Source organism: Ostrinia furnacalis, unplaced genomic scaffold (genome assembly GCF_004193835.3).
Source record: "Ostrinia furnacalis isolate ACB-3 unplaced genomic scaffold, ASM419383v2 OfSCF3022, whole genome shotgun sequence".
Classification (NCBI taxonomy): domain Eukaryota; kingdom Metazoa; phylum Arthropoda; class Insecta; order Lepidoptera; family Crambidae; genus Ostrinia; species Ostrinia furnacalis.
Window position 1 is genome coordinate 21472 of NW_021133261.1, and position 143600 is coordinate 165071.

At 37.0% G+C, this 143600-nt stretch overlaps 10 protein-coding genes and 1 long non-coding RNA gene across 19 annotated transcripts; 4 read left to right on the forward strand and 7 right to left on the reverse strand.

Annotated features, from left to right (window-relative positions):
* Window positions 1-212: 212 nt before the first annotated feature.
* Window positions 213-16716, reverse strand: LOC114357047 (PHD finger protein 14). Of its 6 annotated transcripts, none has more exons than XM_028310477.1 (20): window positions 16595-16715; window positions 16348-16512; window positions 15927-16060; window positions 15655-15766; window positions 15294-15422; window positions 15130-15212; window positions 14823-14977; window positions 11463-11615; window positions 11183-11298; window positions 10868-10986; window positions 10597-10782; window positions 10150-10340; window positions 9275-9396; window positions 8711-8861; window positions 7081-7849; window positions 6901-7008; window positions 6734-6820; window positions 2461-2585; window positions 1973-2081; window positions 213-518 (listed from the first exon to the last, which is right to left on the reverse strand). In XM_028310477.1, exons 1-20 carry the CDS (start codon window positions 16602-16604, stop codon window positions 498-500), a joined length of 3045 nt encoding a protein of 1014 aa, XP_028166278.1. In that variant the 5' UTR covers window positions 16605-16715; the 3' UTR covers window positions 213-497. The 6 variants fall into 6 exon arrangements, with proteins under 6 accessions (XP_028166278.1, XP_028166276.1, XP_028166275.1 ...); XM_028310475.1 differs by having other exon boundaries at window positions 6734-6817; window positions 8711-8870; XM_028310474.1 differs by having other exon boundaries at window positions 8711-8870.
* Window positions 16717-16901: 185 nt separating this feature from the next.
* TBCD (tubulin folding cofactor D) lies at window positions 16902-32261 on the forward strand. The gene is made up of 18 exons (XM_028310449.1): window positions 16902-17476; window positions 17555-17714; window positions 17861-17984; window positions 18355-18605; window positions 18961-19112; window positions 19886-20093; window positions 22460-22698; window positions 24430-24699; window positions 25118-25256; window positions 25626-25808; window positions 26726-26962; window positions 27433-27708; window positions 28294-28453; window positions 29063-29315; window positions 29572-29740; window positions 29826-29965; window positions 30144-30299; window positions 31929-32261. Exons 1-18 carry the CDS (start codon window positions 17117-17119, stop codon window positions 32052-32054), a joined length of 3603 nt encoding a protein of 1200 aa, XP_028166250.1. The 5' UTR covers window positions 16902-17116; the 3' UTR covers window positions 32055-32261.
* A 2-nt stretch (window positions 32262-32263) lies between these two features.
* Window positions 32264-36419, reverse strand: LOC114357031 (putative defense protein 3). The gene is made up of 3 exons (XM_028310448.1): window positions 36024-36419; window positions 34764-34974; window positions 32264-32625 (listed from the first exon to the last, which is right to left on the reverse strand). The coding sequence occupies exons 1-3, from the start codon at window positions 36334-36336 to the stop codon at window positions 32535-32537; spliced, it is 615 nt and encodes a 204-aa protein (XP_028166249.1). The 5' UTR covers window positions 36337-36419; the 3' UTR covers window positions 32264-32534.
* Window positions 36420-36906: 487 nt separating this feature from the next.
* Window positions 36907-46692, reverse strand: NGR-B3 (neuropeptide receptor B3). The gene is made up of 10 exons (XM_028310447.1): window positions 46327-46692; window positions 45855-45995; window positions 45003-45206; window positions 43392-43569; window positions 41369-41485; window positions 40322-40581; window positions 39558-39762; window positions 38898-39105; window positions 38407-38587; window positions 36907-38159 (listed from the first exon to the last, which is right to left on the reverse strand). Exons 1-10 carry the CDS (start codon window positions 46396-46398, stop codon window positions 37218-37220), a joined length of 2508 nt encoding a protein of 835 aa, XP_028166248.1. The 5' UTR covers window positions 46399-46692; the 3' UTR covers window positions 36907-37217.
* Window positions 46693-59662: 12970 nt separating this feature from the next.
* Window positions 59663-74482, forward strand: Sam-S (S-adenosylmethionine Synthetase). 3 transcript variants are annotated; one of them, XM_028310539.1, is made up of 12 exons: window positions 59664-59833; window positions 60951-61284; window positions 61642-61719; window positions 61799-61921; window positions 62520-62632; window positions 63122-63265; window positions 64772-64858; window positions 65098-65229; window positions 69692-69874; window positions 72325-72458; window positions 72752-73495; window positions 74013-74482. In XM_028310539.1, the coding sequence occupies exons 2-11, from the start codon at window positions 61170-61172 to the stop codon at window positions 72855-72857; spliced, it is 1215 nt and encodes a 404-aa protein (XP_028166340.1). In that variant the 5' UTR covers window positions 59664-59833; window positions 60951-61169; the 3' UTR covers window positions 72858-73495; window positions 74013-74482. The 3 variants fall into 3 exon arrangements, with proteins under 3 accessions (XP_028166341.1, XP_028166340.1, XP_028166342.1); XM_028310540.1 differs by lacking the exons at window positions 62520-62632; window positions 74013-74482 and adding an exon at window positions 62071-62183 and having other exon boundaries at window positions 59663-59833; window positions 72752-73229; XM_028310541.1 differs by lacking the exons at window positions 59664-59833; window positions 60951-61284; window positions 74013-74482 and adding an exon at window positions 61420-61440 and having other exon boundaries at window positions 72752-73229.
* On the reverse strand, window positions 73293-80864 carry LOC114357083 (putative serine protease K12H4.7). Of its 2 annotated transcripts, none has more exons than XM_028310537.1 (11): window positions 80732-80864; window positions 79588-79788; window positions 79044-79228; window positions 78519-78751; window positions 77827-77965; window positions 77346-77494; window positions 76322-76438; window positions 75612-75750; window positions 75195-75368; window positions 74021-74726; window positions 73293-73496 (listed from the first exon to the last, which is right to left on the reverse strand). In XM_028310537.1, exons 1-10 carry the CDS (start codon window positions 80732-80734, stop codon window positions 74621-74623), a joined length of 1446 nt encoding a protein of 481 aa, XP_028166338.1. In that variant the 5' UTR covers window positions 80735-80864; the 3' UTR covers window positions 73293-73496; window positions 74021-74620. The 2 variants fall into 2 exon arrangements, with proteins under 2 accessions (XP_028166338.1, XP_028166339.1); XM_028310538.1 differs by having other exon boundaries at window positions 73299-73496; window positions 74016-74726.
* Window positions 80865-83109: 2245 nt separating this feature from the next.
* LOC114357035 (venom allergen 5) lies at window positions 83110-85742 on the reverse strand. The gene is made up of 6 exons (XM_028310451.1): window positions 85593-85742; window positions 85388-85506; window positions 84773-84854; window positions 84112-84290; window positions 83590-83687; window positions 83110-83282 (listed from the first exon to the last, which is right to left on the reverse strand). The coding sequence occupies exons 1-6, from the start codon at window positions 85645-85647 to the stop codon at window positions 83180-83182; spliced, it is 636 nt and encodes a 211-aa protein (XP_028166252.1). The 5' UTR covers window positions 85648-85742; the 3' UTR covers window positions 83110-83179.
* A 5090-nt stretch (window positions 85743-90832) lies between these two features.
* On the forward strand, window positions 90833-103281 carry LOC114357038 (uncharacterized). Its single transcript, XR_003656272.1, has 3 exons — window positions 90833-90843; window positions 91232-91234; window positions 103145-103281. It is a non-coding gene; the product is annotated as an uncharacterized LOC114357038 (long non-coding RNA).
* LOC114357037 (venom allergen 5-like) lies at window positions 91971-94692 on the reverse strand. Its single transcript, XM_028310453.1, has 6 exons — window positions 94585-94692; window positions 94160-94278; window positions 93850-93934; window positions 93513-93679; window positions 92588-92685; window positions 91971-92168 (listed from the first exon to the last, which is right to left on the reverse strand). The coding sequence occupies exons 1-6, from the start codon at window positions 94637-94639 to the stop codon at window positions 92045-92047; spliced, it is 648 nt and encodes a 215-aa protein (XP_028166254.1). The 5' UTR covers window positions 94640-94692; the 3' UTR covers window positions 91971-92044.
* LOC114357034 (protein FAM76A) lies at window positions 100421-106765 on the reverse strand. The gene is made up of 8 exons (XM_028310450.1): window positions 106534-106765; window positions 106292-106356; window positions 103589-103692; window positions 103398-103507; window positions 103186-103295; window positions 102838-102959; window positions 101616-101737; window positions 100421-101414 (listed from the first exon to the last, which is right to left on the reverse strand). Exons 1-8 carry the CDS (start codon window positions 106627-106629, stop codon window positions 101178-101180), a joined length of 966 nt encoding a protein of 321 aa, XP_028166251.1. The 5' UTR covers window positions 106630-106765; the 3' UTR covers window positions 100421-101177.
* A 1856-nt stretch (window positions 106766-108621) lies between these two features.
* LOC114357051 (uncharacterized) lies at window positions 108622-116583 on the forward strand. The gene is made up of 9 exons (XM_028310491.1): window positions 108622-108912; window positions 108993-109142; window positions 109433-109568; window positions 109800-109978; window positions 110322-110512; window positions 111678-111846; window positions 112080-112137; window positions 112223-112638; window positions 112769-116583. Exons 1-9 carry the CDS (start codon window positions 108864-108866, stop codon window positions 115669-115671), a joined length of 4251 nt encoding a protein of 1416 aa, XP_028166292.1. The 5' UTR covers window positions 108622-108863; the 3' UTR covers window positions 115672-116583.
* The last annotated feature ends 27017 nt before the right edge of the window (window positions 116584-143600 follow it).

Genomic DNA, 143600 nt, shown 5'->3' on the forward strand with positions numbered 1-143600 from the left:
AGTTTAAAATAAATTAAATTTAAAACCACATCTGTATATTATTAAATATTTATTTTTGGGTACTTAAAAATAAATTTACTTCAATACGATACATATCAATATGTACTCATAATTAATAAGTTTATAAGAAAAGAGATTTATTTGAACTCAAATACGAAGCAACTGGATCTGGCGAAAACATAAGACTTTAATTAAAGAAGTTTTTATTACCGATCAAACAATTTTTATGGCTATTAGGTGTATTATTGAAGTGATCATGTTGCAATACCCTAGCAGGGTCCATGTTATGGGTCTATGTCTATATGTAAGAACTTTTATATACCAACATTGGAGCAATAAAGAATTTGAATAAGAGATATTAAAATTGTACTTATGTTAACACCAGGTCTCATTACAAAACTCAAGAAATACTGTTATTTCACTTCACACTACACTTACTTAGTTTCTAAGTAAATTGATTTCCTTGAGATTAATAATAATTAACCTTTAATACAATTTTAGTTGTTCTCCTCCACATCCTGTAACAAAAATATATTTGTAATTTTTTTTAAAATAGAATGTATTCATCGTCCATGTACACACGGCCACACTGTTAACTATCCATTTCCGTTTTTGCTCTCACTCTCATCAAATGGTGATTCTTTGTGATAGAACGAGACGACATGACTGGCAATGGGTAGTTAACACTGTTGCCGATAGAACATCTAATAATAATATTATCTAGTTTTAAAATATTGTATCATCGTAAATAAAATGTCAGAATTTTTTTTTTTCGTTTCCGGCTGTCAAACAGTTCACAACGTAAATTGAGGTTCCTGATTACAATCGTAAATACACAGTGCTAAAGTGCGCGATTAGTGCCGTATACCACTGAAAACTATAGTTAACTGGTGTAACTTTAACCACAAGTGTTATCTTCGCTGAATATCAGGCGCAAACGAGAATATTCCGCGTGTGAAATATTTGAGAAATCATCCAACAACACAGTGACATAAAAATCACTTGAAAACTACCCACTAAACCCCAAACAAAATAAAGAGCGGTGAACGATTTCCGGCCNACATAGTTCTATTCAGTGAATCAGCTACAGACTTAGAGAAAATGTTGCAAAGTGTGAACTATGAAAGTATAAAAATCGGCTTACACATGAACGCTTCTAAAACTAAAATCATGTCAAACAGTCCTAGGAAAACAATAAAAATAGAGGAAAAACCTATAGAATATGTAGATGACTATGTATACCTAGGCAAATTGGTGTCATTCGATACAAACAGCAACGAAAACGAACTAGACAGACGAATAGGTGTAACATGGAAGAAATACTGGGCACAAAAAGAAATCTTAAAAGGGAATTATAACTTAAATATAAAAAAGACAATAATGGATTCCTGCATTCTCCCAAGCCTAACTTATGCTAGCCAGACATGGGTCTTTACGGAAAGAGTAAAAAACAAAATCTCCTCTTGTCAACACGCAATGGAGAGAAGTATCTTAAAACTAAGAAGAATACAAAAGACTAGAAACACAGACATCCGTATGAAAACTAAATTATCAGATGCTCTTAAATTTAGCCTAAAGCAGAAGTGGAACTGGGCAGGTCATTTGGCAAGATATAAAGATAAGAGGTGGACCTATCAAACAACAAAATGGCAAGGCCCAAAAGGCAAAAGAAACGTAGGACGGCCGAAGAAAAGATGGGCCGATGACATAACAAACAAGGCAGGGAAAAATTGGATGCACATAGCCAGCGACAGGGAAAGGTGGAAAAAGATGGAGGAGGCTTTTACCCAAGTGGGGCCACAAACAAGAGATATAGATTAATTGAATCAAACTGTAAAAATGTGGAATACAAAGCTATAATAATAATAATAAATAAAATGTCTGCCAGATTAAATTTTGACAAGAAATTGCTAATATTCTTTGATTCGAAAAAAAATGAGCTAATATCAAGTATCAAATATCCAATAGTAACCGTTGGATCGCAATCAGCGCAGTGCCACGAATAGCCGCGTTTCTTGGGGTTCTTGTTGAGAGGCGGCTCCAGGCAAGTAAAGTGATACCTCTTGAAGCACTCGTCACATCTGCAAAAAATAAATATAGGTTAAATTCTGAAAAATATGTTTAATCCTTTACAGCACATGTTGAAAATGTTTCACCTAATAAAAAAATATGGTGACACTAAGATGCCCCATAAGATAGAGCCCCAATACAGGTTTAAACTAAGGTCAGTACCCAAAAATAGTAACTCGCAGAGTCATGCTACTGGTTTCTTTACGACTGTGTAAAACACTAACCCCCTTATTAAATAAAAAGTTACACCTAGGATGAACTCAGGATCAAAATGACATTTCCATGCGAAATGACATCATAAGCCAAGAGTTCAACTAAGGTGTAACTTTAAGGCCCTAAATATATTAATGTTGTGCATTTGACTTGGTGCTAATGTCAAGACATAATTACCTGACAAGGTTGGTATTGTCTCCGGGCTGCGTGCACACGTCGCAGTGCGTCAGCGGCGTCATGGCTTGCGCGGGCGACGACGTCTCGCCTCCTGTAGTTCTTCGGGCCCGACTCGTTCGGCTCCTCTGAGAAAATAGTCCCACTTTACTAACTAATAACTATTTCTCTTTCATGCATCTTATGATTATGTAAGAGAACAGGTCAAAAAATAAACGTGAAGTTTTTATTCCTAGTTTGTACATACACTTTGACCTCAATAAAGAATTAACTTGAACTTTGAGTATTGAACGAGAAGCATGTGCAATTTTTGATGAACCGTTTTCAACCAGACTGAAACCCAGCATACGATGTAAACTATACCTTCAATTTAATGAGTCCATGGCTTTTGGGCTTCACAGCAACAAATGCAGTAGGCAGTGGTTGAAATTGATCGAGCATTTCTTGTTCTTCCTCTTCATCTTCTTCATCCAGACCATGAATTCGAGTATTACCACTATCCCAAGGCGTCCGTGCATGAACACTACCAGTTTCTCTTAATCGACGATACGTATCCGTAAATACTCGCATATGGGGTGCCCGGCGATTAGGATAACGACGAACATATTCCCTTTTCGCACCTGTAGCACATCCATTACTAAACCCATAGCAAAACATGATATCGGCATACTCTTCGTAAGTGTAAGAACCCATATCAGTTCCGAAAGCAATTACTGGATGCGGCGAAACGACGAAAACAATAAGTAAAAACTACACAAAGCACCTCCTCAGTTTATCCCTGCCAACTGCACAGTACGTGTTTTGTTGTTGTAACTTTGCTAAGCCTAACCAGAACCAATTATTATTTGAACTTATTTATTAAATTGATCGTTTCAGAGGTTTCAGAGGTTATGTTTTATTGTTTTGAAACGTTATTGTAGGAACTTTAGCAGCTAGTCATATTAAATAACAGGTATAAGTACATGCAGGTGCTTTATTGTAGTTATATATTTAAAATAAATTCACGACACAAAAAGTTTTCTAAAAGTTAATCGGAAACGAAAATCCAAACAAACAAAATAAATATGTCAATTATGACATGATGACAGCTACGCTATTTATTTTAACGTCTTGTCGGCTGTCAAAGTAGTGATGTGTCTTCTTCCTTTTTAATGTTGGCAATACATGTCGAGGCAGACTTGATTTGTGTCATTTTTAGGTTTCATTCAAGTGAGACGAGTTAAAGTTCAGTCAAACCAGTGTTGGTTTGACCCACAGATATGGATAGATGCAGCATGTGTCAAAAATTGTATGAAGCCGAGCGTGCCACTTTTTAAACGTCATTAGTGTCATTTTAGCGAATTTTAGTGATTGCCGCAACGTAAAAGTAATCGTATCATCGTACTGCATTCGCATAGTCATCGAATGATATCGTGTGACTCGATTCAAAAATTAATTAATTCCGATAAAACTGATATTTTGTTAAAGGGCACAGCCCATACAAAAAAAAACCCAGGCCCGGCGCAAGTCGAATGTATCTAAAAAAATAGACAATATTGAGGAGATAATTAATCCATAGTAAATTGACCAAAAATCGATGGCTAAACATGAGATATTGCTATTTTTTCCATAGGAATACTAATAAATTTTTACAATGGATCTTTGTGCACCTGGCGATATTGTTTTGTTTTTTAAACTTGTATGCCTCAAAACATCGGTGTAAGCCACGGAAAAGCATATTACAAAATTTACAGAAGATTATTGTTAAAGAATAATTATTTTTATCCACAACAAGAAAGCTCTTGTTAGGCTGAAGGTGAAAGCGAGCTTCACTCGGAATCCTCAACCACGGAGGAACTGGCTATCTTACCTCTAACTGTCGGAACACAACAATGCTGTTAACGTTGTTGTAGGCAGTTGTACTCATGTTATAACTATTTTATATTATTTAGCTTGGCCCTGCACAACGATGATGGCATTGTGCATTCTGCTTCAGCTTACACCGATGTTTTGAGGCATACAAGTTTTAAAAACAAAAAAATATCGCCAGGTCCACAAAGATCTATTGTAAAAATCAATAATACTACTCCTATGGAAAAAATAGCAATATCTCACTTTTAGCCATCGATTTTTGGATAAGCTGCTATGGATTATTTATGTCCTTAATATTATCTATTTTTGAGATACATTCGACTTGCGCCGGGCCTGGGTTTTTTTTGCCCATTCTCCTTTATAGCTAGTCTGACTGTGGATTAAAATAATTATGTAGCGGTAGACGTTATTCTACAATTCTACATTATTAATTTGCAAATAATATTTTTGTTGTGCCTAATGTTTATGAAAGTAATGATCGTTATTCCATTATGTTAAATAGTACTACTAGTAATTCATACTTAATTCCATACTTTTAAATATCCTAGTAAGTAAAGTACAGACATTTAAAATAAAGTAAAGACTATTTTACTCTCAAGCTTTTTATTTTTAATAAATGTAAAAAGGCGTAGATAGTTTTGCCAATACGTTTTCTTTCATAAAGCTAAGTCAGGTACCTAGTTTTGAAGATATTTCTAAACGACAAAATCTCGGGCGTGGTATACATAGACTAGTAATAGTGTATACTGCGATCACTGACCTAACTTCTTGATTTGTATATTTCGACGTTATACAGTGCACTCTGTCTTCCGCGATCACTGATCTAACTTGTTTTATAATTCTTCTTCTGCTACTTTATTCTAATTAATTACATATTTGTTACTCGTTGCTGTTAATTACAATTCTCAATCCGTAAATAATTTCTTCTCTCTACCGTGTTCGTACTACTGTCCTCGTAAAATCATCGTATCCGATTGTTGTAATCGGATTACATGAACATCACTCGACCATGTATGTCCATTTGGACATATCGGAATGGCACGCTTTGACTAGCAACTTGCTGTATCTACTCTAATCCATATCTGTGGTTTGACCGAACCTTTACAAAATGGTACCAAGTGGGATGGGACTTGGGGCAATTAAATGATATAATGAAGGATGATAGATGATCCCCTTCCCACCATTTGAGTCTCAGTAAAGTTTGTTTAATAGTTTTGCTACTTGAGAGAATACGAACTGTTCACGCAGAACTAGTTAATAAAATGCATTCTTGAGTTTGAGAATTTATTGTACTTTGGACAATATTACATTGAAATAAAAATTGTGAGTTAACGTGCCGGCCGGCACGTCAAGCCGGTTCGGTGGCTGATAGGCGAGAGGGGGATACAGTGAATGGGAGAGTGAACGCGCGCGCGGACCGAATGAGATTGAACGATAGTGATGTGAAGCTGTCTGTCATAGACACGAACAATCACGGTTGTACTGTTTTGTTTCACTTGCCCACACTCATGCACGTTCACGAACACTTAATGGTTAATAATCCACCATTATTACATATTAATAATCGTCTAAACACGAGTTTATGAAAATAAAACAAAATTGCTAACATGACGGTTCACAAGCCACTTCCCGCAAGCTTTCAATTAACTCCTTCGAAGAATTTAATTTAACCATTAGGCGGTATCTTTGCTGTGTGATGGTTTACATGCCTTTCAAGTTTAAACGCTAGTTTTTACTGAATTTATGTAAACGTAACGTTGATACAGAATGAATGCTTCATTATAAAATGCAGCAGCATCAATTTGCATACCCGACTGACGCAAACATGATTTCCATAGCATTTGCAAATGTCGTCAACATTCGTTACTTTTTGTTTGTGCACATGTCGACGCTTTACGTTATAGCGTTATTTACGGGCAAAACCAACAATGCGGGAAATGTGTTTAAATTGATGTTTCCATTACTATTTAACTGCTGATTAATGTGAAAATAATTAGACTGTCCCACATTTGTCGCCGAATTAATAAACATTTTGTTTTGCGAAGCTTTTCAGTACTTAGCTATTTTGAGAGATTTTTGCGACTTAAATAGTATTAATAGGTTCGTAACAATAACATTGGCTGAGTTACACCAACTTACTATAACAGTAACTTTATCAATAACCGGTGTTTTTATATATATTATGAAGATTGACAGATATTTTTACTTTTGATAAAGTAAGATGGTGCAACTAGATTTTGTTTTATTACCAAAGGGAAGGGGGGTATTTCTTACCTTAGGTTTTGTAAGTTCCACTGGATTTTCCTCGGGATTTATAGCAAGCTTGCGATAAGTGATATGTTAAGTTAGTTTTGCATAAAAATCATCTTTGGTTGGTTTCATCACTTGCAAACAATAAATTAATTTAGAGGCTGTAAAAACTTACAGGAGTTGCAGTGTCTCCCTCTGCGATAGGTTCTAACGGGACTTCCGGCTGTGGTGGTGGAGGCTTGGCCACATCTTGTTCTACCTGCTGACAAAAAATGGTCAAACATTGATGGTTTATTAATTAGTGGAACAGAGAAATATTTTAGTTTCAAATTATTTATTTACCTTTGACATTTTTTTCATCATAGCAGGTGGCGGCCCGTCATTGCTGTCAGTTGGCACGTAGAACATCTGGGTATCTAATGACCCATCAGGCTTAGGAATGGGCTTGATCTAAAATAAAAACAGTATTTAAGTGATAGTTTTAGACAATGTCTAACTGAATAAATATTAAAACGTGTTTACCTTGATGGTTATTCTTGGATGAGGCATCTCAGGGTTCTCAATATCCTGACACTTCTTCTTCCGTTTGTGCTTATGTGATTTCGACGGCGAACGCAGCAGATCTGGCGAATACCTTGACCTGTGCTTCTCTTTCCTTCGTTTCCTATTCGCTTTGTACGTCGCGATGTCCGACGACAAATTAGCGAGTGTGCTCTCGATTGACGATTCAATCGCTTTACTGTCCCTCTCCTTTGCGTCATTTAGAAGAGACGAGAAGGATATATTCTGAACGGTCTCATCGCGCTTCACCGGAAGCAGAGTAGTCGAAGCATTCGAGTTCTCATTATGAGAATCGTTGGGGCTGTCTGCGACAATCGGTGTGATGGACATTAGCGGCGTATTCGTAAGCGTCGGTGAAGTGAAACTGCGTTTCAATTTCTTTGATGGAGACTCGCCTTCCCCGGCCGATGCGGACGCGTGCTCCTTTTGCTTTGACTTCTTAATCTTTTTATCTTTCTTTTTGAATTCACTGCCTTCGTTTTCACTGCTAAAGTCGAAGGGCTTTATCGTGACTTTGATTGGAGACATGTTTTCTGTGGTGGCAACTTTCTCAATCTTATGGGGCCTTTCTATCTTGGGTTTGGGCGGTGACGTGGTGATCGACCCGGGGCTTTGCGGTTCGGTGATGATGGCGCCATCTTTGCTGTACCGTATTCGCGATCGACGCGGAACTTTTTTCTCCAAAACTTCTGGTTCGGAGTCGGATGTCTTGTCGCACTCGGAGCATTGCCTACGTAAAAAATGTGACAAATAAAAAGGTTACTATTTTGTTCGATTATGTGTGAGCGAATGTACAAGGGATCAATAATGGTTTAAATAATATTGAATCGCGAAAACAAGTTTTGCGTTTCAGCAGAGGTGTAGACCCTGTAGGTCCAGCCTATAATAGAGGGGAGACTATGGATCTATGTGTGACTATGGGCATTGTCTATGGCAAGGCTGCTCAACCTTTTGAAGAGTCGGGCCAAACGGTGGATTCAGTCGTTAACGACGGGCCACTTACATTTCTGACAGCTAACCTCAGAGAGGTCATAAAGTTTTAATCGGGCTGTACTGTGCGTGGCGGGATTTTTTAATTTGGTGCGTATTTTTGAACCATACTTGCGCGGGCCACTTAAAATCTTTCGCGGGCCACACCTGGAGTTGAGCAGCCTTGGTCTATGGCATAGACTCTATGGTATCGAGTACGTACCAGCCGTAGAGCTTGCTCCTCTTGGGCGGGCGCAGGCAGTGATGGTGGTAGTGGTGGCAGCAGGTGTCGAGGGGAGACTGTGGATGTATTATGGGTGACTGGGCGTTGTGGTATCGAGTACGTACCAGCCGTAGAGCTTGCTCTTCTTGGGCGGGCGCTGCAGCGGCGGGCGCAGGCAGTGCAGGTGGTAGTGGTGGCGGCAGGTGTCGAGGGGAGACTGTGGACGTGTGGGTGACTGGGCGTTGTGGTATCGAGTACGTACCAGCCGTAGAGCTTGCTCTTCTTGGGCGGGCGCTGCAGCGGCGGGCGCAGGCAGTGCAGGTGGTAGTGGTGGCGGCAGGTGTCGAGGGGAGACTGTGGATGCATGGGTGACTGCGCGTTGTGGTATCGAGTACGTACCAGCCGTAGAGCTTGCTCTTCTTGGGCGGGCGCTGCAGCGGCGGGCGCAGGCAGTGCAGGTGGTAGTGGTGGCGGCAGGTGTCGCAGGCCGCCATGAGGTGCCGCTCGCTGCTGCGGCCGCACACGGCGCACTCGCGGGCCGCTAGGGCGCCTGTCGTCGCTGGGAATCGTTGTACAAATGTGTCGCAAACTCGCTAATACTAATGATTATTAATGATAACCGTAATTTTTTGTAACTGTGCACTAGAACGCGAACGAGATGCTTTCCAAAATGAAAAGAACTTAAATTTACTGCTGTCAAACTATCAATCGTAGAAACGATTAACGTTGGTCCAAGGTGAAATTGACTTTAGATAATATATCACTGAAATTGCCTTGTACGAGACGCGCGTCTGTGAGCTTATTAAAATAGACTTATCGCAGGCGAAGCGCCAATAAAACTTCCATTTACCAAAAGTGGCAAATTCTTGATTTTACAAATTTTGTAATGCAGTATAAAGTGACCCAATAACTAAATCTTATAAAGACATATAAAATATGGTGTAACTAATATATCCCACTCACCTTCAAGCGACGTAGACAAAACTTTTCCATGGCGAGCGTCCGGGTTGTCGCTAAGAGGAAAACCAACGCCCATCTTAAGTGCAGCCGCGGTGGGCACAGACATTGATCTGCTGGCCGACTCACTGTACGTTATATGACCATTAACCATCATGTGGATTCACAGGTTTATAGACCAAACCCATTGACTTTGGCAATCTTGCTTTGAGGCCCTATCTCATTGTGACGCCATAGCAGCGCCACCGGTCAAGCCATGACGCCACCGTGGTGTCATGAGCTACCAAATATACCAAATTGGTTGCGGAAACAAGCTTATACTATGGTACATTTTACAGGTGACGCGACTTGTGACGCCGCTATTGTGTTCTATTATGACAGGACCCTAAGCCAGAATAACTGTGTTTTACTCGATTTTTTTCCCAATACAAAATTGCCTAAGTCTGATGGCGCAAACTTTAAGACAGATTATTCAATTACCAGATCCAATAAAAAATAAGTTTTTCTTTCTATTATGATTTGACTTTGGTGTTCCATCTGTAGGAAAGTTTAAACTTATTCTTTTTATGAGGCAATTGAAAAATCTGTCCTTCTCAAATTATTTAATCTAGTAAATTCAACATTATTATTACCTGAGTAAAGCTCCAATTTTACGACAAAAACCCCGTAAGTATTAAATAAATATAAATACTTTAAAACTTATATGAAATTAATGATTGTTACTACGTGATTTTATATCACGTAAAATAGAAGCCTTAGATTTTGAGATGTGCAAATAACTACTAAAATAAAACAAGAAAAAGAACAAACATACTTAAAAACTGAGTAAAAAGAATATCAAAACAAACAAAAAAAATCAAAAACAAAAAACAACATCATACCGTTTCTGAAGCTGATACGGTGTGACTTTCGGCGTGGAGCGTTGTATGACCGGCGGGATGAGGGGCTTTTCTTCCATGATGGGTGGAGCGACCTTCTTGGGACATAGAGCAATGATCACATCGTATATCTTCTGGAGAGCTTGCTTCGTTGACGTCAACTCGGCGAGAGCGTCCGTGTTCTCTTTTGATGCCTTTGAATAATAATTAACAAAAAAATATTATGAGAAATGATGCAGGGTGTATCAGAAACACGCTTGTAATGTAATTAGAATTTTAAGTTTAGAATATGAATCTATATTTTTGTTGCAAAATAGCTAAAACCTATTGAACCTACAATGTCAGTGTTTACTGTTTATGTTTATTCTTATGAACTTGAATATGAAGAAATTGGACTGTTTATTACATAGCTGTTTGTAGAAAGTTAATTCCACTTTCAGACAGGATTACCTCATCGTACTCCGTCCTGAGATTCTCATCTTCACTCAACAATTTTTCATTTTCTTTTGTCAGCCTCTCAAGTGATTTTCGCAGTGAAGTGACGCGGGAGTTTCTCTCTAGGTAATATCCGACAAATTCCACAGAAAAAGCCGGTGGGACGTGCCAGCGACGAGAAACATCTTTTAGTGCTGCCATCTAAAAAATATCAAAAAGAATTACAAAAAAAAACCTAAATTTCAAATGTGGAGTGAACATTCATTAGGAAAATAATGCATGTTACCTGAGCATCTTGAAATTCAAGGGCATGCGTATCTATGCCCATGCACTCTGCCTTACGCGCGAACTTTCTCATGGCAGATGCGCTGCTATACAGCATCCGAGCCATTTTTTGAGTTGGCACTAGAAGAAAAATAAAAAGCGTTTACATCGTTATTGATACACTTTAATTATATTCCAAGGTGTTCGAATACGAAAAAAATAATTTGAAAAACAGATATCAGCGACAATTTAAAATTCAAATAAACTGACTTACGTAGTCAGAAACACATTGAAAGACATAACATACATTAAAATAATAAATAAATTAATATATTACCCCATGGTGGATTCCTATTCTCCTTCTGTTGCAAGTACTTTCTCCTGTACTTGACAAGCTTCCTTTGTATTCGGAGTTTCTCATCTGTTGTTATATTTGTTTGTAGCTCCAGTTTTCTTGAACCAAATAAATACATTGAAGTAGGTAATTGAATACGGAGAAAACACTTTCATTTCAATGTAAATAAGGCAACTTAATTCTACTGACAATGCCACTCTTGTAGCAGTTTTGGGCTGACACTGTCTAAGTTTGTTGTCGACAAGACAAGAAGGTAACTTACCGCTTTTCGGTCCTCAGCTGTAAAGCGAGCCAATTTCGTTTTCTTTTCTTGACTAGGGCTTTATCAGAGTGCAAGCGACAGTGAGCGTAGAACGGATCTGCTTGCTCGGCCTCTTCGGTATGCGCCTCTGCTAGCAAACCTTCACGTTGACCACTAAAATGAGTTTTTTGATAGTTGTAATACTATGATTGTATATTAGGACACTTTTTTAATTTTTAGGTATTTTTATCACCAAAATGTTCAAATGTTGTAAACTATACAGGGTGACTGGAACTGAACCCGCCATAGCTAATACGCGTATAGACAGTGGCGGATTTACAAATTAGCCGCTAGTAGGCCATTCAATTTTTGCCGCCCCTACTGACTTTTGAAAGTCAGTAGGGGCTTTTTTGTCGATAAAAATAGGTCTAGTTTCATCTATTTTCATATGTACACTTTAACGTGACTCACACTGTATAATGAACACAGACAAAATAATGTGTGGTCAGCAAACATTGTTTTTGGTAAATATTTTTTATTGGACATAACAGTTTAAAAACAATACAAACAATTTCTATTAAAATATAACATGTTAACAATCCAGTTAATGGTGACAGACAATGAGATCAAATAAGTTTTACATTATTTTCATGCGAGATTTTAAATTTGCAAAAGTTCTGACTCTATGCACAAAAGAGATAAAGCATTAAGCTTTTCTTGACTTAAAGTAGATCGTAGATAGTTTTTAACCCGTTTTAAGCAAGAAAAGCTTCTCATCTGAACAATTTGTCTGTGTTCACAGAGCCATGCGAAGTGCTATATCCAGTATAAGTAATTAGCTAAGAACTACTTAAGTAAAGGTAAACAGAAAGTCCAAGGCTTGGTAATACAGGGTAGCCCAGAAGAAAATTAACTTTTGAAAATTCAAGGAAACGAAAACTGTACCTACATTTTTATAGAACTTTAACTATTGCAATTTAAAGAAAATTTAATACAATTTATTTTTAAATTTACCTTTATTAAATTACATCGCCCAGGAGATTTCCTTGACGCTTACAACATTCGATCAACATAAATCAAAATCTTGGAACGCGTTCGTCAGAATTACCTACGGTTTAAGAACTTTATTTCTCATAAGAATTAACAATAATTCACTTCCTGAGAAACATTTAAATTTAAATTATTTAAACATAATGAGTGTACAACTAATTACAAACAAAATCAAGGTAACTATCAACATTAACCAAAAATAAAAATAATGTGATGGTACACAACAAAAAACTTCGAGCCAAAGCATAACGAGTACCTCGAAACCTATTTTCAATTATTTTTTTTGCCGAATGCTCAGCTTCAGTTGCTGCATGGTTGTTGGATTATAAAAGTATTCTCTATTATCTATAAAGTACCTATATTTTGTATTAATGTAACACCACAAAAAATAATTTTCTGGAGTGAGGTCCGTGCTTCCTGGTGGCCAGGAGATTTCACCCCTGCCTGAAATTATTTTTTTGTGGGAACATGTCTCTTACCATCTAAATGCTCTCAGTTGAAGTGTGACACGTAGCCCCATCTTGATGAAACCACGTGCTCCGGTCATAACCTTGCGAATCTTGCAGCTTTGAAATCAAAAAGCTTTTCTGCCTACCAGTATAGCGCTCTCAAAAATTAATCATCCTTTCAATGCAACAAACCAATTAAGCAGTGGTGAAATCTCACTGCCTCTAAGAAGCGCTAATCTCATTCCAGCAGACTTCTTTTTGTGGGGTTACCTTATGAGCAGAGTATACTCTAATAATCCAAAAACTCTGCAGCATTCATCCATCCTGAATTCATTTTGAGGCAACTCTAAGGGCTCTATAAACAGTGCAAAGGCGTAGCGATGGCGCAGCGACGGCGCGGCGGCGGCGCGGTAGCGGCGTCGTGTGCAGGAACGCTTACGGAAGTTTTCGAAAATGTTGATGTATGTTGACAGAATGTTGCAAACGTCAAGGGAATCACATGTACGATAAAACTTATAAAAGATAGTAAATTTTAAAATAAATTGCACTAAATTTCCTTTAAATTGCAATAGCTTAAGTTCTACAAAAATGTACAGTGTTCGTTTCCTTGAATTTTCAAAAGTTAATTTTCTTCTGGGCCACCCTGTAAAACAATTTACATGAAGTTGTGGAGAGATGGTGCTCGTGCTAGGCTCCGAAGATCCTGTGTTACGAGTTTTTTATTTTATTTTTATTGAAACGCTATTGGAATATTTTAAAATTCATGATCACATTAGTACCTAAGTATACAGGGTGACTGGAACTGAACCCGCCATAGCTAATAGGCGTATAGAGGAGGTCATTTGCTAATTATTGAACCTAACTTTCTATGGCTAAAGTTTTATAGTTTAGGAGATATATCAATTTTTATACTTTTTTCANTCAAATACTCGACGCACAGTGGTGCTACAGCTTTGGTGCCATAGTGACAAATGCTAAGGCGGACGTATTCTGTCAGAAGACAGCACTTTTTGTTTTTGGCCGGCACCTTTGATTTGAACAAAAAAAGTATGAATCGTCGATGAATTTTAGATCTCAAATACTCGACGCATAGTGGTGCTACAGCTTTGGTGCCATAGTAACAAATGCTAAGGCGGACGTATTCTGTCAGAACACAGCACTTTTTTTTTATTGGCCGACACTTTTGATTTTGAACAAAAATGTATGAATAATCGATGACTTTTAGATCTCAAATACTCGACGCACAGCGGAGCTACGGCTTTGGTGCCATAGTAACAAATGCTAAGGCAGACCGTATTCTGTCAGAATACAGCACTTTTTTTTGTTGGCCGGCACTTTTGATTTTGGACCAAAAATATATGAAACGTGGATGATGTCCTTTATTTTATTTGAATAAAGACATATTCGATATTAATATCAAATAAAAAACCTGTTGAAATCACGCGAGAAAAAAAAATTGAAGCAGTTTTTAGGTCAAATTTCGGAAAAATCTGAAAAAAGTATAAAAATTGACATATCTCCTAAACTATAAAACTTTAGTCATAGAAAGTAAGGTTCAATAATTAGCAAATGACCTCCTCTATACGCGTATTAGCTATGGCGGGTTCAGTTCCAGTCACCCTGTATTTTATATGCTCCATGGAAAGAAACAAATGCAAAGAACTTTGTCAAAATACATGTCCTGTTTCTGAAACCTGTTGAGAACTTTTCATTTCTATTTTTTTGCTCTTGTGTACAATACTCAGAAAATGGATTCTTTAAACTTCTAATAATAAATAAAATAATTAAATAAATATCCTTGGACATTTTACACTTCGCTTCTAATCCCAAACTAGGCAAAGCTTGTACTATGGGTACTAGACAACTAATAGCGATTCTTTACCATGTGACATGGAAGAACGTCTTGCAAAGGCCGGCGTCGCAACCAACGCAGACGCCGGTACGGGCGAGTGTCGTGTCTTCGCAGAGGGCACACGAGCGCGCGCCCCACCGGGAATACGCCATTTCGAACAGCGTCACTCCTGACAGACGCTCCACCTGTGAATAGTATAGAGTAAATGTGAATAACATTCAGCATATAAATAAATTAATGACAGAAGTCTCACCAGATGCCAGATGATTTTAAAAAACCAAATCATTGTTTATAATTTCTGATCTATGATCTATCTATCAATAATTGTATACTATACCTCTGAGAAGGCAACTCCTGGCACATAGAGTGCACATACTAGATGAACCCAAGCTCCAACTTCTGTCTCCTTGAAAATACCACCTATCAAAAGAATTGAAACACCAATTTAGAATTGTATCATATAGTAAGTTACAAAGTTATTTTAAAGCCTCAAAAACATACCTTTATTCGGACACAACTCGCAGCTGGGATCAGTGACACCGGCTTTACAAGCCTCACAAAACCATGGTTCCGTTGACGCTGAGCTGACCGTGCTAGATTCACTGGTAACATCCGACACACCATAGCAGCCTATGGAAAAGATATTAGACACCATTACTTTAACTGGTACCCAGTAACAAAAATAACTTCCATTATAAGATCATGAAAAACAGATTGATCAAAAGCTATGTGATTAAATTAACAGTCTCTTAAAAGATATTTTAAGACCCCTCTACCTTTAGGGTGCATACAAAAATCCACCCTGGAATTTAATATTCCACAATTGAAACATACAAGAACTGATAATAAAGATTTATCTTGCCTTCATGTACCGTCACTCCACAGCCGTCACATTCAACAATCTCATTGTAGCAGTCACTTCTTGAACCAAGGCATCCAGCACAAATCAGCATATTTGCCAATTCAAATGGAATCTGTGGAGTAAATACAGTATATTAATTAAAATAAATAAAAATACCACTTGCAAGCATGTAAGGCCAAAAAACTATATTTTTTTAAGTTTAGTTATACAAGTATTTTTTAAAGAAATAAAATTAATTTAATTGAAAATATAATTAAATAATGGATAGGTACCTTGAATTCCTGTTGTTTTGCCTTCTCAAGAATGTCCGTGACTGAGATTTCTTCTCCAATTTTATTATTGGAACTTTTAGGTCCATCTTCTCCGTCTGATTCAGACTGCTCTTCTGAAGAACTTCCATCTTTTTCTGGAAGTTGTAAAATAATCAATAAATATAAAACTAAAAGAGGCATTATGTATAGAAAATGTTTACTTAAATCAGGAAGTCATTAAGATAAAATTAATAACAAATTAGTTGCTCATTATTGATTTTTTTTTAGAAAGTCCTTTTACCTAGTAAAAGATTACATACTGTTTTCGTGTCAGTAGCAAGAAGGAACTTTATTTTGAATTTATAGGCTTTGCAAAAGTATGAAGAAGAGTTAAATCAATACCGAATATGGTTCAGTAAATTATAATGCACAATAGACTTACTTTTGTCGTCATCGTCACTGTTTATAGAATAATCGTCACTCTCCTCCGGGTGGTCTTCAATCCTGAAGTCAGAGTCATCAGAACTTTCACCTTCTGCTAGATCAAAATCAAGAAGAGACTGAGGCTCCACCGGCTTTACTTTTCTCTTGGCAGGCCCTCGACCCTCTGAAAGACAGAACAGCGTATTTAAAGGACACAAGCCTCTGAATTTCCGTTATAACTTTTTATTAACTAAACTGTTACTTACGGGTACTCATCCTGAAAGTTTTTATGTAATGTTATTACTACATTTACTTAAAATATACGCACAAACGCAAATGCAAAATCCATCCACGATTTCTTGTTTTTTGACAGGTGAATGACATAACAAAGCAAGCCAACATCTGTTTTATTTGAACGTTTGATTGAAAGTGTTGCCAGTTGCCATCCGTACTATTATATGGAACGAAGTATTTTATGTAATATCACAGTCACAGATAACAATACTAAGTGATATTCTAGGACCATGTATGAGATATTAGAATAGACCCCCAGTACAGAATGTCATTTGTCTTGTCATTCGGTCATTACTGTCAGTTGTCACTGTCAAAAAAAGAATTTTGTTTGTGTGGTTTCCACTCAGATTTATTCTTTGTTTTCTGTTAAAAAGTCTTTCACAAGCTATTTTTGCATGCTTTCTTGAGTACGGTTAATCTTTTACTCATAAATAAAGGTGTTTTGAATTTCCTATAATAATTCCTGGCGTGGATAAGAGGAAATAATCGTCAAAATGGTCGGGCTAGATGCCGACATGAACCGGGATGACGAATGTGATAATATTGGTCTCGGGTGTGCTCTAGAGCACTTTTCCGAAGTAGAAGATGTAATAAACATGATAGATAATCTGAAAAATATCTATAATACGCCAGCAGTAGAAGTGGAATACGATAAATTGTACACTATACTGAAACAGTATTATGAACAGCCCCATCTACTTGATCCCCACTTGGATAAGATTTTGGGCAAGTTTTTGGAACTGATCAAAGATAAAGACTCTCCGTTTGAGCTGAAACATGCGACTTTTAACTATATGTACCAGATTATAAGAGTTAGAGGATATAAAGTGGTGATTAGACATTTGCCTCATGAGGTGAGTAATATTATTCATCTTTAACATTAGTTTTGGTGTAGTTTAGCTTAAAGTGATGGACTACATTTGAGATCTTAGGTTTCAGACTTGCTAACAGTATTGACATACTTGGAGGCGCAAGATCCAAACGACAAAGAGACTTGGCGGAGCAGATTTGTGCTCCTGCTATGGCTCTCTATTGTGGTTATCATCCCATTCCACATGAGCAGACTAGATGGATTTGCTCCTGGACAGCCTGGTATGTGACATTCCTATGTTTATATTTATGTACTTTTGAAAATAAACAATGTTTTTATCTAGAATCTGCTATGTGTAATTTTCACTATATTGAAGTTTTACTGTGTATTACCAATTTATTGTTTTAATTTTATACATCTTTTACAGATGCAGGAACATCCAAAAAACTTACAGTAATGGAAAGGATTTTTAACATATGCAAGACTTATGCCCTAAGCAGAGATTCATGTGCTGAAGCCAGTGCTTATTTAGCTTCTAAGTTTCTTATAAGGTAAAATAACTCATAGGCACTCAGATAAATAAAATCAAATCAAATCAAATCATTTATTGCATTGCATAATAATGTACAATATTAAACTTTACCAGCATACAAACAAGGCACCCACTGAAAGTCAGTGTCTTGGCAGTACACATGCCAGGTTGATACTGAGTGGGTGACCTTTGTGACATTTTTTTTTCTCTGTTGATGAATGTGCCCTATAAGTATAGTTGTTGCAATTCATGTAGGCGAGTGAGCTTTACTTACATGTGTGGTGGCTCGCTACTGTTTGTTTTGCATATACACATACACACAAGTATAGCTCACTCGAGTTGCAAGAACCATAGCAGTAGTATTATTTTACCAATCTATTTTGTTACAGGTCAGATGTAAAGGAGTTGTATATGGGTGCATTTTTTGACTGGGCCTGTGAGTTGCATTCCAATTTGAAAGAGGAGGAGACCATTCATTATGGAGTCCTGGCTGCCGTGGCAGCTGTGCTCAAACATGGCAAGAGGGATGACCTTCTGCCATTCGCAAGTAAACTACTTGAGTGGGTAACAACTCAAAACTACAAGCAACATAATGCTATGCTTGTCAGAAAATATGGAGTCAAAATTGTGCAAAGAATAGGTAAGTCAAGCTTTTTATCTGATAAAAATAATATAAAATTTAATCCAGAAGACTTATCACAAGTAAAAGATTATGGAATCAATGCTGGCTATGCAATAATATATAAGAAATATGTAAAGTTCAAATACTTTCTGCTTATGTATTCTGTGTTTAGTTGAGGGACTGGGCAAGTTTTGAAGATGAAAAAGTGACTTTAAGGCCTAGTTCAGACACATGCGATAATCGCGCTTTTTCTGTGTACTGAAGCCATTACTGTGTGGTTACGGTTTGATGCAAATGTACGAGTATTGCCCAGCAATTGTGCGATTTTCACTGTGTCTGAACCAGGCCTAAGAGTAAGTGCATTTAAAATCAGGTCTAACATTCCTACGGCCCCGTGTGGCGTCTTGGCGCTACACACGAGGTTCCCGCTCGCTGGCCGTGACGTTGGGCGGAGTGGCAGCTGCCGGCGACACTGAGCCGATCACCGCGCCCCCTGATGATGACGACCAGGATATTCCTCAAGAGGTACTTAATTTTAGTTACTAATCTAACCTGTAAAATTTTTCTATAGAAATTAAGCATCCAATGTTCTATACTTGTAAATAAACAAACTTGGAACTGAAAGTTATTTACATTACAATATCAAAACTCAAATCTAAAAAAAATCAGGTTCTATGACTGGACAGTGTCTAACTTCATCCAGTTATAAGAAAAACAACTGTCCACTGCTGGACAAAGGTCTCCCCCAAGGATTTTCATAACGCCCCCTGACTAGGTAAACAGACGACCTGGTGAAGGCCGTGGGAAGTACCTGGATGCGAGCAGCACTGTAAAATCGTTCGTTCGTTCGTTTCAGCCAAATAACGTCCACTGCTGGACAAAGGCCTCCTCCAAGGTTTTCCACAATGCACGGTCCTGCGCTGCCCGCATCCAGGCTCTTTCCGAGACCTTTTGACTGTAAAATACTAGCTACTATCCCAACTTCCCAACTAATATTATAAATGCGAAAGTAACTCTGTCTGTCTGTCTGTCTGTCTGTTACGCTTTCCCGCTTAAACCTCGCAACCGATTTTGATGAAATTTGGCATAGAGATAGTTTGAGTCCCGGGAAAGAACATAGGATAGTTTTTATCCCGGTTTTTGAAACAGGGACGCGCGCGATAAAGTTTTTCTGTGACAGACAAAATTCCACGCGGGCGAAGCCGCGGGCGGAAAGCTAGTTTCATATTATATCGGTGTAAATGCAGTCACGCTGATTCTATGCTCCCAGTGCTTACGACTTTGTTGTTATCCTTCAGGTGGAAGACGTAGTGGAGCTCCTTCTATGTTCCCTTCGCGACGACGACACAGTGGTCCGGTGGTCGGCGGCCAAAGGCGTGGGCCGCATCGGCGCGCGACTACCCGCGTTAGCAGCGGCCGATGTGTGCGAGTGCGTGCTAGGGTTGTTCGCGGAGAATGAGCGAGAGGCTGCTTGGCACGGCGGGTGCATGGCGCTTGCTGAGCTAGGTGAGATAAATTAATTTACAATTCTAGCTCCTTCTCTGCACCCTATTGTTTGTGGGACTATAAATTAATTGAACTTGAACTTTGTTTTTATAAGGATTTATCATTTCGTGGTCGGTTGAATTGATGTTATAAACACTAGAAAAAAATAAAGAAAAGGTTAAGTAATGTTTGGTGTCGCAATATTTCTGCTGAGTGACTTTCGTCGAAGACTTAACGACATTTGATTATGCAATGCAACTCGTCTGCAATGTTTGACTTTAGCTAAACGTTACTGGTCCTTTACCACCATAAAATCACTTGATATCATCATATATTTTAATAAGAAAAGAAACCGCTGAAGACGTATTGAACTAAATGAGAGAGCGTTGTAGCTTTGGAGCTACAACGCTCTCTCAAGACCTCTTATCGCTCTGATCGCTAGAGATGGGGGCGGAGCTTGGGCTCCGCCCCCATCTCTAGCCCCGCCCATATTCTAGCCCCTATTTACACTTCGCCTTTATATCTCATTTCTCACCACAGCTCGGCGCGGGCTGCTAACCCCGCAGCAAGTAGGCGCGGGCATATCCGCAGTAGTGGCCGCACTGGCGCGGGACGAGCCGCGGGCGTCTTGATTTAATTAAAGCCTCGTCCGTGAGCACGTAGAATTTTGTCCAATGACCCCAAGCTGCTGTCGCCACTGTGCGACGGGCGCTCGCAGTGAGTGTGCGAGCGCGACAGCAACATAATTACGCGCGAGCAATAAGGATGGGTAGCTTGGGGTCATTGGACAAAATTCTACGTGCTCACGGACCAGGCTTTAGAAAAGAAACCGCTGAAGACTTATTGAATTGAATGAGAGAGCGATGTAGCTTCAAGCTCCGCCCCCATTTCTAGCCCCGCCCCTATTCACACTCCGCCATAAGGCGGTAAGGTATAAACCTCATCTCTCATCCGCAGCTCGGCGCGGCCTGCTGACCCCGCAGCAAGTAGGCGCGGGAATATCCGCAGTAGTGGCCGCACTGGCGCGGGACGAGCCGCGGGCATCTTGATTTAATTAAAGCCTCGTCCGTGAGCACGTAGAATTTTGTCCAATGACCCCAAGCTACCCATCCTTATTGCTCGCGCGTAATTATGTTGCTGTTGCGCTCGCACACTCACTGCGAGTGCCCGTCGCACAGTGGCGACAGCAATATAATTACGCGCGAGCGATAAGGATGGGTAACTTGGGGTCATTGGACCACTGAAGACTTATTGAATTGAATGAGAGAGCGATGTAGCTTCAAGTTCCGCCCCCATTTCTAGCCCCGCCCCTATTCACACTCCGCCATAAGGCGGTAAGGTATAAACCTCACCTCTCACCCACAGCTCGGCGCGGCCTGCTAACTCCGCAGCAAGTAGGCGCGGGCATATCCGCAGTAGTGGCGGCACTAGCGCGGGACGAGCCGCGAGCGTCTTGTTTTAATTAGAAAAGAAACCACTGAAGACGTATTGAACTGAATGAGCTTCAAGCTCCGCCCCCATTTCTAGCCCCGCCCCTATTCACACCCCGCCTAATACTTCACCTCTTACTACAGCTCGGCGCGGCCTGCTGACCCCGCAGCAAGTAGGCGCGGGAATATCCGCAGTAGTGGCTGCACTGGCGCGGGACGAGCCGCGGGCGTCTTGTTTTAATTAAAGCCTCGTCCGTGAGCACGTAGAATTTTGTCCAATGACCCCAAGCTACCCATCCTTATTGCACTCGCACACTCACTGCGAGTGCCCGTCGCACAGTGGCGACAGCAATATAATTACGCGCGAGCGATAAGGATGGGTAACTTGGGGTCATTGGACCACTGAAGACTTATTGAATTGAATGAGAGAGCGATGTAGCTTCAAGTTCCGCCCCCATTTCTAGCCCCGCCCCTATTCACACTCCGCCATAAGGCGGTAAGGTATAAACCTCACCTCTCACCCACAGCTCGGCGCGGCCTGCTAACTCCGCAGCAAGTAGGCGCGGGCATATCCGCAGTAGTGGCGGCACTAGCGCGGGACGAGCCGCGAGCGTCTTGTTTTAATTAGAAAAGAAACCACTGAAGACGTATTGAACTGAATGAGCTTCAAGCTCCGCCCCCATTTCTAGCCCCGCCCCTATTCACACACCGCCCAATACTTAACCTTTTACTACAGCTCGGCGCGGCCTGCTGACCCCGCAGCAAGTAGGCGCGGGAATATCCGCAGTAGTGGCGGCACTAGCGCGGGACGAGCCGCGAGCGTCTTGTTTTAATTAGAAAAGAAACCGCTGAAGACGTATTGAACTGAATGAGAGAGCGAAGTAGCTCCAAGCTCCGCCCCCATTTCTAGCTCCGCCCCTATTCACACACCGCCCAATACTTAACCTTTTACTACAGCTCGGCGCGGCCTGCTGACCCCGCAGCAAGTAGGCGCGGGAATATCCGCAGTAGTGGCGGCACTAGCGCGGGACGAGCCGCGGGCGTCTTGCGGCAGCGGCGGCGGCGGGCGCGCGGCGCGGGACTCCGCGTGTCACGCCGCGTGGGCCTTCGCACGGGCCTATGACGCGCTCGCGTTGGCACCCCATGCGACTACGTTGGCTAACGCGCTTATTGCTACCGCGTGTTTTGATAGAGAGGTACGTTTTACGGCACTTGCTGATTAACTCCCTGATAGATAACACCGGTCAACAAAAAAAAATTTTTTTTTGCGCATGGATTTTACTTATTATATTCTGATTATATAAGCAAATTTATATAAAAAAGTGCGATTACAAATCGAAAATATTTGCTTTTTAAAGAGTTATAGCGATTTGAATTTTCCATCTTCATAGTAGAATGTCTCTAAAGATGCACATCACATTCTAATTGGGATATTTTATAGATAATTATGGAGGCTTATTCGCAAGAACAAGAGGCACGCTTTCATCAAAATATAGTGGGATTTAAGAGACGACGTTACCAAGACCAGTAAACTGTAAGCATGATAGGGTTAAATTTTTATGAGAAAAATCTTCTATGGAACATGACAGGAAATTAGAACTTTTCATTTTTAATAAATATTTGGACTCTATTTTAAATTTTCTCTTGTGAGAATGAATCTTAAATGGATGTTTGGTGTGTTTTAATAATTAGAAAGAATGAAAGAAAGAAATAAAAAAAAATATTTGGCAACAAATAAAATCATCTCTATGTTCATGTTTCATACATTCATTGATATGAATTTTTCTATTTTTTACACATAAAAGCAAATTCAGAATTTTTTTTGTTGTTATTCTTATTTCTAGGTATTAAGAGCGTTTACGCCGTTTGGCGNGCTACAGGCAACTGCCAATGGCGATGTCCCGCGTTCCCTCATATCACTCATAATATGGATCATGGCAGAAACAGTCAGGTTTTTAGTGGGTGTAGGGGCTACCCTCCTTCTGGTAGGAAGAACCCCACATAACCCACTAGCTGCCCCCGCAGCTGGTGGGTATGAAATGTTATGCATTTTCCGGATAAAAAAAGAATAGTAAACAGGAAAAGTTTGTTTTAAATAGAACCGATTTGAAAAAATCTCTCACCATTAAAATTCAATTTTTTTCTGCTGAACATAGGCTGAGAATATTTTATTCTCAAAATAGTAAAAAACCTTTGATAATTTACTATTTGATAAAGAATTTACGTATTTATTATAAATTATTGATTAGGACTAATGTATACCATTATTTATAATTATGGAGTCGGTGTTGGAAGATTTGAAGATTTTACAGTTTCCTTGAGCTGTCACTTGACAGCCTAGCACACTTTTACGATGGTGGATCAAAGTATTTTGGTTTGACTATAGAGCGTGAGAACACGCACACAGTCATAATTATTTTAGTGTGAATAAAACTAGAATCGAAATTACCTAAACTTGACATGCCACGCTAGACGTAAACGCTCTTAAAGCAATAAAAATAAGCTTTGCATAATCCGTGCGCAAAAATGCTGTAGACAGTTGTAATTAGATCTGCCAGTTGCCAGATATCTTTATTTTGGAACTGTAAAATCTAGTTGTATTTTTATCTGATTGATTCGTTCTCAATCAGGCTATTAACAAGTGGACAATATGATTGCTGACAAAGCCAGAGGTTTCACAATTTTATCTCATATTTTGCAAGTCGGTCAGTTGTTATTATGGTCAATTATTGAAAGTCTACATTCTTATGGCACAGTAATCATGAAAATAGAGAAAAAAAGTGCCTTATGTAGCCCTAATATTTAATTTTGTACCTTGCAAGCATATCGGGGGAAGAATATCCTAAGGCATTAAGTTTCTATTCAATGACATTTCATGTTAGAAAATGTGAGAACAACGCTGCAAGTACACTTTGTTCTCTTATCAGATAAACTGTCGCCGTGCTGCCTCAGCGGCCTACCAAGAGAACGTCGGTCGTCACGGAATGTTCCCCCACGGAATAGACGTTCTAATCACCGCTGACTTCCAATCTGTTGGGCCTAGAAACAACGCGTACTTGGTCATCGCACCGACGGTAGCATCCTATCCTGAGTACACACAGCCGCTAGTGGATCACCTGGTCGACTTGAAAGTCGAACATTGGGACTGTGCGATCAGGGAGATAGCGGCTAAGGCGCTAAATAAACTCACTTTCAAGGTATTTCGTCATTATAATATTTATACGCGAACGTAAATCGAATGTAAATCGTTACACACATCTGAACTTAGCTTTACCAATAAGCTTAAAATGTTCCTTGATTAATCTTTTTATTTCTGCATAAAAACTTTTCTGTCAGGCCATCAGCAAAATTCTTTTTCTAAAAAAAAGTCACATTTGTCACTAGTGACAATCTATCATTTTATTTTTAGCGTTAGCTAGGTTAGGCATTTTTTATGTTTATTTTTATTAATAAAAGTGTATTAGTTTTAATACACCACAACACCTCATTTATGATTTGAACTGCATTGTTTACTTGAAAATGTCTAAAGTAAGTTTGTCTGTTTTTTTTTTAAATATTTTTTGCATACAATTTATGTTCGTCGAGGTTCGTAATAATTTCTTCTATTTGCTTCAGATTCCTGAGTATGTGGCCACGGTAATCTTACCAAAACTCGTCGTGAAGACTGAGTCAATCGATTTGAATGTGCGTCACGGCGCTATACTTGCGATCGGGGAAGTCATTTACGCTCTGTCGCAATTCAATTTGTCCGACGGTATGTAAACTTCTAATGAGGCCCGATATCCATCAAAGTGAAGATAAGAGGAAGTGTGTTTTGAATGAACAATCAGATTTCCGATAATAGTGACTGAGTTTCTTGCGCTGCCTCGTCTCAGCGCTGGCCCATTTATTGTCCCGAAGCAGTGGCAGGGTTAATACTGCTTTTTAAAAGTGTACTTGCAAAGATAAAATGAGTTTTATGAGAACCTGAGCTGATCGTAGAGGAGACACGGAAATAAGGAAATCTGATTGGTTATTCGAAACTAATATCCTCTCCGCTTCGATGGAAACCAGGCCTTACTCAGCTATGTATTTCAGACTTAAGGAATGCGAAAACATTTAATTGAATTTTATTATATTTCAGGCAAGACCGCAGATTCGCTGATATCCCAAGACATATCGGAGTCGGTCCGTTCGCTTGTGACGCGATTGCGTCAGCGGCAGCAATTCCGAGGCCTGGGCGGCGAGCTCATGCGCCAGGCCTGCTGTCAGTGCATCAGCGCGCTCGCGCGAGCCGCCGCGCCCTACCACGCTTCTGCTACCATAGGTACTTACGGGGAACTCAGAAAATAGGCTAGTTGCCTAAAAAAATTTTTTAGTCCGTAATGTTTAATATAAAAAAAATATTGGACACATAATATATTTTTATTTGTCAATCTAACAAATAATTACATAGTTATGGTGCGTTGAAGTTGCGCACGACGTCACAACGTGCGGCATTTTTAAGCAAGCGTTGACGTCCCGAGCCTCTTCTTATGAACTTTGGGGCGCTTTATCTCTTTAAATTTTCATTACTTTGAAAAAGTGAAAAATACGTGTAGAGTATTTTTTGATAAGTTAACTGACGGACTAATTAAAACTCTTGGTTTTTGACCCAGGAAACATCCCTATTGAGGCCCAGTATTTTGAGCTCAAGGATAGGTCATACAAGTAGTGTATTATTGGGCATTCTGTCCCCCAGTCGTCCGCTCATACATTCTGTACGAAATTTGTTTTACTTAAACTAAACTAAAGCCTGGTCCGTGAGCACGTAGAATCCCGTCCAATGACCCCAAGCTACCCATCCCTATCGCTCGCGCGTAATTATGTTGCTGTCGCGACTGTGCGACGGGCGCCCGCAGTGAGTGCGAGCTTGGGGTCATTGGACGGGATTCTACGTGCTCACGGACCAGGCTTTAACATTGTAAAACTAAAGAGCTTGTTTCTCTGGTTGAACGCGCTAATCACAGGAACTAATAGTCCGATTTGAAAATTTGTTTTATTTTTGTATAGCCCATTTGTCGAGGAAGACTTTAGGCGTATAAAATCACGCCACGTACGACCAATAGGAATAGAAAAGCAATGAAAAATGTTGCGAAGACCGATTCAGTTCAAAAAGTTTTTCATACGTTCTGTGTGGAACTGGTTTGGAGAAATGAAAACTGTTTACACTTACACAAAAAATGTAAATTTAATTATTTCCAGACGAATGGTTGAACTTGCTCGAGGAGTGTCTCTCGCACGAGGTGCAAGCTATCCGCGAGAAGGCAATCATTGCGCTGCCTCTAGTGTTCGACCAGTACTTGCGTGACGACAACCTCATGTACGGAGACAAGACTGCGAAGGAGAAGCGAAAGGAGCTGATCGAAAAGTACTGCGAGCAGTTGAGAAGCTCTTCTGTCAATGGTCTTGTGCTGAGGATGGGATTCTCTCGGGCTGTAGGTTGGTAATCGGATTTCCCGCCCTTTATTTTCGCGCTTATAATTTTATAGAACGAATACAACACTACACCTTACGAGAGATATTTCAATGAGGGTTTTCGCGTATGAAAAATCCGCCAGATGGCAATACGTAGACGCGAGGTCCAAATGCTGCATGATTGGTTATTTTTGACATGACATTGACAGATGTCAAAATCTACCAATCACGCAGCAGTCAGACCCCACATCCACGTCCTGCCATCTAGCGGATCTTTCATACGCGAAAACCCTCATTGAGGTCTTCTCATTTTTACTGTAAAAACGAAGAAGTGAGTTTGTTGCTGGCCAGATGCGTGGTCCAGTAGTTAGGTGGTATGCGGCCTTCACTATTTATTTCTTATCAAAATTAAATATTGCCCGTCAAAAGACAAACAAACTAAAATCTGTTCACTTATACTTTAGTTTAGTTCATATACAAAATAATTCTTGCAGGTTCATTGCCAAAATTCGTGCTCACCGAGCATCAAGAACTGATAATACATTCCCTTATCGAGTGTACCAGAGTCACTGAAGGTACACAAAAGTGGGCCGAAGGTCGTCGGGACGCGGTGTCAGGTTTAACCGATGTGTGTCAGACGCAGGGCATAGTGGGCGGCGTGGAGAAATATGCCGGGCAGATTGTTGGGGCGCTTTTGGAGTGTCTGGCAGAGTATACTATTGATATGAGGGGCGATATTGGCGCGTGGGTCAGGGAGGCCAGTATGACTGGTAAGTTTTAGTTTAAATAAAATAATCAATAATTTGAAATTCGTACTTGAAAAACGAAAAATTTTGCTAATAGCCTTTACATTTCTCTTTTTTTATGACGTTGAAGTTATAATTACTTGATGCAGTCTAACTTTATACAGTGTGTCCGGGCATGTAGTGATCAAACTTTAAGGGCGTAATCTATGGACAATTTTATCGGTGAAAATACTTTAAATTTGGGGCTTGACCCATTTCTCGCATATTTACAAGGATTTAAGTTTTTAATTTTAAGTTTTCACCTCTTCCTTCAAAAACAAGTGATAGCGTGGGTAACTAAACATTAATAAGCAAATATTTTATATCATGCGATAGCCAATAAAATTATCTAATAGTAGAAGNAAAGTATTTTCACCGATAAAATTGTCCACAGATTACGCCCTTAAAGTTTGATCACTACATGCCCGGACACACTGTATAACAAATAAGCTTTTTTCTTTTCTTATTTTTTTCTTTCTTTCATATTTAGGCGAAAATTATCGTGCATGAAATTCATTCTATTAAATGTTTGCTTCTTATTTTAACTAATATAAGTTTCCCCTATTCAAGGTTTGTTATCGATCTGCCGCCAATGCGCCGTAGAAGCGCCTCACTTGAACTCGCCAGAGATCATAAAGAACATAATGTGCGGAATAGCGCAGCAAGCGGTTGAGAAAATCGACAGGACTAGGGCTCACGCTGGGAGGATCTTTACTTCTTTAATTTATAAGTAAGTCTTTAACCTTTGTAGGTAAAGGTACCTTACATACAGTACTTAAATTCACACCAACTCAATATGAGCTACCTACTTTTTCGATTTTATGCCTTAATTAATTTATTTATTAGAATCATTTAAGGTCCCCAGTCTTTGTCAGCCGGTAGTTTGGTCGGGCTGTTATGAACATAATAATATTGATAAAGGACATCATCCACGTTTCATATATTTTTGGTCCAAAATCAAAAGTGCCGGCCAACAAAAAAAAGTGCTGTATTCTGACAGAATACGTCCGCCTTAGCATTTGTTACTATGACACCAAAGCTGTAGCACCACTGTGCGTCGTAGTATTTGATATCAAAGTCAGTCGTTTCATATATTTTTAGAACTCAAATACTACGATGCACAGTGGTGCTACAGCTTTGGTGCCATAGTAATAAATGCTAAGGCGGACGTATTCTATCAGAATACAGCACTTTTATTTTTTGGCCGGCACTTTTGATTTTGGACCAAAATGGATGATGTCTTTTTTATTACTGTGATACGATTTGTGAAAAAGTTAACGCCTGTTCGTAACTTTATATCCAAACGGACTTATATTCCACCAACTACATTTATTCGCAGTGACCCAATCATAACAAACATTCCGCAACACGACGCACTCAAGCGCATATTCCCCTCCGAGGAGGTCGAGCTAAAACCTAAAGAGCCCGAAGATGAAACCGAACAAGCTACTAGCGAGAACTCCAACGTAGTACTGTGGTTGTTCCCCGGACACACAATGCCGAGATTCGTACAGCTGTTAACATATGATGAGTATAGGTATAACGTCATCAAAGGCCTGATCGTGAGTGGAGGGGAGTTGACTGAAAGCTTGGTAAGTAATTTCGTAGATTAGAAAACATTTCATTATTATTTATTTTCTTCTCCCATTGTTCTTGTTCAATCTGTAAAATACAACACTAGCACGTGCAGTGAAGATAGTTTTAAAAACGGTGTCAGTTATTATATCTGTAGAAACTTTGCCATTCAAAATTACAATATTTTCAAAATCTTTCGACTATATCCTACCTTGTTACAAATTAAATGAAAGAATGTTTTATTTAAAGTTACAAATCTATTTTGTTTTTCAGGTAAAACACACGACACAATCTCTCTACGCATATCTAAATACTCTACATGACAACAAAGCTATGTTGAAATCAATCTGTGATACAATCATAAAAGTGTTTGCTGACAATTTGCACGTGAAGAGAATCACTGGACCTATATTTAATTTCTTAGATAGGCTGCTAAGTTCAGGTACGACAATCTTCATACTTTTATACTATTTACCTACTTGAAACCTGGAAGTGATGAAAAGTGTAATGTGTGTTTGGTATTTTAGGTTCAATAGGCCCTATATTAGAAGACCCAGAGTCGACTTTCGCAATGGACGTGTTAAAATACTTGCAATTAGAACTTAGGGGTGGAAAGAATATCTACAAACTGTTGGATTCCATCAACGTTCTGTGTCAACTTATTCAGGTATTATTATTACTCCATTTGGCAGCCGCTATAGACGCTAAATGGATCTTAATAGCTATTATTATTGCTATTCAATGATGCGAACATTTTTAAATCGTGGCTATGCTCACTCCCGCCGCTTGCAAAAAATAAAATATCTTTTCCATAAATTGAATTCAAATTGTGTGTAAATCCTTAGGTGGGCGGTTCCGTCAGCAGCAAGTCGCTTGGTCAGCTAGTGATATATCTGTGCTACGCAGACCGCTACGTACGTCGCTGCGCCGCCGCGCGTCTCTACGAGGCGCTGACGCTCTACGGCGACGTGTGTTCCGCGCCCGCTGACAACATCGATCAGGTCAGCTACGTAGTTATATCTGATGTGTAGGTATTCTTAGGTAGGTGGTTTCGTCAGCAGCAAGTCGCTCGGTCAGCTAGTGATCTACCTGTGCTACGCGGACCGCTACGTACGTCGCTGTGCCGCCGCGCGTCTCTACGAGGCGCTGACGCTCTACGGTGACGTGTGTTCCGCACCCGCTGACAACGTCGATCAGGTCAGCTACGTAGTTATATCTGATCTGTAGGTATTCTTAGGTAGGTGGTTTCGTCAGCAGCAAGTCGCTCGGTCAGCTAGTGATCTACCTGTGCTACGCGGACCGCTACGTACGTCGCTGTGCCGCCGCGCGTCTCTACGAGGCGCTGACGCTCTACGGTGACGTGTGTTCCGCACCCGCTGACAACATCGATCAGGTCAGCTACGTAGTTATATCTGATCTGTAGGTATTCTTAGGTAGGTGGTTCCGTCAGCAGCAAATCCCTACGTCAAGTTGTGATGCTCTGCGGTGTCTTTACTTTCCCGCTGACAGCATCGAGCCATCGACCATGTCAGCTGCGTTGTTATAAAATGTTAAGTATGTAGGTATCCTTAGGTAGGCAGTGCCGTCAGTATCAAATCGTTAGGTCAGCTCATCATTTATACCGGTACTACCTGTGGTACTACGCAGACTGCTAAGTGAAGCTACATCGACGCTTTGTGGCTGCTGACAACATTGAGCAGGTCAGTTATGTAGCATTCTCTAGTCATTAGAGTCTAATTTGTATTATGTATGTGGGTGATTGCGTCAGCAGCAAGTCCTTAGGTCAGCTCGAGACATCCGTCCCGTTTCCACCTACAATTAACACATTCACAATGTTTTAACCGTTTTAACGGTCATAGTTTTTAAAATTGTTTTAGAGTTTATACTCGTAATATAGGGAATCCATATTGTCATTGCCTGATATCCGGATAAAGGCATTTGGCATTGCGTAATCAAAATGTAGGCTATCCCAGCGGTTATCTGGAGATACAGTAAAAATCGGAAATTCCGTTTATGGAGAATTATATCAATTTATTTACATAATTTATCTTTTGGCTAATAAAGTCAACTACTAATTACAGGAATGGTTTGAAATATAACAAATAACATAAATAATTTAATTAATCCTTGTTGTGGCAAAACGTGACCACAATCTGTTTCTTTTTTTTGATAATTCAGTAATAATCGTCCACATGACATCAGTTACATAACAGTAGCTAATTAAATTATGTGTGAAGTGTGACCGTTAACGACTAGCATCATTATGAACTCACGACCAACTCTACCAAAAGCAAAACAATCATTCGTCACGCGCCGATTTGATGATCGTCACACTTTTGTTTCCGCGTGGCGTTTTAAGTTTATTATAAAAACGTTATAATAATACATAACTGTGTTATTCAATTTTAAAGAGGTAAATGGACTTACTTAAGTGAACTAGATATTTAGGCTCGTAAAAACGTCCGACCGTAGATTATTCTAGTTTCAACTCCGTTTCATAAATAAATCGTTTCAATAGATAAGTCATCTAGGTATGACATATTTCTTACGTACTTCAATATGACCTTCATTGTATACTGCATATTGAATATTATTTTAGTAAGAAATACTAAAGTAGTTATTTGTTCTAGATAATGTCCATACTCGCGGAAACGGACTGGGAAAAGGACGTAGCTGAACTGAGGCCGATTAGAAACGACCTTTGCGATCTGATGAACATCAAAAGGCCAGTAATGAAACAGAAGACTCCATCGTAATCGAAAATGTATTACCATACGGCTTTAACCTTCCCGCAAAATGTCTAATCGACGTTTTAGTTGCTGCTTAGTGCCTTATTGAAATTATTTTTTTATGTGTAACGCACAGAATGTTAGAGCATTTTAATACTCGTAATAACGACGTAACGTGAAACGAATCTCTAGAATCGTGTGAATGCGTCCAGTCAAGGCTGGAGCCTTGTATGCTACTTTATGCAACTAACAGATATCCACATATTTTAACAGCTCTATAATGTATTTTTTGTATTTATTCAATGAAATGAACTCTGCGAAAAGCATTTATGTTAACTCTACATAATAAAACTTATTTATACTAATCTCTTTCTTTTTATTTGTACATCTAAAACTTAAAATCAAGAACACTTGTATTTCTAATAAATAAAAACTAGTACAATACTTATAATCAGAGTACACATAGTGACAACAGTCTCTTATTAAACCAATATTCACCACAACACATCAGCCAAGTAACTGAAGTTGGGCGGGTTCCTGGGGCGCCTCTGCGATCAGATTCGCCCAGAAAGTGCCGTAGTTCTTCAAAACGGTTCCCCTGCAAAAAAGTTGAAAGCATTTTTTAATATTCCATGGAGTGCATTACCGCAGCAAAATTTTTATAAATGTTGTGCTTTAGAGAGTCGAGAGTATAGCAGATAATTAGTCCATCGTGAGCAGAAATTTGTCCACTAATAGCAAAATTCGTTCAAATTATAGTTTTAAAGTTATTAGGAAAAAACAGATTTTTTTTTGAAAGTCGTTCTATCCCGGAACCAAATACATGGATAGATAGCTTTTGTTGCGTAGTAATTTGTCCACGAATAGCAAGGACATTGTCAGAAACCGCCTAAAAAACCGCCAAAAAACATTAACCCATCATAATTATTTTCTATTTTTTTTAATACATTAAGCACCCTTTCGTTCTAATGGACACTTAAGCATTGAAAAATTAAATAAATAAGTCTTTTAACGTTTATTCTATAATACTATTACAACTTCCGGACGTTTTGGTACGTGGCATGGTCTAAACCTATCAAGTTCCATAATTTTTGCCGATAAAATCTGTACGAGGCATTACCGTCACGGTAATACTATCTATACAGTATTCCAACTCGGCCATATTTTTGAAATAAATGTCAACAGCCCCGCGGTACGTCACGGTATGACAACATGCGATAGGGCTGCTCACCTATAGTACCCATTCAAATTACATCTGTCTACTAAGAATTTCTATCTAGTTTTGTGATTGTAATTTTTTTTTTATTTAGACAAACAAAATACTTTGTGAATGGAATAGGATAATGCGTGTTGTTTTGTGATTAGTAGATTTAATTTTAAAAAATATGGTTTAATGGTTTAAGACATTTATTTCTCTAAAAGAATTACATTCACTTACAAGAGAAATACAAAATTAACCTTAAAACTATAGATTATTTAAAGTTTAATATACTAAAATAATTTTGAATCTACTAATCATAATGAGTACTTAATGACCTGTTACTTTAATTTCGGGCTGGCGAAGTCGTTGGCCAAAGCTGGTTTTATACAATATAATTTTCATTTCAAATCGAACTGACTGAAAATGACCATTTCTGACAGTTAATAACTAGTTTTTGACAAATTTGATCGTTTAAGACGGTCAGTCAAATTCAATCACCTTAGTCATTTTCAACACTAGGCCATCGTCGTCCGTTCGGCACATTCGCGACACCCCTAACTTTTGGATCTCGGCCACGTCCCGTGATTTGAAATTCGAAGGAAAACTCGCGTTTCGTCGGTTTATATGAAGTTACAATACTGTATGATATTATTACCGTGTTACCGTACTTTATTGCTGGGAGTCCATGTATAGTGATGTTCCTGTGGCCATCANACAACATTTATAAAAATTTTGCTGCGGTAATGCACTCTATTCCATGACGTAACTGAAAAAATATGTGGCTAAAAATCAATTTTTTTGTACGATCTGCGTCCGTGCTCAAGTTGGGGATATCTCAGTAAAATAATGCTATACAGGGTGTCTCAAAAATAGTACTTCACACTGACACCGGAGGTAGCTGAGCCTCAGATGCACGGAACACAAGCCCCACATGTCGCTGACTGGTCTACGGCTTTGTCTACGGTTTTCCTCCGAAGAAACGCGCAAAAAGAAAGCAATGCATCTTCAAATTACGTAATTAACTGAAGCACATCCAAGGTCGAGGTAAAGTGCTCATGACGGCTAAATTGCCTTGCACAACTTGCATCAATACTTTGAGTGAAAGGAGTTGCGCTAATGACAGACTTTAAGACGCGACTCACGGGTCAACGCCCTTATTAAGTCTGACTGAATTTAACCCATTAGCAGCCATTAGCCAAAATCAAAATTAAACACTTTCGTCGAGGAAATCATAGCATCTGCCTTTCGAACCACGAAAATAATACCACAGGTAACAATAACTGATTTTCTTTTATCCTGTGGGTTTTGGGCATTCCAAGTTGCAACGCCCTAACCAAACTCTACTAAAAGATCACCTGCACATAATGTAGTGATGTTACGCTATGTGAATCGTACCAAGAACCTCTTGAGTCGAAAGAGTCAGATCGTGAAAGGGTTGAGCTCCTCCCCCGCACATAATAGCTACTGGATAGTAGTCCTTTCATATCTGTGGTCTAATTATAATGTTCACTGACTCATGAATAAAGTGAACTTACGTGAAGTACACTCTGCCTTGCGAGTTAGCTGGTCCCTTCCATACGAGGGTCGCTCGGGTCTTCTCCCGCGGGTCAGCGTGGGTGATGGCTGCACACTCAGGATGAATGGTAGTATTTGGCGCCTGCTCCCATGAACCCAGCCATTCGTCAGTTTCCACGGATCTAGCTTGGATGAAGAAACCTTTGAAAGGCTCCACTCCTTCTATTGTAACTGGAATAGACGAAGGTTCAGATGAGATAATTATGAGACGTAAAAGTACTTAATTAGATATTTCCAAAATCAACAAACTTCTGGGACGCCTGAAGGACATCTCACTACCGTCTCATAAATATTTTTGGGGCTTTGTCTTCCATATCGGCAGATCGCTTTGAATTATAGAGATGGATAGAAAACTTGAATTGCGACTACAAAACATACTTCTAAGTTCGCCACCCCATAACCTTGAGAGATATTTACGTAAAAAGCGTGAGAATTTATACTTTTTGTTGCGTTTTACAACGATAACAATGAAGCTGGGACTGGACAGGAAGGGTTGCTTCGATTCATTCATCCTTTAAGTACAAAAATAACTTTTATTCAATATTGTTTACCAGACAGTTCAATACTTAAACCGGTCTAGTTGGCTTAAGCTGTCTGACCTACAATACCATGAGTGTAGGGCTTGCGCAATACAACTTGTGTGGACCACATACACTCTAAGGGCGGATGTGCTTTGCTATTACGCACTCGTTGCTACAGATTTTATCAATGGCGTCCAGTTAGCATAGTAAGATTCGAACCGATTGATAACTTTGATTCGCCTTGTGGCATTCATTGCGTGTTTTTATCAATGAGTTGATCACGTGAACAAACATAAGGGAATACCCGTACGTCTGTAAGTTTTCTTTTTAAAAAATCCATTCCTTGGCAAAAGAAAAGCAAACATTCAAGTGTGAATCAACATTCAAGAAAATTTTCAAGCCTGTATAATAACATTTTCGAGCATCGTTTGACAATACGGGCTTTGGTTTTTTAGTTAGAGCTTCGTATTTTTTTAGTTAATTAGGTAAAGTACCCTGTTGCGAATTTTTATTCCAATACTTCCAATAAACTTATGGGTATAGCTTTTAAATAAGTTTCAATAATAAACTCCTATTGATAATATCTAGATTAGTAGAAGAAGGAGTCTATAATGCTTCACATTTATTTACGAGAAGATTCCTTAACGGTTGTGGATGCATCAGGGATTATCTCAGCCGTATGTTATCAACCACTTTTACCTGTAATTGGAGTGTTAGGTCCATAAGCCGACGAAGAAGCCACAACCCTATAGGGCAGGGTGGTTAGCGGCTGCGACCGATGCTGCCCGTGGTTCGGCTGGTTAGGACGATCCTTCACGCACGCGTCCACTGGCGCACCATCCGGGAAACTCTGCACTCCCCAACACAGAACTAACACCACAAACAATTTAGATAGCATACTGTTTAGATCAAGTAATTTTTGGTAACCGACTGTTAATACACTCGATAGTAGACTGCGCGCGAGACCGCGGCGCCGCTCGCTTTTGTAAGCCCGCTTCGAAAGGACCAACATTTGAAACGAGTTGACAGATCAATTAATGTTTGCTCGGCGGTTTAGGCATGCCGAAACAGTATGTGTATGTTGCGTAAATGTGTAACTACTAGTCCAGTCAATAAAGCATTATAGATGGAAAACTGTAGAACACAATTTCTGACTTCAGGACTTTATTTAGACTAGTTAGGAGGTGAACATAGCAAAAGTCCCCGCCCTTAGCCCTTGAGCCGGCGGGGAGAGGGGGGTTTAAAGGTGCCACTTTTCGGTTTTTCGCTTAATCCTCGGAAACTATGCGTCCTAGTGACATGACTACTTTGAACCAAAAAAAGCATATTCAATTTGCTANCTAGGACGCATAGTTTCCGAGGATTAAGCGAAAAACCGAAAAGTGGTACCTTTAAACCCCCCTCTCCCCGCCGGCTCAAGGGCTAAGGGCGGGGACTTTTGTTATGTTCACCATCTAACTAGGTTAAATAAAGTCCCGAGGTCAGAAATTGTGTTCCACGGATTTCTCTCTACACCGTCGTTAAGGCATTCATTGACTGGACTATACCTCAATGTAATATGAAGTGCACTTTATAATACCAGAAACGTCTGTGGGTGTATTTACAACTTGTTTCTTTATAGTCGCAGGATGTCAAAATTGCATTGCAATAAATTAAGTCGAATTTAAAACAAAAACTGTATTAACTCAAACAAAAATAAGTAAGATATATTTAAATAAGTAATTTGCTCATTAATATATTTTTAAACACATGAACTGCATTTGTAGAACCCTCGATACTTAATCGGAAGTTTCGTTGCGCGAACTATATTTTTTGTAACTTACTAATTAAATAACAACTCATGTTTATAAATTAATGATAAATAATAAAGTGTTATTAACTAAATAGGTTAATTCATTCATCTACAAAGACGATTTTCTCATCATCCTTCCTGTTCGGAGAAAGAAGCTCAGGATTTAATGCAACATTGTTGTCGTTTGTTTCGATGTACTGCAATATTTCTTCAAGCATCGTGTCACAGTCTTCATAATCGGATTCGTTATCGATACCTTCCAAATCGGGTTCCTTTAGATCTTTATTATCATCAGTATTAACATTTTCAATCGACTTATCTGATTCTGTTATTACTTCTTGTACTGATAATCGTTTTCCGAACTCAGTGATATCCTTCGGTCTATCATCACATGATAGAGACAACCTTTTTTTGGCCTCAACTATCTCTCTCAGTTTTTCATCACAACTTGATGACCATTTTTTCCCAAGCCCGGTTACATCCGCATTTTCCGACAATCTTCTTCTCGATTCGGCTATAAGTTTTGGTTTAGGATGGTTGGGGAATCTTCTTTCCAAGTATCTTGTTTCGTAGTCGTTTAGTGAATTGTTGTACACGCTACTAGATGGTGAAGATATGCACTTGATCCAGTCTTGGCAATCGATCGACACGCTCGAGACGTTAGTGAATCCGTAGTAGTTGTCTCCTTTAGAATCCCTGTTCGCAATGAACCCTGAGTCATTATCTACGCTGGACCTTTCTAAAGAATCGTAGCCTTCGTTGATTACGCCATTTTCTATGGTTTCGTAAACTGGTTCTAGTATATCAGCTAGTCGTTCGCTGGCTTGTATCGATATTATTTCGGCGACGTGCAGTTTGGGGGCTATGGTTGCGTATTGGTCCTTGGGGTCGTCTGCGTTTTGCGGAGGTAGAGCGGTGCTGTAGGTGAATCGCCTATCTGATTTCGGATCGATGCTCATACGTGGATAAGCGGAGTCACGTCGTACGCGTGAAACAACCGCTGATTCAGTCTTCCTATACGTTGTTTTGAGTAACATGCGAACCTGAAACAATTTAGAATTTTAAGATGCAATTTCTTAATTGATATGTTTCAAGGTTCACATTGGCAATACTGAAGCAACTTCCTTTCGGAATTCTCGATGTTCGTCGCAGGAGAAGGTAAGTTACTCAGGGCTACCAAAGTTTGTAAACTCTAAAGATCGGATACTGCAAACACTATCCAAAATATTTGCCTTAATTTTTATGATTCATGAACTTGTGATGTCCACACAGTATATTTGCTTTATTTACCTCCTTATTGACATAGCAGTAAAGCATGGCCACGATGAATCCCTGTAGTCCTTCGACTGTGTAAGCCACATAGTAGTAGATCTGCTCTCCCGTGCAATTGGTAGTGTTTGGTCGGAATGCCGTCAGCAGGAATTGTGTCCCAAATATGGGCATCAGGAATAGTGTTGCTTTTGTCGTACTCCTGAAAAAAAAATTGAACAGTCTAGCTAGAACCACAAAATGTAGGCCATCAGCCATTTATGATTTAAATAAAAATATACTATGGTTAAAAATAAAGGATAAAACAAAAAAAGTAAACATTTTCGTTCACTGGTCTGTGCAAGGAAGCAATAAATATGTCCTCCCACATAACGTTTCAGTAGTCATTATTACATAATAAGCTCAGCATAGATCCTGCTACTTACAATTTCACAAGTTGCCACAATAACCTTGAATTTAAACAAATGAAAGTGCCTCCTTAGATTATTCACCAATCAAAATTCCAAACTTACAGCTGGTTAGCATTCTCAGCGTTTCTGAGCTTCGTAAGCAGGACCCTTAGCACGTCTATGAATAGGCCTGTGTTGATGACCAGTATGAGTATCCTAGGTGCGTCTAGAATCCACTGCACATTGTCCACTGTGTAGATGAGCCAGCAGGAGTGGTTGTTGTAGACGCCCATCACAGCTGCCCATGCTACCACTGGGAGCACGGCTATGACTGTTAAAGAAATACAATTATGATTAATCAAGGAATTATTTGTTTATTTTTTACTTCATTGACAGTTTTCATTGCTCAGGTTTCTCTAAGTTCAAGTTCAATGGAACTTGAAAACTTTTCCTGTGGACAAGTACTAACATCGTCAATCGATTTTGATTCGCTATCGTTTACAATCATTTAAGTCAAGGATCTATCGTATGTACCTACATGATATGTTGCCCAGCTAAAGAAAGAACCATTCTTCACTCCTTTCACTCTTTTAATGAAACTAGTCTTCCAGTGTATGTCTTGTTGGTTGTCCTATTAAATAAATAAAATAAAATAAACTACTTATAGGATTATCGGTTTCCAAATCGATTCCAAAATTAATTCTGTGTTCGATGTAACCGCGTCATAATAGCCTTCTCTTAGCCAAGTTTAATAGCTAACAACAAAATGAAATTCTCACTTACAAGCTCCTATAAGATACAGCCATTTGACCTTCAAGTTCTGCTTAAAGACAGCCACGATCAGGCGATGTAAGTAGATGCCTTCCACCAGCATGCACACGAAGACTGCGTTGGCTGCGATGCGTTCTGCAACCCCGAGAACGCGACAGGCCCACCCGTTGCTTGATAGTACCGTGTCCCCTGAATTTGTTATTTCATCTATGTAAATCTGTAAAGTGGTATATTAAAACATTGAGTAAAGAAAATTGTGAGCAACTTTATTTGGAAGGCACAAAGCTATACCGAGCCCCGATTACGGTAATTTTTAACGTCTCCAATACAGCTGACGTCAACTGTTTTGACCAATCCGTATCGCAGAATCGAAGAAGCGCGTCTGTATTGGAGACGTTAAAATTAGCGTAATCGGGGCACAGGTCATCATATTTATTACGACTAGGAAAGGTATCAGTCTCCAAAAATAGTCATGAAACTGTCTCAAGTACCTACTAAGTTACCTACTAAAATTGTGTTGATACTTCAAATAAAATTATAAATAAATTCTAGAGACAACCTCTCCCTCGACTGTAGAGACAAGACAGTATTTATAATAAAAAAATATTTGTCAATTCTTCCAGGCTAACTCGTTGATGTCTTTTCCTTGGCGTATGATATTTTAGTAATTTACAAATGAAAGGAACACTGTATTAAGTTAAACCTTAATTGGTATCTAACATTAACGCATATATGTATGTACTTTAATCCAATATAAATATATTACTCAGCCTCACCTCACTTCTACTGACGATGACGAGAACGTTCCTCACTATGATGGCGATCAGTAAGTTCCTATGAAGAGCCACTCTCGTGATTCTCAGCCGCTTGTACATGAAGAATATGATGACAGCTGGCAGACATGAGGCGATGGAAAACGCCAGCATAGCGATATGGAAGCGATATCGCCGGAGCAGGCGAGGCGTGATGCTGCACGTGGAATAGTCCGTCTGGGGATCCCAGGTAGCGTTCTCGAAGCATCGTTTGCTGCTGAAATCTGGGAAACATTGCCACTAAAACAAAGGTTTATAAGTGTTTTCAACAGTAACTGTATTTGTCTATGTCAGGGACCTCAGACGGCTTCATAATGTATGTTTGACTAAATACTGCTTACATTGATCGTATAGTTCCAAAATACTGGACTGTCCTGTCGATGACATTGACAGCGGGGCGCCACCGTCAATACCGAATCGCTGGTTCCGATTTTTGCCATGTTGGAAACCATATAGTTGAACGATGGTAGCGCCCCCCTGTCATTGAGTTTGGCGGGACAGTTCAGCGTGGGTCATCTATAACAATCATTCAATAGTCGCGTCGTCTATAGATGAGCCNATTGAGTTTGGCGGGACAGTTCAGCGTGGGTCATCTATAACAATCATTCAATAGTCGCGTCGTCTATAGATGAGCCACGCTGAACTGTCCCGCCAAACTCAATGACAGGGGGGCGCTACCATCGTTCAACTATATGGTTTCCAACATGGCAAAAATCGGAACCAGCGATCCGGTATTGACGGTGGCGCCCCACTGTCAATGTCATGCATAGGACAGTTCAGTATTTTGGAACTATAACACCAAAGCTTACCATAAACTTTGAAGCCTTGGGGCCATAATATTTTTTTCAGTATGTTGCAAGGGCCATAACAATTTTAATGTTTCTGCCCACCTATGCAAACATAGGCTTAATCTTAAGCTGTCGCGGGCCGTAGTTTGGAGACCCCTGTGCTATGGCATTTCATGATATACCTACTCAAAATTCTCAAAGATATCGGAGTCCTTCAACTTACGGTTACAAGATGGTCCAACGTTGGAGTAAGCGAATTCAGAGCAGACCTCGGTGGCGGTGGTGCCTGGGTCGGCTTGATGCCAGCACGTCCACGCGTCAAAGGTGGCCTCACATTTGTCTGAAACAATAACACATGTAATGAAGTGTAGATGCGAGTACAACCGAAATCCTGCAGTCGCAAAAATAGATCGTCTTAAAAAATATCTTTACTACGGATCTCGTAGCTACGACAGACGAGTAGCAATGTTGTACATTACCTACTTATTTGATACTAGTTTTCCGCCCGCCGCGGCTTCGCCCGGGTGGAATTTTGTCTGTCACAGAAAAACAATATCGCGCGCGAATTTGCTCACCGTTTAGACCAAAATCAGCTCAATCGGCCCAGCCGTTCTCGAGTTTTAATCAGACTAACGAACATCAATTCATTTTTATTTATACATATAGATTAAGTATGTACGAATAGGTATTATTTAGGTATTTTAGGTAACGGTCCTATTATGGTCAAATTATGGTTAGAAGTTCTAACTTAGAACTTAGGAAACTGTCTTCGTCTAGGTACAATATAAAATACAGGTTAATTATGCTGGGGTTGTGACCCCATTTAGCCTTAATTTCTCAATTGAAGAGACTCGCAAAAAGTACCTAATGATGAGCGATTTATTGCTAAATGACCTCCACTGTGCGGTTAGTGGTTAGGTTCAGATTTCAAAATAGCAATCTTTCCATTTAGACGAGGATTATGAAAAGAGAAATTCAAAAGTTATAATCATCATCATGCATTTCAGCCATAGGACGTCCACTGATAAACATAGGCACTGCATCCAGCGCCTTCCTGCTACCTTTGTGAGGTCGTCGGTCCACCGTATGTCGTGTGTGTGTACGCCTTACGCTGCGCTTTCCGGTACGTCGCCTCCACTCCAGAACCTTGCTGCCCCATCGGTCGTCAGTTCTGCGTACTATGTGCCCTGTCTATTGCCACTTCAGCTTGCTATTACTTTAGTTCGGTTACAGATCTCTTCATTTCTGATTCGATCTCCAAAAGTATCCATAATGATAACTGTCCAGTTGTATTCCTTCATAGGTAAGCATTATGTAGCTTTGTTTTAACAATGCCTAATCGGATATGATTCATTAACGAATGTGCTGATAACACAACTTGAGAACTAAAAGTATTATCAAATTCAATTCATTCATGCCAGTTTCCTTCAATGTGTTGTGGGAAAACATTTTGATTGTGTTTTGCAAGTAATTAGGTAAATTACACTTTTCAATGTTAATGTAGTACCTATGTAGTACAAATCACACAGGGTCGGATGAAATTTGAAATAAATAAAAATTAAACGTACTTATTGTTGTAAGGTTACTATGTATTTTGCCCTTAATCGGTATTAGTTATGATGTAAGTTTTGCATAATATACTTAGGTACTAGGCAAAACCTATCGGGAAAATAATATTCTAATAAGTAAAATGCGTGATTTTTCTATGTACCCACATGAATTATCACATAAGCCTCTTACTATAGTATTAAATGCATATTGATGACATTTATAAGAAACGATATAGATAGAATTGAGTAGCAGGATCTACATAAATGGTGTAACTAGATCACGGGTCTTGTGACCATAAGTCCATACTTTATCATTTATGCCTGCGTTTGATTAAGTATAATAAATGGTTGCGCTGCGTAAAATGTAGAACGATATCAACACGCATATGCAACTAGTCGGAACAGTAAGCCGATATATAAATGAATAAAATGTAGAAAAAGCGAGTATAAAACTACATTTGTGAAAAATCTGAAATGATCAAATTACTTAAATAAGTAGTAGTTAAATAATTTCTGGGAAAATCGTTTTTTCGTTATGGAAATCCTCTGGGAAATTCTTCCGGCAATGGGCAAACGAATTTCTGAGTAATGTGTAAGTAGGTACATGGTCAGACAGACACGTCTTTTTATAGGGTTCCGTATTTAACATTTTTGTTTCCCAAAAGTCCCAAATTATTATATTTATAATTAACTTACTTGTCGAAGTGCTGTTAACCTCGCTCAGCATGACATGGCTGCAGCAGTCAGAGGCAGCATAGAAGCACCTCTCCCATCTGCCCTGGGCAGACGGCACCATGGCCTTACTCACTGCTGTCACCACCTCCTCCAGACCCGGGTCGAACGGGTAGCACCCGCATGTCCCGTCTTCTTTTGGCTGTAAATGAACGAGTATTTAAATAAATAAATAAATCTTTGGACAATTTCACACAGCGCCAGCTAGCCCCAAAGTAAGCAACTTAATGATTGTGTTATGGGTGCTAGCTTAACGGATATACTACTTATATACTTTTTTTTTAAATACATAAATATTATACACTAGCTGACCCGGCGAACTTTGTTCCGGCTTAATGGCAATAAATAACGGGATAAAAAGTATCCTATGTCCTTCTCCTGGCTCTAAACTACCTCCCTGACAATTTTCAGCTAAATCGGTTCAGCCGTTCTTGAGTTATAAGCGAAGTAACTAACACGACTTTCTTTTATATATATAGATAGTCACACCCAGACCCGTCACAGAAATTAAAATTCATCATTTCAATTTCTGCCCGGCCGGGAATCGAACCCGGGACCTCTCGGCATAGTAGTCCGTTCTGAACCACTACACCAAACGGCCGACAAAAATTTATTACGAGAACCGAGAACGTTGCAAACATAGTTTTTAAATGATTATTTGATTGTTTAAACATTTTAAAGATCATCATCATCATCTCCACTCCAGGAGCATGACCCTCTCTAATTTGTCAAAGGCAAATAGAGGATTTGGCCTACACTCCTCACCCTGGCCAGATGGGTTGGGGCAACGAATTTTAAAGACCATTCTTCTTCTATCTTCTACAATAAACAAAGTTTATTTGAAGGGCTTTTATGGAGAAAAAACAAATTAATGTCTTATCAATTTCTTTGTAATTTTTCTCGATCATTCGTCTTTCGTTGAGTTACACATTTTGATAAATAATCATATCATTGACTATGTATAAATCACAGTAATCTATATTTTTTATAATATATTGAGTTTTAAAGATTACGCGATAAGGAAACAATAGCTATGTCTACTAAATATTGTCAACTATTTCGGGATTATCAACCATTTAATCCATAAGACAAAGGCTTGTAGATATCCAATTGTATTGCATTATATCTGCCAATATTAGATTGTCTTATTGGAATTTCATCATGCATTAAATGATCCACAACCTACCAACCAACGACGATCATCTGAAAACCGCAAAATCATAAACATGAATCATGCATTATGCATGTGTGATCTCATTCGATATTCATCGTCAAAGTTATTGATTTTAGACATTGAAAACTAAGGAATACCTAACTAAAGACCATATTTTTATGATTTTCTAGATATGTTGGTCAAGGCACGATGTCTCTACATTGATAGCGTTTAATCGGGCGATGATTTTGGATAAAAGTTACAAACGAAAATATTATAGAACGTTTAGAACACAAGATAAGTTAGCTGTACAAAAAAAATTATGTATCCTGTAAATCCTGTTGACTAAAAATAGTCGTTATCAATGTAGAGACCGTCATACTATTTATAACTGTAGGAAAAGTTAAAATATCGAGCCTCACAACTTCCAAGCACGGTGCATACAGGTTCCCGTAGAAGCACCCAGCACTTAAGTTGATGTTGCGATAGCCGGCCACATACAAGAAGTTCGGCGTGTAAAACAAACACCCTTGGCCGGCCACCCATCGGTACACCTGTTCGTGGTAGTCGTAGTTACGGTAGTTGCAGGTTTTCCTCGCGTCTGGCGGCACTAGGTTTGGAGGCTCCTGAAATTTCACGGATTGTCTATACCTATTCGTTTTCAAAAAATAGGTTGATTTAAGCCAGTAATGCCCAAATCAAACGGGGAACAATTAAATGAAAGCTTTGAATAAAAGTGTAAGTAACATTAGCATGGACGGAATTAATGTGTCCCGACTCACACCCACCTGAAATGTGACCCAGAATCTCTCACTTTTAAAGACTCTTACTCGTCACTTGTAACTTCAGTTGTTGTACAACTCACTACACAATAGCAATACGTCATATCTTCCTTGTATAGACGTGAAAAGTTTGTTAGTTTTACCGGCGTATCCCGAAATTAGGTGAAGATCGTCGGCTTTCCTAACCGTAACCATGACAAAATCATTTGGGAAATCTATTGCGGACCTAATCTAGTATCGATACCTAATATCAATGTGATCAAGATAGCAATTAAGTATTCAAGTATTTAAAGCTAATACTTTTTCACTTTGGTGGGATTTTGCAACTTTTAATTGAATTTAATAATTTGTGTAATTTTTTGATTTTTAATTTTATTGTAACCGATGTGGTGACTAAACATGTAAGTGCTTTGGGTTTTCTGTAAGCTTATTATGTTGCTCATTAAATAAATAAATAAATAAACATACAATGTAATTAATAAGAATTCTTACTTCGCAGATGTAGACATTCTGTTGTTCGCAGTCAAGTTTATCGTTGGTGCGGATGGCAACTCTGGCGTTCCTCTGATGCCAAACATCGATCTCCAAATTTGCAGGGTTCAGTATATCGTTGAAGTATTCGTAAGCAATCACCTGAAATGCACGTAATTTGTGTCAGAGATAAAGGCTTCTTCACACGTTTACTGTGCTTAATATTAGTGTAATTGATTTTTTCAGTAGAAATGGTTAACAATCTTTAGAAATGGGCCTAGTACAAAATTTACTGATTACTTATTTAGGTAAGTTACACCTTTTATTATCAGCTTTTGCGTAGTGTATCAAGTGCAAAATAGTGATTCACTAAAACAAACACCTTTTTGTCAATGTGATCTGTTGTGAATCATTTTTGACGCGGTTTTATCATAAAAAAACAAACTTTAATATTTCCTCGTTTCATTACTGTTTCTTGATCAATGCATCTTACCTCATTCCCACGTAGAGTCAAAATCCACCAATAAAAAACTAACACGACAAGTATTTTATCAAATCCGCACATGGTTCAGTAAATGTTTTTGAAGCTTACACAACATACTGAAAATCACTTTGCTTCACTAAAATCAGAAGTTGTACCTCACAACGACACTGGCCCGACTGCAGGTCAAACACACTCTAATATTGTTTGCAGACAGCATCAAACATTCCAGCACGGGGCAAAACCATAACAACCTTTGTTGATTGTCTTCCAGGCTATTTTCTTTGCGACCGAGAGCGTACTAAACGCGCTAAACAATCCTATGAATGTTTACAAATTATCTACGTCCACGATCTACTGCTGCTATCAACAGATTAATTAATTTAGTGAACTCTGATTGGGCATTCCACAAACAAATGCGAACTATTAATTATCGGTTTTCAGCAGTGATTACAGGCGTTAATAAATAGGTACGATGTGCCTGGACATGAAAAGGTAGAAGAATATAGCCGCAGTCGATACGAGTATAACACTGTTAAAGAGTAGCCTAAAGACAGTGCCAATCCATGTATGGAAGTTGGACCAAGTGCTGCCCAGAGTGAAACAGTAGGTAGTGCATTTTGTTCCTTAGGCCAATACTAATGTTTAAACCGGAGCGCACTGAAATCTATCCCTGGAGTTAAGAGAAAAAAAGAGTTTTGTTTTGAATTATTTATATACAAAATATTATCGATATAAGTATACGTACTACGCATAAGATTTCGCGATTACACTCGCTATGTTGAACTTAACCGTACTGCATCCGTAGGTACACGTTACTTTAGTGCGATTTAGATTATAAACGATCTAGCGCCGTTTTAATAGTTTGGTTACTTGACAGAAATTAATTGTTTCCAAAATAAAGCAAGAAGTTCATTTTGGAAATAAAATAAGTCTTCTCACCTTTAGCTTGTCCAGCTGCTTGTGCATGGCTCTTGTCTTCTAACCTTCTTTTTGACTAGCTGCTTGTGTATTGTTCTTATCATCTCACCTTCAGCTTGTCCAGCTGCTTGTGCATGAATTTTGTATTCACACCTTCAACTTGTCCAGCTACTTGTGCATTTGTCCAGCTACTAGTGCATGGCTCGAATCTTTTCTTCTCTCCTTCAGCTTGTCCAGCTGCTTGTGAATGACTCTTGAATTCTCACCTTCAACTTGTCCAGTTACTTATTGTGCATTGTTCTTGTCAACTCATCTTCAGTTTGTCCAGCTGCTTATGCATGGTTCATAACAGTTTCACCTTCAGCTTGTCCAGCTTCTTGTGCATGATTATATTGTCAACTCACCTTCAGCTTGTCCAGCTGCTAGTGCATAATTCTTGTCAACTCACCTTCAGCTTGTCCAGCTTCTAGTGCATGGTTCTTGTCAATTCACCTTCAGCTTGTCCAGCTGCTTGTGCATTATTATGGTTTTCCCGCATTCAGCTTGTCCAGCTACTTGTGCATGACTCTTGTCTTCTCATCTTCAGCTTTGTCCAGCTTCTATGCATATAGTTCATGGTTATTGTCAAACTCACCTCAGATTGTCCAGCTGCTCTGCACCTCAGATGGTGCCAGGGTCTGGACCAAGTGCTGCTCTGGGCAGACCCTGGCACCATCCTTTAACTTTAAGTTTCCTACGAAGCATTCATCAATTTTTTAGAATAAGTAATCCCCTAAAAGTAATTTTATCAATGTGTGTCTCATCTTAGATGTCGAATGTCTCTATCATAAACACTTCCATATCTCATTTCTCATATGGAAGGTCATGGTGTGGTAGAGTTGGTAGTTGAAAAAGTTTGATACATAAGATCAAAGTTAATTATATTCATAATATACATAATACATAATCCATCGTGATATGAAAACAATTTACTAGTCGATGACGACCAGCCTCATTTCATTTTCATGACCACTTACTATCTGATTCCATCACCTCCAGTTCCTTTCACTGTAACTTCTGAACAGCCACTTTCATAGGTTCAGCTTGGGTGCCAAAGAATCTAACGAATCTTGGGTTGACAGTACCTACAATATTTGAGAAGTTCAAAGTTAATTATTGACTTCCCCCTATTGATGTGATATGCAAGAAAAGATGAATGATCTTAGTTACATATTACGCTTATTACCTCCTGCCATCTTTTATTTTTGTTCATAACGCCTATCACTTCATTAAAGTAACATTATCTAGTATCCACGACATTCAAAGCATCACTTACTACGACTAGTATTATTACAGGCGCTACGAAGGTAAATATTTTTTTCAGTTTCAATATTAAATATTATTTCATGATGAAGCAATTCTATTATAATCCTAAATGCTATAAAATTAACTTTAAATATTTTGTTCAAGCTCTGTCGAATGTATAGAGGTATCGATGCCGCACACAACATCTGCGGTCAGAATCGATTAAGGACATAATCTTTAACTATACAGAGCGAGTCAATATAGTCAGGGTGAGATATAATACATAGAACCTAAAATTGTATACTATAAAATATAGGAACTAAATATCATACCATTATGTAGATAAAGTTACATAACTCTACCATATTTAAAGGCTCCTTATACACAACACATATAGCATTATAGGCAGTTACTAGATAACGTTGCTCTTGAGATAATGCAGAATCTATCAAAATGTTTTGCATATAATTTGATTGATGTATCAATTACTTAATTACCTTCCGATATACATGACCAGCTTATCGATGGAGGTCCGGTCAATGAAGCAGCTTAAATAAGTTATAACCCAACATGATAAAATTGAAGAAAAAAGCCTTGAAATCAGTTATCAGATGTTATCCAATAAGGTCAAGTAAACATTTGCTAATTAACTATACAGGGTGAGTCAAAATCTAACCAAAAACTGACAAGGCAAGCCAAGGCAATCTTATTAAATATATTGACTTGGCCATCGCATGAAAACACGTGTAAATTAAATTATTTAGTGCGATGGCCAAGTCAATAATTTATGTAAAAAGTTAAAGATTTCCTGGCCTGGACTTGGTATTACATGGATCTCACAACTTTTTACCGTAGAACAACTGAGTTGCGAGACTTGGTTTTTTTGACAAGTATTGTTTTTGATGGGATCTAATATACACTTAGTGCCTGAAATAATGGTGAGAGCAAAAATATTACTTTATTATGTAAAAATTAAAAACTCTGCTAGATGACTAACTGAACAGAACATTGATTGTTTTTTTCTAAAGTTATAATTTTCCTTTAAAGGATTTCTGATATCTATCTGTCGCCCTTTACTTTAAGGGGGTCCTGCACAGAATCCTTAAAATTGACATATTTTTAAATCACGAGTGCTCTGCGAATAATGGCTTAAATACATCAAAGGAACTTGTGTAGGGTAGCCCAATCCTTGATCTAGGTCGCCGCCTTTTCGAAATTTTAAATAAATACGTAAAAAATTAATAAACAACATTTAAAATGGAGACGTATGGAAATTTTATTTCTTCGAGAACTTTGTTAATTTAACGTATGAAGCAATAATTCTTATATGGAAATGTTCAAATAAATATTTTGAAGGTCGCCCCCTTTGTCGTTTTTGGTATTAATGCATTGATGTTGAGATTTTTTGATTTTCCAAAAAAAACTTTGCCGTGAAGAAATCAACAGGCGTTTTGCTTTATCGTAGCTGTCAAGTGTCAAATGTGTGTTTGTCAATCCTTTACAGAGTAGTGTAGAGCACAGAGCATGCAAATAGTAGCTCTTTTGTTATGACTTCGATTGTTACGAAACATGTGTTTGGGACATGTACCTATTTTGATATTTATTTTATTGTATTTTATTTTTATTTTATTCTGAAAATGTAATATGAAATAAACTTTTATTATTATTTGAATTATTGTAAATGATTGGCATTTTTATATTGAGTTAGCCAGTGAAAATAGTAAATGTGTGTGTGTTCAAATAAATAAATAAATAAATAAAATCTTGTTTCAGCATACCAATGTTATAATATAGTAATAACTTAGTAATTGATCGCTATAGTGGTAAGAACGATAAACAAAAAAAAACAAAGATAAAAAACAATAAAGATGCTCCCTCACCGCTCGCATTTGAGTGTAATGTAATGTTACAGATTCGAACATTACATCAGTGAGGGAAAAAACCGACCATTACAGTAAAGGAGGAGAATCGAGCATTACAATACGCACCTTAAGGTTAATTTTCAAGTTACTTTTTTATCATAACAATGAGAACTAACAACTAAGAAAACATTAACAAAAACGAATTCACTTGGAGATTGGTGTGGTTGGGTTTGTTTTAGCAATCCCAAGAACTTTCGCATCATAATTTCTCCATTTGGTTGCATATCAGCATTCTAAAAATTATTACATAATAAAACAGTTTTTATCCTTAACTTTTCTTGGTATTTATTTATTATTAGGCATACACAACAAGTAACAATCACAAATAATATAATATAAAGAAAGTATGCTAAATGAGTAACGCAAAACAATAAGCAGTTACTTTAACGCGTTTTTCCAGTCTTCAGGGTGTGGTTTTGTAAAACAACGCCCATCTCAGGGGTGGTAAAAAAAAATTTCAAGGAAAAATCCATGAAAGCAGGAAAATGGTAGCTATTATTACGCGGACGAGCTATCGGTCAGTCACCCTGCTCTCTCGGGGTGGCGGCCGCATGTGCTCGGTGTGTGCTGGTGTAGCGGGGTACGCGGGGGTGGTGCGGGCGATAGGAAGCGCCGTCTCGAAAGTTTAAGGAGACTTTTGAATGAGGTTCTTTACTAATAAAGTAATAAGTTACAATTTTATTTATATTTTTCTTGTAATAACTTTCATATTTTATGTGTACTACCACTCCAGAGATGGGCGTTGTTTTACAAAACCACACCATGTATACATGGATTGAACGCAGCCGTAGGAAACTGCTCGTGTATATTTTGTCATTTGTTTTTTCTATGGTAATACTCTTCGTAAATCTGCGACTACAAAGTATACACGAATTTTGCATACTGAATACGGTCGTGTCTAATTTGTATTGTGGATGCTCGCGTCTCCGTTTCAAACTATACTACACGACTTACGCTTGACAAGAGTGTTAAAAAGTTAGTTTGATACTTATTTAGTAAAATTCAGTAAAATATGGAATTACATTTAAGAGTATTTTTATTTGTTATTACTTAAATATATTTTATCGAATTAATATAAAACTAGATTTTAAACAGATCTTAAACCTTGCGGATGAGTGGTTTTTAAAAATAAACTGATTAGGTAGGATTAAATAAATAAATTGATAATTTTTTTATTTAGAGTAGTAGGTACGCGGTATTTGCGTAACTGCTCATACAGTTTGGAAGAGTTTAGTAAAAAAAAGTTATTTCCAAACTATAGGTACTCGATTAGTTTCACACCCTTGCATTCTGACCATGTATAGAAAGAAAAGACGCTACGTTAACTGCCTAAGTATTCGAATTGAACGTTTAGGAAAAATACTCTTTTACGAAACTGTTTAACGCCTTTGATTAAATTGTTCATCAGAAATCAATTAGTTATGATTTTTATTGTGTAAGAATTTTTGCAGCAATACCAACAAAAAATCAAATCTTCTTTATTCCTGATTATAATACCTAACCATCCTTTACGTATTATAAATTCACTTTTTGCTTAGCAAAATTAGTGAAAATACGTGTTTTTACTCTGTGTTGAGTCTCTTTTGTCTCTACTCTGTAAAGCAGTTTGTGTGTGATCGTGTTAGTTCGTTGCGCCACCGCTAGCTCGGCTATCAAATCGTAGTTTTTCGTCCGCGCTGCACCCCCTTAATATTATGCATACGGTCTTTAAATTGTTATTTACCTTTATTTTCCTGTTAAACTGTATGATCGATCATACTTACTTAATTGCACAATGTGTAACTCGTTAAGTACTACTACGTAAACCTACTATTGCGTTTCCTTCCTTTAGCATGACAATAACAAATACATAGGTGAGTAGATCGTGTCACACTATAGAAATGCGCAAGTAAGTATTGATGCGGCTGATAGGGGAAAGTAGTACGAGATGATCCCCTTAAGCGGGAATCGCTGTAAAATACATATTTTTCAAGGTAAACAAAAAATAAAGACGATTACTACTAGTACATTTATCTATCCAACTTTCCTTATACTCATAACCAGAAATTAATTGAGGTTTCATTAAAATATTTCACTTTTTGCAAAACCTTACAAAGTGATCATCTTGTACACCCCTGTGGGTAAGATGATCCCCCAGGTAGGGGTAAGATGATCCCTATGATTCTATTCTATGATCTATTCTTTTCTGGTTGTATTCCTTTCGGAGTACCTAATTATACGAACAAATCGTTAAAAAGTTAGAAAAGAAAAACATTTACGAATTAAATAACGAAAATAACCTATTCTTTCTTAGTACCTGCTCAAAAGCGTTTAAATAATTTAAACGCTTTTTGGCTGGAGCTGTGTTGCATATAATATATCACAAATAAATTCACCTACTTCATCACCCTCTACCCCAGCACATGCTTTATGGCCCCATTTTCCACATGCATAACATTTTATCCATCCTTCACCCTTGGTATCGCTTGAAAACTTTTCTGTTCAGTACAGCCACTCAGTATCATCTTCTTCAGACTCAGGTGAGTTATATGAAGTTCTCTTTCTTTTATTTCACTTCCCTTTACCTACTCCATTGACTTTTTTGTTTTAATTCCCAGGGATCATCTCGTACATATAGGAAGGGATCATCTTGACCCAAGTCCCACTTTTTGTTAAATATTTGCTACAATAATCTACAAGTACGCGGCCATGTTTTTATGGCCAAAATATTAAAATTAAACATAATAGAAAGCCTAAAGACAACAGTAAATTACATTTAACATTGTTTGAATAAAAGTAACATAAGCTCAAAGACATGCCTATTTTAGATCAGAGGTACACAATTTTTCTTTTTTCTCGTCAAATTAGATGTATCGCTCACGCCACCATTACGATTTGACTGAGGCGGGGAGGTGTCCAGAGCTATGTTTTACCAGTGAAAGAAACTAAATGACGTTAGTGGTTTCAGCACAATCGCAAAGGATCATCTTACCCCAGGGGATCAACTCGTACTACTTTCCCCTACATAAGTTACGTTCTCGTACATTTAAAAGGGGTTTGCCCGGGGTCATGGCATCCTAATGAATCTATTAAAAATCATAATAAGCAAGGATGCTTGTGAAAGACCAATGCTATGAAGATTTTCATCGTATTATGCGTTCCATGTAGAATTACAATAATAATGGGTAGTGTACCAACTCGAGGTCAAACATTAGGTATTTCACAATGTTGAGAAAATAATGACTTGCAACTTTTATTTTCCTCATTTGATACCTACTCATCTCATTAAAACTATTGAAATGGCCAAACTAGTAAATAAAAACATTTGTTTGTCAACTACTTTATTTTTTTTTTAAACTCTACCTACTTTTATCTTTTACTTGCATGCTAAAAGACATTTTTAGCGGCCACATATGAAAACCGGTAATTAAGTCAGATTTTTTTTATACAAAACATGAGAATAATTGTCAGATAGGGATAAATTAGACTTTCATGTAAAAATCACAGGCAGCCAACACAAGTTTCCAAAGTTTCTACGTTTGTACAGAGCCTAATACAAAAAACATTCGTACCTATCTCAATTCCGATATGACATGGGGCAAAGCTTATCAATCAGATATTCCTTCACAATAAAGAATGACGCTACAAAAATCTGTAGCGATATAAATGGTCGTTTAAAAATATGACGTGACTATTTCTTAGGAACTTACCCGATGGCCTTTAAATAATCAAACATAATTTGTTATCGCGAATCTCTACGTCAGAATAACTATTTGCCTATTCTATAAAATTAATCTAAAATGCTTCTCCGTAACAAGTGGCATAGAGAGTGAAAAATAGTATACCGTTTTCATGAAGATTAGCATTATGAAGTAAGGAATTTTCATTCGTGACGACCTGTATAAGACGGTTTATGAGGTTTTGTGCTGTTAGTTAAATTTCAACTTATAAAAGATTCTCTACCCTCTCATAATTAGATTTTAGACTAAGTACATATTATTGTTTCGTGAAAGGCTCTATCAACTCTACACGTAATAGTAGGTCGCTAGGTAGGTACTATTTTTATGGACTACTTACACAGGTCACACATTCGGGGATCTAACTGACATTTGCATATCAGGTATCCACAATCAACAATATTTTCCTTCAAAATAAGGTAAATAAATGAAGTTCCGAGAAATAGTTACTAACAAAGAATTAGTAAATAACTTAATGCCTTCTTTGCAAAGTGGTTAAATGGTTCTGCGTTCGATTCCAATCAGAGGCATACAAAGTACTTACTAAGTTTTTCATTGTAGATGACTTACCTTTGCTGTCTGTAACTGCAGATGTAGAGCGAAACTTCCTGTACCAAATTCAATTAGAAAACTAACCAAGAGGCGCATTCAAGGAAAATAAATAAAGTTGAGCGTACTATTCACGCTTGTCTTGTTTTTTCACTTGCATTTCCGTTGCTACGAACAAAGTTTCCACTCGTAGCGGAAAGAGGAAAATGCGGGCAATTGAAGAGCCTAATGCTTATGACTCACGATGACATTTTATTTCTACTTACATATTAATTATTTATGCTATATTTCCTCCTCCATTATGTAATCTCCGATTCCCCGATGTCATCCAGTCGATAACGGTCATAGCCACCATCATCAAACAACCACAAAAACAAGTGAAAACACGTGTAAAGAGAAATATTATAATCTATCTGTTGACCCCGGACCTTATTAACACGATGCCATGATATGATTATTGATATAAACACGCATTTTACTGCTTAACTATCTCAAGTTGCAGTTATCAAATTAAAAAATATTGTTACCTACTTGCGTATCAGTTTTTCTTCGCAGTTGCTTTATGAAATAATAATAAGTATTTACATCGGCTATTAACTTAGGTTAAGTACTTTATTAATTTATCGATGAATGTCGACCTACCTAGTAAATAAAGCTAAGTTATCAATTATTATGACTTGTTCCTTTGTACAGACCTAAGTGACAAACAGAAATCTGTTATCCATGACAATGGTAATGGGTGTGAAATGCTAGATGCATAATCGCGAAGGGGAAATTCGGAAGAAAGAATGAAAGGAAAATTCTGGAAAATGCACACAATCGCGAAGGGGTGGGTGGGACTCTCCTCACTTATCCATACGATTACATCACATCACAATTTTATTATGTAAAAACTTATCATATCAACAGAGGTTACAGGTCGTAGATTGTACTTATTTTAAAAATAAGTATTTTGTAATACATCAATTTTATTTTTTTGCCCAAATTATCAACATCAAAGACCTTTATCAGTAGATCATAGGCAGAGCAAGGTCTGATGTATGAAATTTAAAGTAGGTACCTAAACTATTCATGACAAGCTAGTGAACGCCAGACCAACGTCATTTTATAAAAGCTGAAAGTTTGTCAGCGTACTAACATAGGATAGAATGTTGGTGAATCGTGGCTTTGGCAGCTATCCTAAAAAAACTGACTGGCTAGGAGTTGGAACTGTCAAAACTGTCTGGCTGATGAGGAAACTTACTTCTAATTATAGCATTTCTCTATTTTAGTTGAAATGGAACGCGAAAGTTTTAAATCTTAAAAGAAACAAGTCATTGCTATTCCTACTAAATAACGTCACAGACGGTTATTAGTAGATACTGTTGAATGGACGCGCATTATATTTGACCTGAACCTAACCTGTTATAAGATAAACAGCTAGTCCATACCAGTTCATATTATATAGCCACTTTTATTTTCGTTCAGAAAATATATAATAATTATAATTTCGTTACAGACAGTGGTGACTGAGTTTGTTGCGGCGCTTCTTCTCAGCACTTGCCAAATGTTGGTCTCGAAGCGCTGGTAGGGTAAAAAGAATATGAGACATGTAGAGGCTCCTTAAGAGCATATGACGATTTGTAAGAACTATTTATTAGTCTAAACAAATAAAGAAATTTTGACTTTGACTTTGACTTTGACTTTGTTCTACACTGTCATAATGCAGACACATGATCCAATCTAGTACCTAGTTGGAAGAACTTAAATTATTTTTATATTAATTATGTAACTTACCTACTTACTAACCGAAAGCACTCGTCTTGAATGACTCGGAGGAAGGAATTGTAGAGGATTTTGGTCTAAATGGAGAAGGGCAGAAAATGTTAGATCTGCACCAGTGGGATTAAAATTACAAATAATATTATTTATTGCTGTGTAGCTGAGATGATGATGATGATGAGGTAGGTAAGTATGAAGATATTAATTAATGGATCAATAAAATTAAAATGCGCTAAGCCACAGGTTCAGCCAGATCGATATGCCACTCGTAAATGCACTCGATAAATAGGTAAAAAATATTAATTACCTCATGAATAAGCATCAACGGATTAAATACCCTGATTACTTTGATAACAGAGAAAATTTTAATAGGTACCTAGTTATTATAAATGACTAGCTTTCCGCCCGCGGCTTCGCCCGCGTGGAATTTTGTCTGTCACAGAAAAACTTTATCGCGCGCGTCCCTGTTTCAAAAACCGGGATAAAAACTATCCTATGTTCTTTCCCGGGACTCAAACTATCTCTATGCCAAATTTCATCAAAATCGGTTGCGAGGTTTAAGCGGGAAAGCGTAACAGACAGACAGACAGACAGAGTTACTTTCGCATTTATAATATTAGTTGGGATAACACTTTCCGCATCGCACAGAGAAATAATGCATCGATGGGAAATCTGCTAAGGTATCCTTATATTTTTCCTTTACTTACAATGGTATTTGTTTGTTATAAAGACCCAACTCTCGTCAAGTGCAGAGTTTAAAAAAAGTATACCTAATGCTTTATAGATTTGTTTCAGTATAAACGGCAGGTTACTTTTCACTTACACTGAAAATTTTATTGTGAGCTTTACTCCTTTTATTATTTAAGCGAGAAGAATGTGGATTTCGAACTTATCTGTTCAATGTTAAAACCAAGAATAACATAAATTACGTTTGCAAAACATAGCCGATATTGTTTAAGAACCTATGACAACTTTGATAAACTTTAACTTTCAAATATACACGCAATAATATCGCGATTTCATGATTGGCTGTTTTTAAACGTGTTTCTGATGTAACTGTTTCGTAATATTCTAAGCTCACAAACACAACTAGATCTTCTATTCCTTATACTATAATTTTATTAGTAATAAATATCTCCCTCTTAACAACCCTTTGAAGAAACTTGAATAAAGGTTGCATTAAATTTTACATATAAAACATACTTACTTAGTAGCTTATAATAGTTACCAATGACTCTTTCAAGACGTTTCCTGTCTTTACTGAATTGTTATAATGCTTAATTAAAAGTGTTTACATAAAGAAATCTGGTAATACATAAACACACCGTATATTTACAAAACAAAACTTTTTAAAAGCTGACCTGTGTCCCCAACAAAAGTTTTCTAAACATAAAAAATGATAAAGGAGTTCAATGTATCTCTGACGAGTAAGTAGTGATGAGGAGCATTGAGAACCGTATTTTTTATTAAGCAGACCTTGTGATGCTGGAATTATATGGGATATTTTACACGATTACAAACCTACGGGTAGGTGATAGTGATAAACCTAATGATAGTCATTGATGCTACGATCGGAAAAGATGCCTAGAAAGACCAATGATTAGCCTGGCAAAGATTATACAAATGGCCCATTTGAATTAATAGGACAAAACCAAAACAAAAATATTATTCTCAATAACACAAGTATCCATCCAATAATAATCTAATAACATAAACATTTCTGTTGCATGAACATGTCACATAGAGTTGAGAACAACATTGATAAAGAAAGTTATTATTGTTAGTTAGATGCTGGATGCTATGAACCTTTCGTACCATGTTAAATGAGAAGTCTATATTCACCAGTAAATCCGGAGGTAGATTGTGATATGTGCGCAATGTACAAATATAAATTGTAGGTACCTTTTTTATCAAAAGACACTGACCTAAACCTAAAATCTAAAACCCAAAACTAATCAGAGCTTTACAGGTATGTACAAAATTTAAAATTCTCGTGCTCATCGCACTAACATTTGTCCCCATCTGGATTCGAACACGCGATCGGATGATTTCAAACTCGTAAGGCGAATCGTCATGCCGGATCGCTATTTATCAGAGTTGTCAGGCATGTACTGAGATTTAAAAATAAGTAATTAGCCTAAAATGTTACATCAACATTATACTTAGTTCACAATGTGGGAAAATTTCATCATGCATCGTCTACCTAAGCGCGCCTGATTCGCAAAGGCATAAGGCTTATACCTACTTACTTTCGGATTTACACGTGCCAATTCTGAGGCTGTTTACTGAAAACATTTAACGCGTTTTGGTATGCAACGCTAGAAGTAATTTGAACCCTAGCGAGACCAAACAAACCTTAGACAGTCAAGAAATTCAAGTGTAAAAAGATTTTACCTACCTTATAACTTAACGATATGACGATCAGACAAATGAAAACTTTGATCCCATTTATTTATTGCTGTCTGAGACCTAGGGATACCTCATACCTACTTACGTACTGGCGCGTGATATCCCAAGGCCCGGAATATAAAATTAATTAAAATACAATAATTAATTACCATGACGTTCATATTCAAGTAAAAGTCCAGGGACCTCGAGTTTTTTAATCTTTCTTAGTGACCATTATTATCGCATTTAAAAAACAAACCTACTTACATAATTTAGTTACTATTAATATTGACCTACTTCTCTTGCTTGTTACTTATCTAATACCTACCGTCCATGTAGTGATTGAATAACGTGGGTAACATTAAGTAGGTAGGGTAGGTAACGTAGGGTAGTCTGTTAGGCAAAGAAGTTTACTTGTTATAAGTAGATCGAAATGTTATCAAATTTCAATTCTACGTAAGGGCACTACTTTAGTACTATATGGTAAGTGTAAGGTAATTTTAGAAGAGTAGAATAACTCGACGAAAGCTACAGTAGAAAAAACAATCTTTTAGCCTTTATTTGTATAATTATGACACTTAGGTGATATTTGTTTTATTTATTGGTAAAATTATCACTGATTCTATGTTACTACTACCTACGACGACCTACTTTCAATTTGTGCTTTAATAGATACTAATCATATTGGTATGCATTTTATTTTTTAACCGAGCCCCTGGACTATGTTTTAATATCAATCGGCGAATGACACATCACAATCTACCCGCTGCGTAAAGTATCTCAGTATATGTATTACCTAAAAGGCATCTCAATTCTCAGTTTATCCCGAGCAACAGCAACCGCTGAATGTGCAGTGCAACTTTGAAATCCTTTTCATAAGTGCGGAACAGTGGACATAAGTGATAGTGAAAATATAGCTAGATAACTTGAATTAATACTTAATTTGAGTTAAAAACAGAAGCATACGAGTGTGTAAAGGTAGATTTGATTATTTCTTTTATTTTAATAATTAAACATTTTGTTGTTTTTATATTTTTATGCTATTTTAATATAAACAAAACCGGCCAAGTGCGAGTCGGGCTCGCGCACAAAGGGTTCCGTAGCAGCAAATATAATAAACTTATTATGTCAATTTAATCAACCTATCTCAAAAACTATAAGAGATACTTTGATCAAACCAAAAATCGTTGAAAGAGTTAATTAGCATGCATCACCTCTATTTTTTTTAGAATTTTATACCCCGTAGTTATAAAAATAGAGGGGGGGGGACATACTTTTTACGACTTTGAGAGCTGATATCTCAAAAACCGTTCACTTTAAGAAAAATGTTTTTTAGAAAACTTTATATCATTTTAAAAGACCTTTCCATTGATACCCCACACGGGTATGTACATCGAAAAAAAATTTTCATCCCTCAGTTACATGTATGGGGGGCCCCACCCCCAATTCTTTTTTTTACTATTTAGTGTCATAATTTTGTAGCGGTTCATACAACACATATTCCCATCAAATTTCATCACTGTAGTACTTATAGTTTCCGAGTAAATCGGCTGTGACAGACGGACAGACGGACAGACGGACAGACGGACAGACGGACATGACGAAACTATAAGGGTTCCGTTTTTGCCATTTTGGCTACGGAACCCTAAAAATGGAGTTGATCTTTACAGAATTAAAGGAAATACAGTAACAGGCGATATTTATTTAGGAAAAAATAAGCATTGCCTTTATTAAATTGTTGATGACTTTCTTTAGTTAACGCCTTTGCTGCCTGTGTAAACCCAAAAGTAAAAAAAAAACAAAATGTCAAATTTCGCTATTCTTTGTAAAAACGTCACAACATCGCGACGATTGATTTTATTTATTGCTTAGATTAATAAAACTTTAATTACAATTAATCTAAGATTTATTGTAAAATTGCGTGCGCATTATTGAGATTTCCTGTGTACTGTGTAATGCGTCAATGTAATGACATCACTATTTATCACGCAACCTATGTATTTTATTTCCACTTTATCGTCACACTAGCCATTTGAGATTACGTTCAATAACCTAGTTTAAAACTTGGCGGCTCTAAATTACGTATCCTTTTCAGGTACAACAAAATCAAAACATACGATTTTGACCAATAGCTGTGCTCGAATTCGATAGCGGCTGAAGTCAACCTCGCTTCCGATTGGCTAATATCCACAGTTTTGCGACGTCTCTCCAACCTTATAAATATCAGCGCAAACTCACGCCGGACCTCTTTTCCACAGTGTTAATTCAGGGGGACTCTTACCGGGTTATTTTAGTGAGCTAACTCTAATTCAGAATGCCGGAGACATCAAAAATGAATGGATATGCTAAAACAAATGGACACAGTTTTGACATGGAAGATGGATCAGTGTTTCTGTTCACATCTGAATCAGTCGGCGAGGGACATCCAGGTTAGTTTTCCTCTAATCTACTCGGTGCAGGAGGTGTGCGATTCGAAAAATGGCCGCCTCAGACATGTGCGTAGATTTAACTCATCTACCAAAACTTGACTCTTCGTAGCATGAAAACCTGCTACTCAGAAAAAACATGGTGATAATAAGCAAAACGTACGACAACGTTGCAATACAAGTAACCCGCGCAATTATTGATGTTTTGTTACATCATACGACCATTTAGCCATACAATCCAGTTTCAAAATAATCACTACACGTGGTCGGAGTCAAACAGTGATGAAATTCTTAACATTTTGTGAAAATGGAATGTGTTCATACCGGGGGATATTTAATCAATTGCACTATTTCTTTCAGACAAAATGTGCGATCAAATTAGTGATGCTATTCTCGACGCACATCTGAGACAGGATCCCGACGCTAAAGTTGCATGCGGTGAGTGCTAAATCTTCCCTTGGTTGGTGACATGTGTTTAGTGAAAGAGCAAAAAGTGAACACTTTGTTTTGTCAACAGAAACCGTCACAAAGACTGGCATGGTCTTACTATGCGGTGAAATTACCTCAAAAGCCAATGTTGACTACCAGAAGGTTGTGAGGGATACAGTAAAGCACATTGGATATGATGACTCTTCTAAAGGTAAGCCTAAATCCTTGAAATCGTTAACTAGTTACTATTAGTAAACAGTCAGCTGGCCTGCAGCCAAGCACTGAAAACTAGATTTAACTCTGTCTGAATTTTGTAACCTCTCTTGTAGTAATAGAAAAATATTGTTCCACACACATTAGGTTTTGATTGGCGTACACTAAACTTATTAGTGGCAATTGAAGAACAAAGTCCAAACATAGCTGACGGGGTGTATCAGGCCCGTGAAGAACTAGATATTGGGGCCGGAGATCAGGTATAGAAAATCAGAAAGCCTGCTGCACGATATAAACGGTTTCCAAATGGGGAAAAACCAAAATTGGGATTCACATTGCATGTTACTCATGAGAAATTTTCAAAATTAATATCATACTATGGGTTACTCATTTCAAAATTTCTTATTTGGCTCTTTATTGACCTAAAATCATCTGCATCCTGGTTTCAACTCTAAGTGCAAATTACCCTATTTCACTTCATGACTTTAAATAAATTAGGCAGTATTGAAAAGAAAATAATTAGGGATGATACTTATCATGATAATGAATAGATACATAATCATTCATCACGTTAATAATGTGCATGTTGGGACCAGGGTTCGATTACAAGACTTGCTGTGTGATGCTTGCGCTGGCCCAACAGTCACCAAACATTGCTGCAGGCGTGCATGAGAACAGAAATGATGAAGAAGTAGGAGCTGGTGATCAGGTACGTAACCCCTTCCTGCTCATTTAAACCAACTAATAAAATATCATGGGTACAAACCTAAACCATGAAATCAGCTAATGCTTAAGCTTTCCTAAAAGTGCCATGAAAAGTAATAAACTAATAAGTACTTTTTGACATGTTTATGATAATTGATGATTTGAATTTATTAAAGTTATAATCATATCAAAACCACGAGTTTATGTTTAACTTCAAAAGCTGTTTTGTGAAATTTGTTAATTCTAAAATTTCAATAATTTCTTCTGAATGTTTCCATAGTTTGTATGATTTATGACTAACCAGTGGGTCTAGACAAAGTGCAAATTATAATCGCAAACCAGTCGAAAAGTGGTTGAAAAGCCCCTTTTTTGTATGGAGTTTTGACGGATTCGATTTTCGATTCGATCAACAAGTGCGTTTTGTCTAGGGGGGCAGGCCAATTTTAAAAGTAAAATTAAGTAAAGTTCTGTTCAAACCTCTTTTGTTTTTCAGGGTTTGATGTTTGGCTATGCCACTGATGAAACAGAAGAATGCATGCCCCTGACAGTGGTCCTAGCACACAGACTAAACCAGAAAATTGCTGAACTCAGGCGAAATGGTGAATTCTGGTGGGCCCGTCCAGACTCCAAGACTCAGGTAAATCCCAACTAATATTATAAATGCGAAAGTAACTCTGTCTGTCTGTCTGTCTGTCTGTCTGTTACGCTTTCCCGCTTAAACCTCGCAACCGATTTTGATGAAATTTGGCATAGAGATAGGTTGAGTCCCGGGAAAGAACATAGGATAGTTTTTATCCCGGTTTTTGAAACAGGGACGCGCGCAATAAAGTTTTTCTGTGACAGACAAAATTCCACGCGGGCGAAGCCGCGGGCGGAAAGCTAGTATTTGTATAAATTCTGTAATAAAGTTGTGTATGGTTCCATTTAACTATCTAGTTGCCATAGTACAGCTATGCTTTGATAAAGATATTATTATTAATATTATATTAAATTACATCATGAGTCACAAATCTGTCATATTTTTTCTGTGCTGTTTAAATCACTGTTATCAGTTTTGGGTCACAACGATTGACCACGTTAAAATTGTTTGTGTCGTAATTTTATATTGTACATTTCTTTAAAGTTTTAGCAACAAATTATTATCTCATGACCCTTGAACTAGGAAAAAACTTATAGTTTATCTGTCACATTAAAAATTACATATCATGAATATTATGGCATGCCTATTAATATCATTCAGCATTTAAACTCTAAATCAGAACTCGTTGCTCAAGATTAGGGAAACATTAAAATGCAGATTATTTAAAATACATGTGTACATTTCAAAGATAACTTAACCTTGTAATCTAACACTGCCTATCATCTGTTTGTTTACAGTAGATCCATGTAAGATTAATAACATATTCAATTAAAAAGCTGATTAGCCAAGATAAAATGAAATGAGCATGTTCAGTAAAAAATATAGGGTGCAGCACTTTTTGTTTCCCATGTGGTTTTAGGTTTTAATTATAATCATCAAACTGGAAGATCGTGTTACGCAATGTGATCGTCAGCGGGTATCAATTGTTCCGTGCGCAGCAACAGACAAACGGCTGTCTGCGACATTTGAGCCAGCTCATAAGGACTGCTCAACCACACACAGTCTGATTGGACTTGTTAAATTTCGCAATTGTTTCAATGGAACGAATTTGCGTGAAACTTTGCTCTAAGCAGAATATTTACTGACGGTATTTATTATTATTGATAAATCAGTAATATAACTAAATCACAATAATAAAAATGGTCACACTGACATATCTGAATATCAAGTCAATAAAGTACAAATAAAAGAAAGAAAGAGAAAAACTACACTAGCATTATTTACACACCTTTTTAATTACACAATCGTGCTAGTAGGCGCGCTTCGGAATGATTCATCGGAAAATCTATGAAGATTTTTTCTCTGAAATCAAACAATTTTCCTGCTTCTTTGTTATGTATAATCTAATGTATATGCTTACTCATGACATTTGCATTATGTTTATTTATTATAAGTATCTTTAAAACATTTTAATAGATGAAAAGTTAAAGTATCATTAAGTTGGTTGTATATTTAAATTACTAAATTATATGTTTTTAACTTGTGTTTTTCAATTACTTCCAGGTGACATGCGAATATAACTTTGTTGGTGGCGCCACCGTGCCACAAAGGGTACACACAGTTGTGGTTTCTCTTCAGCACTCTGAGAAGGTAATTTTTAATTGATAACTTTTAATCAATTTCAAATTTTTATTGACAATAGCTTAAATTTTTTATTTAATTCAAAGAAAAAAAATTAAGGCTTAATTTACATAATGCAGCCACTTCCATGTTCATAAAATTATAAAATAAATAAATATGCAAAAAATACTGCAAAATCATATTTTTCAACATATTATACAAGATAAATTTCTAAATGTCTCATCTTTTTAATTTGTTTTTATTATCAGATCACACTGGAGACATTGCGCGAAGAAATCAAAGAAAAAGTAATCAAGGAGGTGATTCCCGCACAGTATCTGGATGACAAAACTGTGATCCACATCAATCCATGTGGACTCTTCATTATTGGTGGACCTCAGGTTAGTAAAATAATAATAAATAAAAATCCTTTGTACAGTCTATACATTTTTGTTGCAAAATAGCACTTATATTACAACAATATAAGGTACTATCGGGGACTCGAACGCCTTGACACCTTAAGGGCCTAAATTGTTTGCACACACACGCTCGATTATGCTCCGCCCCCGTTCATTCATATTTCGGGTCTAAGCAGCGTCGGCGCACCACTGTAGATGTTTGCCCTAGCAAACCAAGCTCTATGTAAAGCAATTAGGATTGAGTATTGCTTATTACCCGCATCCGTAGCGCTCGTTTGGCAACGTCGCATTTTAGTCAATTTGAAACCCAATAAAGAATCGCTACAAAATATTATATGAGGCTTCGTGTAAAATTTGAACTAGCGATTGCCCGCTCGGGTCACAAAATTGCTATCGCACATTCCGAGGTAACTATGCAATTTCCCGAGAAAAAAGTAGCCCTTTCTACAATTATTGTTGGTATTGTGAGTGTAAATCTCATGTTTAGCTAGTTAGGGCGAGAAATACAAAATCATACAGTTGCTTTCGAATTTTACTTATTTAATAGGTATTTAATTTATTCGGAACTTATTTAAACAATATGTTATTGAATTAATTAGTAAAGTGTTAAGGAATATTTGTGGCTTAAAAACAATTATTGTAAGATCTGGCTATAACTTTCTTAAATCCTTGAATGTAAATAAAAACTTATAATAGGTTTCTATTTATTTTTAATGCATATTTTGTTTTCCGTTTTAAAGAAACACTTATCTTTAAAACGGAACATCTCACATCCAGGTAATTGGTTATCGTAAATATTATAATATTAAGTTAGTTTTATTTCAAATTCAATTTTTTATTGCACATTAAGTGTCTTTACACAAGGTCTTAAATCAATAACAATTAAACTTCAAACTAAATAATACTTAAACAGTTAACAATGTATAGATAAGTTTGTAAGTAAATATAAGAATTATTTTGAGAGGCATGGTTCAGTAATCGAGCGGAGGTCAATAAAAAGGCAATCAAACAGTCCAATTACTAGCACGGGTCAACACAAATCAATCGGTTATTGATCACGAAACTTCACAAAAAAACAAAGGAGAGAATATGTCGACAGATCGCCAAAGCAAAAAGCAGACAGACCTCGTATAAAAACACAATATTAAAAAAAATACATATCTATTTGTTTGTAACCAAATTCTATTATTAAAATTCTAAGGCTGAGTTGCACCATCTTACTTTAACTTTAACAAACGTCAAAATTCTGTCAAACTCCATACAAAAAGGACCGGTTACCGTTATAGTTACGGTCAAAGTTAGGTGGTGCAACTCAGCCTAAAACTAAGAAAGATTGAAGAAAAAGAAACATTTCGTTTTAAACCTTAACCGTATGACAATAAAGTGCACAATGGTATTTCGTATTGCAACCTAAGCCCTGATTGTCTCTTATTGGTCGTAGTAAAAATATAGTAAAATGCGTAACCAATTAGAGACGCGGTGAGCACGTGACCGGAGCGATGCGCTTACGCTAAAATTTCTACAAAGTGGTCAGGCGGAAGAGTCCCCGATAGTACGTATTTAGCTTGACGTACTGTCGTTTGTACTATTATTAAACAGCGGCGTCTAGACCCAAACTCCCAAACAAATAATGATTTTAATAACATGGTGCTACAGTTATCAATCAGTAGAATAAAGTATATGTTACTACCAGAAGTCTTGTTACCATGTTACATAATAAATATGCTTTCGTTGTATGCTATGACGGTGATTTAAGCATGTAAATTGATTTGACAGAAACATAAATAATACGATTTTTTATTATTTTTACGGTTTTTATTGCATTCAATAATATTATACTGCAGATTTTATACTGCCTTAATCAAGTTAACATGAAATATACAGACTCATGCTAGTTTTGTCAACTGAGGTAAAGCAAAACTGCCAAACTGTTGGACGTATTTGTATTTTGTAAAAATAAACAGTTTATTTTAGCCACCTGAGAATCGAACCCATGATCAGAGACTCCATCACTAGACCGCTCTCATTCAAATGTCAGGCCAACCTCATTTATTCAACACTAGCTTTCCGCCCGCGGCTTCGCCCGCGTGGAATTTTGTCTGTCACAGAAAAACTTTATCGCGCGCGTCCCTGTTTCAAAAACCGGGATAAAAACTATCCTATGTTCTTTCCCGGGACTCAAACTATCTCTATGCCAAATTTCATCAAAATCGGTTGCGAGGTTTAAGCGGGAAAGCGTAACAGACAGACAGACAGACAGAGTTACTTTCGCATTTATAATATTAGTTGGGAAGTTGGGATTAATTTGTGTGGTTATTAAGAGGCTCTTACCTATGACAGTTCACTTGACCTGTCATTGGCTGTTGATCACGCGTTTGTGTGGTTGAAGCTTTATCCACTCGATCATCCCCTATAACAGAGTAAATACAAATGAGTAGGTCATCTTTATAGAAACGCACCGTACGCAGTTTGTATATGAGCACGCCAATACGTATGCGGCGCGCACGCACACACTGACAAAATTTAGCGTGGATTAGCGGGGTGTTGCGCCGAATTTTGTCAGTGTGTGCGTGCGCGCCGCATACGTATTGGCGCGCTCACATACAAACCGCGCTCGGTGCGTTTCTATGAAGATGACCTACTCATTTGTATTTACTCTGCCTATAACCAACTACAGAATAATAATAAGTACTACGTACAGAAGTTTTACTTCGCGAAGGTATTTAAAAAAATGTATGCTCAATGTCATTAACAATGTGGTGTAAATTTAGCTTGTCTCAAGAGTCAAGTATCATTTTGTTGACAAACGTCAGTGATCGGTACTACGCCGAAGTATAGCTTCGGCTGACTTCAGTAAAATGATGTGACGTGAGGTGCCAAACTGCAGAAAATAGCGGAGGAAATACATGATTTAGCATGAATTATCATGAATAATAATAATTATAGTCTATCCAATATAGCTTGATTAGAATGACGGCTGTCAAACGAATGTGACTAGTGATGGGTATGTTTCGTACGGTTCACATAGATGTATCGATAAGTTTTCAAAAAAATGATATGAAAAAATGCACCCAATTTTTCTTCATATATCTTTATTCATAAAAATGACAATTATGATTTAAATTTAAAGACAGTAAAATTTAAAATTCATGTCAAGGGTGTACAACCTAAGTCGTAGTCATTATCATCAGTGTTCTTCAGTGGTTTTTTCCTCTCGCTAGAGGGCGGTCGGCATCTCTTCTAGAGCAACGGTGCTATGAATACCCAAAAAATTACCGGTGATTGATTTCCGATGTTTGATTATTTAAGAATGAAATGTTTTTTGGTTTTTAATAGTGAACATTTAGAAAAACGTATATATATAATTTGACTTAAATATGTTAAAAAATTAGTTAGAAAAAAAATTTGTTGAATATGTTAAAAAAAAAGTTTTAAATTAAAATGACTTAAAAACTAAAATTTTAAAATTACTAATGATCAAAACTATTTACAAAATAAAAAATACTTCACCCCCAGCGCCGCAGTCAGGAATGGTGCCCAAAAGGCTGGCAGCATTGCCACGTTGAATGGCCAGGCTAATTCTCTGGGCGAAATAGCTGCCAGCCTTTTGATCACCGGTCACCTCGGTGAGCCTCTTTGCCAGTTCCTTATAAGAGGAACGAGCGCTTGGACCCCATGGTTTTAATTTAATATGCCATTTGTCGATATGCTCCAACACTAACATTTTTGTAACTCGAGATAACCTTGTAGAGACGTCGTTAATACTCTAGCTTGATTTTTATAATTTCGAATTACTACTTATTGGTGTAATTTAACGCTGCATTTACACGAAATTATCATTTTTATTGGAAGCACTGTCGTCGAAAATATTATTGTTTGTAGGTCAGACGTGAATTATTTCTTGTCCGCCAATATTTAGCTCTCATTGATCGCTACTACAAAGTTATGTCGTTACTTTTGATGACAGCTGTCATTCTAATCAAGCTATATTGGATAGACTATACTTATTTACCTCTCAATGTCTTCAGGCAACTTAAAAAAGTACATTCTGTGTTTTTATTATTATTTAGGAAGTTAAATACTGCACAGTATTTAGTACACCATTTTCTTCATTTTTTTCCATCATACACAAGAATACGCGTGCGTGAGTCAATGCTCGCTCGTATGTGAGGCCTTGTCGAATAGGAATCCTGTAGGGGGCCATCGTGCGTGTTTTGTTTTCGATGTAAACTCGCGGAGATGAACAGGCCAGAGCCCCGATTACGGTAACTTTTAACGTCTACAATCCAGACGCGTTTCTGATTCTGCGATACGATTGGTCAAAACAGCTGACGTACGCTGTTGAACGACCAATCGTATCGCAGAATCGAGAAGCGTGTCTGGATTGTTGACGTTAAAAATTACCGTAATCGGGCTCCTGCTATAACTAGTGTTGTGTTTCCAGTCCGACGCGGGCCTGACAGGCCGCAAGATCATCGTCGACACATATGGCGGGTGGGGCGCGCACGGCGGTGGCGCCTTCTCGGGCAAAGACTTCACGAAGGTGGACCGCTCCGCCGCCTACGCCGCGCGCTGGGTCGCCAAGTCGCTCGTCAAGGCCGGCCTCTGCCGTCGCTGCATGGTTCAGGTAAATAGTAAATACCTATATTTCTACCCATACAGTTATTACGCCTAAAGTCCGGTCGCCGAGCACACTCACTGCGGCCGCCCGTCGCATAGTTGCGACAGCGATTTAATTACGCGCGAGTGATAAGGATGGGTAGCTTGGGGTCATTGGACGAAATTCTACGTGCTCGGCGACTCGTCTTTTTGTACAAAACAGTGAAATAATCCTGACACTGACACAAAATGATATCCAGTGTCATCCAAAATCAGTTTCGTTTGACAGATCGTGATTGTTGCTCTATTACGAAGGAATATTAACTTTATGTTGCTACCTCATCATACAACTTTCCCCTGGGACAAAGTTGACCTTCACTGGTTGGGTTTTTATTGGCGATCAAGCTGTATATCCTGCTACACGGAGTTGCAGCGGTTGGGAACGAGAGGTGGGAATAGCCCCGTTATCTCATATCAGACAACGAAAGGTCATAATCTACATGAATAGAGCTTGAAGAATGCAGGCCAAATCCTCCATTTGCCTCTGATAATGGGATGTGCCTCTGTATAGAGACCATGATTATGATGATATCAGATGATTGATTAATTATAATATTTATAATGTAGTTAATCTCGCAAATAGTTACGATATCCCTAGTATTATGAATGCGCTACTTTCATTACGCTATGGATACTGTTTTCGTTCCTGATAAATTGACTGAAGCCATTGCGCCATAATATTATTGAGTACTAGCGGCCGCCCGCGACTTCGTACGCGTGGACCTCGTTTTACTCCATTAGGGGTGGAGTTTCGTAAAATCCGCTCTTAGCACCTATAGCGCATACATTTTAAATTTCAACTCTCTTACTTTAAACACATAGGACTTTCATAATATAAACTTCCAACCCTCCTTTTATCTCCTTAGGCCCAGTAGTTGATTTCTAATGATACATTTTCAGTATACATATGTACCACCACCACCACCATCATTTCAGCCATAGGACGTCCACTGCTGAAAATAGGCCTCCCCCAATGCTTTCTATGTTGATCGATTGGAAGCGGCCTGCGTCCAGCGCTTCCCTGCTACCTTTACGATGTCGTCGGTCCACCTTGTAGGTGGAAGTTCCACGCTACGTTTTCCGGTACGCGGCCTCCATTCCAGAACCATTCTGCCCCATCGGCCATCAGTTCTGCGTACTATGAGCCCTGCCCATTGCCACTTCAGCTTGCTAATCCGTCGCTATGTCAGCGACTTTGGTTCGTTTACGGATCATCAGATAACGATCAGAAATGAGGACATTTCTGATTCGATCTCGCAAAGAAACACCAAGCATAGCCCATTCCATAGCACGCTGTGGAACTGAGCTTCTGTATAAGGTGAGAGTGAGAGGCCACGTTTCCGAGCCATAAGTTATCACTGGTAACACACATTGGTTATACACTCTAGTCTTCAGGCATTGAGGTATTTTGGACGATAAGATGTTGCGTAGTTTCCCGAACGCTGCCTAGCCGAGTTGGATTCGACGATTGACCTCCTTCTCGAAATTGGACCTACCTAGCTGGATCGTTTGTCCGAGGTAGACATACCTACTTGTCGACAATCTCGAGAATTGAGCTTCCAACTGAAACTGGTTAGGGCGCAACATGGACATTCGACATAAGCTTCGTTTTGTCCATGTTCATCCTCAGGCCTACCTGTTGGGAAAATCGATTAAAGTCTTCGAGCATTGTGCCAAGATCTTCCAACGATTCTGCCATGACCACAATATCGTCGGCAAACCGATGTGTACACAGTACCACGATGTACCGAACATTTAAACTTTCAAGTCTCTTACTTTAAAAACCGAGGACTGCAATACAAACTTCTTTAACACTTTGATTTGCTCGTTTAAACACAGTGAATGATTCAAATAGGTACATACAGTGAATGGTTTAATTACATAAAATATCTTTATTTATTAAATTTTCAAAATTAGGTATTTACGAACAGCGCTATTCATAGCATGTAATATTTAGTTACTAATTTACTAATGATGTCGATAGATGGCGTTTGACAGCTTTGCCTTCATGAATATTTACGTACCTCAAAAATGTTTGTCAGGCGCAAGAAGATTTTAACCAATGACGATAGATGGCGCTTTTCCACGTCTTATGAAAATCCCAAATATTTTACGGGACCCTATTTTTTTCCAAAATAAAATTAGGCCTATGTTACTCGTGAGTTATGTAGCTTTCGAATGGTGAAAGAATTTTTAAAATCGGTCCAGTAGTTTTTGAGCCTATCCATTACAACTAAACAAACAAACAAACAAAGTTTTCCTCTTTATAATATTAGTGTAGATTTATTTATTTTATTTCAAGTCATCAAAAGTATTACCAAATCGATAGATGGCTATAAAACAGCATCACACTCCCTTGTGCACTTCGGTATAGGTGAACCTTATTATTACAATAACTAAGTTGCGTTTCGCCCGCAGGTGTCATACGCTATCGGCGTCGCCGAGCCGCTGTCGATCTCCGTGTTCGACTACGGCACATCCCACAAGAGGCAGAAAGAGCTCCTCGCCATCGTAAAGAAGAACTTCGACCTGCGGCCGGGCAAAATCGTCAAGTAAGTTGAAATATTTAAAGTGGATTTTATGTAATGAACCATAACACATACATTTAGAGAGAAATTTTTCTGTTTTTAATTCTTTTCTACGACGTTCCTATGCGCTTCGCACAATTCGTCACATTCGTCAAAACTAAATCGAAACGGTTATGTTCGCCGTTAGTCATCCATCTATGTTAATGCCAGTTTTTGTTAGTCATAAATTGTGAGATACGAACTCCTTACACAAACTGTAACGAATCATAATAACAATATCTGGGCACATTATTTATCGTAAACATATTTTGTTCCAGGGAACTGAATCTGCGAGCGCCCATCTATCAGAAGACGAGTACATACGGCCACTTCGGGCGCGAGGGCTTCCCATGGGAGAACCCCAAGCCGCTGGTCGTAGAATGACTTCGGACTTCGTATACTTAGAACATTGTAAATATTCCACCAGTATGTTATAAATAATACACTTAATCTACGTGTGTCTTTGTAGCGAGGGCGCGAGATGTTGTCGCTGACTGTACACGATAAATGTTTTCGCCGCGCGAATCTCGCCCGTGGAACTGCCGCGTCTCGCCTCCACATGACATTCGCCCGGTTGCATCCGCGAGATTCACCGTAATCGTTAAGTATTCACTAGTTTAGACACGTAGGTTTAACACGGTGCCGTCATTTCTGAATTTGAGTTAGTTCAGGGGTTCAAACGGCAGTCCGATCGTTCGAGAGCACCATTTTAAGCGATGAATTTTGTGATTTTATTACACTGCCTGTACAATTTTATTTTTTTAAACCTGTATGAATTTTTATCCAGTGAGCTAGATTGCAATTATGTTGAAAGTTCTATTTTACGCGAATCACTTAAACGATGGACTGTCCTCAATCTCGAAATGTTCTTTGAGCTTTATGATGTAAGTGCTATGATTTGCGGTAGAGTAGACTACTTCCTCGGTCGCGTCACAGTGCAGCGAGCGCGCGCGGCGGCGGCCGGCTGCCGCGTGCAGTGCTGGTCACTGCGTGTGTGCAGTGCTGAACATTACAGCGCTGCAACTAGGGTGGTCCTTATTTTTCGACTTTTGAATTTTCCCCGGGGCACTTTCTCATTCGATTATATACCTCTAAATATGAAATTAGCTATTTTTGTTTTTTTTTTGGTTAAGATTTAGAGGTCGCTACCAGCTGTCAAAATATTTACAAAAGCTTTGAAGATCTTAAATCATGGTTTCATAAATGTTTTATTTTAGTGTTTATATCACATTTTACATACAAATGAACATCGCATAGATAGAATGGACAATCACTTCTTGTCCCCTTCTCCCCTCAACCCCTCTTCTATACCGACCATGGTACCGACGCGTCGAGATACTAACAAGTAAACTCTTATATCTTAAAAATAATTGATTCTGTGTTTTTACTTAAAATTCAAACCTTGGTAGCGACCCCTAAATGTCTTTTAAAAATTAAAAAAATAATAATGAATTGCTTTCATATGGTATATATTCAAATTACGTGGTGCCCCGCAAAATATAAGAAAAAAATTTTTTTTCGTAGGAATAAGGACCACCCTACTGCACACTGTCACTGTGCAGCGTCGCCGCGCGTCCTCGCTCACTGCAAATGTGCGGCGCGCAGGGGCGGGGCTTAAATGATTTTGCTTCCTATTTTAGTTGTGATGATAAGTGTCAGTTAACTGCCTCGTACGATGTAAAATAATGCGTTAGTAAATTTATCTCCACCGCGCCCCCCGCGCGTCTCGATTTGTGTTGTGTTTCTGAAAAGGAAGCCAGTGGAAAAGAGCCATTTTGAAAACACACCGACCCGTCCGCGGGAGTAGTGCACTGTGCATTTAATCCGTTTTAATGATACTGTAATTCCGCCGGTAGGTTTAACGCTAACCGTACGTTATGACATTAGGAATTAACTTAGAGTTTTATCTATTTGTAAGGCGGTCATTGAGTACTTTGTGATTATATTTTTCGATCTGTTTCAATTTCGACCTGTTAAAAGTTTCTAATTGACTTCTGTGGATTTATCGATTTGTCAGATTGTGTAATTTTAAACTAATAAATTATGTTCCTGACGCAAGTCGGGAGTAAAAGAAGTGTTTTATTGTTATTTCTCCTTTTCTTTTAAATAGGTGTACATTTTTAAACTATTTAAATAATTTGAAGTAATCAATTCAACCATCTTGCGACGTGCCTCCTGGCTGCTTGTTGCGCGTGCGTCATACGAATGGTGTCGGTTGTCAACCAGTTCTGCATGTCAAAGCAATGCGAAGCTCTGAAAATGAAAAAAAAACATGACTTATGTTACACTTTTCGTAGTCACAGGCCTCCACATGAGCGCTTAAGCCTTTTTCATTTCATTTGATAAAGCGTAAAACAGGTGGCTAAATGACGGACTAATTTCAACTAGGTTTTTTTTTGCCCAATTACTTTTACAAGACAAAGGTGACAAAGATGTGTCACACAGTTGATATCTCTGCCTGGCAGAGTTAGACACCCCTGTGCAGTCACTGGACTTAGTATACCTATTTGGTATAGTTCTTGCAACTCACGACGGCGAGTGAGCTTTACTTGTGTGTGTACGTGTATGTACATAACGATAGTGTAATGTCTAACAAAACTTGAAAAACGAACAGTAGCGAGCCACCACACATGTAAAGCTCACTCGCCTTCATGATTATTGCAACAACTAAAACATGTGATGTGACCAGTGTTGCTAGGTACTGCTCACATTGAGACCTACCTTGGGACTGTATAAGTAGGCGAGGTCTCGGAAATGTCTCTGTCGTACACCCCAAGCGCGCGCCAGGGATCGATGTAGCCGTGGATATTGATCGTGTTGTTCACGTTAGGGTTGAGAGCGCCGTAAACTTCATTCACGCGATCGGCTGCGGCGAACACGAATTCCTCGTCGAATCTGAAAAAGAGAAGAAAATCTTTCAAATATTTTAATTAAAGGAAGAAAAGAAGGAACGGATTGTGGGAATAACTACTCGTAGTTCCATACACGTAGCGATCTACTTAGCTAGGCCACGTAGGTTCGTTATTACTTATTACGTACTTTTTGACGCTACCCTTGAGTTCCTGTTTATCCTGGCTCTTTCATCTGTAATTAAAACTCGTATAACCTAAGCTTAACTGAGATTTGAAGCTAACTTACTGTTCACTGAACGCTCTTCTGCAAATATCGACGTAGAAGTCGACGGTGAGCCACCTCAGAGGGTCGAACACGGTGCCTGAGCGAGGCGCGGTCTGGAAGTACCCGTACTCGGTGCACGTCTGGTAATACCACGCGCGAGCTGTAATGTATGATGAATTCATGTAAGGTCGCTAGAACAACAGATGAAATCTTAAATATCTGAAAATAGACAACATTATCTGGTCAGGGCATTCAAAACAAAAACTATTTCGCGTATCTTTTGATATTTAACCGATTTAAAAAAGGAGGTTCTCAATTCGGGTGTATGTTTTTTTATACTACTCATGTAGGTACATTTATTGAATTCAACTTTCACAAAAACCTTCCTAAACCTTATATCACATAATAAAATACAAGTATGGTTTATTTACGAAGCAAATCTCAAAAGTAAGTTTGCTTTGTATTTTACAACAGGCACCAAACTCATTTTAAATTCAGGCGTTTTAATTGAAACAAATAAACTCAAAGTAAGATCATATTTCATAGTGGCTTAACTTTACTATATTATGCTACTTATTTAAGTACCCTAATAGTAAAATACCTACCTAAGTATGCCAGCGCATAAAAGCTCTGCTTGACGAAGTAAAGTGTCACCTCCACAAATACTGTCTCGAATTATTAGTTTATTGTTTGTTTAGTATTGTTCTTACCAGATTACTTCTCATACTTACAGTTGGTATTTTGGCTGTAGGTATTGATAAGCGCCGCATACTGGATGCCCCAACAACTTCCTCCTAAGTTCTGTCTATGAGCGATGAATCCTCCAATCTGTTCCATTGGTGTAGAACCTGGCGAATGTTTATTATTAAAGTACTTTATTTATACAAATAACTACAATCAGACTTGTAGGTACCTATACTTTGCTGAAAGCTCAAATCCAGTAAGCGAATTGAACTGAGCCATGAGGGTTACGATTGTGACCGCAGTTGTTACAATACAAACGATAAAAAATCCGTTATCTCAGCACCAAAAAGCTGCAAAATACTAACGTCATCCAGTTTAAACTTATTTTAGTCTATCCATTGAACTGACCATTCAACTTTACGACACGGGACTTTTCCCACTGCTGCAACTCTGAATGTAGCCAGGATTTACAGCTTGACCACCAATACATTTAACCGCCTCTGTGGTCTAGTGGTAAGACCACCTGCTTCAGACGCAGAGGTCCCGGGTTCGATTCCCAGTGGATACAGATTTTTCTGTTCGGTTTGGTTGGTGGTAGGGCTTGTTCTAAGTCTGCCTGATAGCTACCCATCTTACCTAAGTCTGTCGCCATAATAACAATGTTAACAGCATTGTTGTGTTCCGGCAGTAAGAGGTAAGATAGCCAGTTCCTCCGTGTTTGAGGATTCCGGGTGAAGCTCGCTTTCACCTTCGGCCTGATCATCACTTACCATCAGGTGAGATAAAAAAAATAAAAACCCAACCAGTGAAGATCAAGTTTGTCCCGAGAGAAAGTTAAACTGTCTTAAACGCGCAACGATGCTTGCTTAAGTGAAGCAGCAAATCGAACGCACAGCGTTGAATTGAGAGAGCTCTGTGATTGGTTCGTGTGTCACGCTGTGCGTCCACGCGCACTGTGAGACGGGTGAGACCTCATAGTAATGTTTGTAAATACGGGCGTAAGAACATAGGAGGAGTTCGAAGTTAAGTTATTCGACTTTTCTCCAGTGTAAAGCGGAACAGGGAACTGACCATAAGCGTTGTTGACAAAGTTGTGACAGATCTCAGAGAGAGTGCCAGGCCGCGCCTGCTGCACCGCCCCGGAGAACGTCCACGAGATGAAGCCAGAGAAGTAACCCAGTTCGTACACGTCGTTGTAATCCACTAGAGGCGAGCACATTCTGTAACGTAAGTAACGTTTTATTTCATTTATCACTTAGATTTAATAAGCAAACATCAATTAACCTGACCCCAAGAAAATAGAGTAAGTACAAGTGTAATCCGTATAATCGGTAGGTACTGTAAGTAGACATCCATGATTACTTTAAAACAAATTAGTAGATAAGTAAGTAGCTTTTTGACACGGAATTGAACTTGCAGTTACTTAGATACGTGAGCAACGTGAACCACCATGTCAAGCGCCCATCAAACCTGTATGATGCCGATGCCGATTACTTTTAAGTAAGTACCCGCTTAGGAACTTATTCTTCATTTTGTTAGGTTCTAAACTTACCTATAGTTAAATTCCACCAGCCGCCTACCCTCCTCAGTCCCTAACGCCTGCACGGTGTCCGATATGCCCTGTCTTATTATAGACATGCACTGCTCGCCACCTTCCAAAAGGAACGCTTCATGGACGACTTCCAAGTAACCTGTAATTAATCCCCAAAGGAACTTAATCAATTTGTATAAAGAAACTAAACAAACGTGAGTCATATCTTTCGATTGCGGATAAACCAAAATCTTTATTCTCTTGGATTTTACTCCAAAAAAAAGGTTAATTGAAGGAACCAAATAATTTGCAATAAAACTGCCTTGGGTCGACTTTGGTTTAACCTGTGGATTATCCAGTCGTCGTAAAATAGGTACGCTCAATGACCACAGGTACCTAAGATTAAGGAAACCCTCGGTTTGTGTACAAAAATGGGGATCTGTCTCGTTTCCCCTGGGCTTTCCTCATGGAAATGAGTAATTAATTGGAATAATTTGCATTCGTCATTCATTTATAACAGCTCTATTATGTATTTATATGGTCGGAGTCGCGTGCGGTTAATTTGTAGATACATGGTGTCTAATTAAGCGTTCGATTTCCTGATGCAACTTATGTGTGCTTATGTCATGGGAAAACCAATCGTAGGTATACCCATACAAAACTATTATGTAATATTATTTTAATAATTAACCTTAGTCACACTAAAAACATACCAGTAAAGTCAATTTCCGCCTTGATAGGCCCACTCGAAGCTACCACACCAACAGCTAGATGTGGGTACCGTTGTTTGAACCATAGGGCCATGTTGGCAGCATAAGAACCACCATACATGACAATCTTGCTTTCAGCAAACCTTGGCTGTGTTTTGAGGTCTCTGATAAAGTAGGCTAGATCAGCCAAAGCTTGGTCTACGTTCAGGAATCGGAGATTTTCAACGGTGAAGTTCCTGTATAATAAAATTATAATAAGTTAAAAAGCTCGTGAAAAGAATAGTGACCACCGTACCTGCAAGATTTAAATAGCAACTTTCCTAACTGTTCCACTACGACATGTAAAATTTACTCAATAAGTGAAATGCGAGTGTCGATACTGGAAGCACTACTTAGGTAGGTACATCATCATTTTCATTTCAGACTGGCAATACACTGCTGGACGTTAAAGTTAAGTTACAGAAAGCAAGACCTTCTTTCCCCTAGCTCTAAATAAGTAGTCTTTAACTAAGTAATTAAAAAGCTTACGGGTAAGGCAAAGTCTCTCCGTAGTATCGGTGCTCAGTGTAAATCTGGTATCCCCTATTCTCCCTCGCCATCTCGAACATGTTGCCCCCGCGTAGCCAGCCGGGCGCAATGTTCCACTCTCCCCCTATAAGTATGAACACTGGGTACCCGGGCCCCCCGAAGAACTCTTCGTTGTACATGTAACGCTGAAATCATACTGACACATTTTTAAATGCACACCACACTGAACTGATAACGTCACAATTACTCACAATTAAGGCGGTGTTACGCCTAAAAAGCGATTTCTTCCAGACTACGGAGAGAACCGTTAATTAGTTACAGTTAAATGCACTTCCCCTCAGAATGTTTCTAAAGTACACACACTGTCATGATTAATACTCGCCTTTTAAAAATAATCAGTTCGTACGAATATCTTAAAAACGAAGGAATGTTATTTTCACTTTAAAGTGACAAGGTGCTACACTCCTACCTGTCGTTATCGAATTTACAATTCGATTCGTTAATTGTCATAAATTATCCTGAAAATGTGTAAAAATAAACCAACCATGTCGAAAGTGTCAGTATTTTGCGGATCAAAGTGATCGACGGGCATGGTGATCCAGGACGTGATGACGTCATTCATTGCCACAGCATCCCTTGAGTTGAATTCTTCAGGGGGTTGCAGGTCCACTCGGATAGGGGGCTCGATCACACGGGGCTCGGCCCACGCGAGGCTGAGGGTGGCCAGACATGCCACCAAGAATAGCTGAAAGTTTTCATAAACAAAACAGTTTTTAGAATTCTGAATACGTATATTTTGGCGTTAAGTAATTAGGAATAGGAACATAAACCCTAAAATAAATGTTTACCTTGTATACTGTAGCTATTTGTAGCTATATTATCTGTTAATTTAAGGATGCTATGATCAAATCAACTAATTTTCAACACCTATTAGGTATAATAATTATAATCAATAATAGTGTCTTGCTTAATTTAATTTGCCGTGCTATTACAGGGCTCTTATTTGTGACTTGTTCTGTATTCTGAGTTTGTGACTTTAGTTAGGTACCTAATCATTTATAAGTTAAACAACAAGATGCAATAAATGAATTTAGATGAAGCCGTCTTATTGCTGTTTGAATCTCAAAATAATCAGTAACGATAAAAATCTTGTGCTTTGTCTTTTGTGTTAAAAACGCGTTTTGTTTCTAAATTCGGATTTATAATCAGGGTCATTTGCACTTATAATTTTTTTTCGTCAAAACCGGTAGAGCAGTCTTCATTTTAATTTTTAATGGAAGATGGAGGTATTTTCATTAATACAGCTTTAATATTGTCGCTTAGGTACTTCATAGTAATCCCTAACTAATTTAAGTTAGGTAATTAGATACCCATAACTGTTTCCATAGGTAAGTTGAGATACCTACCAACCTACGTGACTGTCTTTAGGGAAAAAGTGTCGAAAAAGTAACTTTCTGACTTTCCAGGCCGTAATTCTATGTAAAAAGGGTAATAAAAGTACTTAACATACTAATGGCAAATAAATTACCTACTTGTTGCAAACACCATTGATAAGATCATGTTGTTTGTTACTAAGTAGGTACTTTCAATTTTAAGGAAAACGGTAATTGAATCTGAATTTTAGTGATTTTTAAGTTAAGCCGGCACCTACCTAAAAAAATGTCTTCGTTTGATAAAAAAAGGCTTACCATTTTGTTTAAAACAGGTACACAGTTATATAACTATTTATGTTCATTTACACCTAAATACTACACACAAATATTAATATTATCTAACTTAATTGGATGTCCAAAAGGTAAAAAAATACTAAAAGATTAAAATATGGGACTTCTTATCTTCGTTATGCGTTATCAAGTTCGATTAAAGTATTTAGAGGAAATAGGGAAAACTGTATGAACTTGAAGATGAAGATGCCTAAGACTTAAATATTAATCTGGTAGCTCTACCTCTTTCCGATAGCGAATACTCCTACCAAAGTAGGACCCAATCAAAAAGATATTTAGATATTATAGTCAGATAATTACAGTTAGTTATTTAAAAGCAAAACTGAAAACCTGAGCAGACGAGGAATCCCTACTAATGTTCATTACAACGTTAATCATATTTATTACATTAATTATTATTTTATTTTAACTTTTTTCTTAACCATGAGAGACGACTCTCCTCAAATTAAGTGTTTTATCAATCATTATCTTTTTATCGTTATTCCTAAAGTACATTTCCTAGATAATGTGCTTGTATTATACACGATAATTAAACGCAAATATCTACGTTTAATCGGGTTATATTCTAATACGCGAAGTCCCTCATGGCCTAGTATATCCTGGCGTATTAGGCTAGAGGTCGCGGGTTCACTCCCCGCGTGATTGAAATCGGATGGATGTTCTATAAGTATAATATTTGTTTATAATCCGTTTTGTTGCTGTGAAAATGTGAGTGCAGTAAAAGCTTAGTTTGGGCACATACAAAAGCTTAACATGCTTTGATGCGTTTACTTGATACTAAGGTACTTGATACAAATAAGGCCTACCTAACTTTAAATGCTTATATTTCAATAAATATTAACGCTAGTCAACAAAAACAAGGTTAATTAACTTCTTCCATCCTTTAATTTTAGCAATATTACAAAAAATTACACAATTTTTAACTAAATCTATTCAAAATAAGCAATTTACGAAACCACTGATTTTGGCTTTATTAAATCACCTACACGGAATAAGGCCTATATGATTCAAATGCCTGTAGACCTTAAAATTGAGGTTGTATTAAACAAAATGCGGTCTTATAACATTAAACACGTCGATTTGTTTGCGTTATCAAAATTTTACATACCAAGTAAACAGAAATATACTGTATATCTCTAGATAAACTTAAATTCCACTTATTAAGAATAATACATAAATTATAGATAAAATTAAATATTCATAGTAACAAAGTAATGATTCCTTACTTAAATTATAAAAAAAAATATCAAAAACAAACAATATTATTTTTTTGTATAGGGCTTATTAAAACACCGTGTTCGAATAAGGCCTACACATAAAACCTTTTAAATAAATCAGTTTAGGAACATCATTTAGTCTTGATTTTTTGTAAACAAAATGAGAACTCAATTTTCGTTAGAACCAGGGCATAAAAAGGCTTCTGAATCATCTTTACGAACTCCTACACAATCTTTAAGATACCACCAAAAGCAGTCCTTTATGGTCGCATATCTGCTACATTGTCTTCGAGACAGGCATGATAATATCAGCTTTAATCCTTTAGAATTATACATACGGCTTTTTTTTCTTTTTTTTATTGGTTTCGTATTTTGTTTCTATTTTTTACAGGTTTAGTATTTTTTTTTACTCTGTTTTCTTTTTATTTTCTGTGCTGTTAGTAACATTCTTATTAAATAAATATTTAGTTACTCTTTGACTCATTTAGTTAAATGAATTTGTCCGTAATCAGGTGTTGACATAAGTATCCAATATGGCCTACCATGCTGAAATAAGGCCTAGGCCTTATTAGATATTTCGCTCTTGTTGTCTTTAAAAATTTACAAATAATGCATCTATAGCCAGTAGTACAAATTAAGGTAATTATTAGCTAGTAAGAAATATTTAGAAACGATTACTAAGAAAAGCTTAACCTAAAACAGCGTTATTTTACCGAAAATTTAAGATGAAATCGCCAGATTTTTATAAGAGAGCACGAAATCACCCACCACCTTAGAAGAACGCGTGCCAATTGGTGCTGGGATCGTGGATCGGGACGCGCTTGCACTCTACCGGGTTGTAGGGCATATGAGTACGTGTCCTTGAAGTATTATTCCGGTTGGATTTGTTTATCTGTGTTTTCTGATGTATAGGCCTTATTAGAACGTAGGCCTTATTTGTATCAAGTACCTTATAATTAGGATTATGGACTGTGTGGCCTAAATAAGTATCAAAGGACCTAACTAATTTTATATTTGAGTATCTTGATCTTATTTTTCTTATGGCATCAGCCTATGATATCCTTGCAAGAATGCAACTTTTAGGTAACTACTTTCTGTGTTTAGACAAAAATTATTAAAACAAAGTTTGCGTCATAATTTATTTTTCCTATAGCTAATTTATACAGTATTAATTAAGCCTAAGTTTAATGGTAGGTTAGCAGTGGTCGCCGTATGCCCGCCCGCAGTCTCCCACGGTGCAGATCAGGTGTCCCGCAGGGTTCCCGCTTTTGTAAGGCCTTTGACCGAGGTAGTTGCCACTGGAAAAAAGTTTTTATGTATAGTAAAATAAAGCTGTAGGATATAGGCAGTACATGTCCACAATGTAATTGTTTGACGGCCCAAATAAAGAGAAAAAAGACTGAGAAATTAACTTTGTTGACAAATTGCACTAAGTACAAGAAGCTGAGAAATATTCTATAGCTTTACTCTACTTTATGGTAATCGTTCATTATCTATGAAAAACAAAACAACGCCGCTACGGTTGCCTATTGAATACGATTACCATACGATTTCGAGTTCTCAGGGGCCTAACCGTCTACTTCAGTTTAGTAAATAAATACTTACGTTGGTCCATAATTGCAGACCACCATGAATTTGTTCCACCCGCTCATGTTAAACTGTGAGATGGCACACCCGAGATGAGTTGAGTCTGACCACGCCATCTGTGAACCGAAGACCATACATTAATCTTCTTACTCTTAACGCAGTTTCGGGCCTTAAAGCAATTAAATTGATGTTAAATTAAGCGGAACAGCGGTTTAAGGAAAAGGTGGTCGTGTGGGAATTTGACTTGGCAGAAATCAACTTCTGACAGATCTATTAGACCAAATAATTGGCTCTTATTTAAAAAACTTTTCAAAACAATTAAAAAGTGTTCATACAAATTAAACCATTCTTAAAACTTAGTTTTTAAAGGTCGAAACTATTCTGTTCGTGATATTTTAATAACTTCAAAAAATCTAACTACCTAAAGGTGGGAATCGAACTGACGATCTTTCGATGGTGAATGCTCTCATCATCTGAGCTTCTTGAGACACTATTCTATAAGTTCTATTCTAGGCCGACATTTCAATTAGTCCTTCATACCTGAGTGTAATGCCCGATCTGGTTTGGTCCTCCGAAGTCGCTGCTGGAAAGGGGTCCGTACGTGTAGTCTTTGTGCTCATCGAACCACGCGGTCAGCGCCAGATTGGCGTCCAGTTTGTAGCCGAAGTCAGTGATGGAGTACCAGTAGAGGTTCTCGCCAACGGACCAACGGCCTGAACCTATGGAAAATAAACAAAAGTTTTAGCTTCAACATTTTAGATTTCGCATTCAATCTTTTAAAAAAATGGGAAATTTTAGTTAGCATTTTATTGTGGACTAATTAAGGAAATGTCGCTATTTATCTGCTACCCGCATTAATTACAGTGTGCCAGATACCTAAACTTGCACCATGAGCCTTATTTCGACAAATCAGTTTGATGATGAGTTGCAAAGAAAAATGTAATATAGGTAACTAGCGGCGCGTGCGCGACTTCATACCGTTTTACCCCCTTAGGGGTGATTATCGGTTTTCCCGGAAATTATTCGAACTTTTCTCGCCGTAAAACCATCCTTGGACTTCAACGAACATTTAAAAAAATAGTTGGTAAAAAAGTTCCAGGCGTTGATGAGTTACTAACTAGTTATGCGCTTAAATTACCAATACCAACCCATTTTGCGATTCATTTTTATATTTACTATAGATAATTTTAAGAATCCTTACCAACACTCTTGTCTGGGTTATGCGATTCCCTGTATTCAGAAGCCCATTTCTCTGCCTTAGCTGCCAGTTCGTGATCCCAGATCTATTTAAAAAGTTAGTGTAATAATAACAGTAATGCCGATTAAAATTAACACATAAATAATATTTTACTTTATTCATGTTATGAATCTGTCTCTATGTCTCTCTTCATTTTTTCCTATTAAAGTTTTGACTGGACAAAAGAGGTTTAGTCGTGGTGTACCTACCACTTTGCTTGAATTTATTTATGACACTTTTAATTATTCAATTTTGATAAACTATGCAAATAATTGTACCAGTATGTTTACCATAATATTCCGCTGTTATCATGAGTAAGAAACACAGAGTCGGACAAACATTGGGTAAGCTACAAACGTAGTAGAAACAATATGAAGTCCTTTATTGTTGTAAGTCATTACTGTAGAATGTTGATATAGATAGATCAGTGTTATACTACGGAACCATAATAATTTAAGCCAAAATCTCTACATTTTAATGATTAGGGCGGGTTAAATGAAAATAGTTTCAGTTTTAACGTATCGTCTAATTAGAAATTGACGAAAATGTAATTAATTAGTGCAATGACTGTCAACTTACCATAAACTTCATCTCAGAAGCAGCTGGTTGCCCCCCAATCTCGCCCTTGGCCAGCTGCTGCCGGCGAATGTTGTGACCATCCACGAACTTCTTGATTTGCTGACACGATAAATTCAGCACTGAAATATTAACGCACACGTAAAAAACAAAACCTTTTTTTTTTAACTTTCTTCACATATCTAGCTGTTAATTAGTAAGTTAGTACCTTTGCATTGAATGCAAGCCACGAGAGCCAATAAAATGAGTACGCGAACAGCCATTGTGTAGGTGACCAGCTCTGATAATACTGTAAGGCACACTAAAGACTGGCGAACTAACCACCCAGATTTCGTTTGTATTTTATACCAACAGAAGTTTGAAATTACGCGCGAGTGACTAACCGATTGTGGCAGTAGGGTTGCCAACTTGCCAACGAGAGATTTTGATAAAGTTAGCATTGAATGAACATAAATAACTGGGTGTAATAACTTTTTGAGTTATTGTTACTTACTTAAAGTAAATTTTCTTTAAGCTTAAAAGAAGTTTCATCAATTCCTAAATACTTATATTCAATGAATATTAAAGTACAAGCATAGGATTTTCAGGTAGTTAATTTGTTTTATTTTTCTGATATGAATATGGTGTTATATTAACTAAAATAAGTAAATAAATAAATCCAATTGATCGATTGGTATGATAATTAGAAACTGGATTCAAACCAGCGATCGTTGCTTAAAAGATTAGGTATGAATTGTTTATTAAATATTAATTTCAGAACACGTAGACATGAAAATAATGTTATCATGACACTCCTGCCTGATAGCCGTCAACAATTTAATTCATAACCATTAGGGAAGACCTGTGACATGATTCTTAAAATACTGTAATTCTTTTAACTGCGGGTTATTATGTAACATTAGCTATAGCGGGTAATGTAAGAATTTTCCGGAGTGGAATCTCGGTTTTGTCCGCATGAATTTTGGTACATTTGAGAAGATGAATATCTTTTTTAAAATACTGTATAAAATAAACTCATCAAAACTTACGTTTAAGAATCGTATAAATCTGATATTGCGATTGACTTCAATTGATTAAAAATAATAAAAACACGGTCAAGGAACAAATAAGCAATAACTTTCAAGAAAAGCGTAAAAGTGAATTATTTTTTCTCATCTAAGCATTGGAAAATTATTACCATGAAATAACAAAACAAGTCCTTCATCTATCTACTATTTATTAGGTATAATCAAAGCAGTAAAAATGCGTTGTAAAATTCTTTTTACTTTAAAATAGTTCGCTGCATAAACAAAATTCTAACATTCTTTAACTTTGGGCAAGGAAATGAAGTAGGTAAAACAACTATGAATGTTGCATACATATACCGTATCTCACTCTCTATGAATTTTAAACAGTGGTACCTAATACTGGTAATAGAACATTACAACAAAATCAGTCTTTGCACTGTAGGTACCTACTTGATCGGCTGAACCGATTTTGACAAACGTGTAGCTTTGACGTGAGTGGAAAATTTGAAAATAAAGATTTCATCTCTAAGAACAGACCCTATTCCCTTTTTCCGTTTAAAAAAAGGATATCCTAATTTAGGTTTATCTGAAATTTAGGCTAGTTCCTTCTAGTTTTCCTGTTCAATATAGGAAGGATAATGCGTAGTTGTAGAAGGATTACAAAAGGGATAAATTAATGACGCACTTTGGCATTATAATACCAAGAGTATTTTTTTAATCGTTCAACAAACGTCAATAAATTGATAAAGCCTAGGTGGCAACTAATAATATAGTAATTACTTAGTCATAAACTATAAAAATCGATAGTAATATTATAACTTTAAGTAATTATTATTGACATTACCATGAGTAAGTGGGTTTGACTTTAGCAACCTAGGTAGGAGTGAACACTGGTAATTAAGGACAATCCAGTGGGGATTTTGTTTTAGAATTTGTCTCTGGAGTAACCGATGATGACCAATACTTCCCACTCCCTGTCCTGCCGATCTTTTCTAAGCCGAATTGAACTTTGGCTGCTGAACCTAAAGTTCAAACTCTCAAGAAGCTTTATAAGACTCCTTTTTTAAAAAAGCTATCCTAAGTTTGTCCTCACATGTATACAGAAACTAAAATTTATTAGGTTTTTAATCGTTGAAATAATAGTTACAAATGACAAACCTAAGTTAAGTAAGTAATAAGACAAGTTTAGATTTTGATTCAAATCGAATTGGTCCATTGTAAAACAATTTATATTTACACCTTATTTTATTAAATCGTATTAGCGAATACATTTGAATACAGCAAGCTTTATGCACTTAGTAGGTAAGTACTGTATGTTATTCCTACCGCAATCTGGGACGTTTACCTAATGATAAGTGGCTAAGGGCATTATTTATAAAATCAAATATTCCTATCACGCCCTTGCAATAAAGGTGCATTTGAAAGTTTACTACGATACAAAGAAAAAGAATGTGTCACCTTTCACTTGATAAATAATACCTACAATGATTCATTGTGTTCCTTTAGTTCCTTACCTACTTTGGTAAAGCAGTTTTATTTCTAAGTAACTAAAAATCGAATTTATTTTTCTTTTATAATACGTGTAGGTGTATTCTTTGATGGGTGTTTAGTCTCAAAAAAACTTCACAAAATTTTGTAATAAGCGGGACATTATTTTATTTTAATCAAAATGCAACAGATTTTTGAAGTTTTGCTTACCAAATCGGTAAAAAATATTATGTAAAGTTCGAATGGTAGAGCACTAGAGCTGCAGCCTACTGCACAATTTTTTATGGATATGAATTTCAGTGTACTTTTCAATTAATGGAGTACTTAGTCGTCTAGTCGTGTGAATATAACCTACCTAGGTAGGATACTTCATCATCATCGTCATTTCAGACACAGAACGTAAGTACACTGCTGAACATGTAGGCCTCCCCCAAGGATTTCCATATTGACGTTTGGTAGCGGCCTGCATCAAAAGCTATCCTGTTACCTTTATGAATGAGGTCGTCTGTCCACCTTGGGGGTGGACTTCCCTTGCTCTACAAACTTAATTTATTACTTGCGTACTTTGCAGACTTCTCCACCGCTCTCTATTTATTATTATTCATCGAAAACGTTGAAAGACTTACTTACTTAGCCTTGTTTCTTTGGAAAAAATACATTATTATTTGTTCTGATAGTTTTGTCTTATCTTATCTGTCTATCCTGTTATTTTATATTACTTATGCCCACTCATTTATTACTCAAGATGTGATCGTAAAATAACAGGAAGGATGTGCATCATGTTTGATTTCCGAAATGATTAATTTGCTAACATAGGCAGGTAATAATATTTACAAATATTTCAATGACTACGATCCAATATTTTTATGAAGACAAGACAAACTGCTGTACAGTTTGTCGGCAGTTACATAGATTTTACTTAGTAATAATCTGCCAAACTGCTGAACAGTCTGTCATTTTCCATGGTATGGTAAAAATATTCGAAAGATTAGGATGCAAAAATTTATTACTGGTAGGAGGCCTGAACATGTAATGTAGGTACCTAACTAATTAAAACTTATTGTCTTTCTAATTTAATTGGTTTTATAATAAATATTTATCAATTAAGTACTTAAGGCACAATTAATACACAAATTAAGACATGCGAAGGCAACTCTTGACCTACATAAAGATGGGTAGGTACGTAAATTGGTGTAGCAAATTTCCCGTTTTATGACACATATAGGTTATTACGATTCACATTAGTCATTTGTCTCTCTCATTGTCTACTTTTTGCCTGTGCGGAAGGGAAAATTATGCGTAATTAATACTTAAGCCGCGAAAAGGTATCGACAGGTCAAGCGGTCAACCGTTACCTAAATTGACCGTATACAAAGGAAACAGAAAATATAACTGCCCAGTCATCCAACTCGTTCACGTCAAGTCATCGCTCCATGGTATCAAAAGTAGGTCTTGCGTCAAAAGGTAGACCTAATTTTAAATACAGAGAAATGCCTCATTTGTAGATACAGAACCAGAACACAAAACAATGATTTGGCCGCGCCCAGTGGTAATCAAAAGGACTCTACATTGATCAGTCAGATGCAGATTTGAATGCAGCTCGTAATTAAAAACATTTATTCTGAACTGAAATCCAGATTTAAGTCTGTGTCTGTGTTCAAATTCAACCGATTACTATAGTCTTGAATTTGTGCTTAACTTTGATTCGAGTTTTGAACTTCAATTCAGAATACAAGTACCTGTTAGTGACTCTATCCAGGTAAAGTTGCTCATGTTCATCACTCTTTGTAGTCTGTAATACGTTTGTTGGTACGCGAACCACCAGGAAAATGGACCATCAGGTATAGGTATGCTAAGTAGATTGCCTACTTCCTATCACCTTTATTTAACTATTTCTATACTTAGACAAGAATAGACTGTAAATTATTTTAAAACAGATAAATCTACACCAAAATGGCCTTTGATCAATATCTCCTTAAACGATCTTTTGTGTCGCGAAAGAGGAAGAAATCTTGCGTCGTGATAAAGGTTCATATTAAAGTAAACAATATCTTTTTTGACGAAAATTATAGTACCTACCATAACGTTATAGTTTGTAGGTTTACTATAACGTTAAGGTAGGTAACTTGATCGCTCTTTAATAACTTGTTCTGCATTTTTATTTTACCAACCAAGGTGAAGGTTCTTCTAATTCGTAGTTCTAATACGGAACACTAAAATAACAATGCACATCAATTCCCATTGTTTGATGTGTGATGAGAATTAAATTTGATTTTAAAGTAGGTACAATATTATTCATGTACCTATCTTTGCTATAGATCTAGAACTTATTTTGGTAAAAGCTTTTGTGAACTAATGAAGATCGATTTGAAAATTAACAACTTCGATTCCCCGTTTAGACACAATGTAAACTCATTCTACTACATGTAGGTATTTTTTCCAGTTATAGAGCACTATAGTTGTTAGCCATTGCATAATATACAATTTTAATTGTGCCAATGGATCTGAATAGACTGAAATATTATCAGAATATAGGCAAATATTTGCCGATATTGGTTGCGTTGATAATTAGAAAATAACGAAATAATGATCAGTCCATAGATTTATTTAAGAATAATATTAGTCGACAACCCTAAATTACCATACTTAATTAGTACAAGAAAATGTGAGTTAAAAATGTAATTACATGAAAACATGATGTTTACAAGGAAATTTCTAAGAATTTGTCGTGAAGCTTTTAGACATTTTCTAAGTAGATACCAGATAGGTTATGGGGTTCCGTAGATAGTTGAAGTTACCTGTGACATTTCAAAATAATATTTTTTCAATCACAATAAGCGATAGTGCGATTCTATAAAACCTTCATCTAGACATCGCAACTAAATCCGCAGTGATTTTACAATTTTAGACACCCAGCAGAATATTTAGTCGGCCGATAGTTTGGTAGACTGTCTGTTGTGACTTGTGCTCAAAAATGCAGCAACGGAAATGTGACCCTCGTCACGTAGAAACATACACAATTATAATTATTTCAGAAGGTGTGTTACAAAGAGAAACTCTACCTAAGGATTCCTAAACTGTATTTCCTTCCGTGCGTCATTAAACGCAACAAAACCTCATTCTGAATAGCCGATGCATGGTCGTGCTCGTCATGGACAAGTGTTCACTGTTCACCTCAGATTGACAGCATGAAAAATCACTTATAACGCCTGAAACGTGTTTTGAAAGACGCTGAGAATCCATTGCTCGACTCGTCCCGTTACAAAACGTGTCATCTTGCTTTTTTGTACACGTAATCGTAATTATTATCTCGACTGTAATTTACCTAGTCTAATACAGTGGCAAGTACGAGTAGGTACTTATTGTTTGTCTATTTTCAAATGATTATGGAAATAAGTAGGTACATGTGTGCACTGTGCAATTTAAAGCAATGCTCAGATGGCAAAAGGAAAGTAGGTAGTTCGTTTATCTTACTAAGGCACAGAATAAATACTGGTAATAAGTCTTTCAAACTTTATTCAGTTCATTCATTAGTAGCCGTGTTACACTTACCTTCATAAGTAGACGTGTGTTGTGCGATCTACTCGTAAAAGTACGAGTGAGTAATTTTTGTGTTTTCCCCAATTTGTATTGTAAATTGATTCCAATCAAAGTTTATTAACTATTTAGTTATTTGATATTTCCCTACCCAGAACAAGTTATGTCCTAAACAGTCCCTATAAACTGTATGGAGACTCACCACAGAGGCACGTAAATGCGATGTGAATGACAATGAAACAAAGTTTAAAACCGTTTTGAATTTATTAAATAGAATCAGCAACATTTCCTATATTAAGTAGAGTAACTTTGTTAAACTAATGTCGTGGACAACTATCTCCATATCGCAGTTTGTTGCATTTATCCTTCCCGACTGAACATGTCAATTTCTGAGATCCTTTGCCGCTGGACTCGTATGGAAATTTATTTAGGTAGTTTCCACTAGAACAAATAAAAGACATGAAATGTAACTGGATAATTTCGCTTTTGATGAAATTTACCGCACCATAGCATGTAAATGAAATTAGAAGAAGTGAATGACTAATGAAACCATGTTTAAAAATGTTTTGAATTTATTGAATAAAATCCACAATCTTTCCTCTATAGATAGATGGAGAACTTTGTCGATCTATTGTCGTGGACAACTATCTCCATATGGCAGTTTGTTGCATTTATCCTTCCCGACTGAACACATCAGCTTCTGAGATCCTTGGCCGCTGGCTTCGTATGGAAATTCATTCCTGAAGTTTCCACTGAAACAAACAAGACATTACATTTTCTAAAGAAACTAATTAGGAAGATTAAAATAAGTAGCTAGGTATACGAGTAAGTAAGATTTGATCAAATAACAAACAGTAAATGGCTCTAGGCAGGCAGGCAGTTGAAGGAACCCGATCATGACCAAGTAAAATCCGCAGTGGGAAACTGCGTATCACTTCACACAGTCTGCGGCAGTCTCCCAACTGGGAGAGATGGCGGGAGATCGTGCGGAGAGCAGTATCCGCCTCTACAACCGACGTGAAGGCCTAACCATGAGACCGTTCTGCCAAGAGCGAAAAAACTAAGAAGAATAAATGACTCTACCTACAGTGAAGCCTCAAGCCGAGGTCTAAGAATGGTGGTCTTACCATTACAATACCCACAGACGGTTAAGTTTCCAAAATTCACTTACGGTGGCCCATAGTTGCAGACGACATAATACTCCGTAAATTTCCCGTTCTGCAACCGTGACATGGCGCAACCGACGTAAGTGGTGTCCGACCAAATCATCTGGAATGTTGAAATGTTGATGGTTGAAGAAATGGATACAGTCAACCAGTGGCGGCGTAGCATAGGTAGGCACCNCGTCATAATATAAATTATAGCCTAAGGCACCCCAGAATGGCACCCCCCCTTGTCATGACATCACGACCGTCCTTGCCATGCAGATGCGTCAGTGAGTACTAATCTGCGCGACTTTGTCACCCCCTGATGCTTGGCACCCGGGGCGGACCGCCCCCACCGCCCCCCCCTTACGCCGCTACTGCAGTCAACAGCGCATCAAACTATTTTTTTTTTTCACATATCACAACAAATGTAAGTTTTAAACAGACATGTGAAAGTAATAAAAAGCTTGTAATAAGATAACTTTATGGTGCCAGTGTTGTTTACATTGGTGTAACGTCGTCGACAGTGCGACATATTTATTATGTACCTAGTTTTAGTATGACGGAGAGGAGCAGAGCAGAGGAACTTTATTAAATAATACCTGTTTTAAGAAAATATTTATTACCACATAATAAGTACCAACCACGTACCAAATTCTGTATTCTTTTCTACTGGAAATTCGATAGTAACCACGAGGCAGTTTTGTTTCGAACTTTGATGTGAGAGTAGACTACATATCTGTTCGTTCATTTTCAGCCAAATAACATTCACTGCTGGACAAAGGCCTCCCTTAAGGTTTTCCACAATGAACGGTCCTGCGCTGCCCGCTGTACCGTAGGCCTAGTAGGGTAAAAAAGCCTGCCCACGCTGCGTCTACCAGCCCGTGATCGTCACTCGAGAACTTTTCTACATTATATTACTTAAGTTAACTAAGTAGATTTAAAACTAACCTGCGTGTAATGACCAACTGGGGGCGAAGAGGATTTATATGGCTGGAATCTGTAATCTTTATGTTCCGAGAACCACGAGTCGATCGCGTCGCCGATGTTAAGGGTAGAGTCCGGGTCTGTTTTAGAGGACCAAAAAATGTTCTCACCAGTCTTGAATCTATTGGAAGCTGTAATAAAATTGCACTTAGGCTTAGTAATGACTTCAGATTACCTAATAATAATACAGAATGTATAATAATAATACATTAATAAATCAACTAAAAGTGACTGAAAAACAAACTGATTTCCCCGTAAACTATAAAAGTAGTTAGAAAATAAGTTACAGAAGTAATCTTACCAATTTCTCTGTTAGGATTATGTTGTAGTTGTCGTAATTGTGACACCCAGCCAGCTGCTTTATTAGCCAGCTCTGCATCCCAGACCTGATGAAGGATATGACGTCATTAAAAAAACAATTGACAACCATAGAAAAATCGCCAAAAGCATGTTTCCTGTTATTCTCCCTTTCCCTTAGTTTTAATTTCAGCTTGCATTCTATGAGAAATTCATTTAAGTATGTTACGGTTGTACCTACGATTACGGTTCATCATCATCAGTTGCAGTCCACTTATAGTTATCCTGAAAAGTATTGGATTCCACAAACTCACCATGTAATTCATTTTAGTCGCACCAGGCTGCCCCGCCACATTCCCTCGTGCAACCTCAAGCCTTTTCTGGTTATGCAAATTGACGAACTGGCGGATATCCTTACAACTGAGTTGGAGCACTGTCAAACGGATTCAAAAAGGAAATTGTTCAGTGAATAGCTGGTAAATGCTAAAAATCTTACAAATACCAAAAACTGTAACAAAACAAACTTAAATGCGTGGAACCCTAAGCTCTTGGTTCACTACTTTTCTCACGTAATCTGGCTATACCTACTCCACACCTTGGTCAAATTGATTGACAGACTAAGTAAGTTGGTAGGTATACCTTTCGGTTTGGTTCATCGATTAATTGGGATAAGCACACCATTTCTTCACTTAACACTGAGTAGGTATGTTAAAAATTACTATACCATGATAATACTAACGTTTGCTGTGTGCACACGCGCAAATGGCCAAAATAAAAACTGCGTGGAACTTCATTCCTGCGGTTGATTTGAATGACAAGCGGCAACCAAGGAAATGAGCCTACATTAGACCCGTAGGCGCTGCTAGCCGTTTTATAGTTACTTAGTGCTATCCAGATAAACAAACATTATCAACAGTTAAGAATCAATAATGTCTAGGTATCTTAATACCGATGTCAATTTAGGAAAACATTTATTGATTCTTAACCCTCGATATTCTAGGAACTGCCCCCCTAGACAAAACGCACTTTTTGATCGAATCGAAAATCGAATCCGTCAAAACTCCATACAAAAAAGGGGCTTTTCGACCACTTTTCGACTGGTTTGCGATTATAATTTGCACTTTGTCTAGACCCACTGGTTGCGGCTAGCGGAGTGAATTACTGACCCTCGATAGGATTGACAACGACGACTTGTAGAAATAAGGTAAGTACAAATTATGAAGGGAGGTCTGCGTCACATAAATGGAACTCGTCCCACATGATTTAGGTAGGTTCCCATAATTATGCTCGATACTAATGAGCTTTCGTTATAGAGCGGAGAGGAGAAGTGGAAATAATTAAATCTGATTGGTTATTCAACACACTTCTCCGCTCTGCTCCGCCTTGGTGAAAACCGGGTTTTAGCGTCGAATCCGATTTTCCACAGGGGTCGGTTCTGGGTCCCATCTTGGGAAACATCGGATACGAGTGGGTCCTGTCCTGTGCGGACGCCGTCCTTGTTTCATCTATCTAGGTATCATAGACATCATTCTACATAAGCCGAAACTCGACGGCTATAGGTAATAAGTGGCTAAAATTTGTACAACACTTATGGAATATTAAAATTAATGCATATTTAATTATGTTGCACTGTTCTTTTCAGGCCTGTATAGGCCGTGAACAGTAAACCGTTTCCTTTACAGAGGCAACCCTACGTTAGCTAGGCAACTAACTATCTATATTCTAATTACTCTTACCATCAAGCTACTTAATAGCTTTTGTTTATATCAATAAAGATAAATTATCATAACAAATGAATAGTCAAATATGAATATAATAACAACTACACATAATAAAATTATCACTATTCAAATCGCAACTAAGTACTTAGTTCATGATTTTTCATGCCAACATTGGCAGTCTTTAACTTTCATAGTAGGTACTAGGTATACCTACATAATATTATATTTTGAAAATGTGCATTAAAAAGGAGGAAATTAAGTAACTGATACCCATTTAGTCCCCATCTCTTTTAGACAATTTAGTTTTGTTAAACCTTCCCTCGAAAACTGTTGGCGGTGTGCCTCACTGTGTGTGGTAGGTATAATAGGTATTCTAGGTAGGTAGTTATGCAAGAAAAGAATAATTTATTTGTTTTACTTTTTATTTTTTCTAAGTTTTCTTCACAGGTCACAATTACAATGGAATATTTCCACAATAATTTTTACATGTTTGTTCTTTATTGTAGATTTTACAATGCAAATTTTCGAATGCAAACTAAACTTAGAATAACTACTTACAAATAAAATTGATTAAATAATAATAAACCGGTATGGGCTTCACAAGTACAATATCACAATTAAATTTCCTATATGTCCATCGAATATCAGATGTTTTTTGTATTACAACTTATTTAATTATAATTTTAAAGCAAAATTCTGCTTTTCATGCTTATGAGTGTTATTATACTACTTAGATAAATTTGAATTATACAACAGTACGCACAAAATAATACATATCTAATTTGAGAAGCTAATGTTATTAGAAATTGATCAAAAAATAATTATTCTATTTTAGTAATGCCATTTCAGTATACATCTATTTTAAAGGTGCCCTTACACAATGGATGCAAATCTTTGCATATAAGGTGATATGGAAAGTGGTATTTGAATTTTCTGTTGGCCCTATTAAATTATTGCATTTTAGGAGCAGAATCGCCCTTACGGGGGTATCCTTCCGTTTGGCCAAATTACTTTTCGTCAAATTTCACTTCGCAAACAACTTATCGCCAAAGTTTCATTTCCCAAATGAACTTTTAGCAACTGTACTTTTCGCAACTAATTCATTTGGTCAAATTATCATTTGGCCAAATTTTACTTGGCAAATGTTTATTTAGCAAATGTTTTATGTTGCCAAATATTATATCCCAAATAATTTGTTTGGTCAAATTGACACTTCACATACTTACCCACCGTTACCCACAAATCAAAGCATAAGGCACATGATCATGGTTTTCACAATAATTTTATGTAAAACATTGCAGAAAATAGTATGGTTGCAAAAAGTAGGTATTGCAGAAAATAGTAGGTTAGGTTAGGTTAGAACAGTGACCCTTTGCGCGAAGGCGAGCGAAGCGTGCCGCGGTAGCGGCCGCCGAGCGCTAGAATCACCTCTATTGTTAATTAATCATTTGGAAATTTCGATACAAAGAATGAAATAAGGAAATTAATGTAGAACAAATTTTATATTAACTCCCCATTAAACAAAATAATAACCACAAGCTAATTTGTATACCATTCTATGCACCAATCAAAATAATTTGTAAATAGTTTATCGTGAAATATTTTTGCCTAATGAAACGTTTGGCAAACCATACTTTGCCAAACAATAATTTGCTAAACAATAATATGCCAAAAAAAACATTTGCGAATTAAAAGTTTGCAATAAGTTGCTTTGCCAAATGAGAATTTGCCAAATAAAAATTTGCGAAACGTTGTTTGCGATGTGATAATTTGGGAAACGTTTTTTGGCCAAACATTAGTAATCCCATTACGGGATGTGCGTCCATTGTGTAGTAAAGGTAAACACTGTGGCACCAAGTAGTTGTATTTAGGGTGACTTTGCAACAGATGTGTGTCTGATCACTGATGTGCTATCAAAATTGTACACTTTGTGATAGGTTGATGATCGTTTTGGTGATTTTCGTTTGTTTTCTGTGACATAGACATCGCATGTAGCTGATTTAATACCTTCCATAACTTTTTTGCATGTGTAAAAGTGCTTTTTAAAAGCCTATTTGCAAAAATAAATGAGTTATAAGAGTTTCATAAAAGTTCCACACGCACCAATAAAATTTGTAAGAATGCATCTTCAAGCCTTCAACGAAATGCAAAAATATGAATACTTTAACAGCATGATTTACTTTAAACCCCTGATTAATATCTGTATTTTGTAGTCAGTTACGATTTAGTTTGCATTAGTAAATACATAAAGATATTGCTTTTCCGATATAATCATTTCCGTGCTTTTTTGGCGGATTCAAGAAAACTACTTTGCTTACTTTTAATAAAGGCCCATTATTTCTAAAAAGCAGGCAACTAAAAATATCGAAAAATTACATGTAATAATGGAATTAAGTCATCGATCCCGCAACGTGTTTTACGAAATAAAAATATTTATAAATTAAATTGAGTGCGCTAAGAAGAAAATAATGACACGAGTTAGAAAAAAAAATAGAGTGCATCAAGTTGTAAGTAGCACCTCTGACATCCAAACTTACATTCGAATTAACAAAGTTCACCAATGGAATTACCACCAGCTTAGTAAAGTTGGGAGATCGTGTGGCTAAGAGATGTAACGAAGGAAAAAATCTCGCAACCGCAACCGATGGCCTGGTTTTCTGGAGAATCTGTGGCATGAGTACTATTGCCGAGTCCAAATTATATTAAGTACATTTTTGACTCTTTGAGGACTCTCTCCTAAACACGTCCCAATTTTATAGTCTGCCTTGCCACTATTTTGGGTTTCTCTCCTAAAGCTGTTGCATAGTATCATTCGCTTTTGTGGTTTTGGGTCCATTAGCTAACATCTTGCTGCTTTTACATTCTTTCAGCCTTTCATTTTATGTACATATGTATTTGTATAAATACAACATATTGTATGCAGATCTATGAATTTGCAATTACTTGTTGAAAATATTGTAGTTTGTATACCCATGTTTCACAATTCACAATAAAAACATTAAATTCAATTGATTGTACGATCCGATCGCATTACTAAAGCACATCTCACTAGCTTATTCCACACAGTTTTGTGACTAATAATTTGAAAATAAAATAGATGACTCATTTTCAATAATCTACTTAAGCCCGATTTCTACCAAAGCGGAAAAGACGAGACGACGAGATGTTTTAAATCAATCAGATTACGTTATTTCCACATCTCCCTTCTGCTCAACTTTGGAAACGGATCGAGCGGAGAAGACAGACTTTGCAGACTTGACAGACTTTTTTTCTATAGAATTTGCCTTAGATATAGAATTTGCGCCTTGCACACAGCTCACAGCGCACATCTCTTCTCTCCATTTCGGTGAAAACCGGGCCTAAGGCCGCTTGTAAACATCCGTTTTTTTGACCGGACAACGGCCCGATTTTTTCACCGGATTTAGCGGTGGTGTATGGTTTATAATGAACGTGTGCACATGCATCGGACATAGGTCCGGCGAGAAAATTGACAGCAAACAAAGGATATCCGTTTTTTGACGGTCCGTCGTCCGGTGAAAAAACGGATGTCTACAAACGGCCTTAGGGCCCTCACCCACGGCAACTTTTTGTAGCGATACAGTCGCGCTGCTGTAGCGCGTTCGCGTTGACATGACTTTAGTGCGTTGCAAAGGCGACTAACGCGCGTTAGTAGCGATGCTGTCGCGCGTTTCGTAAAAGTCGCCGTGGGCGATGGCCCTTACTTGCAAAGCTGCAAAGTAGTATACTAGAATTAAGATTGTATAATTTACTCTTGATCTGCGTTTGTAACAGTGGTCACATTAATCACACTTACTTATTCCTAGCACAAAATTCACAAATCCGACTTCTTTTGAAATTACTCTGTTCTACCAGACCGATTAAATTACAAATATCTTTGTTGACCATCGTATAGTATAGATAGACAATTTATACAATAATGAACTATCGTGATGTAGCATAATTAAAAAAAAATCTCACAAATCAATGTTTTACAATTTATTTTTCTTTGCGTAATGTAGATAAAAGGTTGTTTGACGACTTAACAATTTTATTCATAAATACTAGTCTTGTGACACCATTTTCACTATAATTTTGTCTCCTTTTATTAGTGATTTAAACATTTCACAAAAAGCGACACATTTATTGGCTAAAATTTTTCGTATTAATTTACTAAAATGATGACACAGGAATAGGTAATTCGTAGTTACATTATTACCCATTGTGTAGCAACCCTCAAATGTAGGAAAATAATAATCATTATTATTGTACAACTTTGATATGATAATTAATAGTAAAAATCAGTTCAATAATACAATACTTTTTCAATTATACCTAATAAAAGTTCAACCCACATTATTCAAGACCTTCACTGACACATCTGTACCCCCAGTGAAAANTTAGATCCCTTTTCACTGGGGGTACAGACATAAGACAATTGATAATATTTTTACAATAGCAACATCTACAATGAAATTCAATGAAGTTGAAAACACTTGACTTCATATTTTATCACATAAATAAAATTAAAATTACGAGTAAAACATATTTCACTATCTTTTTATTACATTATGGCAATGTAAGAACCATAGCAAAACTCCGTGTTTATAAAAACAATGTAAAATATGTTCAGAAACAATAGATTTGTGATGATTCCAATTCCGATCAATTACAAACAAAACAAACATTGTTAGCCCGTTCTTGTGACTATGCTAAAAGGTCTTTTAAAGGCTAGCGTCCACCTGTCCGCATCGTACGCATCGCACATCCGATACGATGTGTTTTGAACGATGCGTTGGTTGCGTACGATATCGACAAGTGGACGCTTAGCTTTATTGCTTCGTCTACTGAATAAATAATCATAACCTGTACTTTGGGTAAAATTGCTAAGAATAATAATGTTGCATTTAATAAATTAAAAATTAACATGTCATTCAATTGAAACCTACTTACGCTTACACTTATAAAAGTCTACAAATAAAATCATTTGTAGAGTAAAAAAATAAGAGGAAAAATATTTTCCAGTTTTGTCTGTAATTCTAATACAGAAAGTAGCGCTACGTTTGGCACAGCGGCAAATGTGAACATGATTGAACTTAATTGAGCCACCAAATATTTAGACACGTGTAAGATAATTAAAAGTAACGCCATTTCATGTCGCTATGGGAGTAATGCCCAATACTATGGGGAAATGATTTGTTACACAATTCCCATTCGATGACTTCAGATGCGATATGTTTAGTTTATAATACTGTTTAAAATCAGATCAACAAATCTGAGAAAAAGTAACTGATAAAGGCTTGAATAAGATACCATGAGGTGTGTTTGAGGTCAAAGGCAGACTCGGTTTTCCATAAAACAAGCTTTATTTGATAAGATATGACAAACGAATTCTGGATATTATATTTTATTTATAACTCCAGTCTGTTAATATGACAGATAAACTACACTCTAAAAAAAATATCAAGAGGCTCGGGCGGTTAGCCGCGTGGCGACCAAAGTTAACATAATTTTATTGTTCAGAATACCTTCGGCATTAAAAACTTAAATTTAGAGTTCCACCGTCCGCTGTGCCAACCAGAGCGCCGTTAAACTTGCTAAGTGTTGGAATTGTCTAGTTAGTGCTGGGGCTGTCGGTGCCGCTGCCGCTGTTTTCGGCGGCTGCGAGCGCGGCCTTAGTGTTCTTGTTGTTTTTCTTCGCAGACTTGCTGAGAGTGGCCACTTCCTTCAGCAGATTCTGTATCTTGGTGTTCATGAGGTTAAACTTGGTCTCGTTCAGACGCTCTTTGTTCTTCATTTCGTTGCGCAGGTCTGTTGTGTTGTTGTGGTGCTGGGCTTTCAGCTCGGTGATCTGAAATTGTTTGTGCTTATTATAGAGATTGTTTTGGTCATGGTAGAAATAAATGAAAGAAAGATGAGATCTACAAAAATATTTTGTGTTTTTTAGGTTTTCAAAACGCTGCTTCTTTACATCTTCTGGCCACATTGGTTTTGGTCAGTCAGTCTTTATCGTGTGTCAATTAACAAGACAAAAAGTTTTAAAACTACTTACCAGTTTATCTTTGGCAAGTAGCTCATGGTCTTTCTGTGCCACCTTTTTCTGCAGACTAGCAATAGTTTCCTTCAATTGAGTCATTGCCACGACGTGATCCGAACTGTTTGGATCCAACTCTCCTGCAAGAAACATGTAAGTTTATAAAAATGCTGTATAGGTATATTTGAAACTGAAGTTTTTAGTGTCCGACCGAAACTAGTTTTACGACCGAAACCGAAACTGAAAATGAATTTCGGCAACGGTGTCTATTTCGGCCGAAACCGAAACCGAAACTTCCTTACAAGACTCATATTTGAGGGAAAAATAAAGAAAACGTTATTATAAATCAGTCAGTCTTTATTGTTTTCTCTTTAAATTGCATTAAAAATGAACTTATAAAGCGCCTTTTTACTCTAAATGGTCTCAAATTATGTACCTATTAAAAAAGAAAAGAAGGATTTATAGTCTAGATTTTTACTCGCAATATTCAGGACATCTACATAACCCGTCCCATGGTCGGGTCTTTTACCTTAATAATTTCTCAAAACAAATTTGGTAGTACGTAAATTAGTATCTACTGTAGGTACTTGCCACTTGGATACCTTGGTGATAATTATACTAAAATGAACTTTGAAACTCTGAATCCATAATATTATCACCATGAAATGCACTATAGTCATTACTAACTACCTAACTAATGTTTGTTTACGTATAGCATTTGCGAACCAAAAAACAATTTATAGGGTAGATTAAACTTGATTATACTTTTATCAGTCATATTGAATTTTTTTTTTATGTTTACTACCCGCTCTTATGTTATAACGACATAAAACGCTTAACGATAAAACTTATCAAATTCAAAATAAATCACTCGAAAACTCGCCACCACAACAAAACAAAACTAACAAGCATACAAACAAGCGAGCGAATCACGACATTGGCTCTGATCGGATTCATTCACTCATTCAACGCGCCGAACATGACCGATAACAGCACGGAAACTCCCGAATGCACATTCGGTTTCGGTCGTAATTTCGGCAAGTTTGCCGCCGAAAACGAAACTAAACCGAAACTCAATCGAAAACGAAACCGAAACCGAATATTCGGTCGGACACTAGAAGTTTTTAGGGACAATGGCTCATTAAAATATGCACTGTTATGTCATTGTAATAAGTGCTAAATTGAAACAAAAAGTAATTTTCTCATGTGCTGTAAACTAAACACTATACATCTTACGTACCTTGCAAGGGATTCAGCTTAGATTTCTTTTCCAATGGTTGGGAATCATTCATGGAAGAATCACTTGCATTCATGGACTTCATCATGTCAGACTTCCGTTTTTCTTTATGGCTGCTTTTAGACCTATAAAACAACAAGTTTATATGGTTACAAAGGAAATGAACAATATTACGTAAACGGGTGTATTGATAATTAAATTATCAATATTACAGACAGTTCTCGAACTTATGTAACAGTGAATAAAATCATGCAAATTCAAAACAAAAATAGAAACTACAGGACTGTCGTAAGTCACTTTTTCATGCCAGTTCGAGACATGCCTGTTATTGTAGAGGAGGTGGAAACTAACTTGTGAGCCCTGTGCTTGTGTTTGTCAACAGAGGATAGATGCTGCTTAGTCCTTGCCAATGCTCGTTTTAGCGATTGAGTACACAGCCAGCATAGAAGCTTTCCATCAACCTATAATTTAAAATGGAGTTTGATTTGAGTAATTTTGGTCAAGAGGGCTGAGTGAGTATGATGAAAGGAAGACTTTTAATTGTAACAGTTGATTTGAGTTACCTTTTTACTGTCATCATGGCGATCGAACGCACAGCGTTGCTTGCACTGCTCGCAAGTCACGGCAGGACCATACTTGCGCTCGGAGTTCACGCATCGCTGACATTTGTTCCCTATAACATTAAATAATTTATTAATTGTCCAAGTAAGGATTTATTCAATGTATGGAACAGAAAGCCACGAATTTAACTTACCAATGAACGCTGCAATGATGTTGCAATATTCACATGCAGTAGGTTTTCCATAGGCCTTCACATTAGCTTCACATTTCTTGCAAATTGATGAGGTGTTAGACTTGCTGAAATATAACTTATATGAAACTAGGTCACCATGACAATGTAGTTCAGTAGTCACATAAAACGAAACAGCAAAATTTTTACAACATTGTTTCTCAGAAATTACATAAGTACAATACTATGCTTCAGTTAGGCCCTAAAGTTTAGGGACTTTTTTATAGTTTAAACAACAGAGTATTTATAAAACATTAATTCTGTATTCTAAGAATGATATACATAAATGTGTGAGTATTATTAGGCAGTCGCTAAGCTTTGTTGTTTCACTAAAGTCCTTCTATGCCTCCCTAAATATCTAACCCTAGACCATAAGCTGTCTAGTTTTCATACTTTTACGATCCAAAAAATACAATTCATTGTGTGAAGGTGTTTTGCCTGTGATTTGGTAATCTGTGTTGTTAGTTAATGTGAAAAGTAATTAGTTATTAATGGAATGATTACTCAGTTTACCAGTGGTATCATTATCATTAGTAAACAATGATTACCTAATTTATTTGAGTGGTTTTATATGAACATGAAGAAATAAAAATGCTTTTAAACATTCCTTAAAAGTAATGTCTAGCTAGAATAAGAAACAACTTGGTTTCCAATTCCTTCCAATTCCAAAAATTCCAATTTCCTTTAGTTGTTATTATGTTTTTGAAAGCACTGTTTCCGTAACAAAGATATAGCTGTACTTTACGCAAGGATTTTAACCTTCAACTGGTGACGTGACGTCAAATTGACGTCGCACAGGAGAAAACGTTACATATTATTCAAACGGCTTGTTCCCCGCCCCTGCACCCCTCAGTAGCTGCTTCTTTCTTAGTTTGGCGTCCGCCGTGACTGAAATCGGATGTTGCACGCGCTTAATTAGTGAGATAGAGGGTATCAAACGTCAATTTGACGTCACGTCACCATTAGTGTCAGTGATTTATTTCATGATTTGTTTCATTTAGTGGTTAAAAACCAATTCAAATGACNCAGGGGGGGTGCCATTCTGGGGTGCCTTAGGCTATAATTAATTTATATTATGACGGGGGGGGGGAGGGGTGCCAACCTATGAGGTATTAATACAAGGTGTCTCAAAAGAAAGTTTACATTTGATTAGTCTTTGCGAGAATTTTACAAAAATGGTTATTCTGTGACTGTAGCGCGTAGATTTCGCCACTTAAATGATACTCCAAGCATTCTTCTTATTAGGAAATGGGCCAAAAAGTTTTAAGAGACCCGTACAACGCTGGAATAGTAAAAATCCGGGCAACTATGGTCATCAAAAACGGTAGAGAACGTGGAGAGTGTTAATCAGTCCGCTCGTGACGACCCGAACCTTTAAATTCGGCAGCACATTAGTGCTTTAAATGTGCATAGATCATCATTACACCACATTTTTCACAAAGACCTAAAGCTATACTCCTACAGTCTGTCTATAAAGTCGTGACATGAATGTTTGAGGAACTAACATTATTCATGTGTCTGGCAACACCAAAGATCACCAAACATATGTACATCAGCTGTCATCGAGAACAACTTGTGGAANACTTATTGTTTTTTAAGAAGAAAATAATTTTTGTTAAATTCCTTTGTTTTTTAAAAATTCTATTATGATTGATCTCATGTCTACAAAAACAGACCAAAAATGACTGCCATGTTTCTAAGCGTTATTTAATTAAAATTTTCAATATTTATTGCGACCAGTGTGTTTTATTTACGAAAACAAACTCATATTCTTATAAATAATGTAATTTATTACATTGATTATGCTGTAAGTCTCCTGAATTTCGGCTTTTTAGTATTACGTCAAAATGACGTCACCTCACCAATACTGTGACCCATATTCACGTCACCAGTTGAAGGTTAAGTTTGATTGCAATTTTACAACAAACTGAAAAATGCTGAGTTGATCAATTGACAATATTAGAAAAATTAGAGGGATTTATCAAAATAAAATCACCTTCAAAAATTATACCTAAATAGTAGAATTCCCATTACAAACTGTAAAAATTTCAATGAACATTACAGTTTCAGGGTTTACACTAAAATACATATCAAAGTTAGTCTAAAAACACATTTTATGCAAAACATTTTTTATGGAAAAATGCATGTATGGGCAGTAATTGTTTGTTAAAAAGTTAAAAATTTGTATTATCTTCAGTAAACATTAAAACAGGACTGCCAGCCAATATAAGAATATGGAACAAACAAGGTTATAAGAATAGAAAGTCATAGGATGGGGAATACTCAATTCTTCAAATCAGAAGTCAGAGAAAGTGGGGATTCCCACAAACAAAGAAAAGTCAATGACTTCAGTACAGAATCAATCTAGGATGACTTTTATGACATTAGTAGTGGAAGAAAATTACAACTATTACTTTATTTTCTTCACTTGGAGAAGATCTATAGAATTTCAATATTAGTTAGTTAATCCATAAACCCCAAGTGGTCACATAAAGACTATGTATCAATTGATTTCTATTATCTCAATTCACAGGAATTGAAGGGTTAAAAGGATAAGGACATTAATAGAACCCAAAGTAATCTGATGAAAATTACAACACATTATGAGAAAGCATTTGATTTATTAATACTAATGCATCAATGAACTTATTGGCAAATGACACTGACCTTGTTTGTTGAAACTCAGAGCGACAGTAGGTGCACTTGACAATGGGGAACGAGCCACGGCATTCCTGAAATATCAAGACATGAGAGAAACGACTGTGCGTCAGATCTGACGTCAATGTAACAAAACTTGGTGACGATTTGTTTTCCCCAAACGATGTAATGAAATTCACTACGAAGTTGAGCAGTTTTTAGTTAATTTATGACTAAAATTGACAGCATTTCATCACGTTACATTCGCTTACCTTACAAAGTTGTTCTCCAGGAGACAGTTCTTCGAAAGGATGTCTTGAAAAACAACGAGAACACGCAAATAACGGTGTCGACGCAGCGGTACTCATATTGTTTTAATAAATGTATCAATTAAAAACACAAACGCGTACTAATTATAATTTAGTGAGAACTATCAATGAACGAAAATTGTTGAGGGATGCACAAATTTCTACAATCAAAACTGAAAAATGGCGTCTCTGTCGTTGACTGACTGACAGATCAAAAAAGTCGCGAAATGTGGCATTTTAGTAGTGATGTCTGTAATAATCGATTTTGTATAGTGATGACTATTTTACATTTTACCCAAATATTTTTTTTACATGATGTATGTTTTTTTCTTTTATTTGTGTGTGTAGTGTATCAAAATTGTACATAGTTAAAAAACAAGTAGGAATAACTTGTTTCTATAGAAATCCAATACTTCCGTATCTTTTACTACTTAAAAATATCGTGTCAGGCTCAGGGTGTTTGTTATTAAATTATGTAGGTATAGGTGTACCAGAATCTCATGGCAAATAGGGAAAATAAACTTTGTTGAGAGCAATACTGGGGAAATTGGAATAAACGATCTTGATACTGTTTAATTTTTTACTTTTATGACTTTAATATTAATGAACATGAAGTACGAATATACATTTTAGGTAGGTATGTGTATGAAGAATGTTGTTATACATCGGGTTTTTAACATAGGAAAATGTCTTGAAAAATAAATAAATCGTATTATTACTTTAAGTAACTAATTTTATTATGCATCATACTTTTAACTTATCACTTCATTCAGAACTAGAAAACGATTCTAAGAACTCCACTTGCAATTTCCTGTTCTTCAATAGATGATCAAGATAAAGAGATAAAATCTTTTTCAATTTTCTTTACATGGTCATAACATTTTGACCATTCCTCTGCACCGATTTGTGAGATATACCTGAAAACCCCGATAAAGTAGCTATAAAGAATAATATAAAAAACATAACCCTCCTTGTGACGTGGTTCAAAACATTTCAGTCCAACTTACTGTCAACTCGACGACGAGCTTTAGAATCAAAGATTGACTTTGAATTATGCCTTATTTTACAATTCACATTGAAAACAATATGACATGCTTGAGTTTTTTCGACTTTTTCACAAAAATAACAAATAGTCAAGAAGAGATTACAAANCATAACCCTCCTTCTGACGCAGTTAGGTAATAAACTAAATGTAGGTAAGTATCAAAACATTTCACTCCAACTTACTGTCAACTCAACGACGCGCTTTAAAATCAAAGATTGACTTTGAATTATGCCTTATTTTACAATACACTTTGAAAACAATATGACTTGCTTGAGTTTTTTCGTCTTTTTCACAAAAATAACAAATAGGCATGAAGAGATTACAAAATTTCTGCAGCGGCTGACAGATCTCTTGATTTACTTTGACAGGTGACAATAAAGCCATAGACAATGGCCATATGAAAAACACACTTTTCCAATATTTTTGTTTGCCATGAGATTCTGGTACACCTATAATAATTTTCTATGACAGGTGACAATTAAACCATAGACAATTGCCATATGAAAAACACACTTCCAATATTTTTGTTTGCCATGAGATTCTGGTAGACCTATACTCCGAAACGGCTTAACCGATTTTTATGAAACTTTTGTTTATTATTTTTTCTTTCTCTTTATTTGGGACAACAAACAGTTACATTGAGGGCTTAAGTACACAAATCTTAATAACTTAAAAGTTGAGTAACAATGCAATCAGCAGATAGGGACGTTTGTCACAGCTAGTAATTTTTTGTCACATATTTTTAGGTTAATACTAAGAAAGTGTAGAAAAATAATGTTGGTTTTTTTTACTCATATTATTGTGTTACACTATTTAAAATTAAAACAAATGATTGTAGGTACTCCAATTAACTTCTCCCCTGTGAAATTGCTTAAAATTCAATAGGTAAACAAAGATTTATTTACTTTTTGTATTTTTCTATTTTAACTCGATTACGTAGGTAGGGGCAACACTATTCCTCCTCTTGCTTGTGTTCCTGTTTTATTAACTTTTTACATGATTGGGAGTTTTTAGATTGTATTATGCTTTGTTTCAACTGGTTTAATTGAATAGAAAAGGACAGGAACTTAATTGTCAATTTTCATCAGCAATAACAAAATACATAATGGAATGGAACACTTCATTATTTTGCGTGGTTTTTCGTGAGAGCTACAAAAATGTTTATTTGGAGATATGAGTTCGTTTTTTCTTTCAAAAGACTGCAGTGTTAAATTGTTTATTTAATGTGTGAAAGCTAAATCTAACCAAAATGACTATACCTCCGTTTCCTTCTCAGGATTTAGCAAAACTTGTGCTTGGTATGACTATGTAATTGGCGGGAACCTTTTTGTTGTGTTTTGTAACGGATAATCCACTAATTCATTGTTCTGTGTTGTAGGATATCTTGCCGAGGAACAGTTAATGACCGCCTATGATGAATTCTTACAAGCTAGCCCTTACTTGGATGCTTTCGGCAATGAGTATGACAGAATATTCATGACATCACTGAAAAATATTCTGGCTGAATATAGGGCAGTGAAAATTTATGGTAAGTGGACTACTGATGCTGTTAGCTCTTGCTTAACATTTCATTTCATAACTTTGTTGTTTTAGTGGCTAAAAATCACATAATAAGTTCACCTTAGTGACTTGCAAAGATATTCAGTGACTACCATACATTTAGATAGGTATTGATATGCCTATATTATAGAGGTTTACCTACCTGCTATTCCTACCTTTTATGATGCTACTGATGCTTTCATATTTATACACTTGTTATTATTATAATTAGGATCATAAACATAACCTTATAAATTGATTGTAATCATTACTTTCCAGTTGAAACTTGCAAGCCATTTGCACTTAGAAGAAAGATATTTCAGTGTACAAACTTATTAGAAATTGTTAAGTTATTAATACAGTATGTTGATATTAATAAGCTTCAAGCGCAAGAGAGCAATCAAAACAAATACAGGTATGGAATATGTTACATAATATTACAGGAATGTACACAGTATCAAATGAGTCAATTGTTTGTATTTTATTTTATGTTAACTCAATTACAATTTATAATATTCATTAGATTGACACTGATAAAATTGTTTGTTTGGCCTAGACAATGATCTCTATTCAATAATTCCTAATGAATCATTACACACTTATTGCTAGTAACAATTTTTTTAAAGGAACTTTTATTACTTTTCAGTGCCGAAAAACAGAGTGTAGGTAACAAGACCAATGCATGTGAAGTGTGCTATTCATTGAAACTCGATAGTTGCACATGTAAAAACAAAAGTATCAGCCTCTGTAGCTCATCAGCAACTCAAATTTCGACATCTAGCGTTGAAAACTCAGTAGAAACTACATCACTGTCGGATTTACCAGGTAACCTTAATGAACATCATGTAAAGTTGTGTAGAATTGTTGTTTCATACCCATGAAGAAAAGACCATTATACCTATTGGATGGAATAATAATAATTGTGTATAGCTGTACAAAATAGGGAGTAGAAAAAAAGAGAAAAAAATACCTACTCAAATAACTTCTGGTCTTGTGAGTAAACTGTCTATGATTTCTCTATGATTATTATCTTCTTAGCTAAAACAACTTTCTTTCTTTTTGTAGAAAATATTATAGCTAAGTTTTGTGTTTACAGATGAAAATATGACAAACTTGTGAAAACATTCCTATTGGATGATACCTAGTTCTAATTTGATTTTATTTTTAGGTAATCACATAACTTGTAGAAAGAAAAATCCTAAAGTTTTAAGCACAGATCAAACAGATTCTCAAACAAATGAGTCCATTGAGCCAAAAACAAAATTGGCAAGTGAGACAGAGACAGCGGAGAAGAACCTCTCAACCAACACTAGTTCACATAACAAGGCTCAGGATGCTTCGCAAAATACAAGTACTTTGGTATGTATTTAATGGAATGTTTAAACAGTTTAATACCTAATGACAGTTTTAACCTTTAACTATGGACGTCGGGTCTCAGAGGCCCACCCCCCTTATCAATTTCTCGGTTTAAATACCTTCCCGCCACGTGCTGCTCTCCACCATCTCAGTAGCTTCAGTTTTAACTGTGTTTGGACCGAGGAGGCATAAAATCGCGTCTTCCGGCACTTATTACTTGAGTAATAACCATCCAAAATTTAATCGGGGTCTGGGAGACCTGATAACTATAATTTCCATACAAACATATTTGTATGGATGTGACTTATCATCTATATTTTTTTTATATTATATCATTATAATATGTTGTAAATTGTTCTAGTTTAAGAATACATACTGGCAGAAAGTATCTGAGTACATCAGCTATATTATTAGCCCAACCATCTAAGTAACATTCCAGAAGTAAGGTTTTACTAGTAGACGATCCTTCTTTTGAGTTTAGATATCTTAGAAGGCACCATTGCTGCAGATTCCGATTCTGAATGGTGTACATTTTGAAAGAAAGATGACACATGCCTGTAGAGAAAATTTGTATTTAGTGTTCTAGGCCACTGTTCATAATTTTAGTAAGTTTAACCCTTGTCAAAATTTTTATTTTATGTCTTTCAGAAATTCTGTTTATGTTTTTATATTACACGGTTATTAATTAGCAAGGAAAAAAATATTAGTTTGATTTATTATTATGTGACTGTAATCAAGGAGCCTATATGTGATGCCAAGTCAATTAACACTGAAAAATGTCTATGTTTTCTAAATTTGCAAAAAAATAGTTAAATAATGATTAAACATTGATTACATTTACTACTAGATCCTTAATTAATAGTTATTAGATATATATCAACTCTTTGATAAATTCAAATTGGTTCAGATATGAAATTATGAAGAATTTTAGATAGGGGTCTGTGAGACCCGACGTCCATGGGAGTGTGATTATTTTTTCACGTTCATAGTTAAAGGTTAATGCAAAAAGTTATCACTGATTATAGTTTAATAAAGATTAATGATTAGATTAAGTAACTTTGACTTGTTTCACTTTTTTATTACAAGCTTAATAACTTGATATTTTCAGCAACATTTTTTTTCTAGTTAGAATTTATTGGCAGTGAAAATGTATGTTGTTTTATTTTAGGGAAAGTCTGACTCTTTGGAGAGTAAACAAAAAGAAGAATTTAACAATATACTGAATCAAATGTGCAAGAAAAATGAAACTGTTATTAACACGTCTTCTGCCCCTAATCCTGGAGAGAAAGGGAGAGTCTCAGTAACAGGGTACAATGAGTTTGCTACTGGAGTTAGTGGTAAGTGATATTTTTTTGAGTCACAGCTTATGACACAAATCTCAAGACTCAGTATTCAAGCATGTATTTAAACTGAAGCCTCTATTCTAATATGTTGGTGAATGAACTAAGAGCCTTCTCTCAAAAAGTTATATTTTTATTAATCTAATTTCAATTCAACCAATGACTGGTTAAAAAGTTACATCATTGAATTTTAAATATTAAATAATCCCATTCTTTATTATTTCATTCAGGGGGTGAAAGAGTTAACATAGTACCAGACTCAAGTACATCAGAAAATTTGCATGTGCAGTAAGTTTCTCTCATTTTATGTATAATTAAAAGTATAATCATATTTCATGTACAGATAGCTAATAATATTTTCTTATGTTTTTAGTGTACCATCTACCAAAGACACTAACAACTCAGCTAACTTAGATAAAGGTTCAAAAAAGAAACAAACAAGAACTCAATATTTACTGAAGACTACAAACAGTTCCGGTATGCCATCAAAAGAAGTAGTCAGTATAAATACTGTGTGTAATAACATGTTACCGAAATTGAAACCTAAGACTGATGAAAACAAAATCACAATTTTGTCCGATATTAAAGTTGATAATAATGAGTCACTTGGGGCTGCAACAAACTTGCCTTTGAAAGCGAAGAATGCGACATCCACACCTCTTCTACAAATGCAGACAATTCTTATTAATGGGACTCCGGTCTATAAGCACCAACATCTGGGACAAAGCCAAAATTATACTAAAGACGAGATTATGGCGATGCCCACCATCATTCTGGCACCAGCACCAGGTACCTCAATTATTTAATTATCTTTTTTCCGCTTTTTACATTTTGTACTAGTACTTCCAAACAACCTTTACAACCTTAAAATATTGTTAACTTAGTTTCACTTATTAACGTGTATTTATTACAATTCCAGACCCTACCCTCATTAGAAGTCAGGCAGCAGTTGTAGGTTCTGCCGCGAACCAGTGCATACCAATGACGTCAAGTTCTGCTCGACCGCTAGGCCCGCTCATTATAGACGTCACTTCGGATAGCACCGCCTACCTGAACCAGATAAATAACCCAAATCCAGCTCTGATACCTCAAATCGAGCAGTCAACCGATAAACACAAAGACAGTAGTAACGCCCCTAAAGTGCCTGATATAACTAGTGCATCAGCGCCTAAGGATAATACAGTCACAAGTAACATAGAAACAAGTACGCCGCAAGTGCTTCCCCCTCTTAGAAAGTCCTCGTCTACGCCACGACGTACTTCACATGTGAGAGTTTTAGATTTTACTACACCTAGAAGGATACTACACGAGACAATAAACGAAGGTGTTCCTGAGGTTCCAGACAGCAACGACGTTGAAATTATACTCAGCCAGAGTCCAAATATTTCAATACCTTCGAGTACAGAGAAAGTAGTAAGCGGTGACAAGGTAGAAGACAATAATGCAAGTGTCAATGAAAATAGCATAAAACCTAAAGGTAATGTAATTAATTGGGATGCTGATTTACGGAAACATGCGCGGGCATCAGAATTAAGTAATGTACAGACAATGATCAGCCCTAAACCGAAACCTAAGCCAAGACCATCGAGAAAAAAGAAAACGACCAGAAGTTCAGTTGATGACAATACCGAAGATACAGTAGAAGATAAATGCAATACCAAGAAAAAAATACCGAAAACCAAAGTACCTAAACGTAAATGTAGCATTGATGAAGCCAGTGAAATTATAACTATACCTGACGAGAAAATAGACGTACTTGTTAAACCGACTATCAACATCATACCACGCGTTCCCGCGGAATTGGCTAAAGATCAAGTACCAAGTTCATCCAATAAAAACCACAAAGTTCAAAATAAATCAAATAGTGATGATAACATCGATACTCCTGAGATGGAAAGGATGTCACTGCAGAATGAAATAGGCGCTAAACTTAATATTTCCGATCTTCTGGAAACTCCATATAAACAAGCTCTATACGATATACAAATGGAAACACCTAGGTTCTTGGGTCCTGATATACCAGATGATCCCATGTCTGATATAAAAATTATGAACATACCCACTCCTCGGTTCTTGGCAAATGCCACGCCATCGTCTTATTCCTCTAGACCCACCGATTATTCTAGTGGAGGTTCTTATTACAAACCTGACGACCAGGACTACATGCGAATTCAAGATGATTTAGATTGTCCTGTAACATCTACAAAAGATAATACAACTAACAATAGTCTAAAAGATGATAGTGACTCGAAAGAAAAAGAGAATTTGAAGCCATCTCGCCCCGTACGCGAATGTACGAAAAATGTGTCGTACAGACGTGGCAAACAAAAACATGTCGGAAATAAAGAAGACTGTGAGAGTTCTCTTGATTCGGTAAACTTAGCTGATTTAGCTGCAGAAAAGGCTACGCCAAAGAGCATCAATAATAAGAGTAAACTTAAAACTAAACCATTATCCGTAAAGAAAACCAAATCTCCTGTTAAAAAGGATAAATCATTTATGAAAATAAAGCCCAGGCGACCGACACCGACGAAAAAAGATGGAAGAGGAAGGAAGAGAATCCCGATTTCTGATCCCTCGAATCAATCAAAAGTGCAAACTAGGAGGAAAGCAAATAAAGATAATAGCCCGAGAGCCTCGCCTGCGGTTACGTGCGCTCCGACAAAATCGCGCAGAAAGTCGTCTACACCGCGGAAACTCCATTGTAGTAAATCTTTTAATTCAGAAAGTTTAGAACACGAATCCCCAGAGTTTGTTACTAAAAGTAAAGAGAAAATTCCAGATTCTAATGTAGCTGTACAAGATTCAGATACTGAGCAATTACCGCTTCGATGGTCTGATGACGGATCACAGGAGCCAAAACATGTCATCGTTAATGTACCAATTGAAGCTGAAGACATAAGTAAAATACAAAAATATATAGAAAATACTGTAACAAGTAAACCTAATGATATTGAAGGTAGTTTACACATAGATTTGGTAAAAAGAGGATTTGATATAGAAACTGCTAAAATTATTGAACGTGATTTACTTGACAGTACCCTACAAGAGACTCCAGCAAAGCATAGTACCAATTTGAAATTAACAAATCCTATTGTGGTAGTAGATAATAAACCTGATAATGCAGTTTTAGAAAAGACCCTCGAGTCAGATTGCAGTACTAATTTACAAATTGTCCAAAACGACGAAGAAGAAGAGGATGACGAAATTGAATTGTCAGTTCACGAGTGTAATGAAGAAAGTGCAAATTACATTTCATGTAGTTACGACGCCACCAAAGAGTCATGTAAAACGGAGTTAACAAAATTAAAGGATAAGTTTTGCATGGAGGTTTGTATAGACGATGGGGTGTCGATAAGATTGCGAGCTACGCCTTTTAGTTTGACGCTTGACCAAGATCCGAGTCAGGCTGTCGAGTATTTTGATTACAGTTACCGGGAGACTGAAATGGCCGTAAGCTCTATAGCCAACATGGACAAGTTGTATACTCCTCTGAAAGATGCAATAAAAGCTCAGTGCTATGAAATCTTCGACTCCACGTTGACGAGTTTAGACACACCTTTGAAAGTGAGTAGTCCAACGAGGCATAAAGAAACCGAAGTAAGCGTGACCGAGATTGTTCTGGAAGTTGAGAAAGTAGAAGTCAAAGAGAAAGCTGAAGGTAAAAAACGGAAAAGGGTGCACAGCGGGAATATGTCAGATGAGGGTTCGGGAGACAGTAATAAAAAAACGAAAACGGATCCGCAATATAATTTATTTAGTTCTGCCAATATACAGAATATAGATATAGAATCGGTTTTGAGTAAATTACATGGACCTTGACCACCAGGATAAGTATAGATGAGGAACAGAGATGATTGTAAATCCAAGTTAGCGTATCTTCGGTCTTCGTCTTCTGGTATCTTCGGCTAAGCGAGAGTCCAAGAGAGTTTCAGTGTCTCCGGAACATCATTTACGAGATTACTTGCAACTTATCATTTTACATTGGGGGTGTTTTGCGGAAAAAAGAGCTTGGAAGCGCTTGTAAGCTAAATGGCGATCGCTATGGCAGTTTTCGGCGACGACACGTTTGCCAACTTCAATAGTGTCGTGTTATACATTTTTAGAAGTGAAAGTGCAGTGACAGCACTTACCGATCACAATTTTGCTTACAAGCGCTTCCAAGGGCTTTTTTCCGCCAAACTCCCCCATTTTTTTATCCCGTTATTTAAATCAATTCCCTTATTTAATTTTAGGAGTATTGTAATATTTTCCTATTTTACTCAGACATGATAGACCCCTTCGAATAAGTTTAATACCTAAGTATGACTTCTCGTGCGTTATGTACTCGGTGTTTTAGCTGTTGTTGAGTCTAGAGATTTCATTATTTTGAGGTAACTCAGTGTTATGGTGGCGTTTGAACTTAGTCTGTGTACAAAGGGCTCTCACAAACCTAACTGCCATAGTGTTTTGTTGTTAAATTATGATTCTGTAAATAGTAGGCGTACTGTTAATTGTAAGTCAAATGATATAATTTATGTTAAACTCCCTCTCACCAACATGATTAAAATAAGTGTTACAAATAGTGATAGTTGTATATTTATATGTGTTGGACACATAAGTACAGCCTCCTGTTTATGTAAATTAGTATGTAAAGTAACTTTATTGGTTTTTAAGATCATGATTTATGGCGGTATCTTCACAATTTTGTCAAATGATTATGTGTAAGACATAATATGAAAAATTTCAATTAAAAAGTGATCTATTTACAGTAATTTGTTTTATTGAGATTACATGACATGATCCTAAATCCAATCGGTCCCACACTCATCTTTCTTTACTTTTTACCCAATTTACTTAACAATATTTGATATTAAAAATCTAATGTCGCATATTCTCTTTCTGTAAGTTGCAGAAAGAGTGAAAAAAAGCTACTGGATCGTTATTACATTTTACCTTGGCTCTAGGAAGTTTGCCAAAAATCCATTAAATCCTCCATCCTGTATCCTATTTTTTCCTATTTAATATTATAAATGAGAAAGTTTGGATGTCTGGATGTTTGATACTCTTTCACGCAAAAACTACTGAACGGATTTTGATGAAACTGCAATATTATTATTTATAACCCAGAATAACATATAGGCTATAATTTATGACGACCTGTGACAAACGAAATTTCACGCTGGTGAAGCCGCGGGCAAAAGCTAGTTATTATAATAAATTGATAATTACAAGACCTTGCGCGCGTCATGATATATGTCTCTAATGGTCTCTAGAAAATGAATTTTCTGGAATTTCCTAATTTACACAAGTTATCTTCTTGACTTCACAGCAAAATAATCTTCAGCTGTCGATGCGTGATTAACAATCGTCCAAACTTACCCTGTGCATGTAAATGGATATCGATACTAATCGCTCGAATTAGAGAGAGCGTTAATTTGTTCTCATTAAAGCGAATGCCTAATTTACTGATCGGATTGCCGGTGATTATGATATTACGTTTAATTAGATATGGCAATTAGAGGCGATCGTGACACCACAGCTGAACCGTACATTACCATGCTAATCGCCGCAGGTGTAATCTCGGCAAAAATCAAATTCTAAGTAATTAGGTTTCGACTGCGTTTGTGGCACATACTAGGAGCTTATTAAAATTAAACGTAGTAAATGAACCAGACTTCATTTTCGTTACAAAATCGCATCTATTGATACTAGAACTTACATATAAAAATTTGCACGCCTTGATCTGCTGTTGTGACATGAATGAACCTTATTAAGTACTTAGGTCTACGTGCGTATCGTTATCGTTAAAAGTGTGCTGATACCTTTATTCTTTGTTGAAAACCAGTTCTTCTATATTGTTCATTCATAAAAGCTCCTCCATTATAAATTTTCATATATTAAACTTAAGTTATTTAACCTTTTTTTAAGAAAAGTCGATGATCTTCGAAGAACGTTGTTTACGAAATGACCAAAACAGGAATCGAACTTGGGACTCAATGCGCTTAAGCTCGCGTACATTTATCCCAAAGTCACTTACTTAACTCTGACTAATGTTGTCACTATAGGTAAATACACGCTATTCTCACAAACCAGGAATCGAACCTAGGACCCACTGCGCTTAAGCTCTTCTACCCCTAAGTCGCAGTCGCGTAGTCGCTTTGCTACGAGTATGGCTCTAAAGTTGAATTTAACTATACCTCTCACTCTACTTACGTACAACAGATACAAGCGGTTACAAGTAATGAGACAGCGTATTAGCAATACACAACAGCTTGACACAACCTAGACCAAAATATACGGCGTGGACGGGCGGGGCAGGAAGGGGCGAGCGAACTGGGTCACGGATGCAGGCTCTGACACGAATAGCTGCGTCGCATCTCAGCACGTGCCCTCGTGCCTCTCAAATACTCTCAATATATCGCACGAGTGTGCTGCCAGCCGAGAGCTATGGGTTTCGTATAATAGGAGTCTTTGTTTACTTTGGGTTCAGTTTAAAGTTTTAAAGCTTTCAAAGTCTACTGTTGTTCAGCCAGAAAAAGAAAGGTGGTCGCATTATCCGTGAAAATATGCGTTTGTTTTGTCAAGATGATAAAACTTGATTGAAGCGATGGAATTTGTAACAGGAATCAGTCAAATCTCAAATCAATTTACATGGATATTAAGGGATGGACTCTCTTATTTATAATGTTCGACTTTTACAAAGAAATAATTTAAAGGCAACGCGTATGGCGCGATAATAAACTTTCTACCTGAAACACACCGAAATTAATGCGGGTTTTCTTTTTTTAAATGATCTTTAGTAGGTACTTATTTGATGGTAACTGAGTTGAATCTATCTGTAGGTAAGTACTAGGTAGTTATTGGCCTGAGAAAGTTTTGCGGTAGGTAAGCTTTTATACGATAACGTCCATATCTATGGATTTTCTTATGTAAAGATTCTATATAAACTTTGGTACGTGGTACTTAGCATGAGACGAAACTATAGGTATACCGTGAGAACGTTCTACCTAGTAGACGGAGTGAAGTGTGCACTTCCCCCGTCACGTTATATCGGTAATATGCGCCTTCACTGAAAACTTTGCCTTTGTTCGCATCCATCAACGGGTTTGATCGTAGTTTGTTCAAGAGAGAACAAGGTCAGTATTCAATGTACACCAACCGCGTGGAAGCCTTCTCGAAATTAGTGACGGCTAGTAATTCCGCAGGCAGTTCGGGTATAAATGATTGCGGGTGATTTTACACCACCCTCGGCCGCCCCCCCAATGTCTAACCCCCTGAGCCCCAAAGTGCAGCGCCGACGCGACGTCGCTCCGGACAATCTGCGTGCTCTGCTTATTTTCACCCGTAATTCCTTTGCAGGAAATTGCCTTTATAAAGAAAGAAGAATTTAGTTTTGGAGAGCCACAGTATGCTAGATAGAACGAATTGGCTGCGTTTTATGGCGGCACATTATGCTAAGCAAGCAATTAACTGTTAGCAACGATTGCTCAGACAGCTCTTGGTTAGGGAATGGTACACGTGCTTAGAAAATGCAATATGCAATTGGAAACTGGCAGGTAGTTTAAACATAATTATGATAAAAAGGTTAATACCTACTTATTTACTTTCAAGTTGCACCTGCTATGCCATAAGTTGATAAAGTTTATTATTTTACTAACAACGGTTGCGCAACACTAATGCCCCCATTCTGTTTTCTTGGTATTCTATCATTCCAATATCCTGCCACAAATACAGATATCTCCATTTGATATCGATAAGTCTACCTTACTGTACCAGATTCAAAGGATATCGGATATTCAAGCGTTTTCCCAGAACTCAATTAATAGGTTTTGATATTGTACCCGTGTAAGTACTGCGTTTTCAGAGACTGCCAGTACCCGGTATCAAGAATTACTCTGCAATTCGTGATAGATTTTTTATGCAAATCGCATACCAAATAAACCGAGACTGACTTATTTATTTAATTGAATATTATTCGTAGAATACTAGATAGGGTTACTTATTTCTATTATAGAATGTAATTTGCTTAGTTACTCGCAGCTGCATTTGAGTCGTTACTAGGTTAATTAGTAATTAATAACAATGGAAATGCGAGACGAGAAAATGCAATTTCATCAAGTAAGTAATATTCAAGGTTAAATAAAGCGAATCGCATATCTACGTGATGCTACGACCCAGAGGCGGGCTCGAAGCCAACTGGGTCGGGCTTTCTGCAACTTTCAGCCGCTTCTGCCAACCTGGTACCACTATTTTAGTGATACTTACACTAAACATGGTGGAACATCTCCGTTTTGAGTTTTCATTACGCGCCTGTAAAATCGCTGCACCTATTACATTTTATACTTGTGTAATAGTGCACTGCAGCAGGCTCCGGTTTGTTGCAGTTAGGTACTTGCAGTGTTCGTTGACCAGAGCTAAGGCTCTAAGGCGTCGTCTAAGTGCTGAGTATTACCTTAAGTGTGTCAATTGGTGGCTCGATGTGCGTTCCCCCTGCTTCCCACAGAGGGGGGTAGCGTGGGGCAGGTCGGATCGATACCCGACGTCTGGCCCACGACCTCGCCTTTCTTACCACCTTCCTAAATACTAATTACGTGCTTTGACACAGCCCGTAAAGGCTCGTACCGAATGAAAAGAGCCATGGATGGCAATGTGGGAGTTATTAACGTTACCGCGGCGTGGTTGTACTGTTTGTTTTTTTGGTAACGTCGCCCGTGTTTACGTGTTGAATGCGCTCTCGGCGTGTTTTATTTGTTTTGGCCAACACACGACCTAAGTTATAAACTTGATAAATTGGTGTGTTGGCGTCATGCATTTTATAATATTTTCTAATTTTAGTTTTAAGTTTATAGAACGTTATAAATGTTACATTGATACCAACCACTGTGTACTTGTGTAGCCTTGTCAAATAGAATTTTTCTATTCGACGGGATTAGTAAACTTGTAATATTAAACTCGACAGTCTTGTAGTAGTCCAGTCATTTAAGCTTAAATTAGGTAAGAATCTCGGAATTAGAGATACCCAGCTGTAAGTCTGTAAATACTTGTATATTGACACCCTAAAAGTTGTCTCAAAACCTACATATGGTAGGGTGTAAGCAACTATTAAATTTTAAGGTCAAAGGTCACAAAAATCGGTTTTTTGCGCTTTTTTTGGAAATATCTCATTTCCTATGGGTTTTTTGCTATTTGTATTTATTATCAATATTGTAGAATACTAAATTCTCTACAAATTTTGTTTAAAAAATTTTATTATACGGTGAACCGTTTTCGAGATAGAGGGCGGAGAGCGCGCGGTCACTGCATCACTTCAGGTCAACTTAAGCGGTTTAGATTTTTCATACAAAAGGATTTTCCCGCTAATTCCCGTGGGAATTTCGGTAATTACTTGTTGTAAATAAGCTTTAAGTTTACTAAGGTACCTACATGCCAAATTTCAAGCGTCTAACTTCCGTTAAGCGTTTAGATTTTTCATACAAAAGGATTTTCCCGCTAATTCCTGTTCCCGTGGGAATTCCTAAGTAAACTATAACCTGCCCAGGTGTATGAAGAATAATTGTACCAAGTTTCGTTAAAATCCGTCGAGTAGTTTTTGTTTCTATAAGGAACATACAGACGGACAGACAGACAGACAAAAATTTTACTGATTGCATTTTTGGCATCAGTATCGATCACTAATCACCCCCTGATAGTTATTTTGAAAATATATTTCATGTATAGAATTCTGTCCGTCTGTATGTTCCTTATAGAAACAAAAACTACTCGACGGATTTTAACGAAACTTGGTACAATTATTCTTCATACACCTGGGCAGGTTATAGTATACTTAGGAATTCCCACGGGAACAGGAATTAGCGGGAAAATCCTTTTGTATGAAAAATCTAAACGCTTAACGGAAGTTAGACGCTTGAAATTTGGCATGTAGGTACCTTAGTAAACTCAAAGCTTAGTTACAACAAGGAATTCCCGAAATTCCCACAGGAATTAGCGGGAAAATCCTTTTGTATGAAAAATCTAAACCGCTTAAGTAGACCTGAAGTGATGCAGTGACCGCGCGCTCTCCGCCCTCTATCTCGAAAACGGTTCACCGTATAAAAAAAGTTTTTAAACAAAATTTGTAGAGAATTTAGTATTCTACAATATTGATAATAAATACAAATAGCAAAAAACCCACAGGAAATGAGATATTTCTAAAAAAAGCGCAAAAAACCGATTTTTGTGACCGTTGACCTTGAAATTTAATAGTTGCTTACACCCTACCATATGTAGGTTTTGAGACAACTTTTAGGGTGTCAATATACACGTATTTACAGACTTACAGCTGGGTATCTCGAATTCCGAGGTGAACTTACTAAAATGACTGGACTATAGAGGATGGATTTTATCTAGGTGGCTCGCCATTTCGCTTGGCACTTTTTAGAGGCAGACAGCAGCTTTCCAAAGCCGGATAATATAAAGGAAACAAGATTAAAAATGTATTCGCTGCACGTGGGCCATAATGCGATTTATCGGTGGAGGGGCATGTCGTGAGCGTGACTGTACCCAGTACACTCGGCCGAATGTATCATGCTGCTATTGTACTGCTAATCTTAAGCACTTCGTACTTACCTAGGGAGTTCAGGGCTGTACCAGACTACCTATAAATATCTTTAGTCCTAAGGTAGCTTGACCGTTTGATGTTGTTTTAAATAAATTATAACTTTTATTGTGTATACTTAAGCGGCATTGAACTCGCCAAATTTTCCACTTTTACAGAAAAAGCTCTACCATAAGCTCTACCTACTCCGATTCTTATTTAGGGCTATTAGGAATGATTATTATATTATTAATAGCATTGTTCTTTTGTGTTCTTGTTTTCTTATGTTGTGAATAAAACTAACGAAGTGTATTTTCAGTTATTGTTTGAAATTATGTACAATTTAATACTCGTATATTTTGTAATTATTGATTGGTTTATTTTTTATTTAAATAATGTGTTTGTTCTGCCATGAAACTTATCAAGCAAAATTATTCAAGTAATTTAAAATGCAGTCATAATACGTATTGCACAAAATAAGCATCCAGTACTCACTTTCCGACATCGTTCCCATCACACATGCGCGTTCAATAAAATTAGAAAGCAAATAAGTAAAAGACGTAATTCATTAGCGTTATGTAGCGTTGCGGTCTCGTCCAGAAGGTCGGTGCATCTTCGGGTGTGAGAGGGATGGCTGGCCCCCTTACTTTCGGCAGCCCAGTGGGGGGCAGAGGGGGACCTAATGGACGCACGAGGCCTGCAGCGTCGCCCAGGCTCTTTATGCTGGCTCGCACGCGTTCTCTTGCAAGCTTCTTTGACGTCCCTTTGTTGTGGATTCCAATTTCGGTGCCGTAACCGTTCCCGATATTGCATCTACTTTTGCTTGTTTCATTGGACGGACGGTGGATTAGGATCGGAACGTGCGACTCTGTCATGATTAAACGGGTTTCAGCAATACACGGAATGGCTTGTGTTCGTGGAAAGGGGTTTCCATTGAAAATATTTGACAGTAAATGGGTACAAAGGATTAGGTATTTAATCAAAGTAGCTACATTGCAAGGGGTGAGTTAATTTTCTGTCGTGGAAATAAGTTTTCCTCTTACTGTAACAAACTGTAAAGGTTCGGACAAACCAACGCGATCACAGCGCGATCAACCGGCGTGCAGCGATGGCGATCAATGCATTTAGGTCTGGTCGCCATCGCTGCACGCCGGCTGATCGCGCTGTGATCGCGTTGGTTTGTCCGAACCCTAACTCAACTTGATAATCGCATGATCTTTTTCCCATTGATTCCATAGAGCCCCTTCTGGGATATGACCATTGCCTTCGTTAGGCAGGAGCATTTGTTCTTTTGCTGCTCTGCCATACATACTTACCAACAAAAATGCAACTTAGCAACTAATTCAAATTCCTTCTATCGTTGAAGACTATACCTAATCGAACTAAGTGGATAAGTAACCCAGCAACGTGCATTCCAACTTCCATAATTCCATTGTACCAAAGCAGATAGGGCTTATTACAAGCATTCTGCTCATTTTTCTGCACCCTCTCTTTATGCATCCCGCGGCACGCCTAATCATGCAAATCCAAGATGGGCGGGCGCCGCACTCTGCGACTGAAACTGAAACTTGCACCCGAAGGTCGTTGCAAAGTTCTGCAAGAAATGAATCTGCTCTTGCTGCAACACTTTCATTTCGTTTCGTTTAGCTGGTTACGTTATTAGATAAAGCTATCATTTACAAAGTGAATGTTGGTTTAACAATGAACTTGGTTTGCGAAATTGTCTTTTTGCATGGTTAATGAAAATCGTCTTGCAGCTTAATAACGGTTTGTAGGAGGTACCTTTCCATTTGTTTATGTAAAAATCTAATTTATTTCGTAGCTCGTAGTAGGTGGTATGACGTAACCATAGATAGTTCTATTGATGGTGATGAATAGATCCAAAAGACAAATTTGTAATTCCAAAAATAGACAACACGATAAGGCTTAGGTATCGCTTATCGGATAAGCGATAATAATAATTGATGGAGGACTCACACCTAAATGCAATCTTCTTCCAAGTAATTTGATTTGACTAGAATCGAACCTTGTGTGTTAGAGAACCTATTCTTAAACCTTTGTTTTCTTTGTTTAGTTAAAAACCTATACTCGCTGTTCAGAAATTTTAATTAGTGATTTAGAGGTGGAAAACATCATACTTATCGTAGTGTACTCCAAAAAAAATTGCGAGCTTTTTTGTACACCTCAAACAATACCCCGAACAAAGTGTCTATTCACTAAAATGCTTAATATTTCACACAAAAGAGTATTCGTCGCAAAACATTTTAATTATCGCACCGAAGGTGGGCATGAAAGGGCCGGGTGCACTATCGATCTCGTTGAATTAGTGCGGGAATCGGCCGGCGTCTTTGTGCAGCGAAAACAGACCAAAACAAGCACCCCCACCACCCACCACCCCCCACTTCGTTACTTGCTAGAGGACGCTTCAAATTTCATGGACAGCGCGGCAAGGAATTCTAAATGCATGTTTGCGTTCACCCTATACCGTTACTGTAGCTAAAATAATGTTAAGTTACATTACCATTTTGCAGGTTGCAAATGATAGAGACTCGAAGAATCACCATCAATCTTCAAATCATTAGGGGCGTATCCTACTTGATAAGTGTTTTATCTACGGAAAAGTCGACACGTACGCATGCTCCTGGGATGAAATAAAATAAATTAATCCACACACAGTTTCAACATTAATACAGCTAATAAGTACATTATGCTTTTATTTTCAAACGTACCTATTCAATTAAATGTTAAGAAATTAATGTGAAAATATAAAGACATTCATCTGTGTAAAAAGTATTATTGTTCTCAATAACTACTGTTTACTTCGACTATTTTCGATGAGAGAAAATATTTTCTAATCGGAAAAAAGAAACATTCAATTATTGTGAATTTCAGCAGGAAAGCTGCCTTTATGAGATGTTATGAGAAAATGATATCGAGAAAAATAATTATTTTTCTACACATATCCGTTTATCCGTTTGAGTATTAAAGATTTATTTTTATCGGAAAGTACTTTTACTTTCTTTATTTGCTAGCTAATGACCGAAGTTATTGAAATTGTTTCTATTAAAATTCAGTCCTTTGGGACTTCTTCGTTCTATAAAACAGGTGATTATATTTAAAAAAATAAATATTATGATTATGACTTATAACAATAAAAAATCATCCTATAATAATCATCCCCTTAAATCCAATAATGTAATCAAGCCTAGTGAGTACCTAGAGGTAGGAACCTCAATTACAACAAAGATATTACGATATTCCTAAAGTATTAATCCTGAAGCTTGTGGAGTACATTGCATAAATATTTGAAAGCGACAAAGACTTCCAAGTGAATGCTTTTGAAAACACCCCACACGTGACTTACTCGTAACTCGAGGATGGCAGCGACAATAGAATCGATGCAAGATTTTATAAAATCAGGGGTCAGTAGATCAAACGAATCTTATATTACGTTGATGTTTTTGTCGATTCTGGGAAAAGTACCAGAACAATTTGGTAAAGACCAAGTTTAATCATCTTATTTGTTCATCTTGTCAAACAGGGAAATTATGTGTATTTGCATAAATTATTGCGCTTTAATGCTCCGATGACGGTCTTTTGATCCAATTATTTTGATCGTACATTTTCCAGTCCAAATTTACAGGCTCACTTCGCAAAATCGGTCTTTTTTGGCGCCAATTTGGTATCAGCATAATTTTATTCTTATTTTATTTTATTTATTTGTAAAACAAAACAGATTATATTCTTTACATGGATTAAACAATACTTAAATGTAGATATAGACTAAAATGTGACCCTAAATAAGTACTTATGTTTTCACAGATTCGTTATAGGTACTCGAACTTTATTTTTCGTATCAAGTAAATAATTTTCTATTTGTACCTACTTAACTTAATTAGAAATAGAAAATAGTAACTATAATTTTCATTGAACTTCCCTATGAAAAATTAAAATCCATTGCCATCTTCGTATGATTTTGCATTAAAAAGGGAAACTTAAAAAACCACATTATTCCAGAAAATTTTGCATTAAATCTAAGCTAATAAACGTATCTTATAGGTATTACCCAAGTGGGGCAGGGTAGGATCTAGCAATTTGTTCTCGTGAATACACAGCGACGTTAGCTGCACACAATGAGTTTATTTGGCGTAGACACCGAATTATTCAATTTGTTATGTTTAGACAGCGACGAGCTGGATAGTGGATTTACCAAACCTCTATTTCAGCTGCGCTGAGATTTACAGAGTTTGTTGACGCAAAATTAAATAACCGCCTCTGTGGTCTAGTGGTTAGACCACCTGCTTCAGACGCAGAGGTCCCGGGTTCGATTCCCAGTGGGGGCAGATTTTTCTGTTCGGTTTGGTTGGTGGTAGGGCTTGTTCTAAGTCCGCCTGGCTAGCTACCACCATCTTACCTAAGTCTGTCGCCATAACAACAATGTTAACAGCATTATTGTGTTCCGACAGTTAGAGGTAAGATAGCCAGTTCCTCCGTGGTTGAGGATTCAGGGTGAAGCTCGCTTCCACCTTCGGCCTGATCGTCACTTACCATCAGGTGAGATACAGGCCAAGAGCTTCCTCGTTGTGGATAAAAAAAAATAATATACTTATAAACGAAACCAAACACATAAGCGAGTATTGTAGTGACAAATGAAATCTAGATTTATTTTAATTTTTTTCTATTGTGTTGATAGATGTTATTTTTTTAATTCTCACAAAACTGCTGATAAATATAACTGTATTTGATAGTAGGTATCTTAGAGGAATGACCGAATGAAGTCGATACCATTTTAAAGCTAAATACATGTACCACGAGATCACAAAATAATTATACTGAAGTGGATTAACTTTAATACATAAGTACGTCACACTTTTAAGATCTCTTCTCTCTAGTCGTATACTTACGTCAGTCAACTGCTAGATATAGGCCTCCATTAGTTCACACTACTGAACTCGATCCTTGGCTATTCTGTGTCAACCGCTACCAGCCAATGTGGTGTCTCTTTTGTTCTATCTTATAGGGTGTCCAAGCGTTGGCCATATAATAGTCGCTGAGAAGCCGTTTATATAGCAAGTTGAAAAAGATTAATACTAACTTATGATAATTGTAGCAATAACAAAAAGAAAATTCTTAAGACTCCAAGTAATCAAGTGGTTAATAGTACGGTTTTTCATTACGCAACGCGAGATGTCCGTCCCATACAGATACGCAATTATTATAATTAAATTACACGGCTAATTATAATGTATGTTACATGCCTGCAGGTGTATTAGCTTGAATTAATCAAATTTTAATTTTATTAATGGGCCCTTTATTTACTTAAGCACACACAAAATTAACATAAAGTTCGATTGTTTTTTCAAGTGATTACCAACACAAGTAAGATGTAAAATTCATATTTATTCGTGTTTTTTAATTAGCTCTCTCCATTAAATAAACAGACAGGAGACAGCAATCTGCATAAGCGCCGTATTTAAACGAGCATATGCATTGATACTCTTTTCTTTTGAGGGTAATTTGCAAATTATGCAACGACAAGACACAGGCAGCTCAGAGTCCATCTATTGAATTAGTAAAGTCTGTCAAAGTGCATAGCCGAGGCACAAAGGTCGTTGCGTGGGAAAGGGGGGGTGGGGGAAGGCTGCCCCCCGGTCTCGTGGGCTTGCACGAACTAAGCTGGAGCTTTAGAAATTTGTTATGACGCATCGGGTTTTCTCCGTATTTGGAACCTAGATATTTCTTGCGACAGAGGGCCTGAAAACTGAATAGAGAATTGTTATTGTGTTATGTCGACTCTATATTCGCAAATGGATTTGAGTATTGATTGGAGGCCTTTGTTTTTTTGTTTTGCTTTTAATGATTAAGATATTTAAAGAAGTGAACAGTAATTAATATAATGAACACTTGAGGCTTGTGTTTTACATACTTACCTAATTAACTCTTGTCTTCGGTTATATGGAAGAAAATTCTTTGAGTGATAGGCCACGAAAATTGTGGTGTTTCAAATGATATCGTTATGTAATTGTTTGCTTGTGTGGTCTAGTATAGAGTATCTATGTTTGTTTACTTTTTAATGCATTATCTTAATGTTCATGTTAATTATAAATTTTATAGTCTCTATCCTTTTTTCAGTTATGTTTTAATATTAGCTAGATAGTACTTTTCATGTTGATTACGCTTGATTAGAAGAATAAAACTTTTTTATTAAAGCAATTATGACTAATCCAAATTAAAAAATGATTGCACATGACCACAAGTCCAAACAAGGAAATGTAATTGAATTAGAAAAACATCGGGTCTGAGCCAGTTGGAGCAAATACCAATGACAAGACAACTCATTTAGACGTAGCTCGTTGAAAAAGCGCTACGTATGCAACCGCTTTGGTTTTTTTATTTCTTAACAGCCATCACCTGGGAGTTCTATGCAAATACGGAAGAAAAAAAGCGGCTATTTTCAAAGCGCGTTGCCTTGCCTCGCGTGAGAACACGGGGTGACGCATAGTAGCGCATTATATTATTGCAGCGACGGCTCATTACACATACAGCTGGTGGCTGTTCCCCCCATTAACATGAAGCCTTAATTAATTGCTTATCAGTAAATAATTACGCTTTTGTCGGTTTATTTCATTAACATTCAATATGCCATCTCGGAAGGTTACGCTTGATTAATTGGCAGAAGTAAAATTTCGGTTTTATTCGTTTGTGGATTTAACTTGAAGTTTTTGCCTTTATTTTTATTATTTTGCATCCATAATGCCAATTAAATCGATGATGATATTACTTTTTTACTTTATTCTGTACTTGGCTTCTTGTACGGTGAACAATTTTCAATGTTTTTGTGAAATAATTTTAAAGATTCGCGTGGGCTACGCATGCATGACTGCGGTCGAGAAATTATTTTTTTACTGAAACCGAATAGAACAAAGGACTATAAACACATAGTGTTAACTATGTTGTAGGTACACACTACTTTAAGTAGGTAAGCAACGAAATTCACGAAGACAAAACAATCAGAGTGCCCAATCAGATGTGACACTTCATCGGCACCGCTCTTCAATTTCGCGCCAACCGAAATTGTGAAACAAAAAGCGTTTGACACAGAGTTCAATGATCCCATCGCAGCCGCTTTATTTTAGCACCTATTCCGTATTGGTATACGTAACGTCGGCTGCTTAGTATTGTTCAGTTGACAGGGCAATGACGTTGGTGGTGCAGCCACAGCGGTTCGTGCAGGCCGCCTCACCACCACGTCTCACCCCCCGCCTCCACGTAGTCGGTCGACGCTCTCTAAAAGGAAAAAGGAAGCTAAAGGATAATCTATCACGCCCGAGGCCCGACTCGATAAAAATGAACGATTAGAGCACACTCACAATCGATTCGGAGTCGCACAACATTCGAGACGCAAAAAGTTGTCACGCTACACGCTGTCGGGAGTGCTTTTGTCTGCCGTGGCCATTATAATTAAATTAACAATGTTTATGGTGGGATGAGCAATGGGATGTAACTCTTGAGTTCCCAGAAAGATAAGGTAAATGCGCGCTCGTAAAAGTTATTACTAGGTACTTTAAATCACTTTAATAAGTTTTTTTAATAGTTTAATTAGAAACTTTTACAGGATTAGAGCTCGGATAACACTGGCGTCATATTTTGAAAGCCGCAACCGATCGTAGTGGCTACGTTAGAACTTTCATAAAAAGTGTTTTTTCGGTTCTCAACCTTCATGAGGTAAATCGCCGTAAAGGCTGATTTACACGTGTTAAGTAGTAAAGTAGCAGATGATTTTTAACTTAATTTTAAGTAATTAAATAGCATGTAAACAAAACTTGCAACTTAAAATTTAGTTGACAACTAAATTGTAACTTGCAATTTGCTACTAAATTCTGTGTTTACATGCAATTATTTACTTAAAATTAAGTAAAAATTGAGTTACCTACTTAACTTCTTAATACGTGTAAATAAGCCTTAAGAAAGTCCAATTTTCTATTCAGTAGACAATTTTTTTTTTTTTTTTTTTTTTAAAAAAGATTATTAGTAATTTGTTATTACACAAATTACTAATACCCCCGTTAGCCCCTCGTACTAAGCTAAATATGCTTGTGTCACGAGTGAGCTCACCACAATAGTCGAGCGGCGGCGGGGACCGAACCCGCGTTCCCCGGATCACGAGTCGGCCAGTCCGACCCCTTCACCGTTCGGCTATCGTGGTTACACAATACACAATTGTTCTAAAAAGAGCCTGCTTTCTTGCTGTTTTGTCAAGTGCCTAGCCCGTCAAGTGTGATTTTTGTCTGGCTTTACACGAACCATGCGTGTGGTTTAAAGTTTGACAGGTTTATATAATTCATGGATTGTTAACCATTATCAGCTTCACCTCTAAATTAATGATTAACGGTCAAACCCTGGGGTGTATAAGCCGATTTCCTCGGCACGTTTCAGGTATAGAGCTTAAAGTGCAACGCTCTGCGCGGGCGGCTCAGACGGGCGTTTTCGGAGTTCATCGGCCGGCCGTAGACCTACGAGCTACGCAGCTACGCCGTAGAAGATCAGGTGCGATCGCAATTACAGACTAGACTAACTAGTTAATTAATATTCGGTAGGCAATTTGGAGTCCCGTACATGTTTTCGAAAACCATTTTACCAACTGACAGATCCCATGGATTTTTTTCACTTTTATAATTTTCACCGAATGAACTGTAGACAATTTGTTTAGTGTAGAGTTAACGAAAGCTAGAAGTGGCGATTTGGTTAAGCAAGATTAGATCCTTTATTGTGCTACAAAATGTGCTGTAGTGAAATAACACCGACATATTGAAAGACAGAAGCATATTGCGTAATGTAAAACAACGTTAATGAAACGAAGTTAACATCGGCTCATTGTGTTGCATTTTTTTCTCCCCCGCGGCAACCAATCGTCCAATCACCATCTCTGTTTTATGATATGTCACACTGTAATTCATCAATAAATTAACTGATTAACATAAGCCGCAAAATAAAACATTCATAGAGGTACTAATTAATCGGTGCTTTCTTGTACAACATTTAAAGTCATAACAAAATATCGACCAAAAGATGCGAGACTAATTTCTTTTGGCATTTGGTTATATTAATTGATTTTGTAAAATTCCTCAGGTAATGTTATCGGTACAAAATAAAGTAATGAATTAAAAAGAAATTTTTAACAAAAGGCTTAGCGCTGATGTAAAAAGCTTTTAAATGAGGTGAAAAAAGTGTCTGTGTAATCCTAGACACTTTTTTGTAACCCGCACTTTTGTATTAAAATCGTTCGACCAACAGCTTGTAGCTTTAATGAGAAATGGTTGATTGATTAACTACATTTAAATAGCTTAGATTATATCAAGTGAGTACCGATTCCCAAACAGTTAAGAAGTTTTTAATTTGGGCTCTTAGTTTTATAATAGAAATTGCATTTGTTTAAGATTTGTTTGCTTTTTGTGCAAACCGCAGTCATAGACTAATCTGAAAAACCCGCCTTTAACAGGTTTTGGATAAAAAGCAGACTGAAAGTAATTTAGTCATTGGGTGTATCTAGGCGTAACGGAACTGTTAGTTAATAGAAGAGTGGCGTTCAATTTTGCCTTTTGTTCTTATTTTGTGGAATTCAAAGATTTATTACCTACACACTCACCTATCTACGTTTATAATTTGTACAAAAATAAGGCTTCAGAGGATGCGACTCAGATATTTTGGTAATGGAAAAAAATCGTCGTCAACATGGATTAAATGACGAAGGTGATGATGACGTCTTTGATTCACCTTTATCACGTGAGTTTCAGCTGATCTATCAGCTCTACCTATGGTGATTTAGGTAATGGAATTATACGAGTACATTATATAACGACGACAATAGGAAAATGTCTTTTTAAAGTGTATTTTAGACTAAAGTCAGAATTAAATAATGAAGTTGATTGAGTAGGTATTGTATAACAAAAAAATCTAAAAATTCCATTCCCGTAAAACCAGAAGATTAGAATAATACAAACTTGTAAACAAGTGAAAATGTTTTGAGACGAGGTTCAGTAATATGATTTATCTACGTATAATAAATATGACGATATTCTCTCGCCTACACGCTTATTATTTTTGAAAGGGAATGTTTAAGAAAGAATCCTTTCAGCCGTACAATATCCGCAGCGCGCCCGCAGCGGCGGCAGATAACAAGAAGTGGCGTCTGGATCTTGAGTCTTTGCACGCGGCTTATTCGGGAATCGCTCGACTTTGCCTAATTAGTTTGCATTTGCAACTAATTTGATGAGTGGCACTTGAGTGGGTTAATAATTAACCTTATGGGATGTAGTATGGAGTTGGAGTATCAGGTGTGTGTTGCATTGCAAATCACACAATACTGACAAATAAAAGATATTTTGTACATTGAAACGGTATAATTTAATTTATCATTAGGAAGCGATATCTTCCAGACAACTTAGGGAAAATTAAAGCAAAGGCGGCAACTAATATATTTTCCATTATTTCAGAACTAAGATTATTTGATTGCGCAAAGAGCTCCTCAGTTATTAATTACATCAAAGTAAATAATATCTTTATAAAAGTTATGTTCACTTGATAAAAGTGAAGTTTAGCCTTGTGGAACTCTGTCCGCTTGGGAAATGCTGTGACGATACTTAGTTAAAAGTTTCCCAACTTTACTACTTAAACTTTCCACTTTTATATAATACCGCACTTAGTTAAACCCATGAATTCCAGGAGATTCTAGCGTTTCAAGAATTTTACCTCGAAATAGATAAGGAGGGGCACGCCATCTATGACAGTTTTGTTTTTTTGGCGCAAGAAGCTTACTTTTATGTTTGAAAAACACATCTTTTACACAAGTTGTTTATTAAAAATTCCCCGGTATACTGGCGTTCATTTTGAAGTTGTTATTTTGAGGTGTTATGTTGTCTGATGAAGAATGCTTATATCGTCTTCATGCGAATGTTAACATTTTCAAATAAGGACTCAAACAACAAATGTTGCTTTGTCTAGAGGGTTGATACAACTAACTTAACAAGTTAGAGACAAAAGAGTTTAACATTTATTCTAGCTTCTAAAATGTGTTTCCAAATATGATGTTCCTATTTTCCCGAATACACAAAGCAGTTAAAACTGATGGCACTAAGTAGAGCTTTTTTAATTTAATTAATTTTGTGTGTACAGAAAAAATATCAAGCACTTATTTAGGACCTGTGCAATGGGTTCAAAATTTTTACTCTTTACCTTTTTATTATTAATTATGTTGATACATAATAAAGGAAAAAACTTACTCATCGAAATTGAGGTATTTATGTGGCATTACGTTACTTATCATTTAATTACCTAACCATTTGTATTTGATGTTGTCCTTAAAATACCGCTTAAAACCTATTTGGTGCACATTCACATAGTACGGGGGCAGAGAGCTGCCAGCGATTTGCATTGTGTGTAGGCTTGCACTTTGCGGCCGTTTGCCGGCCGGCTAACTTGTTAGTTTTTGCATACGCTTAGTAATCATAGCCTAGGCCCCATTCACATGTAGCACCACGTTTCAATGTGAATTTATAATGTCATACTTTTTATCAGGCAGTAAACGCCGTGGTTGCTAATTAAATTAAAGAAAAAGTTCCAATTTGCGGCAGCTTTTGTGTATTAAAACAAAAAAGTTAATTAAATTTATCGGTTCATAAGTATTGAAGAATATTCGATTGAAACTTGCAAAGTAGAAATTCATTATTATCAAAGGGCTTTGGAATACGAATTAAAAAAAACTACATTTAAAGTTATTTGAATTCGTGATGGTTTTATAGTAAGAAAAAATGTTTTAAACAATGTAGAGTCAGATAGGTGAACCTATTTGAATCTACATTTAGCGTGCATGTAAAATGGCCCTTACGATTTTTACAATCAATAACAGGGGATTACAAAGATCTTACAAAGTTGTTTCTTTTTAGCTTCCACGTTGAGGGATCCGGAATTTGTTTTATAAAACACAAACTGTTCATGGGAAAACATGCCCGGAAGAAAACTGGGATTGGATTGGAAGAGGTTAAAACGGTTTAGCGGTACCCGTGTAGCTGAGCTCATTGATTTGATCAGACACTAATATCACGCAATTGATTTGTATTAAATATTACTCCGTAGAGCACGGACTTTACTGTTTATAGTAAGATTTAAGGATCCGACATTTAGTGAAAGAGATAGAGGGACACAGGGAGGGTTACAAATATGGAATGAACAATTTGAACAAAGTTTTATTAAAAAGAAGGCAGAAACAGAACTCTTTATTCTTATTTTTACAATTTTTGCCAATTTCTCTGATTCTGATTGAATATTTTAATTGTGTTGGTTTGTCTGTTGTCTTATTTTACCAATTATTTCTTTAGAGAAGATCTTGTAGATTAGATAACTTGGTGTACGGGACTCTATAAAGAAATTAAGTCGAATACAAAGTACAGAGACTAATGTGATACAATTTCTAATGTAATAATTACCTCTTGGAAGAATAGTCATTACACTAGCGGTAGGAGTGTTCGCGTAAAAACGCACGTAATCAATCTTCGGCGTTGGTAAATGCGTTTCATAAATCAAGTTACACCAGATTATTATTTATTAATGCGTTATAATGCTTTTGCGTGTACACACAAGAGCACATAAAACTAGAAATTTTCGTTGCAAAATAGAACTTCTTACTACTACATAAGATCTCACGGTGTTCAGCTTGATATGGCGTTAGCTGTTAACTGCGCTTGCGCATCTAATTTATGTTTTATTGTGCGTAAAGCAAAAATTACTTATAATTCCCGATTGCCATCTTCATGTTCGGTTTTTGTATTTTAATACGTAAATTGGGCATGACATGTTAGATAAACGTTAACAACATTGTATTATAATATGAATCTAAATGAATTTAAATTACTTATTTAAAATGTACGCCTTCATCGTTTAAGGTAAGTATACCGATAGATATCTTTATGTTTAGTTTTCTAACGTATTCTAGTATTTTTATTGAAAACTTTATTGCGCAGAAAAACGGCTTAAAGAAGTGGACTTTAAACACTGACTGAGGGGCATTTCGATCCAATCAATTTGTTGAGTCAAGGAAATTTAAGTAGGTACCTAAGATGTTTCGTAATGATATTAAAGGAAAATAACTTTTGGCTCCGTTTCATTGGGCTTCGTTGGACACCGTCGGGCTTTAGTAGGTAGGTGCGGGGAGAGTCCCACATAACCCAGCCAAACCAAATAATTAGCAAAGCATTTCCTACGTTAAAAAAACGTTTCACAACACTTGTGTCGACTTCTTAAGCCATATTAAACATCTGATATAACACAATCGGCTTGGGGATCGAACCCAGTTGTAATAAAAATAGAATACCTACCTAATTACTGTTCAGTAATCTATAACTTCTATTTCGATTTCAATCTTGCAATAATTATGATGAGTTAAATTATGTGAAAAGATCAATGTGATAGTGCATGTTATTATCAGTATTATTATACTTAATTGCTAACGATCCCAGGGATAATTAGCCAGTAACCGATTTTGAAACTGAAGAGCATTCGCTAAATCATCCAGCGAGACCTCGACTAAAAAGGCTTTCGCAAAATATTTTCTAAGAACGCAAAATCGCCCACGTCGTTCCCAGGTCGCAGGAATGTCGGCTCTACGGGAATCCTTTTCCAAATAATTAATGCGATAAAATAGTGCGCGGGTCGGCGCAGATCTCCGCGTGACGAGCGCGCGCGCGCGGTCACGACGCATGGCCGCCGCACGCGCGACCCGCCTGCCGCTCTGCCGTATTAACATGCTAGGGAAAAGGATTTTGGTTCAAAACAATGAGTTTTATGCTATTTTTACCTGTAATGTGTAACAAGGTAAAGAAGCATGAAAGGTTTTACCTAAATGTAACATTTTTTACGTTTCTGCTTTTCCTTAACTTACAAACAGTGCGTTAGGATAAGCGTTAAGGCTGATTTTGATAAAAATAATAAGAACTACCAATACTAAATTAATTTGATAATTACAAAGTCAGTTTTCATAACAAGAATAAAAGCATCACCTATTATTTCACAGTGGGTATACTACAGGATCACATAAATGGATCTAGTTCTGGAAAGTACTGACAGACTAGACACTAAAATGTCAAGAGCGTTGATGAATTAAGATAGCATATAAGTCGAATGGAAGAGATCAGAGAATACTTTCTGAAACAATAAAAGCTTACAAATAACACTTTTATAATGTAGAGTCGTTTGTACTTCATTTTATTCATTAAATTCATCGTAGTTCCTTAAATTTTATTTACTAGTTTACGGTATTTTGTGCTACATTACTTAGAGAAATTGTTATGCTGAGCATAGAATTTTAAATGACTAACGTGCAAGTTCTCTCGCAAGGGCTAATCAGTGTTTTGCATGTTCATAATCAGAAATCATACAGTATCGTATGTTCTTGCATCGTGGCCTTAAAAAGTGCTCAGCAAGGTTACGGGGGAGATTGGATCGCTTTAATGCATTTTTATTTACTTGGCTCCACTTTTACTTTAAACTGAGGGAAAATAATACATAATCCAATTGCATTATCAAGATTGAAGTGGAAGTTGTTATGAGTATAAACTTTATTAATACAATGTAATGTAATAATTATTGTAATGAATATTTTTATCTGCTTGCAAAAACTTTGCTAGTGACTAGAGAACATAATATTATCGCAATAGCATATGAAAATATGTAATAGCTAGAGAATCTGACCTGCCCTCCGAATAGGAAACTATACATTTCTTTTTAGACAGGGTGGGTGACTGATAATGCATCCTAAAACCATAATATAACTTTTTGGGCGATCAGGTTGATAATTAAAATTTGTCTTTAAGCTTTCGCGTCGCGTTGCATAATTTAACTAATTCTAACTTAATCACATATTAAAAGCAATATTTACATGATTAGGCAATAATAAAGAAAACCTGTTTTGCCTGAAGTTTGTCTGTGCACACGAAAATTTTGAATCCCAGGTTTCTACCGCAAGTTTGAAGCCTCAATGTAGAGCAATGAATCAGGGGAGCAAAATAAACGGAAACGCGTCGTGCGCGGGCCGCGGCTGCGTCTATGCGCTTTTAATGTCACCATGATGTATTGGCCACACGATTTTGGAAGCTCTTGGGTTGTATTTGAGCAGTAAAACAGAGAACTGACAGAAAAGGTTTGAATATTTGTAGAAAACCTTATTAATACTTGGACTTACCTGGACATAGATTACCTTTCAATTGATTAGTACTTTGTGAGGATGCCTGTGTCCAAATGAATGCCCTGTCATAGAACTATTTAATTGATGAAAAACAAATGGATTGATGACTACCAAGCAATATAATTATCTAATATTACAAGGAAAGAAAGATAGAAAGAAAAATGTTTATTTGGATTTGAACAACAAACCTTAATTAAAATAAATATTTGAAAGTACTTTTATTTAAAATTTGGGTACAATTTACTCAATAAAGTCATTATGAATCATATTAGGTATATTCTAATGTATACTTGATGAGTCCTCATTTTCTCATATCTCGTTAGAATCCGGGTGGTAATTCAATTTTGGTAACCCTAATACAGTAACCCCAGTTGTATTAAATCAGGATGGCCGGCCATGCATCCTACGGGGTCCTTTGCAATTCATGCTATGCAAAGTTATGCCGATTTGCGTTAGAAAACAAACAAAAATAGATCTTGCACGAATTGATGATAGAACGCTTTTAGACACATAAAACTAAAATCTCCCCTTTTGTGGTGAATGTTACTCGTAAGTTTCGAATACTTTTGCCACTGGGCTAGAAAGGACATTGTCAGAAACCGCCTAAAAAACCGCCCAAAAACATTAACCCATCATAATTATTTTCTATTTTTTTTAATACATTAAGCACCCTTTCATTCTAATGGACACTTAAGCATTGAAAAATTAAATAAATAAGTCTTTTAACGTTTATTCTATAATACTATTACAACTTCCGGACGTTTTGGTGCGTGGCATGGTCTAAAACCTATCAAGTTCCATAATTTTTGCCGANATTTTTCGCGAATCGGTGTTCATACATTCACACAATACATTAGACGCCATGTTGTCATAAACGACATATTATAAAATCGCTGTGATTTAATATTCTTAATCATTAATTTTATGGCAAGTGTCCATCAGGAATCGTTGTTCTTACACACAGAATCGTATTATTTCGCTTTCGGGTAGTAATATGTCAAAATTGTTGGTTCTTTAGGCGAACAATGTATGGAGAACGAACATTGTCCTTTGTATAACGCAACTGAAAGTGTAGATAATGTTGCTTCTTCACATGACAACTGGGATTAAAATAGATTAAGTATGTTTTTTTAAATTTTTTGATTGGCTCTACCAGTTGGAAATCTGAATTTTGTGGTCAGTATTGTGATGACCTAAGTTTAACAATTACAAGCAATTGAAAGCGTCGCTTAAATAACTTTACCCATTATTTTTATCACTGAAGGATTACATGCCGAAGCCTTTTAATTATTTTTACTGCCCTACTAACTACTAATCTAGTCCCTTGTAAAATGGGATTGTAAAAAAATGTTATCAACCTTTGTTTCTTAATATAATCAATTTTGTCGATGACATATCCATTAAATTACTTATTCCTTTTGATAGAAAAATATATTTGAATTTTTTGCCCTGTCGTTCGTGATAGGTTTAAATATTAACATGATGGCTTTTAATTTTATCGGTAGCTAGGCGAGTTATTATTCCGCTAAAGTAATACAAAGGTCAGAAGTCTTAGATAAGATAAAGGGCGATTGATCTGTAATTCATTAAGGCTTGCGCTCATTGACTGCGCCCGCGCAGTCGGCGGACTCAAAGAAGCTGCTATTGGGACGTCACTCGCGAGACTAATGTCGGTGTGTCGAGGCCCTAACGGATGGCTGTGCGTGAGCCTCCACGCATTGTGTCTGATTTGCCAATTATATTTTTATTTTGAGCGGCACGCAACGCTGTAAATGAACTGACATTGAAAATAATAAAGTCTAGCACTATTCGTTTATTAGAATTCTATAAAAAGATGTCAAGATGAGGTCGAGGTTTTTTGTCACAGACACTGCATGCAGCGTGCGAAATGCGAATGTCCGTGGCATGGTATATTTTGATATTGATATTTATTAAAATAACATCGAGGAACAGGTGGAAAAAACAAAAAAGGCAGAGATGGCTAGTACAGGCAATGGCGTGACACCTGACAATGCAATTCAATTCAGATGCCAGCTCGCGGCTGCATTCGAGATGGGATTTTTGACCACCGCTACAGCGATTGACGTGTAAGCTTTTTTTATTCCCTCCCGCATTTCTGTCTACCGACGCGGAATACAACAATCGACTTAATTGCTTAAACAGTGCTAATAAAATCAACGAGATCTTACATTAAGTGCACTTAAATTAGTCACAATTAATTATACAAAGGCGTAGCATCTTATCGCTTCATTATCGACGTAGCTTCTGAGCCGGTAATATCGGCAAACACGCTCGCTCGTACGAAATGAAAAGCTTTGGTCGACTTTACTCACGCCCGTCACTCCGCCCCGCGTTAATTATGGAACAAATTATACGTTCTTTATCACCATTCTTTCTTTTTAATAACAGGCATTGTTGTCCATTCGTGCCAAGCAACGATTCTTTTCAGCCAGTGACTGATTTAATTCGATTTGCTCACGGCCCGCGCTGATATATTGCGGGACGTCTTCATCACTCCTTTCGAACGACTTAATTTTGAAATTGTTATTTGCTACCGGATAAGATTAATCATTGGTCTGGGAGTTAAACGAACAAAGAGAATAGGATCGTCAACTGTTTTCCGTTTTGAGATCATTATTATTTTATTTCTTTCACGTAATTACGAGAATACAGGGAGGGTTCTCTGATCTCACCTTTTGAGTTTACGTGTAGGTAATAGTTTTTCATACATGGTAAACATTTTATTATAAGTATTTCTTTGGACAGGTCACCTTATCATTTAATAGCTTGTTATCCTTCAGTTTAATTACCAGCAACACCTTCAGCTGAGCGGTAGCTCAGTAATAAGTTGATGATTAATTGCTTTCCAGACTCGTTACTTATCTGCTACGTCTAATACTCGTACATGTGCATAAAAATGATAGCCAAATACTAATTCTGTTTACGCGCAGCGTCGTTCAAACTAGAAGCACTTAACTAAATGAGTGCAGGTGTCTACCACCTGCATCTTGATTAGTGATTGCACTTAGCTCTTCCACTTGACACAGGATTAATACTGGTATCAGTGAATGCGAGTGTTTAATTAATTGAACGAGGGCGAAGGAGCCTTCACACGATTTCTATCTTGCCTTGTCATATTTGCATTTTTATATTAAGCCTACCTATAGTTACGGATTTTCTTTTTTTAACTTTCAGAGGTAAATGGCATCGGACCTCTACATGAAGTTTTCATGATTGAAGCTTTTTACCTTTTTTTCTGACTATATTTAAAAGTCATGTTGTGAAATTAAACTCGTGTCTGTGATGATGTTAACCAAAGTAAGCATTCTCAGATTGGTAGAAACTTGATGAAAAAATAATTAAATAATGATATTTCCCATGAATAATGGCTGTATTACAAATTATGATAACAAAACACGTAATGGATCTCGTACCTTTACTGCGCGCAGTGTTTATTGTCAGAATCATAAAAAATATCCAAACTTAAGTGTAGGTAGTTTATGTCAATGGCATAAGGTTTGAAGTCGCAAGTATCGAAAGTTTTTCATTTTCGTATCATAGCAGCTGATCCATTTCAAATGAAAATGCGGTGATGGGGACCTTTATCGTAGTGATGGATAGAGTGCGTTGTGTGAAATATTAATTACACACTTTTTATGACTACTTGATTTATTACTTTAACATTAACAAATGAAAGTTATCTTTGATGGAGGAAGTTTTGCGTAGTTGCTAAATTTATAAAGCAACGCTGTTTGGGTTCATTACTGTGTAAAGTTATGTAAATCATGAACATTGATAAGATCAAGTATCCTAATGCAAAGCGAAAATTTACATAATCTAATGTCGCAACCTGTGCATGAATGGGTAAAATACAGCAAAATTAAAACTTTTCCCGAATTCTCAAAATTTATTTTGTGACGATCGAAATCTATTTGCTGTAAATAACCTAAGTATTTCAGTATGTGATGTTCATTTTGGTGATACAGTAAAATACAGCACAGATTTTTCTTTTTCCACGTAAAAATTGTGAAAGGTTCTTCTCTGCGGTTTACCATCAGGGTCTACCCATTAGAAATTAATACTAAATAGGCCGTCTATCGGTACTGTAGTTCACGATGTACCAATTTGTAACAATATAATCTGTGGCGACGCGTGACGTTAAATCCGTTCTTCCAACGTTAAATCCGTTCTGCTCTATAGGTGTGAAACGTGGGAAGTCACCAAGGTCATCTCGCACCAGCTGCAGGTCTTCGTCAACCGCTGCCTTCGCCGAATTCTCGGCATATACTAGCCTAAGAAAATCTCTAACATCGAACTATTGGAACGCAGCCACGAAATTCCGATCGACTAGCTGATCAAGCGCCGCAAGTGGAACTAGATTGGCCACACTCTCCGAAGGGATCCCGATCACATCCCCAAGCAGGCTCTGGATTGGAACCCCCAAGGAAAACGCAAACGTGGTCGCCCCAAGCAAACTTGGCGGCGCACTGTGGCAGATGAGGCAAAGAAGATCGGCAAGACTTGGAGCGAGATCAAACGCGAAGCTCAAGACCGAACGCGATGGAGGACTGTTGTGGACGCCCTCTGCCCCATCTAGGGGACATAGGACCTTAAGTCAAGTAAGTCAAGACGCGCCTTACCTAAAACAACTAAATTAAACTTTTGCCAAATTAAAAAAAATACCTAGTTATTTTGACACTGAATTTTCTAGGTTTTCTTTCCACGAATTATGAAAGGTTCTTCTTTTCTCTATGATCAGGGCCTTCCCATTTAAAATTATTACCAAATAGGCCGTCTATCGGTACTTCGGTTCACGATGTACCGATCTGTAACAATATAATCTGTGGCGGCGCGTGCCTTACCGCTGCCCCGCCCCCGCTGTAGGCCAGTTTGTTTAGCACGACTTGGGAGAGTTCTCCTTTTGTGCTAGACCTTAGTTCATAATTTTCTGATTAATTAATATTTGATTCTATGAATTGTTATAGCGAGTGCTACACAGATACAGGCGCTATGGATATGTGTACACGTCATGTTATCTAGCAATTCGTTTGTTCATGAAAGTATGCAATTTTTTACACAAGCAAGTCTAAGGAAAACAATATTGCAATTAGTAGGTATGTCACACAATTGAGTTCTTGTTTCTTATGCATATAATGACAAGGAAGTATACCTTTACATTTGACAAAATGCAAAATGAAATGTCACATTTTTCCTTATATCTTGATATATAGGCATTAAAGAAATTGTTAATAAAATATGAGAAATTAGTACTATAAGTACCTATCTACCATGATATCGTATCCGCCCAACATAGGCCGTGGCATCTATGCTGTAAGATGATGAGTATGGGTTGGATGGGTTGGGAACTGTTTCCGATGACAGCAATCTCGTAAAATCTTCATTTAAGAGATACTAAACCTTTTGTAACATTTATTATTTTTACAAACAAAGAAAAGTATTTAACTTCTTTGTGATCAAACCGTTACAACTTATTTACTGTTTAGAATGTAAACTTATTTTAGGTTCAAATTAAAAAAATATACAGTTACCTTTTCAAAATGTTTGTCAGCCCTGAACCGTAGCCGTACCGTCATTGATCTTTGCCAGCGCACTATGATTTCGTATTGATTATTATAGACTGATCCAGATTCGAAGTAATGCCAATCTAGCAGGTATCGCTGGTTTTATAGGCGATTGTAACGGTTAAGGGCGCCAGTTATAGTTTCTAACGGGACCTTAACTTCTTTGTGATCTTACGACAATAATTCAGAAGGGAGGATCGATCTAAATGCAATTATTTTAAGACTGGCCTATGCACGCACTGATCATGGTATATGGAACGTCCTATTAGGGTAGGTTTAAGTTTAAATATAAAAGTGCACGTCATGATCTACTTATTGATTGCTAAGAATTATATGTATTATTGTTTTAAAAAAATGAAAATTATTTGCTTTAAGTTAC

What these genes read in the sequence shown, in the direction of transcription:
- LOC114357047 (XM_028310474.1), bottom strand. An exon ending in TCAGGACGGAGTACGATGAG is followed by an intron (nt 10,341 to 10,596) that starts GTAATCCTGTCT and finishes TATTATTCAAAG; the next exon opens with GCATCAAAAGAGAACACGGA. An exon ending in ATCCAAGAATAACCATCAAG is followed by an intron (nt 7,009 to 7,080) that starts GTAAACACGTTT and finishes TTTTTATTTTAG; the next exon opens with ATCAAGCCCATTCCTAAGCC.
- TBCD (XM_028310449.1), top strand. Translation starts at nt 17,117, where the DNA reads ATGGTCGGGCTAGATGCCGACATGAACCGGGATGACGAATGTGATAAT. An exon ending in CAAAATTGTGCAAAGAATAG is followed by an intron (nt 18,606 to 18,960) that starts GTAAGTCAAGCT and finishes ATTTAAAATCAG; the next exon opens with GTCTAACATTCCTACGGCCC. An exon ending in CATGGCGCTTGCTGAGCTAG is followed by an intron (nt 20,094 to 22,459) that starts GTGAGATAAATT and finishes CTTTTACTACAG; the next exon opens with CTCGGCGCGGCCTGCTGACC.
- LOC114357031 (XM_028310448.1), bottom strand. Translation starts at nt 36,336, where the DNA reads ATGTTGGTCCTTTCGAAGCGGGCTTACAAAAGCGAGCGGCGCCGCGGT. An exon ending in ACCTAACACTCCAATTACAG is followed by an intron (nt 34,975 to 36,023) that starts GTAAAAGTGGTT and finishes CGTCTATTCCAG; the next exon opens with TTACAATAGAAGGAGTGGAG. An exon ending in CAAGGCAGAGTGTACTTCAC is followed by an intron (nt 32,626 to 34,763) that starts GTAAGTTCACTT and finishes ACTTTTTTGCAG; the next exon opens with GGGAACCGTTTTGAAGAACT.
- NGR-B3 (XM_028310447.1), bottom strand. Translation starts at nt 46,398, where the DNA reads ATGTGCGGATTTGATAAAATACTTGTCGTGTTAGTTTTTTATTGGTGG. An exon ending in TGACTCTACGTGGGAATGAG is followed by an intron (nt 45,996 to 46,326) that starts GTAAGATGCATT and finishes CGTGCATTTCAG; the next exon opens with GTGATTGCTTACGAATACTT. An exon ending in CGTTGGACCATCTTGTAACC is followed by an intron (nt 40,582 to 41,368) that starts GTAAGTTGAAGG and finishes AATGTTTCCCAG; the next exon opens with ATTTCAGCAGCAAACGATGC.
- Sam-S (XM_028310540.1), top strand. Translation starts at nt 61,170, where the DNA reads ATGCCGGAGACATCAAAAATGAATGGATATGCTAAAACAAATGGACAC. An exon ending in ATATTGGGGCCGGAGATCAG is followed by an intron (nt 62,184 to 63,121) that starts GTATAGAAAATC and finishes TTTGTTTTTCAG; the next exon opens with GGTTTGATGTTTGGCTATGC. An exon ending in TCATTATTGGTGGACCTCAG is followed by an intron (nt 65,230 to 69,691) that starts GTTAGTAAAATA and finishes TTGTGTTTCCAG; the next exon opens with TCCGACGCGGGCCTGACAGG.
- LOC114357083 (XM_028310537.1), bottom strand. An exon ending in CTGGTGGAATTTAACTATAG is followed by an intron (nt 77,495 to 77,826) that starts GTAAGTTTAGAA and finishes CTTACGTTACAG; the next exon opens with AATGTGCTCGCCTCTAGTGG. An exon ending in CTACAGCCAAAATACCAACT is followed by an intron (nt 75,751 to 76,321) that starts GTAAGTATGAGA and finishes CATACATTACAG; the next exon opens with CTCGCGCGTGGTATTACCAG.
- LOC114357035 (XM_028310451.1), bottom strand. Translation starts at nt 85,647, where the DNA reads ATGGCTGTTCGCGTACTCATTTTATTGGCTCTCGTGGCTTGCATTCAA. An exon ending in TAACCCAGACAAGAGTGTTG is followed by an intron (nt 84,291 to 84,772) that starts GTAAGGATTCTT and finishes TATTTTCCATAG; the next exon opens with GTTCAGGCCGTTGGTCCGTT. An exon ending in GTCTGCAATTATGGACCAAC is followed by an intron (nt 83,283 to 83,589) that starts GTAAGTATTTAT and finishes ACTTTTTTCCAG; the next exon opens with TGGCAACTACCTCGGTCAAA.
- LOC114357037 (XM_028310453.1), bottom strand. Translation starts at nt 94,639, where the DNA reads ATGAAGTTCCACGCAGTTTTTATTTTGGCCATTTGCGCGTGTGCACAC. An exon ending in CGACTAAAATGAATTACATG is followed by an intron (nt 93,935 to 94,159) that starts GTGAGTTTGTGG and finishes ATCCTTCATCAG; the next exon opens with GTCTGGGATGCAGAGCTGGC. An exon ending in CAGTTGGTCATTACACGCAG is followed by an intron (nt 92,686 to 93,512) that starts GTTAGTTTTAAA and finishes TCAACATTCCAG; the next exon opens with ATGATTTGGTCGGACACCAC.
- LOC114357034 (XM_028310450.1), bottom strand. Translation starts at nt 106,629, where the DNA reads ATGAGTACCGCTGCGTCGACACCGTTATTTGCGTGTTCTCGTTGTTTT. An exon ending in GCCATGATGACAGTAAAAAG is followed by an intron (nt 103,296 to 103,397) that starts GTAACTCAAATC and finishes TTTAAATTATAG; the next exon opens with GTTGATGGAAAGCTTCTATG. An exon ending in CACAAGCACAGGGCTCACAA is followed by an intron (nt 102,960 to 103,185) that starts GTTAGTTTCCAC and finishes GTTGTTTTATAG; the next exon opens with GTCTAAAAGCAGCCATAAAG.
- LOC114357051 (XM_028310491.1), top strand. Translation starts at nt 108,864, where the DNA reads ATGACTATACCTCCGTTTCCTTCTCAGGATTTAGCAAAACTTGTGCTT. An exon ending in AGCAATCAAAACAAATACAG is followed by an intron (nt 109,569 to 109,799) that starts GTATGGAATATG and finishes ATTACTTTTCAG; the next exon opens with TGCCGAAAAACAGAGTGTAG. An exon ending in CATTCTGGCACCAGCACCAG is followed by an intron (nt 112,639 to 112,768) that starts GTACCTCAATTA and finishes TTACAATTCCAG; the next exon opens with ACCCTACCCTCATTAGAAGT.